The sequence below is a fragment of the Lagenorhynchus albirostris genome, chromosome 3 (assembly GCF_949774975.1).
Source record: "Lagenorhynchus albirostris chromosome 3, mLagAlb1.1, whole genome shotgun sequence".
In the NCBI taxonomy this organism is placed as follows: Eukaryota; Metazoa; Chordata; class Mammalia; order Artiodactyla; family Delphinidae; genus Lagenorhynchus; species Lagenorhynchus albirostris.
In genome coordinates, this window is record NC_083097.1 from 29881307 (window position 1) to 30025485 (window position 144179).

Consider the following 144179-nt stretch of genomic DNA (forward strand, 5'->3'; position numbering starts at 1 on the left):
ATAAATTCAGAGTTTAGGATTAACAGATATACACTACCATATATAAAACATAAACTACAAGGATTTACTATATAGCACAGGGAACTATAGTCAATATCTTGTAATAACCTACAATGGAAAAGAATCCAAAAAATGAATACACACACACACACACACACACACACACACACACACGTATGTGTAGCCAAATCACTTTGCCGTGCACCTGAAACCAACACAATATTGTAAATCAGCTATACCTCAATTAAAAAGAAAAGAAAGCAAGGTATCCAAGCTGTTTCTACCTTCTTACTCTCTACTTGTCTAAAACACCGTGTGCTCAACCTCGTCGGTCTTTTCTTTCGGCTGCGCCATGTTTTAATAGCCGCTCTTGAGTCCGTGCTGTGTCTTTGCTCCTGGGTTCTTCCACCTGGAAGACTCTCCCTAGCTATTCCTAAGTGTGCAAAAAACTTCACCCACAGAGCTCCTTCTGAAATGCTGCTTCTTCCGTGCAACCCTCCCTTTTCCCTGCAAACTGTCTGTCTAGAGAGTTTTATTTTTCAATTTCATCAGGTCTTATTTGGTCATCTATCTCACTGTGCATCTGTTTTCCCTACAGCACTGGAAGATCCTTGAGGACCGCAACCGTTTTGCCCTTCTCTGGGTATCCCACCTTCCCTCCAGTGCCTTCAAACCTAGTGGGAATTGGTGCAATTCGGAGGACAGTGTTTTCCTTGGGAGTGTTCGTTCGCAGAGCAGAACTGTGTGGCACTCAAGTGCCTGAGCTTTGAAAGCAAGCGGCCTGCGGTGGAATCTCAGTCCGGCCACTTAACCAGCTTGTGACCTTGGCTGGTTGCTAATCCTCTCAGAACCTCAATTCCTTCGCTGGTAAAGTGGGAATGATGAAATTTAGTAACAGTAGGTTTGCTGTGACAAGTAAAGGAGGCAAATGTAAAGCACTTGGCACAGTGCCTGGCACATAGAAAAGATTTAATAAATGGTAGTTGTTTTATTATTATTACTATGACCATTAGCATTAAACCTCTAGCAGAGACCAAAATATTCTCACCACATGCTAATCTATTTAAATAAATTGGGAGAGAATGGACTGGAGAGGGGGTCTTGCCAGCTCTACTAAGTCCAAGAACGCCTCTATAAAGAGTAATCACTTTATAACGGTGCTGTCTTTCCAACAGAAAGACATTGAGAGTCACATATGTGATTTTAAGTTTTCTATTGGCCACATTAAAAGAAGCAAAAAAGAAAAAGGTGAAACTGTCTTTAACATAGTTTTAATATATTTTACTTAACCCAATATCTAAAATATTATCATTACAAGCGTGTAATCAATATGAATAATTATTAATGGGATACTTAACATTTTTTTGGATTAAGTTTTCAAAGTCCAATATATACTTCACACTTACAGCGCATCTCAATTTGCAGTAGCCACATTCAAGCACTCCAATACATGCGGCCAATGGCTACCATATTGGACAACAATAGCTTTATAACACTGGAGCTGAAAATATCTGTCTCATAAGTGAATCACGTCTTACCAGGCTTTCACTGTATGTTTGTCTGAAAATGATCAGGGCTGGGAGTGTGAACACCGGGTTCTGGTGCTGACTTCGACATTCACTTAGTTGACTTTGGGCAAACCATTAATTTGGCTTTGTTGCATTTCCTGCATTTATCCTAGAGCTTAACTAGGTCACAAGGACATAAAAACTATGACCCATTGCTCAGTCCAGTCCGTCTCATCACCACCCATCATCCCCTCCGCCCACCCCAGGCTTGGGCGTGAGACCTGAAAAACATACTCCCATACATCTTACCTGTGGTTGAATTTACTAAAACAAACCATGCCTCTATAAGATTTATTCACTGAAACATCACTAGCACCGTGGGGTCCTTAGAGTTTACTTTAAACCTTTTGTCTTTTCCTCTGAGATTATTCCAGATTATGAGGACGTTATTCTCAGAATCTGAGTACTTCGAGTTACCCGATCCAGTCATTTCCATATCTTGCCCTGGGAACCCATTCAGGGTCCAGATGCTGGTGGTGGGGAGAAGGGAAGGGACACCAGAGGAAGTATAAATCTAGTGGCTCTGGGCATCCCACCCGGACATTAGGCTTATCCCTGATGTGCCGTATTACCGTTTGTTTCATCATGAGATTTTATTTGAACAAAGGGTTTATCGAACGACAAAAATAATACAATTTTGAAATGAGTTTGATGTCCTTTATTCAGTGAAAACAACCCAGGGACTGGGGAAGCACAGTCCCTCACAGGAAGTGGAGCAACCGTCCCGAGGGATTTGGGGCCAGAGTGACTTTGTAGAGCGTTTGAAGAGGCCACGCTGAAAGGGGGCATGATTGGCTAGAGGTCCTTATAAGGCCGACAGGTCCTATTTTCTAGGTAAGGTAAGCTAGCTAAAGCAGAGTGGGAGGACTGGAGTTAGTGTGTTAGGTTTCCTTGACAGGCTGTCTGAGGTTTCGATTCGTGACATCGGCCCATACACGCATTAACTTTATCAGGTTAAAAAAAGTTTGAAACTTAGTTCTTGCCTCACCTTTTGTTTGGAGTCGGGGGAGTCTCCCAATATTTACCCAAGCTTCCACCACCAGACCCCAGCCTCAGTGTACTTTTCTCCAAGGCTATATTATCTCTCCTCGTTTCATCTGTTGATATTAAGAGATTTTGGTACTGGACTCATGCAACTCTGATAGAAACACCCATGTACAACTGAGGTCTAGCGACAGGAGTGAACTTGTTACCCCAAGTGAATTTTATTTCTTCAGGTGTGATCCTGTGTGAGGAGGCAGCAGGGTGAGGGAGGACGCTTGGCTTTGCCACTTCTGTGACCCAGAGGTGAGCTGCCTCACGAGGCCGGAGCCATTCCTCTGCCCAGCCAAGGAAAATGGATCGGTAGCGTTCCGGAGGTTTCTTCCTTGGTCTTTCAATTTAGAATCAAGCTATAGATGTGGCATTAGCAGAAGATGGACTTTGATTCCAGGGGATGGCACAAATCTTGAATGTACATGTTAAAGCATAAGATAACTTTATTCTGACCTTACCCCAAATTACTCTCACAGCATCCGATGACCAAAAATTATTTCAGCCTCTAAGATTGATTTGTGTGCAAGACCCAGACAGTTTGCACCATTCACCCTGTTTTCTCAACTCAAAGCTGCATTTTCTCTTGCTTAAAAAATTTGCATATTTTCTCAGTGCCTGTTTCTGACTCACAATAAACAATGCCCAGAGCTCCTGCCAAAAAAATGTCCAAATGCGAAATAGTTGCTATAATAGTCGTTTTTGTGATGGCAACTTTGAGCTGTGCGCTTTTAAATTATAATTACTTTTTTTCCTTACAAAAGAGGTGTATCTGTCTTGATTGCTGTAATTATGATTCTATACCAGCAAACACTTATAAAAGATTCATGTCATCGCTGTGCTTCATAAAACCCGTGCCCTTCAGTAAGCTTCCTCTGGTGACTGTTTATATGTTTGTGTTTAATTTGTGGCAGAGGAATCTAATGAGAAGCCATTAATCACTGAGTGCATATAAAAATTTGTGACACTAACTAAATATATCGAAGTGGATGGGGCAAGCCTATTATTGGCATGACATGATTTAGAATCATAGACGGTTGAAAGAGAAAGCGACTTGAGCAAAATAAGGTAGCCTAACCTCATTTTACAGACGACATTCAAATTTGGGAGAGGAGGAACTTGTGGTTTAGTGATTGAAAACACGATGGGGGCAGGAATGGGGGGACCTAAGTTCTAAACCTGGACCTAGTACTAAGGAATCCTGGCACAAGCTGACATGACTTCCTCATTCATCCTTGTTTTGGGACTTCCCTGGTGGTCCAGTCGTTGACACTCCATGCTTCCACTGCAGTGGGGCGCAGGTTCAATCCCTGGTCGGGGAACTAAGATCCCACATGCCGCGCAGCCAAAAAAACAAAACAAAACACATCTTTGTTCTCAAGGATGATGGGTGGAATCCATGGATTGATGAGGGGGAACCCTGAGGGAGAGAAGAGGGGGACACTGAGATAGCTTCTGACCGCCACCTCCCACCCGTTCCATTAGAGCAGCTCCACTTGGATCTCTTTTATATTGTAATGATTGAAAAAGGAATCCATTAGTTTTTCTCCCCTTTTTTAAGTTTGATGTTTACTGATGTCCTTTCTCCAAGTTTTAGGATTGGAGATGGACTGATACAATTTCTCATATTTGTGGCTGTGATGTGTCCATTTATTCATGCAGCAACTCTTACTTAACCAAGCAACCTTCTACTGGTGACTGGGTATGCACTAGTTATAAAGATAGGCTCTGCTCTCAAAGGGCCCACAGTCTAGAAAGAGAGAGTTACAGAACAGGGTGGTAATCACTCTGGAAATTTAAACCCAGGAAGTCTTGGGAGCACATAGGAAGGGCAATCAACGCTGTCAGGGATTGGAGGAGGAGAGGGAACAGGAGAAGTTTAGGGTTGACTTTCCAGAAGAAATAACAGATGGTAGGCCTTCCCTTTAATATTCTTTACTCTTTTTTCTCTTTGTCTTAATAAAAGCTACTGGAGACCCTTTTGGAAAAAGATGAGAAACCAAATTTCCGTGAACTGTTAGGAACTCTTGTCACTCACTGACTGTAATGCTGGGCAAATTGCTCAATCCCTTGGAACTCCATGTCAACATCTGGATATACAGGGCTAGTGATAATAGCATGTTCCTCAAAGCACTGTCACAAAGATCAAATTAGTTCGTGTGTGTAAAAGTATTTATGAAAATATAAAGTCCTATAAAAATGTCGACCATCATTGTTGCTCACACTGTGCCAAAACCTTTCATTCCCACTAACCTACCTGATCTTTCCCAGCTACACTAAGATTCTGGTCCTGCGGAGGTTTGGCTCGTTTTGAAGAACTGGGAAAAGAGCCATTTCACAACATGAGTCATAATTAATAGCAATAACACTTGTGAAATATTCATTAAAAAGCAGACCCTCTTTAGTTTTAGTATGAAGAAAATGTGTTACATTGCTTTAAACCGCCATTATGTCCAACTCTTAGCTAACTTGGGATAAAACGGTTGGTATAATTTCTCACCACCTGCAGATCTATTGAGGGGGGTCCTGTTATTCTTCTTACCTATTATGTTGGAGTTCCCTAGGCCTCTACCCTTACTCAGACCACTTCTTAAACCCATTCAGAGGTCACAACATTAGAATGTGCTAGAGGAACACACCGGGAACTAAAACAAGTGAAGTGGGTGGGTCAGGTGACCTGGAGAGGAAGCACCTCTAGTGGAGGTGGTCTCAACTCAATGCCAGCCTATTCCTTGGGGCTCAATACCATGAGGTTGTCTGTACTCTTCAATAGAATCTTTTTTTTTTTTTTTAATGTGAGCGTGAACTACCCCCGTTTGTAAATGCTCCTCTGCCCCTTTGGCTTCCTAACTAAAGTCTTGTTCTCTCAAAGGGTTTGCCTCAACCTAAAACTAAAATCACTCCAGTGCTTAAATCCTGTGGCTCCCTCTTGCCTAGGAATAGAGTTCAAGGTTTTTCATTTGCTGTTTTGGGTCCTCTGTACGTACAAGGCTGAGCCAGGAACAGGTCCTCCAAGGATCTCTGAGTCCTCGTAGGGAGACCTGGTAAATAGGCTCCAGCACAGAGTTCCCATAACTTTCTGTGGGGCCCCCCTACTTCCCACTGTGCAATAACTACAGATGTGTCTGTGGACCCCTAGAGAAAAGGGGCTGGTATTTGGAGCTCAGGACTTGCTCAAGGTTTGTTGAACGAGTGAGTAGGATAAAGGTTAATTATAGTTCACCTCTATAGTTGGGTTTTTCAGGCTTCACATAGGTTTAAGATAAACCCAAATCATTAAAAACCTAACCAGAATTCACCATCAATTTTTTGTTGTTTTGCTTTTTTACATTCAAACCTAAGAAGGAAATATTTAAGACAAAATGAAAGACCAACTACCACAAGTACTACGTCTACTCCTGCTACCTCTAGTGCTTCCCCTGGGGTTAAATCAAGTCCCCTTCATTGTCTTAACATTCTACAATTTCCAAATTGTAGAAGGAAAATTGACATTCCTTATGGTGATTCTAAAATGTAAACTATTTGAACAAGGAAGGAAAAAAATCTCCCATGAAATTACAAATAAAAGTGGAAAATATTCAATAAAGGTTAAAAGGATTTCTAATCATATTCTTCCTCAAATTCCAGAATTCCCTTATCTTGACTGCTGAAATGTGATTGTTCTGTACTATGTTACGACACTTACTTGTTAATCATGATCCCTCATACTTGAAACTAATGGAGTTCAAGGATAGGTTGGATTTGGTTGTTTCCTGTTATGGTGACATTCCCCAACCCCCCAAATGAATTTACCTACAGCATACTTTATAATAGCATTTTCAAAGAAAATTCTTGGAAAATTTTTTAAAAGGAGCAGCTTTTGCCACATCTTTTTTTTTTTTTTTAAACTCTGAAATACCAAAATTAATGTGATTTCCTAGCTCTGTGTCTCCTACCCAGAGTAGCTTTAAATGAAATACATATAGAGACATATAGAGACATGTTCATAATTTCTTGCTGTTTCACTTATTTAGTATTTCTAAGAAGGAAAAAATGTTTGAATGCTCAAGGGTCTTATTTATAAAATAGAGGAAAAGGAAGAAATACGTGTTGAGTAAACCCAAGTTGTCCTGAGGGCATTATTGCTATAGCTTTCCAAAAGAGAAAGTGGTACTTAAAAGAAGTAGTTCCCAATATGTCCCCCAGACTAAAACCTTGTAATTCAGATGAACTCTGAACTGAAACTCTTTGCATCTCTTTTTCTCATTGGGTTTTTATTACAGTCAACAAAACTTTCAGTGGTGAATTATTTCTCTTCTCCGGGGTTCACCAGACTCCCATAATGTCTGTGCAAACTAAAATAATGAAGTGGTTTTTAACCAAGCTTTGGGGATTAGAAAAAAGGAAAAAAGAAGGGGCACTAGGGCCTTCTCATCTCTATGCTAACCAAAGTGTGGTTTTTCTAGTGCTTTTTCTTGCCTATAAAAAAAACAGAATTAAAAACGAAAATGCCACCTGACTTGAAACTCTATTGAAAATCATATAAAGATTTCTCTTTTAAGTTCTCTTGAAATACAGGTCACTTCCACAAGAAATGTGAACAAATTAGTCTTAAACCCATGGCTCGGAGAGGACTTAGTGTAGTAAATAAATGCTTTAAAATGTAGTCATGGCATTGAGAAATGACATGTGCTCCATGTACCTAGGCCAGAAGCGCGAACATAAAAATAAGTGATTTTGTTTTAACACAGAAGGTTGCAAAGTGTTTTGTTTAATACGCTTATATTATGTCATTCATTCATAGGAGTTGAATTTAATGTTAACTATGTATCAGGTATAAGACCCATTCTTGCCCTCAAAGAACTTACAATTTAGTTGAGAAGCCAAAATTTAACAGGATTTTTTAAAAGAAAGGAACAGTAGGAGACAGTGGAACTATGTGTTAAACTATGTGATATGGATGCGAAGTGACCTAGGAGCTAAGAGGAAGAGAAAGATTGCTGAGGGGTGGGACTGGCAGAGGTAGATATTCTCAATAATCTCTTAATATGATGCAAGTTTAAAACTTGTTATAATTGCTGCTAATTTATAATTTTAGCATTTACATGATTCACCGTTGCTTTCCAACTAGGAGCTGATCAAAAGAGTATATACATGCAACAGTTGAAGCTTGGCAGGAGACATACCTTTAGAATCTCCCTGGATTTGCTAATAAGGGAAAAAGACATACTTTCTTGTTGGAAAACAGACACAAGAATTAAGCAGATTTTGCATGGGGAATATGAGATTTAATAAACAGGAATACAGAACTCTGTAATTTTTGGTATGAGTTTTGTTTCTGTTGAACATTTTTCTTCATACTAAACAAGTTCTAAGTTTTGGAGTTGAGTCAGGCTCAAAAAATTTTTTTTTAATTTTTAAAAATCGACTTCACAATCTATTTCCTTCTTAAGAAAGGTGGACTACAAGTGCAAGTTATATTCTCAAGGCAATGAGAATTTTCTAGTTCCTAAAAATGATGGGGCAGGAGGGGGTGTGGGGGACATTTAGCCTCCTTTAAAATTGAGGCATCTGTCTGCACAGCAACTTATCTTTTGAAATTACCAAACTTCAAGTGTGCATTTATACCCTTGGTCTTAAAATGCTTTTCACTTGAGTAGTTTAGCAAAGATCCTGGCATCTTTGTGCTTCTTACCTTTTTGAATCTTTGCAACACAGACGGTGAGCTAAATTAGATTTGCTATAATAGAGTTTAAACTGCTAAAATAGAGGCATGTTTCAGCTTGTGTTTTGAGTAAGTTTAGGCAAGGTTAGAGAATTATAGTAAGTTTTTTTTTTCTCTATACTTGATTGCGTTCCGGGTCTTCCCAAGAAATGTCAGTTATTTCCCCAATTCTAAAAAGAGGGACTCTTTCATAACAGTTGTACAACCAGGCAAAAGAGCACACTCTCGTGTTTCCTTAAGGGGAGGAAACCTGCCATTATGTGAGATAATTAACTTTAGCCTCAGAAAAGTCTTCTTTGAAACGTTCTAATCAAGACTTCAAGCTTTCTGAGTGTTGTGTGCGCTTTATTCTTCAATTCTTCCTGGTCCCGGTTTTGCATTTCTAATGAAAGTGAACTGACAAAGCTGGAAAAGTGGTCTAAGGAGCAAAACAAAGCCAGCAAGCATGCTTCTGGTGCGCCAAGATTAATCAATATTCCAGAAACCTCGGCTTTCCCCCCTCCTTCCCTGTGGTGTTTTCATTTTTCCCCACTCCCCCTTTCCCGGGCACAGACTCCGCCCCTTTTCTTAAGTTGCCCTGATAGTAATTTGCAGTTTCAGAGCACATGCACGCCTTGCTCGCTGCGTTTTGTTGCTCCGCTGTACCTGCTGGGGATTCACCTTGTCATTGCCTGGGGTATCTTCCACCCGTTACAAAATCAGAAAAGGTAAGTCTGACGTCCTGTATTCCTGCTGGGCTACATTTCTCGTTCCATTTCTCTGCCAGTGTATTTTGTTTCCCGAGCAGAGGAGTAGCGAGAGTAAAAGCTAGCCATTTTGGTAGATAAAGTCCATGTTAGTAATTTAATGCATTGAGCGTGTGGTGTCTATTTACGCCGTGTCCTCTCTTAATCTGGAGTTGAGTCATTCAGGGTGGATGGGGGGCAGATTGTGGTTCGAGCTCTAGAAAAGAATCAAGGCTGAGCTGGTCTGTTTTAAAGTGACTGGTAAAGGGAATCAGAGATTAGTAGGAGAGAAAAAAATTTGGTCTCTCGCGTCTCCTCTTCTTCACTTCTCCCTAAACTTTTAATCTGCTGTGAAGTCTTGAGCGAGCTGTACGTCTTATTATCACTGACCCCAGCCTGCAATTTTATTTAAAAGTCAAAACTGTTAAGACTAGTCTTTTTTTCCGCACCTGGATTTGCCAAAAGCTTCCGAGGAGTCTCTTGCTTTCTAGCTACCTCCTACACGGACGCACACACTGGCTTTTCGCGTTGCCAGATACACACGTCCACAGGCACGACTTGATTTTTTACTTGGATTTATCATGGGAAAGGTTACGGATTAGAAATCTTGTAAAACAGCAGGAGGAATCCCTTGATCTTTCAAAACAGCTGATTTCCACCAAGGAGAGATTTACTTAGATATATTTGAATAACCTAGGAGCACTTTAAAGAAACTAGAACCACACGCTGTAACGTTTGGAATGAAAATTGAATTAATCTCCTCATCTATTCTAGAAATCCTAAATTTTAAAATACTGAGAAGTGGGTGATAGTTTCCTCAGAAGACGCCAGCATGTTTGCCACAAAGACAAATGCTACTTTGTACTTCTACTTGGGACCAAAATGAAGATGAATTATGATTTCAGATAATTTATAAACGTGCCCAGTGCACTTAGCTTATTTTATGAAAAAAAAGAAAAAGTTACCACGTGAAAGGGTCAAATGTATTTCCCAGGGCCTGTGGGTACTTGTGTTCTTTTCATAAGCATATTTACTAGTTGATATTATCGTGGGTTTTTTCTTAATGCATAAAGTAGTTACTTTATTATATATAACAGCAACCTCTGACTGTGAAATCTCAGTATCTTAATTCATTTCATTGACCTGGTTATGCCTTTGCCATGTATACAACATGAGCCATTAAGTATAATTACTGAGCGTTTCCTGTGCGTTTAATTCAATTGGACATTTATTGAGGGCGAACATTGTGCAAAGTACTTGGCTAGGTTCTGGGGGGTCGGGTGGGGGTAACGGTGCTCAGTCACACCCAGCTCCGATGAACCCTTTTATAGCTTTACTGGAGAGGGAAGGACAAATGTTTAAAAATGTAACACAAGTACCTGCTCCTATATTCTGGATTTATGCACATGTCTCACACGTGGTCCAGGAAATATGTACATTCTAGCCTTGAGATCTGGCATTGCCACTCTCCAGCCCTTGATTCCTACTGAGATTATGCAGTTTGCCAACAGCTTCCCCTGGTGTCGGGCAGCCCTGATTTCTCACCCCTGGAGGCTGTAATTCTTGTCTCTTTCTCTCTCGTCTAGTTGTGTTCTTGAACACCAAAGAGGACTGGCTTTCTGGGGCTGATTCCGTGACATTGAAGTTCAAAGAAGAGACACTCTGCGGAAGTAAAACATGACTAAAAGCAATGGAGAAGAGGCCAGGATGGGAGGCAGGATGGAGAGATTCCAGCAAGGGGTCCGTAAACGCACACTCTTGGCCAAGAAGAAAGTGCAGAACATCACAAAGGAAGATGTTAAAAGTTACCTGTTTCGGAATGCTTTTGTGCTGCTTACTGTCACTGCAGTCATTGTGGGTAAGTCATTTGATAACAAGCAAAAAAAAAAAACACAACTAGATCTTGTTTCTCGGGGGCATCTGACTGCCTGGGAATATTATCAGATGAACTGATTGTAGGTATTCAAAAGGATAGCCCAGGCTTTCCTCTGAATTTGAAGATTCTTTTTTTCCTTTAAATGACAGTCTGTTGGCACATTTGTAGCAACATGTGGTAAAACACGTGGGAATCTGAAAGAATCTCATTAGGCATTATGCAAATCAATTGATTGTGTGAAGAAGGGAAATAAATCAAATGTTTCTCCATCTCATGTAAGGATAAAAGAGGATAATTTAATCTTAAGACCTGAGCAGTTAAGTAACAATAGAAACAAGCAAGTGCTCTAGATTTGGCCAAGATGTGATCATTATGCAATGTCACTTTCACTTAAAACTAATGTACACTATTGGTATACCCAGAATGAGACACAGGTCCCTAACAGTAATTATATTCTAACTGGTGCTGACTTGCAGCTGAATATCAACACAGACATAGAGGCCGAATCTTTTCTGTTTGTACACGGTCTCGTCCAGTGACTGGGAAAGGTAAATTAGGGGAAATGTAAACACAGATCCCTCATTCATTGCCTCTAAGTGTCTGCCATAAATAGATAAACCTTTTTTGAAACATTTCAGTCTCTTACTAATTTGGCATTGTTGACAGCAATCTGTACAAATAAAACATTATTGTTTTGTTTGATTTATTGGTATCTGAAATTATCGTTCATTATAATTAGCAATTATATCTGCTACTTGTAGGTAGCATTAATCTTCCTTTAAAATATAGCTGAAAAACCTACTTACTCAGAATTTTTGAACCAATATAGAAATCCTTAGGCTGGTAAACAGATAAGCCAATGTCATGCTGTAAAAAACGCTATAACTTAAATTTCTACTAATCTGCCACCAAAAGAAGGCTTTAATCTCTACCTTGGAGTTTGCCAAGATCACCATCAAATATAAGAGGTAATGACAATAAAAACCAAGAAAATTCTGTAGCATGTAAATGTAATTATAACTTTATCTCCAAAAATAGGATTCTTAGATTGCAGACAAATAAGAATATAGCAGAAGAGTAGTTTGTCACAAGACTTTAGATATATTCCATTTCAACATCTTTGGCTCCTTTTAGTAATTGTTGGTGATTAATGACTCTTCAATTAATTCCAGAGATGTTCAAAAAGAAAGTTTCCTGATTGACTCAGAGAAGTAATGGCTTCCTTTAGGTCTCCAGGTTTGAATATCTTCCCAGAAGAAGTATTTCAGTGCTGTATCATTGTCTTGGAAGTTGATATAAAATACAGTATTCTCATCTCGGTTTTTTTCTTTGAATTACAGTCGTTGTCAAGCCAAGTAATAGCTGTGTAATAATAATTGTGAGCGATTAGACAGCACTATTCCAGCTACTTCCTAGGTGTTTTGCTTATATTAGCTCACTTAATCCTTAAACAACCTTATGAAGGCAGTGGGTAGGTATGATTACTCTGATCCTCATTTCATAGTTAAGGAGACTGAGCACGGAAAGATCAAGCAACTTGCCCAAAGTCACGCAGCTAGTAAATGCTAGAGGTGAAAGTCAAACTCAGGCTGTCTAGTGCCAGAGGCCATTCTCTTAACCACTCTGCCATCCCAGCTCAGTGCTCTCCTGACTAGCTGACATCTTGTGAGAGTTGCCAGGAAGAGAAATGCTGCCATGTCTTGGTAGAGGCCAATTACCAAGCAATGCTACATGCATTCACATAGCTTTGTCATTTTGCTACATGATTTACTCAGTTAAACTCAGCAGAAAACGTATAATTCTCCTACAAATGATTAAGCTGCATTCCTCTTTCATTTAACAAATACCCATTTATTTTGCGACCCTATACGTATAATAATAGAGCTCAGTGATACTGGAGTATGTTTGGAAAAGATGCAGAAACATTGATTCAAAATGGTGTTCTAAACACAAGAGTTCCATTTCTGGGACAGAAATGTTTCAGGTGAAGAACACAGAAATGGAAAGTGATAAAACCTGAACATGGAAATCAGATCAATGGGGAAGGAAGTTCTTAAGTGATTACAAAGAAATAACATCTCTGATAGAAGGAAGATAGTGGCAGGATTTAAGAGTCCATTTTCTCTATGAGTTCTGGGATCATTTCCTAGCCCAAAGAGGACTTTCCCTAAGATTTGTGAGAATTGTGATGAGTTGGCTGAGCTGGGGTAGATAACTTGGCAGGATGCCCTCAGGGTTGGCTTTACTAATGGAAACTGAGGAGGTAGAAGTAACAAGAAGAAGGCACTAACAAAGAAACAAATAAAGAGGTCTCATTGACAGTCAGACCACTGAGTCTACACCAAAGACTTGGAATCGCAACTTAGTAGCAAACAGATTTAGGAGAGAAGGAAGAAGCCTTCAGCTATCTCTTGGTGCCTCTTCCACTGAGGGCCCAGTGAAGACAAAGGCTCATTTAGCTTGCCACTGGGTACCATGTCTACATCAACCCTAAAAGAAATGATAGGAAAAGGACATGTCTGGGACATCAACTCTCAAATTTATTTGCTGCAGCACAAGGAAAAACTGGAAAGATGCTAGGAAGGAAGAAGAAAAGAGTTATTTTCTCCAAAGATGAAATGACAAGAAAGAACTATCGCTATTACTTGATTTTCTTTTTTAATTTTTATTTATTTATTTTAAAATTTATTTATTTATTTAGGCTGCATCGGGTCTTAGTTGTGGCATGCATGATCTTCGTTGTGGTGCATGGGCTTCTTTTTAGTTGTGGCGTGTGGGCTCTAGAGCACGCAGGCTTAGTTGCCCTGCGGCCTGTGGGATCTTAGTTCCCCGACCAGGGATCAAACCGATGTCCCCTGCACTGAAAGGTGAAATCTTAACCACTGGACCGCCAAGGAAGTCCCAATTACTTCGTTTTCAAATTCTTAGGTTTTAATCACTTTTACTAAAAAAGACTGGGAAAATCTACATAGTGGGGTGAATTTTTTGTTCAGTCTGTTTTCTTTCATCTTTTTGAAATAAAATAAATATGCATTTCGTGTGTGGAAATAGAAGCTAGAAATACAGAGGAGGAGTAGAGACATGTTGAATCCATATATTCAAAAAAAGTAGGGAATTGTAGATATTTCACTACCAATCCCTCTACAAACACAGGCATAGAACCACATGTGCAATGTGATGTCATTTCTATGCAATGACATTTCTAATGTCATTTCTAAGCCATGTCAAAGTCTGAAAGTGCCAGGCTGCAAAGCCCATGTAACGGGAGCAGGCTAGCAACTTGAAAGAAGGCAGTGGTAAGTGCTAAGTCCCTTTAAGATAGTTCATCATTAAAGCATTTGATGAAGTGTCTTCCAGGGCTATAGCAGACAAGCTGTCTGACAAAAAACACACTGAGAAGAGTGGTCACTGTCTTTCTTCCTCCGGGAAGCACTTTCTACTTCATACTGTGGTCAGTTGTGTCAGAGGGACCTCAGACATCTCCCTGAAAGAAAGAAAAATCCTTTGTCATGTTCAAGTCACAGAATGTCACTCATCTATTATGTGCTAAATAAATACATTTTTTTTAAAAGATTCAATGCTATTCAGCAATTTAACAAATATTGGATGTTGTGTATCTGGCTCTATGCTATACAATGTGGCATCTCTGACCTCAGGTGGCTTAGTAGGAGAGATGGATTAAAAATGAGATGACAAAGGAATATATGGGGTTCAGAGGTAGTAATAGAGAAATTCGTAACATTTTTTGAAATGAGATTATATTGTATATACAGTTCTATATCGTATATGGTGTCTTTCTGTGTTGGTACTTTAGACGTTCTACTTTGTTATTAACAACCACATGTGGTAGATGTGCCACGTGGTAACATTTTTAAAGTGTGGCTTTTGAGGAAGGATAGATCTGGATTCATATGCCGGTCATACTTAATCACCGTATGATCCTAAAGAAGGTGTTTACCTGTTCTGAAGTCTCAGTTTCCTCATCTATTGTAAAATGTATAATATATATTGTGGACACTTACGTGGTGCCAAGCAGTGTTGTAAGTGTGGTTAGTATGTTAGCTTTATTTAATCCTCACAACAAGCCAGGGAGGGAGGTATTTTTATGCTCATTTTATAGATGAGGAAACCGAAGCTCAGATACTTATCCCGCAGTTGATGCATTTTGACCGGGATTCAAATCCACCATTTGGGCTCCAAGTTCATACTCTTACCCACCACAGTGTTCTGAATGCTTGGTCCCTCCTCTCAGGAAATGTCCATTCTTGTTATATTACACCAATTAGCTCAGGATGTGCACTGACACATCAACAGGAGGGGTGGAAAGGAGAGATTGAATTGAGAATTCAGAACAAGGGTCACTCCTGGGTCCTGGTGGCTGATTGCATGTGAGTTGACAGAGAAAGTGGATTGCAGGTCAATGGTCTGATTTCTGGCTTGGGTGACCGAGTGGCTTTGGTACCATCAGTCATGGTGGAACACAGGAAGAAGACGGGGGAAGTAATAATGTCAGTTTCGGACATGTTGAGTTTGAGATGTGGGCTGCCACGGCAGTGGAGATACAGTGCAAGAGGCTCACCATAAATAAAGATTTGGAAGGTAGCCTTACCATCTCCAGACTGAACGAAGACAGGTTCTGTCTTTGAGGGTAAACGAATAACGATCAATGCATCGGGTTATCCTACTGCATAAGCTACTCTGTAAGTGAGTCTATTCTGAGAGCAGTATTAACTCTAGGGCCCTTCTTTATAACTAGAAGCAATAATCTCCCAGAAATGCTGTAGTGGTATCCTGAGCCTTGGACATGTAATACAATATCCAGCCGAGTCATTTAGTTCAGCCAAACAGGTTCATTAATGCGGTGAACTATCAGCTGCTGCCTGGACCCAACTAGCCAACTGCTTGAGTTAGTGGCCCCCATGCTGACACCTTTCAGCTTACTAAGAGAAGGGCATCTCCACCCAGGTTGAACAACAAGAATCCAAAGAATGGTGAACAGATTTCTGGGTTCAGATTTCCAGTTTCTTCAACACTTCCTGGAAAAGAGAAGGAGCTTCCAGAAGCTCGGGGCAGCCCCTCCCCTGGTGTTACCAGAGCCCAGCTAGTCACTGTCACTCACAGAGACTCCCTGGGCAGAGGGCTGGGCTGGAGGGTGAGCTAGGAAGCAGTGGATTCATAATGCCCTGCTCTGGAGAAGCGACATAGGGATAGAAAAATTGTTGGGGACAACAATAGCAACTAGCCGACTTGCATTAGATCCCAGCCCCCCCTCCCACCGTCTCCAAAAGCACTCCAGAGAGCTGCTTCCTGTCCTGGGGATAGAGTCCAGGACTGAATAGGGGAGTAGATCAGAGCCACGGATTCTGGAGTCAGAAGCTTAGGTTTATGTCCCATTTCTGGAACTGATCCTCTGTTTCTTCATGCGTAAAGTGGAATAATGATAACACCTCTGTGCCAAGATTCTATCCCAGTTCTGCCACTTACGACCATGTAACCTTAAATAATGTCCTTAAATGCTTGGCGGGCAAAGTGTCTGAAGAAACCGTCAACCCTCCGTCTTTGGCTTCCATCTGTGCTAGGGCGTCAAGTGAAAATACACGCGGGTTTGAGGATGCTGCTCGGCCAGAGGACTGAGAGCCAAGGGTGAGGGAGGACCGGGTGTGGGAAGGGGAGAAGACAGTCACCTGCTTTAGGTCTGGAAGTGTCTTCTATTTCCTTGGCTAGAGGAGGGAGCCAAGAGAGTCGTAGGAAGAGACTTAATAGTTGTAAACGGCTTTGAGAGGCAGAGATGAAAGCCTCAGTGTAAGTGACACCGTCATTATCTGTCCCTTACCTACCTGGCCTCTTGAGCCAAGCAGAAAGTAATCCCCAGGCAGCAGTTATCACAACACAGACTGCTCAATGGAGGGAGTGATGTCTCAGGAAAATGGGAAGTTGCTGAGAAAATGGTTTCAATAAATGTTGTAACATACTCAATAGTGCATTTTTGTTCGTACCACTCAGGACCCATCAGAGTTCACCACCTCCCTGGTTTCTCCTTTTCTCCAGCATTTTGGTGTCTACTGTTCATTAATTGTTGCCCCCATCAGAATGGAGCCAAGCAAGATGAGGGGTTCTGGAAACTTGGAGAAAATGTTGCTGTTTTCTAACAGAGTTGGCAAAGGTTATTTTGAAGTAGGGGGTAGAAGGCTTAATGTTGTTCTAAGATTGTCTCTGGATTTTATTTTGCTCTATTTTCTTCCTGTTAATTCAGATAATGAGAAAACTGAGCAGGCAATTTCAAATTTGTTTCTTTTTCAAGTAGGTAATCAAATAAGTATGTGTGTTCAGGACAATTACCTGCAATAATAATATCTTCCATTGTGGCTGTGTCACAGTTTACAGAGTGCTTTCCCATTGCCCTCTATAGCAATGTAAGTCCATGGCCAGTTCATCCCCCATTCTGATCAGTATCTGTGAATGTCTGGAACACAGCTGAGAAAGCGCTGAGAGTCTAAAGGTCCTGCTTACAGACACAGCTCTGCCATCAGCTCCCTTTATGATTTAAGACAAATCTCTGGACCTCATATTTCTTCACCAGCAAAATACATTTGGACTAATGTCTGCCTCCAACTCCAAAATTCTATCATTTAAAGTCTAATTTGTCTTCCTCTAAAGCTGAAAATACGGAATAAGATACATGAGGGTTTTCTTTTCAGCCCATGATGCTGTACCATTGCAAGGACCTTTTTCCTGAACTCATGATCTCCCAACTCATTCTAGCCAGTCTCTCAAATCTATGAAGCAGCTGCCTTCTCTTGCTTTGAGTTCTTGACTGTCAATTTCTTGCCTCTGGGTGTGGTGGCCAATGTTTCCTAAGCAATGTTTGAGGACACAACTGAGGCACACCTCTGCAGAGCCACTCCTGCCCTTCCATCTTCTGTATAAATCAGGGGGTGAAAATTGCAGGCCTTTGTTTTTGCTATAGAGTAAACAAGGTTGTCAAGAGCCTATGCTATTTGGAAGAGGCAACTGGAATTTAAGCACTGTCTTTTCCAAGCTTTACATTCCAGGTGTTGAGTTCTTGATATTTATGGAACGCTGGGGTACCATCATTCACCAAGTATTTGGTCTGACAGCTCGGTGAGCTGTATCATTGCTGTGAGATGTGGAAACACACAGAGCACTTCAGGGCACACACTTTAGCCATTGTGCTCACCGAGGATAAAAATTATGAGTTTTATGTCAAGCTTCAGTGCTATCAAAATGGCCCAGAGCTTATTCCCTAGACCAAGAATATTCCCATCACTAGACCCAATCAAAAATGCACTCAAGGGCTTCCCTGGTGGCGCAGTGGTTAAGAATCCACCTGCCAATTCAGGGGACACGGGTTCGAGCCCTGGTCCGGGAAGATCCCACATGCCACGGAGCAACTAAGCCCATGAGCCACAACTACTGAGCCTGCGCTCTAGAGCCGGTGAGCCACAACTACTGAGCTCATGTGCCACAACTACTGAAGCCCACGTGCCTAGAGCCCGTGCTCTGCAACAAGAGAAGCCACCACAATGAGAAGCCCGCGCAGCTCAACAAAGAGTAGCCCCCGCTCGCCGCAACTAGAGAAAAGCCGATGCACAGCAACGAAGACCCAACGCAGCCAAAAAAAAAAAAAAAAAAAAAAAAAAAATGCACTCAAGTGGTTTTGAAACCAAAAAGAGAAGAATAAAACCCCCAAGGCTAGATAAAGGAAGATATACCCTGGCTGAATTAAGTCAATGTCGGGGAAAGGCACTCCTTTTTTCCCTCTGCGTATCTTAATCAAAGAGTTGAAGGTAAATTTAGGAGCAGAGAGTTGAAAGGTACACTTAAGTTTTGAATTTCAAGACTGAGTCCCTGTCTCCTGAGAGGACAACTTCATTCTTCTTGTCCCCAAAGAGATTTCTCCAGTTCTCCAGCAATGATTCCAGGTCACAAACTGCTGTTGCTTCTCAGAGAGAAAACAGTGGGCTATTAGTGAGAGCCTTTCTATTCAAAATCTTGTAAGATGAAGCTCATTTGTCCCTAATGAGAGTAGAGATGGACAATTACTGCCCTTCTCACCCTGAAAAGATGGCCTCTTCTTTTAGACACATTGCATCACTGGAAATTCCATTTTTAAAGCAAGAAAGGCAAAACCCCAGAGATCATGTGCTTGCTGCTCTCTTCAGTGTGTTGATGAATGTGAAGGTAAAGGCATCAAGAAGGAAATTACGAGTCTTTGAAGAGACTGCCTATGACCCAAGTTGTTTTCTTTTCTTTTTTCTTATTTATTTACTTTTGTCTTAGATTTGCTTTTTTAAGGCAAATGAAGTAGACTTGTGCATAAAGCTGCGACTCAATAAACTTGCCAGGGCTTTGTAAGTTCTGGCATCAGGATGCTTTCCACAGCATGACAGATGAGGAAAGAGCATACCTTTGCTGAGTGGTTTACAATGTGAGTTTTCAGCTCTGGTATACTTGTAACTCTGGCTAATTGGGTGAAGCAGCACATGAGCCTATAACGACTGAGTTCAAAGTTTTTTCAGATTCACTTCCTTGTCTCCAGAAAAAAAGCCTTTTGGTCAGAAAGTGATCCACTCAACTATAAATCTGAACACGCTAGTGTCCCCCCTCTCCATGACCCAAATTAAGGAAACTCATTGTTAAAGCAAATTAAAGCAGATTGAGGACCAAGCCACCCAGACCCAGAGTGAGTTTTTAGAAAGATTCAGGCATTTAGCAGAAAAGATGTAAAATAAAATTCAGTCAGATTTTGTTTTTAATTGTGGGCCATGTTTGTGTGTGTATTTATTTTGTTATTTTACTTATGAAATAAGTAAATCTACGTTGCCCCAAATCAAAAAGAACAAAAATGAAATGAAATGAAAGTGTCACACCCACCCAGCTTCCCCAGGGGTCCAAATTGTTTTGTTATCTGTTTCTTCTGTGACTTTAGAGTTATTTTATCAGCATAAAAATAAATTCATATTTATTTATTTATTTATTTTTGCCTTTGACAAATTGTACCATAGTATATATAGCTCGCTTCATACTTTGCTTTTTTCACTTTACAGTATCCCTTGGATGCCATTCCTTACTAGCACATAAAGAACCACCTCATTCTCTCGAGGCTACATTGTATGGGTGAACCATACTCTATTTAAGCAATTCCCCATTGATGGGACACTTAGGTTGTTTCCAACACTTTGATATCATTTTTCAAATGGTATAATGAATAATCTGGGATAAAAGTTATTTCACCCTGGTAAAGGATATCTGTGGGATACATCCCTAAAAGTGCAATTGCTGAGACTAAGGGTATACCCATGTGTGATTTTGTATAGCTAATTTATACCCCATAGGGGTTGGAGTCATTTACTCTTCCAGATTGTGAGATTTAAAAGAGTTTGCCCCAATGGGGCTGCTGCCACAGGTGGAGATGAGTGGACTTTGAAGTTTGTGTGGGCTGGCAGGCATATGACAGACAAGCAAAGGCACAGGGAGAACTTGGAAAATTTTAAATACATTTCATTTCCAGTTTCTACTCACAACTGTATATATTACCCAGAAAGGAAGGCAACAGATTCTGGTGATTTCAGTTACTATTTCTAAAATAGATTTTTTTTAATGACAATGGATTGGACATTTAAAGACCCGTAGGATTATTTATAAATTATATTACCATTTCACATAGTCTATGTTAGTGCAGTTTTAAGAAGAAAGCACCAGGCTTTTCAGAACTCCAAGGTTCTTCCGGTTCAGTTGTCTCTCAGTGTTGCACGCCATGCAGATTTGAGTCTGCATCTGTACCATGCCTGGTCATCAGTCACCCACGGCTGGTTATCTGGGCACCACTGGTGGAACAAGGCTGGAACAGGTATTTCCCACCTCCAGCAACAGGAAATACCAAAGGACAAAAGAATGAGCCAAGCCAGGGCCTCTGAAGGATGTGGGAACAGAGGAGTGGGGGAGGGTTGAAAGGTTGACTCAAACACGGAGTAGCTTCTCACCAGGAAACGCCTGGAAGTTTGAGCTGAAACAAAAAGCCAGGGACCAGCAGACCTCTTGGGCAGGTAAATTCTCCATTTTGCCCTTGGCTTCTTTATAAAAATGAGTTAATGGAACTTTACATCCAGCAGCTTCATCAGGCTGGCATGAGACAGGCTTTTAACTTCTCCAAATTGGGCCACGATCTAGCCAAGTTCTGAAATAGAAACTTTTATTTGATCTCAAATAATTATTGAGTACCTGCCATAATAACCGTAATGGCCAAATTGATAAAGCCTTTTATGACTTACCACAAGCTTTCGTAGGCATTATCAAGGACTTTAGAATTCATTAGAAGAAACCAGATGAATGCATATAAAACAGCTAAGATAATGCTCAGAATATGGAGCAGAGAATATTAAAGTTCAAGAAGATCATAGATACTGCTTTTCTGATCTATTTCTCCCATTATTCAGATTAAGAAGCCGGCAGGGAGGGCAAAGAGATTATGTGACTTGAAGATACTAGCTGTGGAAATAGGCAGATCTAAGTTTGAAACCCCATTTTGCCAACAGCAGTTACTGGCCGTGTAATCCTGGACAGATGGCTTATTTTTTCTAGGACTCAGTCTCTTCATCTATAAGATGGTGATATTAAGTCCCGTAGGTTTGCTATGAAGATTCAGTCATTTAAGTGAAGTATCTACTAGCGTAATTTACTGGCAGCCTCAGGCCCAGAACCCTCATCTCTGACTCCCAGACTAGGATCTTTATACAGCATCACACCTGCTGTCTTTCATACCCCCAAAAACCTGTCTAGTGAGAGAATTAGGAATCGAGAGCTATCACTCCTAGCTTGTGAATCTAGAAACCTGAGCATATGAGAAATCATAGTTCAGGCAAGAACCAGTTTCCCACATCACGAGAGAAATCAGAGTTTGGAGTGCAGGAGGGAATCGGATGCACGGTGCAACTCAGCAGTTCCTCTGCTCGGGAAACTGTTCGACAGCAGCTGGGGGCCAGGCCTAGAGACTGTGCAGGTCAGACAAAGCCCTTATCATCCTGTGCAGCTCACTTGGTGTGGTGGAAACTGTGACCTTGCTTTTAACCAATAGAATATGGCAAAGGCAATGGATGCCACGCCTCTGATTTTATTACATCATACATTAGGTGGTTGTGAACTTGAGGCAAAGTAGTGCTAGTTTTTTGTTTGTGTGTTTGGTTTTTTACTACAAAAATGAAAAGACCCTAGCTGGGAAAGAATAGTATTTTGTCACATAAAACCAGTGGTGTGCTATCAACAAAAAAATTTGATACTATTATATCTTTGAGCCATCTTGCATTCAAGCAGACAGCATGGTCTCCTTTCTGGCTGAAGATCTACAGGCCAAGCTTTTTCCCAGTAGGAGTTAGAATGGGCTTTGACTGGTTTGCGATGTAAATGCTAGAAGAGCTAGTTAGCTCACCTTGGGTGGTGGGCCTTTGGTAGTTTTCTTACAGCTGGCCTCAGAATGTGAGATCTTCCTCTCAAGATCAATGCCAATATCACTTTTAGATTCTCTTTTGACATCTGAGCTCTTTGGGGGCCATTGTCTCTTTTCCTGGAGAATTTTGCATTGTGAATAATAATTCTAGAAGGCTGTGGTCTGCCAATCTGTTCGTGACAGAGTTTGGAGATAGGGCGGGAACGTTAGTAAAACTTTACTATTTCAAAGTTTTTCAAAAAAAAAAAAAACAGTGAACCAGGTATGTGTTCTTTCTGAGGCTCCAGGGTGCACATTGTGTCTTAGTGTAGAAAGTGAAGTGATATTTAATCTTCCAAAGAAGTATTTGTTGTATAGACTCCCCAGGGAGAAACAGTGAACCCCTGAAGGACTCTTTTCTTGAGCTTTCCACATTAGAGGAGAAAAAGTATTTTTTCTTTTTTTTTTTTTTTTTTTTTTGCGGTACATGGGCCTCTCACTGTTGTGGCCTCTCCCATTGCGGAGCACAGGCTCCGGACGCGCAGGCTCAGCGGCCATGGCTCACGGGTCCAGCCGCTCCGCGGCACGTGGGATTCTCCCGGACCGGGGCACGAACCCGCGTCCCCTGCATCAGCAGGCGGATTCTCAACAACTGCACCACCAGGGAAGCCCCAGAAAAAGTATTTTTAAAAAATGCATCTTTGTTTGTAGCATTCAACAAGGACGGTTAATTTTGATCACCGTAAACATTTTTGTTAAGATATTTCCTAGATTCTAGAAATCTTGTTAAAATACCAAAATAAGAATACTATGAGATTGTTGGCTGAGAACGAGCAATTTTGATATTGCTCGTGACATCTATGTATTACATAATGTCACCAAGATGCCAACTTTGCAAAGTTTGCTTCGGATCTAACAAATTCTGTTAGGAAGTTCTTCTGGTTTTTATGGTTATTTTTGCAGAGTAATCAATAATAAAGGATCTGTTCTTTTGCACTAAAAATCTGGTAGCCATAAAAGTTTTTATTAGTTCTGGGAATATCAATCAATGTGCTTAAATAAGTGCCCACTAATGGAACTCAGCTCTGCAGAGGCAGTGAGTTGCTTTACTGAAGGGAAGCAGGCTTCCCTCCACCCTTCTCCTTCTAACTGGTCGCAAGGGCAGAGTGGAGAGGGCTCTGAGAAGTCTATGTATCAGGCTGTGAGAACTCGTTTTCAGGGAAGACTCTTTTCGTTGCTGGGCTCTGTAATCAGAAACCTGAATTGCTTACCCAGAAAAGCCATCTTTGCATATGCAGAGCATTTCCTCTTAACTTGATGCTGAGAGCTGGCTGACCTCAGCACACTGGCTTCACCTCTAACGCTGCCTGTCCCAGCAGAAAGCTGAAGAAAAAAATGGCTTTTGTTTATTCATTTAACAAATGAACTGAAAAAAAGCTAGATGTGGACTTCATTAAGTAAAATCAACAAAATCTTTCCTCAACTTAAGCTCTATATTTAGTTAACCTAATTCAAAAGAGAATGAAAATGTAGATAAAATGTTGTGTCCTAACTTAGGCTCTTTAAATTCGCACCATGTCTAGTGAAAGGCCATGAGTACAGCATAGTGGGTGAGGGTCTGGGCCCTGGAGCTGGGTATGAAGCCCACCTCAGCCACTCAGCTGACCTTGAGAAGAGCTTGACCTCTCTCTACGCTGACTGTGGCTCCGACCTATACAGGTTTGTGGTTTTGGCAGTTTACCTACTTTGTCAGTGACTGGTTCTCCATCTGTGAGATATGGGTAGTACCAGTCCTGGCTTCCATGGCATCTGTGCTTGTGAGAACTTGGCATCTTGCATGTGCTGAAGACTGTTAGCTGTTGTCATTAAGCATGAGAACCTGAAGCATGTTTTCATTTAATGTCTTTCCCACCTTTGTTACTGATGGTTTCCAAGGATTAAAATGTGTGCACTGGAGGGAAAAGGCAGGCTACTTTAATTCATAAATTCTATATACATTTAGTTAAATCATTCCATGAAAAGGGACTTGGTGTAACCATTTTAAACAGTGACTTGATACTAATAACCATATCGTGGGATCCTCAAAAAGTAAGTGGACCTGTGGAAGGTTCCGAAGGTGCCTCTGGGACATCTCTAGCAGATCCAAGGTTAGTACTCAAGTGCTTCTACAATTTGGGAGGTTAGAGATGCTGAAGACCCAGAGGCCAGGTGCATTTGAGAACTGTCTTCAAGCAAGCTAGTAGAAAGAGCACTGGCTTTTGTTTGGAAGCCCCCGGGTCAACCACTTACTAGCTCTGTAAACTTGAGCAAGTTAACTAACTCCTGAGCACCAGCATATTCATCTTTAAAATAGATATGATAATACCTACCTCATAAAGTTGCGATGAGGATCACACCACCATTAACACATAGTAAGAGCTCAATAAAAATTGCCCTTCCCCACATTATCTTTCCTAAGAGTAGAAATGGCTCGCTTGATAAACCCAGAGACAGTAAATAAACCAAAGCACAGTCAGGGACAAAACGGATTCAAAGTGTATTTGCAATGTGCTATCACTCTAAACAACTCGTCTCTTCAAAGCACTTGACTTAAAACTATCCCTTATAAATAAATGATGTCATCTTTCTGCAGTTCCTACTATAAAAAAGAGCTTTTAGAAAATGTGGTTTCTGTATTGGAGACGGTAAAGAAACAGAGACATTCTAGGGTAGATGCCAGGACTACACTTTCAAGCAAGACCATCTTGACTGGAAGGAGACAGATGAAAAATTTCACCACCTCTTGAGACTTTGCCTCCTTGACTGTCTTTCTGTTGCTCTGTATCATTAGTAGAGCAGCTATCTTACCAATTTTTTCTGAATTATAATTTAAATGGGTATTTCTGGACTAGGCAGGATCCTACCCACCCTTGAAAATATTGTTGTACATGAGTAAATACATTTCTAAAACTGTATTTAGAAAGGGTCTTGTAAAACCAAGCTTGTTCTTAAATTGTTATTTGAAGGATATCTAAAATTCCTACTAGCTTGGTATGGTCAAATTCCAGAAGACCAAAATGAGTTTCTTGGGCTTACTGTGCATGTTTTTTGTTACAATTGAATGACAAACGTTTTAATGCATGTAAATAAAAGTCACAAAACATAACCAATGCCAGTGAAAATACATTTGATTGGAAGTAAACTTTATAATATTTATTTTATTCCTTGCTTACTTATTATAAGATAAAGCACAGATTTTAGTAACTTGACCTTTATATGAACAAGTAGGAAAGAACCAGATATAACCAGAGCTTTTTATAATTCCTTTGTGCTGCTAATACTGTTGTATTGAATAATGTACACTGAAAATTGAAATTAAATACCTTACCCCAAACAGAGTTCCAGGGAGATTAAAGATTTAAGATTTTAAAACCAAGCAAACTATCGAAAAAGGAGAAATGTATTGAAGATTTCTCAAACTTGGGAGGGTGAGGGAAATTAAAGTTTATAACTCTTGAAGAAATCACTTAATAAAAAAGATGTGTAGACATTATTTGTAGAACACCTGTATATTTTAAGTAATAATATATGGCAAGCAAATTAGAAAAAAACTATAGCAAATATTATTTTAAACATAGGCAAAGGGTAATTATCTCTATTATATAAAGAATCTATACCAAATATACACACACATACATAAACTCTTCAACTATCAGGATTTAGTAAATGACTGGTGAAAATACAATTAGGAGGAATGGTCATCAGATATTAAGTAAATTCAAAAGAAAACTAATATACAGACTATTTACTCATTCAAAAATTCTGCTTCTTTTAACAAGGTTTTATGATAATATTCCATTCCTAGAGGTATGGGAAATAAAGTCTTCTCATTCACTAATGGGGTATTAAACTGCTGGGCCAATCCATTGGGAAAGCAATTTGATAACATGAATTGAGGTAGTCATATGCTTTATTTTTTTTTCTTCCAGTTTTATTGAGGTGTAACTGACATACAGCACTGTATAAGTTTAAGATGTACAGCATGGGAATCCCCTGGCAGCCCGGTGGTTAGGACTCTGAGCTTTCACTGCTGAGGGCCCGGGTTCAATCCCTGGTCTGGGAACAAAGATTCCGCAAGTCTTGCCGCTCGGCTAAAAAACAACAACAACAACAACACACACACACACACACACACAAAGATGTACTGCATAATGATTTGACTTGCATACATCATGAAATGATTATCACAAAAAGTTTAGTGAAAGTCCATCGACCAGTGATTGAACCCATGCCCCCTGCAGTGGAAACACGGAGTCCTAACCACTGGACCACCAGGGAATTCCCAACAACTTTCATACACAACGTACAGCAGTGTTAATTCGTCATGTTGTCCATTACATCCCTAGTACTTATTTGTCTTATAACTGGAAGTTTATACCTTTTGACTGCCTTATCCAATTCCTTTCCCCACACATACCCCCTCTTGTAACCACAATTCTGATCTCTATGAGTTTGTTTGTTTGTTTTTGAAGTATAATTGACCTACAACACTATGTTAGTTCCTGGTGTACAACATAGTGATTCCATGTCTCTATACATTTCCAAATGATCTTCATGATAAGTCTAGTTACCATTTGTCATTCTACAAAGATATTACATAATTATTGACTATATTCCCCACACTGTACGTTTCATACCCATGACTCATTTATTCTGTAACTGCAAGTTTATACCTCTTAATCTCCCTCACCTATTTCTCTCCTCCCCACAGCTGGTAACCAGATTCTTTAATGCACTGGTTCCCTTTCCCTGAACTACACTAAACAAAATACCTCTAGGTAAAAACCAGCCTTCATATATTCATAATGGTGTTTTTTATAAAAGTAAAAACTGCGAAACAACCAAGTGTTCAACAACAAAAATGGTAGTAAGTAAATTTTGGTACAATCACTGGATCTGCTATCATGAGGCTTAAAAGTGATGTTTATGGTGACTATATATGGAAAAGTATAGTCTGCGTGATCTCTGTGTATTTAACTCTGTAAGAGAACATTCCGGAAAGAAGCTCAGGGAAGCACTAACAGTAGTTGTCTTTGCTCTACTGAAGAGACAGGAAGTATGAAAAGTAGTCAAGAATGTGAGATCTGGGTCCAAACTGCCTGGGTTTCAATCCCAGCTCTGCCACTTGAATGGACGGCTATTTGACTTTGATATGGAAGAGCTGTTGAAATTGGGCATGTTTTAACTTCACTATTATTAGATTTCTCCATCAGTAAATTGGTGGTAAATTAGTACCTATGTCCTGGGAGTTTTGTGAGGATTAAATATATTGATACTAATACAGGTAAAGCACTAACAACAATGCCTGGCAGATAGAGAGAGCTCAGTCAGTATTAGCTATTTGCTATTTAAATGGTAGAACCAATAAAGGCAGGCTTTTGCTTCCTCTTTTCTACATTTTCCAAATCCACTTTTCTCTCCCGAACATATTACTGTTACATTGGGAAAAAGCAATAAATATTTTTCTGAAGGTCTTGAAAACAGGGTCAGCTGGATTTTCTAGTCATGTAGATTCAACTCGTAATTGCGATATCACGGTATGTAATCAAAGAATGGATACTTCATGTTGCGGGAATCCAAGAATTGAAATTGGAGTTGCAGTAACAATTGAAATGAACTTTGTGTCTCATTTCATAAGAAGTTAGGATGGTTCAGTTTCCTTAAAGGACTACTTGCTTCCTTTGGAAAAACTTGTGTCTACACAGTATTCTCTCTCCTCCCCCAACCTGTAGCCTCTAGACTACTCAGTACTTCTCTATAACTCACATTGTTTAGTAAAATTTTTGAAAATATTTACAATAATGGAATAAGAAAATTTGGGGGGGGGCAAAGAAAGTTTATTAAGGAAAGGGGAGAAGGAGTAAATTATTCAGTACATCTGTTAATTTCTGAACATTTCCAAAGGTACCAAGCATAATTTGATTTACCTATAGAGTTAATCATTTAAATATTTTTTGAAGTTCCAGGAGCAGAATCAAATTAAGGGGAAAATTGCTTTCTCTTTCCCTTATTATGCCCTAAGTTTTCAGGGAAAACTTTTGGAAAAAGTCTCTGCTAACTTTGTAGTCTTCTTTTGCCAGCAACTAGCAAGTCTGTACAATATAGTTGCCAAGGCAATATCGGGACCATGTAGACAGAAGGTGTGGTGTGTAGACAGGGAGATGATGAAAATGGATTAACAGTGTGAACAAGAGGAGTTTTTTTTTAATTGTAAAAAATAAAATTACACTACCCTTTATAAGTGGTTATGCCAGCAGTTCTAACATCTGTTGTTGCAAAAGAACTTCATTATAATAAGCCTTTTTTTTTTTCCTTTATTGCCTTGTGTGTGGATACGTGATTTGTTTCCTAGATATGCCCCCTTTATGACTGTGTCCTGGGCCATGTCAAAACTGGTTCCCCTGCATGCAAGTTAGACAAAGAAATTTTTCATTTGCTAAGACCAGGAACATTTTTTCTCTGAGTTCTACTCGAAGCCCTGAATTCAGCCAGACCCTTCCAGACTATGATTGAAAAGATAGGCACACCCCTTGCTCCAAAGTGGCACAGATATTTGCTGCTTAAATAAATCGAGTCTCCTTAGACAGGAGTGATAGTAGGCCAAATGCTTGCTTATTTTTCTACGATTGTTACAGTTTCGAAAAAGACTCAACTTTTCTTCTTTGTTTTGTTTTTGTTTTTTCTCCTGCAGGTACAATCCTTGGATTTACCCTCCGACCATACAAAATGAGCTACCGGGAAGTCAAATACTTCTCCTTTCCCGGGGAACTTCTGATGAGGATGTTACAGATGCTGGTGTTACCACTAATCATCTCCAGTCTCGTCACAGGTACCCTATGCAGTTTTGTTCTGTTTTTTTCATGTGTGCTTATTGCAAAAGATCGCTTAGAAAAACAAACGCTTTAGGTTTCTGCTGGATGCATGCTCTGTTCTAGAAAATAAAAGTCCCTTCAAAATGATGGAAAGGAGGCTTTAGTAATGCATGAATGATTATAACTCTCGTATTTTACCAATCACAAGAGGAAACGGATTTGAACCGCCACGTAATCTGGTCTGCCTCACTACAAAAGAGGCGCACTGCTAAACACTACACAACCAGCCTTCTCTGCCCACAGCGATGTAGTTGACAACAGCGTACAACAGGTCTGTTTTCTCACCCTCTTATCCCACCCAGATAACATCTGGTTGGACAGCCTATTAGCTATTGATGCAAGAATGCTTGTTCTCAGAGCCACCACGACTTGAGCGGGAGCCTTCTTGGAAGCCTCATCAAGAGGTAATGCCCACAACACACTCACCAACTCTGCTGCCACCAACACTGTATCTTTTCCTGGTGAACCCGCATGATTTCGTTCCCTTCTCCATTGTCCCCCACCCCCGTTGCCTTTTACGCTGGTGGGAGAATGGGGAGGGGGTGGGAGATTTTCCCCATCCAGATATTTTGTCAGTTGACACTTGGATTTTCAAGGCACGGAAGCTTTGCAGGATAGGATTCTTATTTTCTGTGAACGCGAAATAACGATTTACGCCTGCATGGGAAATGGTTGAAGAGTCACTGGTACCTGTGATTGGAGAATACAAACAGAACCAAGAAGTTTTAGAAAACTCTTCTCTTTCCCCACAGCACATCTCTGACTTGGAGAAGGAATGTCCATAGACACTGCCCCAGCAGGATGATTTCTGAGTTTGTAGCTAAAACCCAGAACTCAGGTATTACTGGCCCTGTTTTCTCTTCTGTCTTTGGCTTACTGCCGACACTTAGGCAGATCGTTCTGTGGCTCCGAGCATCTCTCCCCCCCTCCTCCGCCCAGGGAGTTCTCAAGGATATTTATAATCGCCTTTCAAGATCTCTGTGTAATAAGAACAACATAGGACAACTCAAAAGTCTTGGGGCAAGATTCTGACTGCTCTATGCCTTGGAGGGCTGGCCATTACTTGGAGAGAAACTATGTCAGTTTGTTTTTTTTTCAGCGCCTTGCAGACCTCTGCTGGCTTCTACTTGTTCAGGTCTTCAAACAAGTGATTGCATGTACATAAAGCTTCCATTGGAGGATGAGGTGCCCATAAAACAATCAAGTAGACAGAATGATTTGGGGCACTTGTTTTTGAAACTGGCCTGGCCCATTGCTGACCAGAGGTAATCACAGCGGCCACGATTCTTATCAGAGAAGCTAAATTCATGCTGACGTGAGGGCACATCCTCATTATCTATGTGCTGCCATTTTCCTGGGAAACAAGTTCTTGCAGAAGCACTTAGAGGACAGAACTCACATCCACTATTTGTTTAATGGTACAGGGAGTCCCTTCCCACCATCCCTACTGGCTGGAGTCTGAATTGAGTACCTGCAGTTTTTCTGGATGCAAACTGTGGGGTTTTGGGTTCCTTTATACTGTCTCTTCAAGGGTGAGAACAGTGTTTAGAGGTTTCTGCTTTCTGGCAATTGTGCTAAAAGTCCCACTGTGCTACAGTGGGTTTTATAAGAGGAAAGCCCTCGTTTGGTACAACTAGAGGAAATATTAGCTCCCTTTAGTAGCAATCCGAGTTAACAGTTATTTGAAGTGGAATTTCCTGGTATTTTCTAATACTTAATACATCAACTTTGTTGAAGGAATAAGAGCTTTCGTTGAGTAATTTTTCTGCGAAAAAAGATAACCCACTATGATGCAATCCCTCTGCATGGTTAAAAAGAAATTGTGCGTAAACCTTGGAGAAATTATCAACATTTATAATATTGGTGTTAAAGAGAAAGGAATTATAAGCTGCAAACAACCAGTATAAAATGAACTTTTAAAATGTAACCTAATTGCAAGTTGGGAATGCTGCCACTAGGGACCATTAAAAGAGTGTCAGCTCTTTTCCAGGACTGTTAAGAGAAGCGGCTTAATTTAGCTTGCCAAAGATCTTTTTAAGGTGTTGATCTCAAAGGAATAATTTCCAAGCTACATGGTAATTTAGATATTCATGATCAACTGGAATGAGTGATAGATTCCATAAGAATTTCTTTCATGGTTTTAAGTACAGGGATTCTAAACCAAAGCAGGGTGTGACTCAGTGTGAATGAGGAGGCGGGGGGACTTTTGCAAAGTACACACACCCCAGGGGATCCCTGTATGTGTTGGGAAGCATTATTGGAGAATGTGCTGGGAGACAACAAAGTCAGGGTCCACTATTTTAGAATGGAAAAGCAAACTCAGATGCCAAGTGGGCGGCCAGTGGCCAAGCGGGCGATGTATATACATGAAGCTGCCCTTTCAGGCTACTTTTTGTTTTCCTACTTAGTAGAGTCATGGATACAGAGAAATATTTCTCTTTGACAGGAGAGGTAACAGAGATGAGTGTGATGATAAATGGAAAGTGACCCGCTGCAGAATAGCGTAGACAAAGAGAGGCAAGATTGTGACCTGAAAACTATCAGCTCCAGCCAATTGTTGCCATGTGTCAGCAAGGGCCAGATCTTCCAATTTTTCAAAAGAATCCAGAAATCCAAAAATTGATAAGAACCTAGATTTTCAAACATTGACATAATTAACATCTGCAGGCTCAATCCATCCCTTGGGCTACCAATATTGGAACTCAGGTTTCAGTGTCAGTGCTATTAATCATAAGAAATGCACTGATAGATTTGTGCTCCCATCAGGCTATCTCTGGGTTTCATATGTTGCCTCATTCCACTGTTGGCAGTTCCATATCGAAGCTTAACTCAACATGGAATCAGCTACTGAACACCACATTTATTGTTTACTAAACAAATAACTGTTGGAAAACTTCTCCTCCACCTTCTGGGTATTACCACGTTGTGTCCTAGCCACGTTGGCCTTTTCTGCGCCCGACAGGAACACGAGAACTCAGCACTCTTAAGTTCAAAAGTCCCAGGGTCTGTGCAGACAGAAGCTGAAATGCATGAAACCCTTATTGCATTATTTCCATTTGGCATTTTGTTTTAGAAGGTTCTGTACATTTAATCACATTTAAACCCTGAGACATTGAAGTTACGTTTTCATAGTTGGAACATCCCTGTTGGTGAATTGTGGCACTAGACCCCCTGTAAGCCATGTTCTCCTTTTTCTGAATTTGAAATTTTCAATCCTTCCAAACATCCTTGGTGTGTATTAGCATTCCAGAAGCTGCCAGAGAGAAGCTGGAGAAAGCCTAATGGCTAGATTTGCACTCAAGTACCTATTTTTTTGAACAAGAAGAATACTTGTATGCCAACATACCGCACAATAAAATAGGGGATTGGCACCAATTTCTATTGATTTGGTCAAGATAAGCAGCCAGACTAGATATTTCATGCGAGAATTATGAGTTGGCTCGGCTGACTTAACCCTGATGAAATTCACTAGATAATAATTAAACTCCATTTCAGGTTGCTCTGTGTAGACGTAACCATCACCTCCTCCTTACTTTGGAATTTTTTCAGAAAACTAGTGCTTTCTTCTTTTCTCATTCTAAGTGTGCCTTCCTTCTCAATCACTTACCTCGAAAGGAATCTTCCGTGTCTCCAGTTTTCTGGAAGGGGGATGCATCCCTTTTGACAAACATCTTCCAAATCTATAGACCAATGAACTCAATGGAATGTGGGACTTAACTGTAGTTGAAGCCAACAAGCTACACTCAGCAAAAGGCTCTCTTACCTGAGAAAATAAAAGTACAGACAATAAATGGCATACCTCAAAGTATGGCCCTTAGTGTCAGAGAAATGACAGTTACAGTAAAAATAATCTAAAATTTTGTCATTTCCTTTAACACAAGAGGGCAAAAAATGAGCTAGGCAATTCTTAGTATTTGGACATGTGAAAGGTTTGTGAAGGCCTTGCAAAAATGAAAGCCAAAATCACACAAGAAAAATTTAATATTTTAAACTATTCATTGTCATGACTCAGGGGTATAGCTGAGGCCTTTGTGAAATACCCCAGGCATCTATGTACAAGAAAAGGGACTGTAGATTTCTTTCCTTTCTTCCCCCACACATACATTTCATTGAAGGAGGGAAAAAAAATATCCATCTCGGGTAGGGAGGAGTTTCTTTGGGCCTCCTTTTCATTCTCTGTAAAACGAAGGTGTTAATGGTACCTATGTCGTGGGTCTGTTGTTCTGAGGATTTATGCCTGGCACACAGTATGTGCTCAATTAATGGTAGTTATTGGCAGTCAGAGTAGCAGCAGTGAGAGCTGTCCTGGTCCACATTGTATAAGTGAAAATTCTAGAAGAAGAAGAGAGCTTCAGTTCAGGGGCATGTAACTAAGCCTCCAGATTCCTCACGTCTCGTATGTCTGTGATCCTTACAGCTATCAGTTTCCTATTAAAGGTAAATTAAAGAAACCATGAGTAATGGAGTAACAGCACGGGAAAATTCCTTCCTCTCTACTGGAAGGGATTGGTTTTTGCCCTGCAGTGAGGGATGGGATGACCTTATCACAGCTGCATAATTCTAAATATTATCATTGGTTATACAACTGCCCGGTCTTTCCTGAGAAACTTAGCCCCAGTGTGTGGCACCCTGGAATCCACAGGGCAGCAAATTCCACGTGCTGCTCACATGCCGAAAGCGGAGCCTTCCCGGCTAATCAAAACGTTGACAAACTGAGTCTGTCTCAACACTCGAACACACTTCATGGCAGCCTGGAAACAAGGTACCGAGAAAGCAGCTTCAGCCCAGCTCATTTGAAGCCAACCATTGGCCCCGCTTTATTTTCTGTCTCCATCTGTTTACAAACGTGGGAAGGGAGGCTAAATAACATTCGTCTAGAGGGAGAGGTTGTAAGATCTAATGGGAAGATCCATCTGAGGGCTAAAGAGATCCCCTGGCTTTTTTGCATCCTATAGAAAGGAAATCTGGGAAATTAAATGCTTTTTATTTATTTTTAGTGGATTTGGGTTTTGGTAAAGCGTAGACAAATTTATTTAAGTCTAGCTGTCCCAGAAAATGTCTACCATTCTGTCGCAGACAATTTCATTCACTAAGCACTTGTTGAGCTTTTTTATGTACCAGTCACTTTTCTAGGACCTGAGGGTCCCAAATGAGGAAGACAAGACCCCTGACCTCAAGGAGTTCAGAGTCTGGTTGGGAGATAGACTCATGAGTGCAGCGTCACGGGAACAGTGACCCAGGGAAGAAGAGCCCAGTGGAGGACAAAGTAGGGACTGAGTATCAGGCCATCCCTCTTCCTGAGTCTCCAGTTTTCAGGCTCCCCAGTCAGCAGCTTGTTGTTGCTTTCCTCACACCTGGCTCACCGTTAAACACGGTAAGAGCCAGAGGGGGGTGCCCCGTGACGTTCCCAGCAAAAGTAACCCCGGGGAACATAGCCTCACAGATGGGAAGTCAGAGGGAAGAGGCACCTAACAGGGTTTCAGCCACAGAAACTTTCCGTTTCAGAGCAGAGCCACTCAGCTTTCAGGAGGAGAGACAGGAGACTGAGGCTGTCCAAACTGGAAGGCAGAGAGAGGTGACGCTATGCATCCCGACGCCCAGGACAGGAGTCCCCTCTCCAGCACCCCGGAAGGTGGCCATCAGCTGCCTCCTGAAAGTTTCATGCTTAGGTGGTCCGAACTTGAGTTGCACTTGTCTCCTGCGAGGTCCACCTAGTGGTGCTAATTGTGCCCCATGGAGCACAGTTCTTCAGCCAGTTTCAAGAGGGCATCTGAGCACAGCCTAGAATTTCTCTCCCAGTTCTTCTCATGTGCCCAGTCCTTCTAGGCCCCTTACCAACTGGGTTGCCCTCTCCTGAATCCCATTGTTTCCCCAAATTGAACCCAGAGCTCCAGGTGTCACGTGACTGGGTAGGGAGAGTCACCAGGAACCAATCCTCTGCTAATACCAGCTGGGGTTGGGTCAGCTGCAACAAACCACTGGCTCAGAGGGGTTCAGCCTGTGGTAACCTAACCCCTCAGAATTGAACGTTTATGGAAAAACTTTTGTGGTAAAAATGGAACAGTTCTTGAATTGAAAGATCAGAAGCCCCAGGCTCAAGGCTTTGTGTGAGATTTGACTTTCCAGAAGGCTTGGGGTTCGATGAGTTGGGATTTTTTTTTTTTTTTTTTTTTTTTGGCCACACGGCTTGTGGGATCTTAGTTACCCAACCAGGGATTGAACCCAGGCCCTCAGCAGTGAAAGCACGGAGCCTTAACCACTGGACTGCCAGGGAATTCCTGGGAATTTTTATCTGTGAATTTCAGCAGCTTCAATGTAGCCTGTGGTTTTGATCGGTTCTGGTTTGTAAGACATTTTTGAAAGTTTCTTTAATAAAATTAACAAGAAAGAAAAATTTAAAACTTCTTTTAAAATTAAATTATTCTCTAAGAAAAATAAGATTTTTTTCCCCTATGTTACCAGTTTGGTGATTTCTTTCAAACTACTGTGGAACTACAGGTCTGTGGGCCGTGTTGGAAAGAGATGCTTTTCTTTTGCTGATATGATAATGGCTTTCAGTAGAGCAATGATGGATCCTGATGAATTCTGACTGGAGATTTGTGCTTAAGGACCCTCACAGACACCCAGTCTATTGACTTCGATTTGAATGGACTTCTGCTAGGAGAACTGCTCACCTTGGGAATGACTAGGAACCTGCATTCCATTACAAAAGGCGTCTGTGTGTCCCATAAAGCCAAGTAAAAAGACGCTGGAGTTTCTACCAGCAGAAAGAGACAGACATAGAGATAGAGAGAAAGAGAGAAGGTTCTGTAGCCAGACAAGGCTTTCTGTGGCAATGCCATGGGTTGTATGTCTGCAGGGGACAGTACGCCATCTTCCCTCTGTCCCGTGTTTAGTGAGTATTTCATGATAAGCAGAAAGAAGGCTTTGGGGTGACGGTATTCTCTGCTGAAGGATTGATCTGCTGGAATGATCCAGCCGATTCTGAGTCTGGGTAGAATCTAGGTTCTCAAGCCTTATGTTTGTGCAGATTTATTTCTCTAGGCAAGATAATCTTCTTTTTAGCTTCTTCATGGAGATCTTTGTAATAACCCCAGATCCCCAGGCTGGAGGCCAGCGCACTACCCGTAATTGCACTTGTTTTGCTAACCCAGCAACATCTACATTATCAGTTAGTACTGCTTTCAAATGTCCATTTCCTGTACTCCCTCGTATGGGGAAATAGGTTTTGCTGTCTTTCTATTTAATTTTTTAAACAATTACTTGAGTTTCCATCTGAGTTTTCCTCAGAGGGAAGAAACTTCCCCTAAATTACCAAGGGGGTTTCCTCTCACAGGGCACTGGATGAAGGGAGGCCAGTGTCTGAGCTCTGTGGTGCTGGGGACAAGTAAACAAGTCAGAAGAAGCTCCTGGCTAATCATTTAGAAAGAATTCTGTAAGAGCATGATGGCAAGATGATTGTAGCCCTCCTAGATCCAACCTGTTGAGATGATATTTATATTACCAGGACCTGTCAGTGCTGTTGGGGGGGGGGGAATAAACACACACACACACACACACAATCTTGTGTCATCTATAATACCCCCGGACCCTCTCCCCCACCTATACTCCTTCCCACCACTGGATTATTTTGAAGCAAATACGAGATACTTCATTATGTTTCTAAAAGCAAAGAACACATAAGACAGGAATAATATTTTAAGATGATTTTAACTTGTTTCATGTTTCTTTAATGTTCTACACACACACACCCCACACACACACACCAAGAGTTGTCAGTCGCTTAAAGAAAGTGTTGCCAACCAAGCTCTTTACTTTCTTTCCGTTTGTGGTATAAACTTCTCTACCAGTGCTTTACATTAATTACCAATGCTTCCAGAGAGCATGATGCGTCTCTATCTAGTAGGAGATAATGCAATAAAATGTCGATGCTATGAAATTTGGGAACACGGTTTTTCATTATAGCACAGTATGAATATGGGTATGTGCGCACATAGCTTTGCATGTTTGTTTTTCCCAAAGTTCTTCTGACTCTGAAAAGTACTACAGTCTGACTGTTGCCTCTATTCTTTTTAATTTGCAACTTTTCCAGAATTTCTTTCTGTACTTTAAGGTTTCTCAACTACATCATGTCTCCTTAACCTGTAATTTGAATGCCCTGTTCTCAAAGGAGTTTGTGCTAAGAGCTGAAGTTTCATTATTTTAAAACGAACTTTCCTAAAGAATATTGCAAAATTTTCCTAAATTGATACATACCATAAAATCCTTAATATCAGCATACCCTACCTACACAGTAAGTATTTATTTTTTTAAAAAAGATGGAAACATTAGTAGCTTCTATACTGGAATCTTGCTATAGTTTTAAATTTTAGAATATAATTTGGCAGTCTTATCTTGGGACCTGTGCTTAATGACATATCTGAAAGCATTCCTTTGGCATGCTTAGGCTTAGAGCCAGACATTAATGTAGTAGTTCTTAAACATATTTAAGAATAATAAACTGGAAATTCATAACAATAACACTCATGGGTACATTCAAAACGTTTACATATTAAATGATGTAGGAACACATTTACTGTGAGAGAATATGACTCTTAGTCAGTATGAGAACAAAACTATAAGCATATTTCCATGAATAGTATAAGCTATTAAATCTAAGCATGATTGACAATTTCAAAATTTCTAATATCACTTAGGCATTATATTTCATAATTTTTAGCCCCTTTTTTGCCAGTATTCACATGAGTAGAGGCAAGAAACACTTATGAAAATTTTATAGGGAAAAATCTTAGAATTGAAAGAATTCAATCTGTTGACTTTATTCATTTTTTTTCCCTCTGAACTGGATACGTGGCATCATTATTTGATTTTAGCAGAAAACAGATATTCTATGGAAAGATGGCTAATGTCAGTATATAATTTCCCATTAAATAAATACCTGAACACTAACTTAACACCTACCAAGTAAAGTCAAGGGCCTGAAAAGTGCTGTATAAATCACATAAGCATATTTGGATATATAGCAGTGTGTATCAGACTTTCAACTGCTAGAGACATCCTTGTTGTCAGACTTCGCCCTCTACCACTAACTTCCCCTTGTTCCTTGTTCCTTGGAATGATAGAAATCTATTTTACAATAGAAAGAGAGGGGCTTTTATTTATATGGAGTCCCTAAAATTATTTCTTGGTATTGGTAGACTTAGATTTATCTTATTTTCAAGATGCTTTTTATTTTTTTAACAGTTTTTTTGAAATGTAATTCACGTGCATACAGTTTACCCATATTAAGTGTACAATTCAATGGCTTTTAGTGTATTCACAGAGTTGTGCATCTGTCATCACAATACATTTTAGAACATTATTACTAACCCCCCCAAAACCCCACACTTCCTAGCCATCACCCCCAAATTACCCCATTCCTCTAACCCTAGGCAAACATCAGTCTTCTTCATTTCTTTATAGATCTGTCTATCCTGGACACTTCATATAAATGGAATCATACAATACACGGTCCTTTGTTACCGGTCTCTTTCAAGGTTCATGTTTTCAAGGTTCATCCCTGTTGTGGCACGTGTTACTATTTCATTCTCTTTTATGGCCGAATAATATTTCATTGTTTGGCCATCCCCTATTTTATTTATCCATTCATCTGTTGGTGGACTTGGGGGATTTTTTACATTGCAGGCAGGGCGCTCTTATGAATAATGCTGCTGTGGACTTTCATTGGCCTATGTTTTCATTTCTCTTGGGTATATACCTTGGAGTGGAATTTCTGGGTCATACAGTAACTCTGCTTAACCTTTTGAAGAACTGCCAGACTGTTTTGTAATTGCACTTGTAATTGTAATTTACATCCCCACCGGCAGCATATAAGGGTTCTAATTTTTCCACGTTCTCGCCAACACTTACCATGTCTTTTTTTTTTTTCTTTGCATTTACCTGTAAAAGATGTATGTTTTAGCTAAAATTTTCGAAGTCATAAGATATGTAGTCTGGGTATTATAACTGTGCATTTCATGTCTCAAAAAAGATAAAATTCAAATGTTACATCTTTGGTTATACTAAAATAATTGTTGAAATCCTTTGAAATGTATGTAGATTCATCAATTATAACTTTTTGTTATGTTAGAATATAATGTGTTACTTTCTTTAGCTATAGTGAATAAAAATCAGCTTAATTAAAAAAATAAGACAGGTGACACAACAATGTGAATATACTTAACACCACTGAACTGTACCTTTAAAAATGGTTAAGTTGGTAAATTTTATGTTATATGATCTTTAACACAATTAGACATTTTCAAATATAAGGTAGATGTAATATTTTAATGTCAGTTCTTTTGAAAGGGGCATTCTAAATGCTTGTTTGCTTATTAATCTAACCTACCACAGCTAGAGTTTTTACACATAGCTTTCAAAGGACATCATACACTGCTTAAATCAGAGAGCTTTCTCCCTGTGCCGGGAATTCACTTTTGGAAATGTATAGTATAGATGCTTGAGGTATCCAGAATGTTAAGTCTTGAGGGCAGTAATCAGATAATCTCTCCAAATCGAGACATTCCTCAGAGGCCCCTGTGGTTTCCCTGAAGAGGTAGTTGGGGGTCAGGGTAGGGGTGTGGGAGGAGACAGACAGAAGCAAGAGGACCTCTGGATTACATACTCGAGTTTCCTCCAAGGAATGTGGATGCTAAGACTGGAGTGCTGGTACAAATCTCACCGGTATGAAGTGGCCTTTATGAGCTACCTCAGTGGCCTGGTACATCTTAATTTACAGAATGTCCCCCGTTGCTGAAAGTTCTGTTCAGATCTTTTATAATACTACTGAATTATACATTCATTATAATTCTCTGCATTATGAGCTATAATTCCAGGTCAGTTATTTTCAACTCAGAAGGAAAGGGTTTACTTCCTTAGGTGTCTGCACTTGGGTAATTCCAGAAGAGCCCCTGAAGTCCCATTCTTTTAGGACCCTCCACTTTTTAAAGCACTCCTAAGACCTCCAATCCAAATCTTGGACTGTGTCTTTGTAGAATGGCTTCTACTGCCTTTTGACCATCAATAAGCCAAAGCGAAGCTTGCCAACTGACCATTCTCAGTAATTTGGGGGTTGTTTCATTCAGCTCCCATCCCATTTCTTGAATTGCCAGCTGTGAGTTGTACCTCCGCTTGGTGAGTTAGTTTATGGTGGTACTGATTATTGCTCATTTGTGTGCCTGAAGAGGACTATAGCCCAAGCAACCTCTTGCATTGATGGTGAGATCCTCTTACAGATGTATAAGTAATGTACAGGCTAATTATAAATCATTCATTTGTGTTTATTAAAGAAAATCCCAAAGACCCTTTGGTGTAAGCAAAATGTAAGCCACTGACCACTCTTTAAAGAAACCAAGCTATATCGCTAAGGGAAAACTAAAGGTGGGTGGGTCTTTTGAAGTTGACGTCATGGAGGGCAGCATTGGTGCTGCTGCCAGAGACAGGATGGATTATTGGTCGGACCAAGGGAAGTCTGGAATTTTAAAGAACACTGATAGAGTATTACAAGCACTATCCTTGATAACAAGGGCTGGCTTTTTTTCACTGACAGTTGGTTTCCTCTGTTTATGCTGCTGTTTCAGATTATCCTTTCTGTGTTGAAATCCGCACAAGGGGCATGAGCTTAAAACCCTCAAAAAATAAACAAAATATCCCAAGCTTTTTGTAAGTCTAAATATTAGACATTGTTCAGTCATGTCTGCCCCCTCCATCGTTGGACAAACCACAGTGGTATGTGGGTCGGCTTTATCCTCCAGCCCTGTGATCTGCTGTCAGTGGCTCTGGGCCAGTGTCCTCTCCAAGTGCAAGCTGCATGAAGGCAGACAGCGTGTCTCCGTTCTGATTAAGCTTTGCAGCCAAGCTCCCCCAAAGGCGCCACATTGGCACGGTGCTGTGCAACTGTGTGTACATGTTGACAATGACAATTTAACCTCCCGGCTGGGAAATGGGATTTGGATATTAGTAGGAAAACAATTTGTGGTCTCATATTTGTGGTCTCTTAAAGGAGAAAATTCTAAGTGGTTCCTAAGTTTTGGAAAACTTTCTATTTCAGTATTTCAAGAGTCCTCCCAAATAACGCTCAAAGGGGTATTTTTGAAAAAAAAAAAAAAAGATTTCTTGAAGCTTTGCAAGTACAAAAGTTCCTGCCTCCGTGGAGTACAAATAGTGCTATATGAGGGAAGCAGAGGCGTGGGCAGGAATTAAAAGTACATTACATCCACCCGTGTTTATTGTGCTACAGTATTGGGATGTAAGGGTCAGAGGTAGAATTGGTCCCTTGGGATGTTTCTTGTCGAAATCCATGGCCCTGGTGTTGCTAGCCAAAATGCATCTATTCTAATAAAACATAGGTTCCATATGACACCATAGCATGATAAAATACATATTTGTGAGAGTTGCAATGGAATTAGACTCTGCTCACCTCATACACACAGGTGGTGCAGAGAAAGTTGCATGATTCTGCATAACTAAGTTTTAGGTTTTCATTAATTACCCTATTGGAAATACGTAGTTCTTCTTTTGTAGTTTCAAGTAAGAATCTAATTTGACCATTCTCCGCTTAAAATACTTTATGAGTCCTGTGGTACTCAACTAACACTCACTGTTAACCAATTTCCACACTCAGCCACATGCCGCTCATAATGCAACTTATCACAAGGACTTGAATGAAATAATTTAATTATTTTCAATATACAAAAGGCAAAATTAGCTGCCATGAATTTCTCTGGAGCAAAGCATGCTCATCCTTCCAAATAAGGGTTCATTTTTGACATTCAATCAAGATACACTCAAATTCAAATATATCTTTCATTAAGTAGAGTATTTCCTTTGGCATTCAAAATGATTCCAAACTTTGCTCAGAGAAGAGAAAGAGAAAGAGAGAGAGAGAGCAGATGTATTAAGGAAATTTAATTAATTTTACTTGACACATTCCTGCCAATCTACTCATTGATTTACTTACACCCAAGAGTACATATAAAAATTAAGACAGAATCCGTGATTCTTTCATGGAAAGAGATTTTTGTCAACACTAGAAGAAGTCAGATTTTGGTGAAATTCTGACTGCAAGGCTGTTTCCTTAAATATCCAGACTCTGATCATCCATTTTATTTTATTTTTACAACTGAAATCATTTTTTGAGACAAGGTAGCCATTCCAACAATTATTATTCTTTTTTTTTTTTTTTTGGGTTACGCGGACCTCTCACTGTTGTGGCCTCTCCCGTTGCGGAGCACAGGCTCCGGACGCGCAGCCTCAGCGGCCATGGCTCACGGGCTCAGCCGCTCCACAGCATGTGGGATCCTCCCGGACCGGGGCACGAACCCGTGTCCCCCGCATCGGCAGGCGGACTCTCAACCACTGCGCCACCAGGAAGGGCCCCAACAACAATTATTATTCTTTAAAAGAGATCAGTTTCTTTTATTGAAATTTATCAGAGTAACTTCATGGCTTTTTTATGCCTTGTTTTTAATTTATGCCAACCCTTATGTGGAGAAGGCTAAAATGGGCTCTGGGTGCTGTGAGTTTGTAGTGAGCATTCTCTGCATTTCTATGTGATCACTTAGAATTTTCTTTTAATTAAAGCAGTAATCAGCATTAAACTTACCATTTGGCACATTTTTTTTCCTTTTTTTTTTTTTTTTTTTGAGGACCAACCACATGTGTGCAAGAAATTGTATTTTATTCTGCCAAATACCTTTCCATTATTAATTTTTTAAAAATGATTGCACTGTCTGAACGTCAAAAGGAAATTTTTAAGGTTTGTATGTTCGATTATTTTATCTACAGCCAGGACTGTGCCACTCTGAGCAACAAACTTAGGTTTCAAAATTTTAACTTGGGAACTTCTCAAGGAAATTTGAGATTTGTGTCAATAAACCTTTTCTTACTGATGACTGATATAAGTTGGAACACAGTTCTTAAGTTAAATCTACCTTTTTTGCCCCCATAGTTCATCAGCTCTTTGGACAACCTCCAAATGCAGTCTGTACCACACTTCATGCTGTCTCCTCTGAGTAGTTTGAGAGTTTGGCTCTTACAACCTTCAATTGCCCTTGGAAGGTATTTATGGCTTTGATGGGCTTTGTTCACAGTCACAGTGTTCTTGTAGATAAAACCCCTTGGCTTTCTTGTGACACTGAGCTACTGATCCCAACTTCCCACATGTACAGTCAAAATCCACTTTCAAAAAGTGCAGCCTCACCAGGAGAGAGGCTTGGAAAAGACTTCTTAAGCATGAGCAGACCCCCTGTGTGACTGGTCTTTAGAGATAGTGAATCACTCTGTTTTTCTTTCTAGCCACAGACATTGTGAAAAGACTCAGTGGAGAAAAGAGCAGGATTTGATCTCTCTTGACTCTAACTGCATTCATGACCTATGGTTCAAGAGTTGCTAAGATTTCAATAAAAGAAAATAATATGAGAACAAAAACTGTTTTAAGAAAACACCACAGATACACTTTTTTGTACTACATATCAGTATAATGAGCAGTTCTAATAGTACAGTACAGTTATTATATTCCTTATGTATGTTGGATTATGAAAGGCACAGTCCATCCTAGCTGAATAAATTTATCTGATTGCCTCAGGGGTAAAAGGTTCTCTGAGGATTTCATTTTCTCTATAATGAAGAATGGACAGTTGGTTTAAATACTTATTTTTAGGCTTCCCAAAATAAAAACACAATCCTAACTTCTGTTGGTTGACAGGACCACGAGAGAAAAGTGGCATAAAGAACAAGGCTCTGGCCTTTCTGCAGCTTATTTGTCTGTTAAAAAGAAAGGTAGGGCTTCCCTGGTGGCGCAGTGGTTGAGAGTCTGCCTGCCGATGCAGGGGACATGGGTTCGTGCCCCGGTCTGGGAAGATCCCATATGCTGTGGAGCGGCTGGGCCCGTGAGCCATGGCCGCTGAGCCTGCGCGTCCAGAGCCTGTGCTCCGCAATGGGAGAGGCCACAACAGTGAGAGGTCCGTGTACCACAAAAAAAAAAAAGAAAAAAGAAAAAAAAAAGAAAGGTATTCCTATCTCTTTCAGGAACTTCATTCCAACAGATTTGTTCTAGAACAATTCCTGACTGTGTTGAAAGATCAAGGTAGACTTCACTTTGAGAAAATACCGAAAAGGGAAGTCCAGATCAACGGTTCTCAAAATTTTTCCAGCCCCAACTTACTTGAGAGAGAAAAATCACTCTTCCTAGTGATTAATAGTAACTAATTTAATCTCTTGTTTTTGTTTTTATTGGTATGAGGAGAAGCAGGAGGAGCCTTGTAAGTGTTGTTTAAAAGGGCTCTAGGGCTTCCCTGGTGGCGCAGTGGTTGAGAGTCCGCCTGTCGATGCAGGGGACGCGGGTTCGTGCCCCGGTCCGGGAAGATCCCACATGCCGCGGAGCGGCAGGGCCCGTGAGCCATGGCCGCTGAGCTTGCGCGTCCAGAGCCTGTGCTCCGCAACGGGAGAGGCCACAAGAGTGAGAGGCCCACGTACCGCAAAAAAAAAAAGGGCTCTAAACTCATTTTTCCCCACTCCCTAACCCTTGAGGGAGATGTGCCTTCTCTATTGAGAATAAGTGTTTTCCAAAATTAATAAATCATAAAATGACTCACCATGGATTATTTTAGTATATTTAAAATCTGACTCAAGCTTTTAGGAACATTGATTTCACTTTCAGTTCACTTTCAGGATTAAATTGCTAGGCAGATGTGAAAGTAGAGTTTGGGAATGTCAGTCTACCTTACTGCTTTTATCTGGAATATCCAACTCTTAGTGTAGAAGCAGGTGGGGAAAGTAAATTCACTGTTGGGGAAACTTGTCCACTGTTTCTACCCTGACCTCTAGCTCTGGGATGAAAGTGAAAATCATCTTTCCTGGATACAGGCTAGGGACTTTCTATAGTCTGAGGGAAAGTGTGGTTTCCGTAGGAGTCATTTATGTCTAAAAAGAGAAAAATTATTTTCCCTAAACATAACCGTAATGTCCATTATCATTTGTTTAAAAATTAACAGTGACCTCTTAATATCATCCAATCGGTTTCAAAACTCCCCATTTCTTTTCTCCCTCTCTTTTTACAGTGTGTCAGTTTGAATCAAGCCACATTCATAAATTGAATTTGTTCTGCATATCCCTTAAATCTTGTAATCTATAGATTCTTTCTCTGTCTCTCTGTCTCTGTCTCTATTTCTCTGTCTCTGTCTCTCTCTTTCCCATCCTTTTCTTTTGCAGTTTATTGAAGAGACCAGATTGTTTGTCATGTAAAATTAGTTTTCCACGTTCTGGATTTTGCTGATTACATCTCCCTAGTGTTGCGTAACATCTTCCTCTGTCCCTCAGACCATGGTTTTTTGGTCAAGAGAGTCACAGATAGATACAAGCAGTAGAAGTCTGTATTGGAAAGAGGCCTTGAAGAGCCTTAGGATCCACAGCTTTCAGGAGCTGGTAAAACAGCTGGCCAAAGGCTCCTGAGTTACGCCAGCTTTGACAATGTGATTGCTACTCCTTTAGATTCAAAAATTCTTCTTTTGTTTCAAGATGGGAGAGAGCTATTGGATGTGTTCCCAGATGTATGCAAACTAGAATTACCTGCAAAATAAACTTAAAGACACAGTAAAGCCTTCATCATTCTGAGCCTGCTTCCCCGCCTGAAAAGGACCCACTGGTCCCTTTCAAGTCACTAAGATTTTACAGAGCTGGTTCATTATTATGAAGATGGTGAGTGCACGTAGAATAAATGTATTCCTGGCGAAAGGACATAAACGTGGAGGAGAATTCAGCTATTTTATATTTAGAAACAGTAGGAAACTATTGAAACTTTGTTGTTGTTATTCAATCAAAGGAAATGTAGAAAGGAGGGGCTAAATCAGAAACTTCGACCCTCCTCCCACTCCTCCCCACCCCCAGGCTTGTTGATTCTACCTCCTTAACTCTGACTTCTGACTGTGGCCACCCCTCCACCAAGTCCAGACCACACCGTCTCAAACCCAATCTGCAGCCGCAACACCATCGCTAGTCTCCCCGCCTTCCCCCCACTCCCCATGGGGACCTGCCGTTTTCTGACCTGCTTTTTTACATGAAGACTGTATGATCTTGCTAAAATTCCCCACTTTGCTTTCGAAATAAAGGTCAGAACTCTGACCATGGCTCCTGCTTGTCTCTTTCCATCTCACTTCTCACTGTCTCCCCCCCATGTCTGCCTTGACTCTTTACCTGAAACCCCTCCTTTCCCTTCAGTTCTTACTTTAATGTCACTTCCTCCAGGAACCCTTTCCTACCTGTGCTGTGTCACCAGGTGGCCCCATTGTCATTTTCCACCTCCTCCAGCCAACTGTAAGTTTCAGGAAAGCGAGGGACCATTTTGTTTGGCACTCCATCCCTGGGGGCTAGCAACAATCATTTTTTGAGATCCCAGAGAGTCTTCAGTTATTTTAGAAAAAGTCATGAAAGTCTCCTTTCGGATGTAAAACAGTGTTATACCCTGCATACCATTTTTCAGAGAGGTTAATACGGGAGGGAAGAAGCATCAAAGTTCCAAGGTGACCCAGCTCCTCCTGAAACTATTCCACTGTGTCCTTGAGTAGCATCAGACCAGAACAGCCAACATTTGGACTCCTGACTTAGAGAAATATTGCACCCTACTGCCAATTTATGCAGTTGGCGTTTTTTTTTTTTTTTTAACAGGCAAAGAGAGCTTTAACATGCTTTTTCTGGAAAGATTCACTGATTCAATCCTTCAGTTAATATTTGGCGGAGTGTCTTCTAAAGCCGTGGCATGCAATTCTGCCCTAGGACATGAGAATGTGTGCCGTTTAAAACAGTGAGCGTTACATGGGAGTTTCTGATTGCCAGCTAGTTTGCTTCCCTGATAGGCATTTCCGGATGTGAGGAAAGATTTATTTTGGCATCCCCAGCTCCAACTGGTATGCGCGCACATCTACAGACAAACACGCGCACACACACACACACATACACACACACTCCATACTTTCTCCCTCAGTGCTTAAGATCATCTGTCTTCAACGTTTGGAAATTGAATTTACACTACAGCAGAATAGCTGGCTCTCAGTAATTTTCAAGGGGAGAAAGGGCATCTTTCCTTCCCCAGGATCTGAGTACAACAGCTTAAAAATAGAACAATGCGTTTTGGGTGTTTTTCTTTTCATCCTTTGCATCAATAGCAGGTGTACAGTTACAGACACAAAGAGCTAGATTCACGTCTTCTGCGTGCCTGTGGAGGATTCCCAGAGTTATCCAGGGAGCAAGACCTGGCCTAAAATGTTTAGTAAAATGAAAGTAACCCAATACAGCTGTGTGTTACTAACGCTGCCGTATCACATGACTTTATTATTCTCCTCCCATAGTGACTCTAGGAGGTAAATGCCCAGTGGAAGAAAATTTCACCAAGAACAATTTTTAGGTACCAGTAAACCATATAAAGTTAAAAACTTGAAAAGTCCGATTAGAACAACTGACTCGGCTACTGTAGAATTGCAGGCTTTGAAATGGTTAGGGAGAGGGTGCTGAAAATTGAAATGCTTCCACTGGAGAGCATAGCTACAGCTTCACAAACCAAATGTGAGATTAATTTGCTAGTTTGCTTTTTAATGCATTTTCTAAGACGTACTTCCTAAGTTGTTTTATGATGTCTTCGGGGCATTGACCTCACATGTGCTCTGTGACTGAACTCCTCGTCCATTTTGCAGCAGGTCCGTGGTCAGTAATGGCACTCCTTAATGAATAAGTTCACACATAAGTTTACAGCGTGGAAGTGGCATCCCCCGCTAGCACACTTCTCTGCAGCTACGTGCAATTCTTTCACTTCCTCCCTGAGGAAATGGTTTATAATAGATTTGAACAGATGCTAGGTGTTTGGCAGCATGGGGAGGGGTACTAGTTTTCAAATTTGGGGTTATTTCATGTCTCCCAATTAGAATTTCAACAGCCTGTATGCCTTCGATGTGCTCCAGCGTTCACAGAAATACAGAAATACCTAACCTGACTCCGCACTTAGCCCTCGTGAGCTCTCTTAACCTATTTTATTAGTTCTGACGACATCACTGCTAAATCCTTGGCTGTCAGAGTCCAATCTGGTAAACACGCACAGGCAGATGTGATTTGGCACTAAAATTGCTCCTTCTTTCTAAATGTGCTTTTCCAGTTGTCCTGACAGCAAAGGCAAGCATTGCCAGGACCCCATCTTACAGGTTATCACAGTTCCCCAGCTCCCCTTCCACAGTGCTCCTCTTTTCTTCTGCCAGAACGTGTTTCCCCCAGCACTGCTCTGCCTGCCAGCCTGTGAGCATTAAGACCAGCCCTGGGTTGGAGCTCTGTCTGTAGCTCTGGGCCTGGCATACAATAAGTGCTCAATAAATTGCTTTCAAATGAGCCAAGGATGGTTCGCCAAGGAAAAAGCAGAATGTTCCTGTTTCCTTCTTAATCAGCTTCAATGTCAGAATCTTTCTCGGAAGCGGTTCCTATGCCCCTCCAGGAGCGTAAAGAAAACTTTGTGCAGACAGAAAACCCTCAGTGCATTGGATAAGCCAGTGGAAATGTTCTCATGCTTCCAAACACTCGGTGGAGGATTAAGGAGCACGTTTGTGTATCCTGTGTGCTGATTCCCAGTGAATGGTTATTCTGTTCCCCTTCTTTACGCGTTTATCTCCCTACTTGAAATATTTTACATCTCTACTCATCTGGAAGTTATCCCACAAGCCCTCATGAGGCATTTTCACGTACTGCGGCCTCAGCGAGGCTGTCGATACACTTCTCAGGGAGCACGGGCTCTACTACTTCCTTTATTTTCCCTGTCAAACCTCGTCTGACTCTGTGCTTTCACTGGCTACTCGGCAAATAGGTCCTGACAGCATCTACCATATGTTTTTACGCTTCATTCCCTTCCGTGTCCTCACTGCTTTTGTGCTCTGAGTCATGCACCTTGGCTACTGTCTAGGTGAGGTTGTTAGTTCATTCAGTATTGAGCTCCTCCCGTCAGCTGTGTTAGGTGCTGAAGAAGGAAGTCACAGAGCTGTTAAACAGGGACTCCGGGCTCTGGATGTCCTTGCTCTGTGGAGAGATGAGATGTTTAATTCTGAAAACTTGAAGAGGGGCCAACTGAGCAGTGCAGAGTATAGGATCAAAGGAGAGGAGGCTCCCTCCGGCTGCATGTATCCGTGGTAATCCCTGTTTGCTTCTTAAGAACACAAACTTTGGAACTCTCAGACTAGTTTTCATACCAGACTAGTTTTTCAGCACTGTTTAGCAATGGGGGAAGTCTTTGCTTTGGCATTCAAGGCTTACCAATGGAGTGGAAATAACGGTAGTGATAGTAATAGAAATATTTGTTGTCCATGCCACGTGGGGGGACCCTGAGGTGAGCTCAGCTGAGATCGTGGCTGTGAGGGTACTCTGTGTGAATTGCAGGCACGGGACTGATGTTAGTGATTACAGCCACTTTTGGATTCTGCTTTGATACTGTAAACATCAAGTTCAAATGCCCTTTGGCTTCCTTGCTGGAGAGTATTCGGTGAAAGGCCCTTCCTTGCTTGTGCATCTCCCATCTGACCAGAGAGGATCATTTCCTCAGCCTTGGCGCGGGCCTCATCAGTGACCAATGCCTGGGCTGTCACTAATTGGAAGCCAGTTTCAGAAATCGTGTTGTGTGTTACTCCACCTCCTTTCAGCTGATTTGCTACTTCCTAAGACATGCTCGCTGCAGCTTGTCAATATTTCTGAGCAAGGAAACTGCTCGTAGATGACCCTGAGTAAACCATTAAAGTCACTTTACTTTCTACATTAGAATAAAAAACCCATTCGCCAAAAAAGCTCATGACCTTCCAGGATTTGTTGTAAACTTAACCGGTTTCAAATTGGTGTGCTAACACAAAGCTTTAAACTACTTTGCAAAGTTCGTGGTGGAGCTTTTGTCCTGTCCTAGCCTCACCGCTAACTAGTGGTGTCACTTTGTACATTACTGAGCCTCTTGGTTTCTTGGACTCACTTTCCTCAGCCATGACCTAGCCCCAGTTTTAAGCATTTAATTTTGGCTTTTTGATAACAGACTTGGTTTCCAAGGGTGTTTGCAGATTCTCCCATGGGATTGTGTTCTCTACAATCAAGTTTCCATAGCATTAAGATGTGTGCAAATTAGAGACAGTGCTACATGGTTTACTTAGTCTGGGACAGAGCCTGGCACATGGTAATTCCTCAAAAATTGGCTAAATAATGTGTGGTTTACATCTGAAGATGAAAACATATGAGAACACTGGTATTGCCATTCAGATCATGTTTACCCTCTTCTACCTTAAAATGGTGAAGTGATGATCTTGACTGAAGATTTATTCTTTGATTGGTCAGTGACTTTTAAAATTTCACCTGCATATTAATTGCTAGCAGTTACTGAGTATAAAAGACATGCTGGGCATTGAACACACATACTTGTTATTCCTTCTGCAAGATCATTATTATTATCCCCATTTTCAGATGAGGAAACTTCCCAAGGTGTCCCTGGCAGCAAGTGGCCAAACCTGTGTTCAAACTCAGATCTATTTGTCACAAAAGCCCCCTCTCTGTAGTGTCATGCGGTGTGGCCGCTAGATTTGTACTGGATCGATTTATAATGCTCAAGGGCATTTGTTGCCTTAATTTTACTGCCTATGATAAAGTCTTTTCTCCACGTGAGCTAAATATTCTCCACAATTTTCCCATACTTGTACACTTAAGTTTTTTATGTCACGTGTGGTTGATCATTTGATTATTTGGTGAGAATATGACTTGTCTACCCAACGAAAGAACTCCTTGAGAATAGGAACTACTGTTTGGACATTTGCATCTCAGCCCTAGTTACAGTGACGAGTTATAGTAGATATTACATAAATAACTCATTGATTTGTGAATTGAGTACAGTGGCTTAGTTATTCCTACCTGCTGAATTTGCAGGCTTTGTCACTCATCGTTCGTTCAACAAAATATCTATTGGATCCCTACTGTGATAGCCACTGGACATAGAGCAATAAATACAGACCATTAGGTATGTTCAGAACTGAGGTCTACAACCTGGAAAACCACAAGCTGATATGTTACTGGTGGAAGGAGTAAAAGTAAAGATGAATTAAAGGCATACACTTAAATAATGGACTTTTTAGTGATCAGTGTAACACATTCAGAATTGTTTGCCAATGAGTTATCCAGTGAACTTTCCTGAAGCCTAAAATAATTATTATGTTATTTCCTTCTCATATGAATAACTTACGTTTTTTGTTTTGTTTGTAAATTTTATTTATTTTTGGCTGCGTTGGGTCTTCGTTGCTACACTCGGGCTTTCTCTCTAGTTGCGGCAAGTGGGCGCTACTCTTCGTTGCAGTGCACGGGTTTCTCATTGTGGTGGCTTCTTTTGTTGCAGAGCACGGGCTCTAGGTGCATGGGCTTCAGTAGTTGCAGCACTCGGGATCAGCAGTTTCGGCACGTGGGCTCAGTTGCTCCGCAGCATGTGGGATCCTCCTGGACCAGGGCTCGAACCCATGTTCCCTGCACTGGCATGCAGACTCTTAACCACTACACCACCAGGGAAGTCCTGAAAAACTTATGTTTGTATTAATCCTTGACATATTTACGTATCTACCCAATGACATTACATTCCCATTTAATAGAGAAAAATATTTATCAGTGTATAATTTTCTAGATTGATACTACTGGTTCTTTTAGGAAAAGAGAGTTATTTCCTAAAGTTACAAAGTCAGGCTTACTGTATTCTCACAAAACATCTTGTGACAGTTCCCTATACTACAAGGAATCTCTTTATGTTTTAAAAATACTCCCTTCCTATAATAACATTTGGCTGTGGAATTCCTGATACAATTTATTTTGGTTATTCTGAAATTTTAAAGTCTTCTATAATACCTCTGACAATAAAATAGAACCTAATGAAACGGTGGTCTGGACTTGAAACTGACTGAACATTTATATCTAAAGAGTGTTTGAGGCTCCACGGCAACCTGGAAAGATACCTGGTAAAGTACCCTAGTGTACTTATAAAAAAAACACTGTCCTGTTCCTTTTTTTTTTTTATCAACAACTTAAAGACCCAGAAGGCACCTACACTGTGTTTTGAGATGATATAAGCCCCCAAAGAATGGCTTCAACCGCATATGCCTCTGAGCACGAGTCAAAATGACTTCAATGGGCTGCAGTGCTGCATGGAAACCAACAAAATGAAGTTGAGCAGAGGATAAATGTACATTTCTGCTTTGAGATTCAAAAGATTCAATCACAGGATGGGGAGCGACTGAGCTTGGCAGCTGTTAATGTGACTAAAAGCTTAATGTGAACCAACAGTAGGATGTGGTGGCTAAAAATGAATGAACATAGTCGTGTGCTTCCTCGGTAGAATTAGGAAAATAGTTCACTGTACTCTGCAGTGGTCACAACGCCTTGGGAGTATTTGTTTAGTGCCAAGCACATTCGGGAGCACCTTTGACAAAGCAGGGTATCTACTAAGAGGGTGTTGAATCCAATCCAAGACACATTTATTGGACATCTATTTGGGGCAGGTGATGTGCTAACCGCTGTGCAGAATAAAGATGTGAAGAGACATTACCAGTCTCTAGCCTCAAGGAGTTGAAAATATTAATGGAGAGCCCAACAGGTACAGACATGACTGTAAAACAAAGCCGGCTCTGAAGCCGAGAAGCACAAAAAGAGTGCTCTGGGAATTCAGGAGCTGGACCGGCGGGAGGATTTCCACAGGAAACGAGGACAAGAGCAGAAGAAGCCTTAAAAGCAAAGATGCAGAGACAGGAAAACTCAAGTCGTGTCTAGGGAATACTGAGTAGTCTAGGTTGCCCAGAAGAATATGGTAGAATCGGCCCTCGTAGGAAATGAAGCTGAGAAAAGAAGGTTTGGATCAGAGCATGAGGGCCCCGATCGGTAGTCAGTGGGAAGGATTACAGGTTGATGAACCTCTGAAAACAGTGATACATGAGGATCAGTTGGAGAAATGATGTGTATTTAGTCTGGAGAAAAGAAGACCGAGGTCTCTCCGATAAATGTGGACCGGACTTGCTCTGTGTTCCTCCAGAAGCAAAAATGTATCTCAGGGGCAATATAAAGAACCAGATTTTAGTTCTTTTTAAGCACCGGTTTTTAAAAATCAAAGCTGCCCCACAATGAAGAGTTAGCCTAGGAGGTGGTGAGTGCCATTGTGGATGGGGTCAGAGAAGGTTTGATAACTGCCACTCTGAAGGGTATGGGGTGGAGGGGATACTGCAGCTTCACCAAGAGACCTGGGAGTTCCAGGAATTACCCAAAAGCCTTTGCAATGTGCAGTTACCCATGGTTGAGGTTTCTTTTTTCTCTTTGATTTAGGATATCTGTTAGTATATCAACTTCTGAATAAAGCTGGCATGTTATGACTCTCCAGTTCAACAAGGTATTGGACTAATTCTAATGCAGGCTGCCCACTGCTTTGACAGTAGCCACTCATCATCACTGCTTTACTTTGCAGCACGTGCACCAAGACTTTTTTACTATGATGTAAGGCATCCTTTCAAATACGAATTTAACAGATTTTTGTCAGAATTCCCCATTAGACGAATCAAATGCAAATCAACAATTGATACAAGTCCAGTGCAGAGAAGACTTTATTTTACAAAGAATCTCCGGGGCAGTTCTGGGGGTAGAAAGATTTGAGTTGAAATGCCAACAATAGCCGCTTACTAGCTGTGTGATCTGAGCACGTGGTGTCACCTCCCCGTTTCCCAATCTGTAAATGGTTATTGACCATTGTTAAGTCCCGACCACGCAAGTCATGTGAGAGGATTAAATCAGATAAAGCACTTAGCATGTGCCTAGAAATATAAGGTCTAATTTTACTTACTGAGATCTCACATTTTACAGTAGTGTTCCAAGGAGTCTTTCAGACCTAAAATATTTTTTAAAAACAAAAAAAAATGACCATATCATGGCTAAGATATGTGCCAGATGTTGTTCTAAGGCATCACATGCTGAATTTATTTAATTCTCAGAACAATCTTATGAAGTAAATCCTATTATTATCCCTCATTTACTGAGACACAGAGAGGTTGCATATCTTGACCAGTCACAAGCTAATAAGTAAGGGAGCCAGGATTCAAATCAAGCAAACCTTTCAGTTTATTACAATCATTTCCTTCCAGGATATGCCAAAAATTTCCCTATTTTCCTCCCAATTCCATCTCAAATCATTCTGCTGGATAATTTTATGCATTTCATTTGTTCAGGGCTGTCTCACAATAATATATTTTTAAGTCTTACTTCTTACTAAATACATGAGGGCCTTAATGATCATGTCTTTGGCCAGAGCATTGAGAAGGTCCTTAATGAAATGTGAGTGAACACGTAAGTGAGAAATTTTTAACTATGAAAGCAATTAGTATAGCCACTTTCAAAAGAAGTAAGTTACCCTTAATATAACTTCACTTCCTTACTGCCACTTTCCATTATTTGTGATGGGGCAGTCATAGTCATTTGAATTAGTCATTTGAAATCAATGTTTTGTACCTGCTTTTCTTTACCTTATTTATAAATCTTTTATCCCGTATTCCTTGTTAAAGACAATGTCCCCAGTTCATATTCTCTCTCTCTCTCCCTCCCCCTCTCTCTTTGCCATTCTGTGTTACCAAATTTTACTCCAATGTGCCCATCCACTAGTTGTGTTTTTTTCCAAACACTGGTGACTGTATGGTTACCCACCCTCTCCCTAAATCCCAAGTTAAAGAATAATATTACCAATCCAACGCATGCACCGTCAGTCTCAAAATCAACCAAATGTCATTTCCACATCTTTTCTTTGACATCCTCCAGCTCCTTGAAGTCTACTCAAGATAAGCGAAATTCGATATAAGGGGCTGCCTGTAGTTTTCTTCGGAGAATTTTTTGGAATTCCTAAATACCCCATGGAAAAAAACATCAAAATATGAAACTGATGCTGCAAAACTAACTTCTTTGTGTAGAAGGAAAAAAGCTGTAAAGTGTTGCACCACTTCTAGCGGAATATATCAGGAATAATTCAATTCCATTGTCGCCCTTGGCCCTGGGGGCAAAAATGCAGCTTTTCCTGTTCCAAGGAGGGAATGTTCTCTGACTTATGTAAGGCAGAGATGAGGGAAGCCAACCAACTCTAGAGTTCACGGTCTTTTTCACTCTGCGAAGTGATACTGCTTTATTGTTAGGGTCAGGTAGTTGGGGGCATAATCTCCCACTCCCTGGGTGCAACTATTCCTTTATAGATTAGATAAGAACAATTGATGAACTTTTAAGTGCTGAGCAAACTAATCAGAACTGAAAGGAGGTGTGTTGGCCGTACCAAGAAATATGCTGACTGAGATAAAATCACCTTCTGAACTGTTTCCCCATCCCATACGCCTCTGCTTTAAGTCTCCCTTTCCTTCTTCTCTTTTCTCTCTCCCATTTCTTATCTGTCATTCCTCAACTCTCTTATCTCCACTAGCATCCTCTTCTCCTCAAGCCCAACTCTATCCCCAAAGACTTAATTCTGTACACTCTCTTAACTGGTCGAAACATGGACTTGAATTTTTTTTTTTTTCACTCACACACACTGTATTTTATTTTTACAAGAGATAAATAAACTGACACCAAGCATTGTAAATGGATGACCACAACAGAAGCAACGATGATTGCAATTACCAACCACGAAACACACTCATACTATGTGGACTTGAATTTTTTTAAATTTATTCTTTTATGTAGTATATAAGATTCTATATTCTGGATTTAATTCAGAAAATAGCTGAGGTGAACATGTTTTACTCTCAACTATTTCTTCCTTTTTTTTTTCTTAAGAAATGTACCTTTTAAAAATATCTTAATTTCAGTTTCAGGCAACAGAACTTAACCTCAGTTCATTGCAGAGTTTTCAGGTTGGGTTATGGTTGCAGAATCTTTTGATGGCAAGGAATCGGAGGGGTGGGGTGGACCTTGGGGCGCATAGTTTGTACAACACTTTTGGCCCCAGGAATCTCTGCTGCTTCCCAGCCTCCTCAAGGCCTGGAGTCACACTCCTGCTTCAACTGTTCTGGGAATCTGGGCCAGATGGATTTGGGTTTTAATGTCCATATGTCGCTTTCAGTTTCTATGAGGCTTTCAATTCCTTTTTTTCCTGCAAGGGACAGGCCTTCCATGGGAAGAATAGAGCACCCCTTGAGTCTGACATGTTCTGCAGTCAACTCATGATGCCCTTTGATTAACTTGGGACAAGTCTGGCCCAGTGGTAGAACTCAGTCCCATTCAGCATCCTGCCAGCTAGAAATGTGCTTTTTTTTTTTTTAACATCTTTATTGGAGTATAATTGCATTATGATGGTGTGTTAGTTTTTGCTGTATAACAAAGTAAATCAGATATGCATACATGTATCCCCATATCCCCTCCCTCTTGTGTCTCCCTCCCACCCTCCCTATCGCACCCCTCTAGGGTTGATCTCCCTGTGCTATGCGGCTGCTTCCCACTAGCTGTTTTAGAAAATGTGCTGTTTTGATCACCACCTTCTTAAGAAAGTTGCACGAGGCCCAGAACATAAAGGCCCTTTCCGTGGCACGTTAGACAACCCCAAGTAAAGAGGGCTGTTACGGAAATCGCAAACAACTCATCCGGTGGTTGGTTGTAAATCGTGATTCTTTTGCAAAGGCAGAGGGGGCTGGAGCTCTGGCCCTCAAAGAACTTCCTCTCATTAAACCAGAGCAATTTGCTGCTCTCTGCGTGCTCTTTCTGTTGTGAGTGAAGTCACCTACTTTCCCCATTCACATCAGCGCTCCTGGCGGGGGCTGGTTGAAGGTCCACTGCCTGTGGGTATGACTTTCCACATCACAGGGGTCTCTTTTCAAAGCCAGGCTTCACAGGTATAACCAAGAGTTGTCTGATCGGCCCTTGCCCTAACCACCCAACCCACGCTTTTTCTTTGAGCTGCTATTTTCTGTGGTCCTGGGTTTCTAAGTCTTGGCGAGAAGACAGTCATTCCTTTGTGCTCAGCTGCTACACAATGAGGTAACCAAAGAAAGGGTCTCGGTCTGAGGCTGTCAGCTGTTACTAATCACTACTCCCCAGCTCATCGTGGGTCCCACTCGCCTCTCCCTCTTGCTCTGCTTAGCGCACATAAAGAAGATGAACGACTCCCTGCTTCCTCTTCAAAAAAAGCATATTGTGTGGCACATTCCAATACCGTGAGCGAAGGATGGGCTAGTGTGTGGGGTGAACGGTCACCTCTCCGTGGGGCTCGCGCCAGCAGCGATGGGCTGTGAGACGTGAAACTCAGAGCTGGCCCTTCTGAGAGTTTCCTGAGACCTTGCTGAGAGAGAGAGGGGGTCGATGCGGTAGGTTCCCGCGTTACTGGAACCATTCATGGCAGGGCTGTGTCAGGCTGTGATGAGGCTATTGGATGGTTAAGGCCAGTGTAGAGAAGAGCAAAGCTTGACCACTCAGAGGACTTCACCAGCTGGTACCCCGGAGAAGCAGTCCCCCTCCCTGCCCACCCCCCGCCAAAGGTTAAGGGGAAGGACCCAGAAGCTCTTGGACATGAGAGGTAGCAGCCGTTGAAGCTGGGCCTCTGCTTCCCCTCACTGCTTCCTTCTGTGAAAGTTCATTTTCAAGGATGTCTATGGCCAGGGAAAAGGGATAGTTTGCTCGGTCCTACCAGACTGAGAATAAAAGGTGATTTATGATAGGACTTTTTCTGCCAATGATACTAGTGTCTGCTCTGCTAGCTTTTCTATTTAACACTCTTTTGAAAGAGGAAGTTTCCCTTTTACCTTTCCACACTGCATTCTACTAATGCACACTAGAGCTCAAAACAAGACTCATTGACAAGTTGTAAGGGTCAAGTTAAAAAATCAACTTGCCTGACAAATGCCATCACAAGTGGTAAATTTGTAAGGAAGCTTCCTTGTCGTTCTCATGCAGTATAACTTCATAAAACTAAGTGGTGTTATAGGTGAATGAAATGCCAAGTTCTGTGAGACTGTGAACAGCCATAACGGGAAGGAAAAGTTGGCCAGGGTGAAAACCCATGTGAGAATACTTGTGATTTAATTGACTGTGAATTCCACAAAATCATTCTCAGCTCTTTGTGGAGATGGTTTAACCCTCTTCACTAAGAATCACTGATTAAAAGAATCACGAATTAAAGTAAAAGAATTTTCTTTGCTCAATATTCCACGAAACAAACCTTTTCTAAAACTTTTTCCCTTGTTTCAATGTCTGTAGAATTTCTGTTCAAATGAGTTGACCAGATTCCAGAAATCAGCACCGTCCTGTCCTAGGTCCCCGCTAGCGAGATGGGATGAGGTCTTGGGTATGGTGGGTGGGCAGCCCGAGGGCATCAGAAGCAAGGTGAGAGGAAGGGAAGCCCATAGCTCGTGGCTCCTTGTTAAACCCTCTACTATTAACTGAAAGGGGGTAGATACCAGTGTTTGCAAACCTTTTTTTCTTTTTTTTTTTTTTTTTTTTTACCAGAACCCACAAACGTATTTTACACTGTGACCTGGCTACACACGGACATACACACACAGAGCTGAAAAAAGTTTCACAAAACAATACCTTTACCCCATGTATGCACTCTATTGTTTTCTATCCTCTTTCATTAATGGATAAAAATACTAGCCGTGACCCACTTAAGCACGTGTTAGACCCCACGCCCTCATCCAGTCCCTTCTCTGCATGGAGCTGTACCAGCCTCCCGCCCCTCCTGCCCTGCTCTGATGACCTCCCAGCTCTGGAGATAAAGCCCCAGGTGATACCGGGTCGCTCCCCACAAGGTCTGTCTCTCCTTCTTCAAGATAGAAGGAACCTCACTATTTTGGATTAATTGGCGGGAAGAGCAATGAAAATTGGTGAGTCCGCATTGCAGAGTGCTTTAAACAAGAGCAACTTTAGTGCTCGTCATTTGAACAGGAGCCTAATCTAAATGCTTTTTTAAAAAGTGTGTGGCCTCCTTTGGGCATAACAGCCGCAGTGGTGGTAAGAATGACTATTCAACAAACATTTACTGGGCGCCTTCCTGTGCAGACACTGTTTGGGGCAAGGAGGCTACATCAATGAATAAGACATATGGTTCTGCTCTCTTGGCACTAAAATTCTAGTAGAGGGAGTCATATAATAATCATAACTAACATTTATCAAGGACCTATTTTGTACAGATTCTTTACGTAAGTTTTCCCTACACTTGCAATGTGGGTATTATTATCTTCTTGCCTAGGTGAAATGGAGGCTCAGACAGGTCAAATAACACTTAGAGAGTAGCTTATTATTTATCTGATTAATTAATAATAATAACAGCTAACGTTTCTTGAATGCTTACTATGTGCCAAGCACTATGCTAAGTGCTTTCTGTACAGAAGTCCCTTTAATGTCATGAAAACCCTGTGAGAGAGCTTTCCTTATTCCCATTCTACAGATGAGGAAACTGAGGCTTACAGAGGTCACGTGCTACCAGAGCTAGAAGTGGAATCCAGGTATTCTAACTTCAGGGCCGGAACTCTTAATCACTGCACCACCATTTTTTAAGAAGAATGTGCTTCTATGGGGCTTCCCTGGTGGCACAGTGGTTGAGAATCTGCCTGCTAATTCAGGGCACACGGGTTCGAGCCCTGGTCTGGGAAGATCCCACATGCCGTGGAGCAACTAGGCCCGTGAGCCACAACTACTGAGCCTGCGCGTCTGGAGCCTGTGCTCCGCAACAAGAGAGGCCGCGATAGTGAGAGGCCCGCACACCGCGTTGAAGAGTGGCCCTCGCTTGCCACAACTAGAGAAAGCCCTCACACAGAAACGAAGACTCAACACAGCCAAAAATAAATAAATTAATTAATTAATTAAAGAGCCAGATTTTAAAAAAAAAAAAGAAGAAGAATGTGCTTCTAAAAATGCCTGAGGTTGGCCTCAAGTAGTTTGAAATATTGTCTCTTTGATGAAATTCTGAGGTTATAACCAGCGTATTCATTGTGATGCAAAATTATGATAGTTTTTTTTTTAAGAATTCTTTCTTTTTTGTGTTTTTTTTAAATTTATTTATTTAATTTATTTTATTTTTTGGGCGCATTGGGTTTTTGTTGCTGCACACGGGCTTTCTCTAGTTGCGGCGAGCAGGGGCTACCCTTCGTTGCGGTGAGCAGGCTTCTCATGGCGGTGGCTTCTCTTGTTGCGGAGCACGGGCTCTAGGCACATGGGCTTCAATAGTTGCAGCACACGGGCTCGGTAGTTGTGGCTCATGGGCTCTACAGCACAGGCTCAGTAGTTGTGGTGCACAGGCTTAGTTGCTCCGCGGCATGTGGGATCTTCCTGGACCAGGGCTCAAACTCGTGTCCCCTGCATTGGTAGGAGGATTCTTAACCACTGCACCACCAGGGAAGCCCCTTATGATACTGTTTCTAACCTAACTTTTAAAGATTTGCCTTCTGTTCCAGAACCCCTAGAATCATAGAACTTTTTTTTTTCCAATCTAGTCTATAAAGAAGCCAGAGACAATATTTCAGTGAAAAAAACCTTCGCATAGTTTTAGACAGAGATTTAAAGTCATTTGTTTCACACTCACTCCCTCCCCCTCACCGCCTTTCCTCGGAGCTTTGTGGCTCTCCTGTTCACTGTCCATTGCTGAGGGTTCCAGTGTGCCCTTGCTCCAGAAATGGGCAGCTGCTTTAGGACACAAGAGCTCATTCTTCAGTCTGTAAATATGAAGTATATTGTATTTCTAGAGCTTAACTTTCTTATTTAAAAAAATCATTACCTTTTATTCAAATGAATACGGTACATACTAGAGCTCATCCTTGATTTCCTTGTAAGTTTGCCCATCTTGAAATTCTAGGAGGGTTGAGAACAGGCGGCTTTCATTAGATGAGTGTTTGAGAAGCCCATGGTGGAGAAGGAGTATATGTAAAATAAAATAACAACTGAGACAGAACAATATTCTTGAATCAGCTGTTGCCATCCCCCCTTTTCCGTCCTCTCTAGGCTGATCCAGTGGCCCTGGAAGAACAATGAAACACCACGAGGATGAGTAGAAAGACAATTCATAACAGACCGCTTCTTCTTTAGATTTCACATTTCAAACCAGAAATAGGAGTTATTGGGGGAATAGACTGAGACACATTAATGTATAAGACAGATTTTTAGCTGATGGGAGAATAAAATCCATGCAAATAATAGAGCCTTGGGAACTTGACATTATTGATGTTACCCTTTCATACTTGACTGAATACATATTTCATTTATCTGAGAAGTCATACCAATATTATACCAGAAGAAATCTAATTTACAATAGACTTAGAGAGTTCTATACACATATTTAGGAAACACTCCCTCCCCACCCCACCCCAACAACGTGAACTTGGTGCACATCTGTTGTGCTGAACTGATTGCCTAAATAATCAGGTAAATGCATATTGACCCATTTGTATCAAGAAACTCTCTTCTCTTCCTTTCCTCTCTCTTCAGAGTGACTGCTGCCTAAAATACCCAGGTATTTTGAAGAAAAGTCTAAATCTTTTACATTGTAGAAAATGTCTTGTTCAATCTTTCTTAGATGCCATACTCATTGGTAAACATATAATAGGTTTTCAGGAATGAATGATGGATTAGTTTCTTGATGACCAGTTATTGACAGGTTGATTTTTAGAAAAGAAAGTAAGACCATGTGCCCACAGTCAGCAAATATCCATGACCCTCCACCCTCCATTAGAACATGCTCTGGGCTGTTTTTCTAGGAATAGAGAGGAATTTGAACTGATTGATCAGCTCTCTGGCTAGTCCTTCCAGTGACCAGTGTTACTTCCCCTCAGGGTGGGGAAGGTCAGAGTTTTTCCACAGTTACCTCCCTTTGTCAAATTTTCTTCCAGTCAGGTGGCTTATTTCAATATTGAACTCAAAAGCAAGAAAGTTAGCATGGATAACAAGCAAGTGAAATGTGGGGGACTCCTAGCTTGTCCATCAGAATTGAGGTATAGTGGAAAGGGTACTCCCTTGAGATTGTGGGTACGAATCCTACCACTGCTGTTTACTAGCTGTGCAACACTGGGCAAGTTACTTAACATCTCTGGCCTCGTCTCTTTACCTTTCAAATGGTGTCAACAATATCTACAACATACAGTTATCATGAAATTAGATGAATATGTGCCATTGATCAGAGGGCGAATTTGGTGAGTTAGTGAACCAGCACAAAAGTTAACTGAATATTTACAAAACATATAAACTTACAAACATGTCATTGTAATTGGAAGAACTCTCACAGAATTTGTAGCAATAGACAATACAGTATTTCTCTGAGTTTCAAGAGGATCTCAATTCTGATGACAGATTGTTTTCATAATAAAGATGTCAGGATGTCTTGAATGGAGCTGGTTTAGCTAAGCCCAGATCAAATGAAGCAAAAGGGACCAGTCAAGATCATTATCTTTACTACTTGCTCTGGAATGTGTTTCTCAAATACGTATTTAGATGAACACATAGTTGTCATAACATACTCCCGCAAGTACATACATACCCAAGGGACCTCTTTCCCCCTCACCACAGTGCCCTTTTCTTATATATATATATATATATTTTTTTTTTTTTTTTTTTTCTTTCGGTACACGGGCCTCTCACTGTTGCGGCCTCTCCCGTTGCAGAGCACAGCCTCCAGACTCACAGGCTCAGCGGCCATGGCTCACCGGCCCAGCCGTTCCGCGGCATGTGGGATCTTCCCAGACCGGGGCACAAACCCGTGTCCCCTGCATCGGCAGGTGGACTCTCAACCACTGCGCCACCAGGGAAGCCCCTCTTCCATGTATTTTAAAGTGACAAGGCTCAATGCAAACTTTTCCCTTCTCAAACATTTAGGGCACTTCCTACCAGAGTTCCCTTTTCTACAAAGTGATTTAGTACTTTACCCTTGTGCCCAGACGCGTGTCATCTCTAGCGTAGAGCTTTGTCTGGAATTTCAGGAGGCTGGAGAAAGAAGATGGTCACAGAGTCTGGGTAAGAGACAGGAAGAATGACAGCTTGCTTATGTGGAGTTTCGCCTTCCAGAGCTCTTCCTCCATTTTCTTGACTCCACCAGCATCAAGGCTATTCTCTTTCAGGCCCGGTGTTGTGACAGATTGTCCACATCCATCCTGCTGTTGCCCTGATGACAGTGTGTGGCTTTGCTTCTAGTGGTCCCTTTAGTTTTACAAGCCTGCCTCAGAGAAAAGGGGAGTGGTTAGAATTGGAAGGAGGAGAGGGGATGCTGGGGTACCCTGAGCAGAAGTGGGCAGGCAGCCCCGCTGTGGGACACCAGACCCCTTTTAGGGGAAGGACCTACGTGGAGAATCAGTTAATGAAGATACTCCCACGCATTCCCTCTTCCGCTGAAACGATCGGAGCTGCTGCTTTATCCTCTTTCAGAGGAACAAGGTCAATATGCAGAGGTTGGTGAGGCCTCTCATTTGACTGTTGATTCTCCTGGGCTCATTGCTAAAAAATGCCTCAATGTTTGTCTTCATCTATTTCAGAATTAGAGCATATGGAGAAAATACTTTCTTATCGGTTTTCATTTTTTTTAAACTTTATTTCTTTAAAAAAAAATACCTATAAACTTTGTTTCCTGGAGCCGATGGCCCTGTAGCTGTGGATTCTGGTATAATTTTCCCCATCCCTCACCCATGGTGGGAGGGAGGGAGATTTAAGCCTCCTCCTTTGTCTGCCACGTTGGTTTCCAGTGCTCTGCCTTGACCACTTAGCGCTCTCTCTGAATAGCTATAGGTCGGGAATAGTGGGCAGGAGCAGCAGAGAAGAGTTGGCGAGAGAACGGAACAGCACCACAGAATAGAAGGCGAGAGGGAAAGAAAGCATCTCGGAGGAAGAAAATACTGCCGCCTGGTACCCCTAGCAGAGATATCCGGCCTTTTGTGCCCACACCACTCGCCCACCGAAGAATTGCAGGCTTCAGTGGTGACAAGCTCAGGCAATGGTGGGAAAGAGAGTGGGCCCCTTCTGGGAGAAATGATTTCAAGCACAGGAAAGCCAAGATGTTTTGAGATATGATGGAGACCTGAGAATGAACCTGGGGGGATGGGACCACTTGGACTGAGAACAGATTAGCCCATTTTTAATGATGGTGAAGTGTTGGAGTGGAGCCTCCCCCATAAGTGGGTATTAATCCTGGGTTTCAAGAAACCCAGGGCAAGGATAAAAGAAGCTAAGTTCATGCGTTAAAGTCAAAATTGGCCTCCTTGTTTGTGGGACTGTAGTTGGTTTTCTCAGGGGGAGAAAGCACGTTAAATTCAGTTACACAAGATCTGGGTTCAAGTTCCCCCTTCACTTTACTTGGTGTTAACTAAGACCTTAGAAAGTTACTTATTTGTTTTTTAATCTGCCTTATAAATTGTTACCAATAAGAACGTAGCAGGTACTAAGTGCTTATTATGAAAATTATGAATGATATGATTCAAATACACATGAAATTATAAGTTGAAGGTCATGGCTTCAGTTCCCATAGAGCTCATTACCATTGTATCAAGATTTGGGGGCAAACCCAGCGAGGTATCTGGCAATCATGGACACTATTTTTTTCAATACTTTACCTTACTCTAAATATCAATACATTGGTATGAACAGGGTCACTACCTACATGTTGAACCACTACTAGAATCTGATACTGATCACTGAAATACAATATAAACTTTTAATACGTTTAGAGAATCATGATTTTAAATAGTAAGGAAAATAGTTTGATTAACTATAATTGGATGATGCTATAATTGGATTTTAGTGTTTTAGCGGATTTGGGGAGGAGGAAGAAGGAAGAGAAGTGAGGAAATGGTTAATGAAACAGAAGAGCCCATATTATTATTAAGATGACTTAATCTCTTGAGAGTTTTGGGTCATTTCCAATTTTTTCCATCCCAAGAGGTATGGAGATGTGTTCCATTGGCTAGAGCAGTTAGGGAAACCTTCAAAGTCATACCTCCTCTCTCACAGGGGATAATGCCTTGCCTGAGGTAGATTTTGAAGATGACCTAAAAATGAGGGAAAGAATGTTTCACATGAGATAAGATACTCCAGGCCTATGGGACAAGGTGGAGGAAGACAGAGTGCAAAAATGAGAAGAACCCCACCAACATGATTCTTTTTAAAAATTGTGATGAGATGAGATAAAATGAAACAACAGAGAAGCTATTCGAGAACTTTGGCCTACTTTAAATGTAAATTGAAGATAAATCAGTAGGTGATTAGAATAGCTGAAATTTTACGTAAATACATCCCAAAAGAAAGACTCCCAAGTACATACATAAAATAATAATTCTTATAAAAGAACTTAATGACAGTTAATCTGTGTGAGTCTGCACAGTGCTCAGAACTTGAGATATGCTTAGATTATTCTGCCAGAAATCTTTTAAGGTATCTCTTCACACACACACACACACACACACACACACACACACACACACACACACACTACTCACTAATTAACACTCACATCTTCCCCAACTAGTAGCAACCTAGGAAAGAATTTGATTGCCCCTTCAAACCATCAGAGAGCCACATGATATCAATTCTTGGGGCAGAAAATAGGTGATCACGTGTTTGCTGACACAGCTGATGCCTAGCCATTCCATGGCTTTTTCCCTTCACCTTTCGTTGATGGCCTGATTAAATTTGGTGCCAAGTTCTCATAACATGTATAAAATCCCATTGCTGGGTGGGAGAGGGTAGGGGAGTGGTGAAGGAAATGCTCTTCCCGTGGCCTTCCACTGGAAAATTCCCTGAACTGATTTGCTGAAAATCTCCTTCTGTTTGCCTTCCCCAGGAATGGCGGCCCTAGATAGTAAGGCGTCAGGGAAGATGGGGATGCGAGCTGTAGTCTATTACATGACTACGACCATCATTGCCGTGGTGATTGGCATAATCATTGTCATCATCATCCATCCTGGGAAGGGCACAAAGGAAAACATGCACAGAGAAGGCAAAATTGTACAAGTGACAGCTGCAGACGCCTTCCTGGACCTGATCAGGTACGTCCTTGCAAGCCCATCTTTTTGGGTATATTTTGACCACCCAACCCCTCTTACTGGGGGAGCTGATCAAACCCTAGAAGAGGTATCTGACTGAACCAGTCCCGCTGGGCTTGAAATGAAGGTCACATCTTTACCTCTTTCTAACAGAAATTGAAGTAAGTGTCCGTTTTCTGATCTCATGTGAAAGAGGTGAGAAGAGCAAGGAGAAGATAAGGATTTAAGAGCCCTGCTTTTAGGATTCGGAATCTGAGCACTCAGTCATCCTCTCAACTGTGCAGCTCACCTTGCAATATTACTAGTTCTTTTGTGTGTGTGACTTTTTTACTGAAGTATATTGCTGTACAATTGCATATGTTACGGGTGTACAATATAGTGATTCACAGCTTTTACAGGTTATCTTCCATTTATAGTTATTATAAAATATTGGCTTTCTTCCCTGCATTGTACAATATATCCTTGTGGCTTATTTTATACCTAATAGTTTGTACGTCTTACTCCCCTACCCCTATATGGGCCCCTCCTTCCCTCTCCCCACTGGTAACCACTAGTTTGTTCTCTATATCTGTGAGTCTGCTTCTTTTTTTGTTATAATCACTAATTGGTTGTATTTTTTAGATTCCACATATAAGTGATAATCATATAGTATTTGTCTCTCTCTGTCTGATTTATCTCACTTAACATAATGCCTTTCAATAATTCTTGACCTACTTTTCTCAAGTCTTCCTCTCTAAGGCTACTTTTTTTTCAAGTATAGCCTGTTCATTGGACTCTTCTCATTTGGAACTTGTGATCTGTATCATCATCCATTGTACACGACAATTTATTTCCAGAAGGGACTTTAGAGATCATCTGATCATACCTGTCCCAAGGTTTTCCTTTTGTACTATTTGTGAAGAAAGGATTTGGCAGATCAATAATAAAAGACTAAAGGATGGCTTCTTTAGCATTGTTTTATACACAAACAGTACACTGATTACGAATTAGCTTATCTAATACTTGAAACAGACTTGAGGATAGAATATGTTGGACACAGAACTGAGAAGTAAGCCCAAGTTTGAGCCTGGCACCTCCCTGCCTGCTCTCTCTCCACGCTTGCCTTTGCATCGGTCAGTTGCTCGTAGGAAGCATATTGCAAGCCCAGAAGGATCACTGAACAGGGTTTGCAAAGGTGTGGGCAGGGTAAAGGGAACCTACAAGTGATGGTGAGACACTAGAGGACTAACAGCAATAAGAAGCTGTTTTGTTACCACCTGTGGCTCTGAGGAAAGGAAGGGAGCCATTACTGGAAGTCAGGACGGGCTGTGTCCTGAGGGAAAGGGCCCTCAGTATAGGGGCTACAGCTCTAATTTGGAGGGAGGAAGCTGTTGCCCAACCTGCCAGAGAGAGAGCCAGAAGAATATATACATCCACTTCTCTCCTCCCACTGCCCTGTGATCTGTCAGCGCCTCACACTGGACAAACCCAACAGGAAGCCAGAAGGTGAGGGGTCAGCCTCCCAGACACAGAGCAGGATGGAGAGTGGATGGAGAAAGGCAAATGGAAGATATCCCAGCATGGACCTCTCAGTGCCCCACCTGCTTAGCATTCCTCCAGCAAGTAGCCCACCCAGGCTGTCCTCCCCAAACCTAGCCCTTTCCTCCCTTCTCTACAACGTACTTGCAGACTGGCTTACCAATCCTAGATACCTACTCTAAAGGATTCCCCACCGACTATCTGAGAGAACCTCCTCCTAGGGACTTGAGTTCACGTGCCATCTCAAGGAATGGGTCTGTGGCTGGTAGATTCAAGAGTGATTTGGGCAACAAAGGGTCTCTTCAGCAGCACCTATCAATTCTGACCATGAGTGACTTTGTATCATCTGTATGTAAGCACAAGGCAGCCCCACGGTACCTCCCTGAAAGCCCTTTTCAGGGAGTTAATCACAATTATCCGAAGGTAACAAGTCAGTCTGAATTATTTCATACCAAGCTGGCACCCAATGATAATGACTTTATTTAATTTGTACAATTAATTAAGGCTTTTCACCATTTTTTTTCAGGAACTTTACCCTCAGGGAGTTTGGATTAGGGGTACTTTATTATATTTTCTTTCTGTATAATTTCTACTCCTTATTTAAAGAATTGGGATCTTGTCATTCTCTGTCTGGCGTGTTTGTGCCCCTCCTTGCCCCAGTGACAAGTGTAAGACTAACCGGTCCCCACCCAGACACCTGGTTTGAGCATTTATCTTGGAATCTCCTAAACTCACTTTTCTCTCAGGGTTTGTAGAAACAGACCCATAGAGCATAGATGGGAAGGACAAAGAAACAGGATGGTCTAGGCCAGAGATCCCCAACTTTTTGGCACCGGGGACCAGTTTCGTGGAAGACAATTTTTCCACGGACGGGGGCTGGGGAGTGGGGATGGTCAGGCGGTAATGCGAGCGATGCCGAGCGGCAGGTGAAGCTTTGCTGGCTGGCCCACTGCTCACCACCTGCTCCACAGCCCGGCGGCTGGGGACCCCTGGTCTAGGCAGTAGGAAGAAACCAGAGTTTATAACCCTAAAATCTGATTGATGACATACATCTGCTGGAATCTCAGACTCTCCAGCTGCCTGGGTCATGTCTCCTTCTCCCGCAGTCTTTAGTCTTGGAGCCCTAGTGATAGTTTAATCCAATCTCCTCTTTAACAGATGAGTCAGCTGAGACCTACATGGGTGCCATGACTTAGCCAAGGTCATACAGCTGGCTAGAGATTCCCCAGTGAGAGTGTTGCCTCTTACTTCTTCCCCACCATGAACACAAACACTGCACTGAGGCAGTAACAAACCCTGCCACATGGGCCTCAAGTTCAAATTTTGTGGGCCCTCTCCCTGTTGGTCACCAAAGAGCCTCAGAAGCTCTAGCAATTCAGAGTCAACATCTCATCCCCCAGAGAGCCTTTGGGAGGACTCTGTGGAGAACAGTCTAACCGTGACATTTGATTCGGAGCACTTGGTCCTTAAACACATGGCATGATACCAAAATGGCCATTATTGAATAATACCTCAGTTAACCAGAATGCTTATGATAAAGGCATTTCCATTCTCGCTTGGATTTTTCCTAGGAGCAGGCTTTGATGTTGGGATAAAAAATCCCATTGTCTGACAAGAGGACAGATGAGTTGAATTCGGGACTTCCTTGAACTACATGGGCCACACTGAGGGATGACCTATGTCCCATTGCATAAGATCCACCAAAATCTTTCTCTTTTTCCATTTGCTGCTTATTTCAGTGCCATCTTTACCTTAGACACAATGAAAAAGTATTTAAGGAACTCATTTATTATTTGGGAATTTTTCAAGTGACCATTATTTTCTTTGCAGGAATATGTTCCCTCCAAATCTGGTGGAAGCTTGCTTTAAACAGGTAAACACAGCTACTAATTCACCTTTAAAATTCCTCTTTGGTGTACCAAACAGAGTAGGGTTCTCTTTTTAATTTAATTTAATTTTTTCCCATTTCTCTGTAGTAAGAAACACTTCTCTTGCCAAGCGGATGGAAAGCACTAGAGTTTTCTGGGGAATTGGGAGAGGAGGGGGGTGGTCTTCCCTGTACTGAAGGCTTAATTAGTTGCCAGACACTGTATGTCTTGCATACAAATGACTCATTAAGTCTCTGTTAATTATTAAGAAGGCTAATCAGGAGACTCTCTCTCCTCTCCCCCATAGCCCATAAACAAAAGCTCACCAAGCAAGCAAACTCCAGTATAAGATATATTTACAGCTTGCTTTAAAGATTAGGGAGATTATTCAAGTTTCTGGGTTTGATTTTAAAAATCAATGGGTTGTTTTTTTAAAAGTCTACTAAGGGCCTTCGAGATTCTAAAGGAGGAACCACATCAGAAAGCACTGCCACCATCATGTATTGAATGTCCCCTCTTTTCCAAGCACTAATGTTATATTTACTCTTCACATAAATATGACGGGTATCATTGTCTTCATTTCGTTGATGAGACAACTTATCTGTGATAATTCAGAGAGGTTATGTAGTAGGTGTGAGATTTCACAGGTAGTAAATGGCAGACCTGAATTCAAATTCATTGTGTTGATTTCAAATTCCATCCTCTTTCTGCTTCTGCATTCTGTTCTGCTTCCTGGGAAGGGGTATCCAGGCTGATGAGACACCTAGCAGGAGGCCATAGCGAAATCCAGTTCCCTTTAGCCCCAAATCCAATCAACTCTTGGCTCTCTGTGTTGAAGACACAAATACATTTTACTATTAGGGGATAAAATTAGTAAAGTTCATTCTAACGTCACCTGAACAAAAAAGCTTTGTTGCCCAAGATATTAAAAGGGAAACAACTAGACATTCTAGTTGTTAAATAATGGCTCCCGAACATTTCTCCAGACGGTGTCACTTCACCCTTGTTGTAATTCCCTAACCCTTGTGCTTGGGATCTGTAAAACAAACAAAATCAAACTCCGAACTCATGGAGGACCAGGTTTTACACTCTTTGCTTTTTTCCCTTTTTAAAATTTGTATTGACCATTTTTAATAGGTAAGGCATATGCGCACTGCAAAATTCAAACAGAATTCCTTCTTTATTTAAAAAAAAACAAAAAAAGCCTGCGAGGGCAAAATCTAACTCTCTTTATTCAAAACAACTCTAATCATAAATAATAAACCCCTTTCAACCCAGCCAGCCAACCCCAGCACCACGGAGCTGACTGTTCCAGTTAGTCAGCTGGTACTAGGTGACATCAAAAATGCTGATTTCTAGCAACGCTGGGAAAAGTGCTGACTCAGGAAGATTTCTTGTATTTGGTTTGGGATTGCATTTACAGGATTTTGAAAGGGAAGCAAATGTATCATCCCAGATCTATTTGTCTTAGATCAGAATGCAAATGAGGTTGCAATTTCTGTGTAGGCTGCAAACTGTGTCTAAGGGGAAAGAGTTGGAGGTGTAGGAAAGGCTAATTGGGATTGAAAATTCACCCTAGACAATCCATAAAATGCATAAGCACCCCAGCAGAATAGAGATTTGAGAGCTGACTGACAAAAAGGTGTCAGTTTCTTTGTTAAAATTACGGGCAGTGCCACTGATTGTTTAGGGAATATGTCTACAGTATTGACAGCTGGCCATGTCCTTGTTTGGGAATAGTGCTTTCCCACTGGACAAAAAAGTCTCCCATTTACTCTTTGTAGAGAAATGGCCCAGCCCTTCGTGTACAGCTGTGCTTTCTTCACCTAGACTGTAGATCCAGTCAACATCCGTAGATTATTACTCTCTCTGGTGCTTTATCTCCATCAATGTGAAGGCCAGAAATTCTGCTCTCGTTAAAAATCATAGAGAGATGGGCTTAATTGTTTCAAATAGCCACAGTAATACACTCAGCCCTTTCTGTCTGGGGCCTCTATGCAGAAGCTATAGGGAAAAGACCATCTCTTGAATAAGAGGAGACTCTTCTATAGACTTGAGAACTGGGTTGTCATCCTCAACTATTATTCACCCAACTATTCTTAAGAACTAATACTATCAGGAATACTTTGAAGAATGTTGTTTTGGGGATGTTAAATTGTTTAATATTCACCAAAGTCTCCAACTAAGTCTAGTCCCTGAAGGGCTTTGTTATTGAGCGCCACTAGCCAACATTAGCATAGTGCTTTAAAGTTTACCAGATGTTCTCATATATTCTGTTTAATTTGATCATTACAACAACACTGTGAGGTAGAACCAGCACAGTTATCCCTGTTTCACAGCTGTGGAATATGAGCAAGGGGATGTTAGGTGATTTGTCCATGATCCCCTAACATGAACCCATAGAGGGTAAAGGGATTATTGTGAATATTTGAATTTATAGTCATTTTATTAGGGTTTCAGAAAAAAGCAGAAGCACTTGTATCTGTTTACTCCATCTTCAACCTCTTTCCTATTATGGTTTGTTGTGTATTTGAGTGTGTGTGTGTGTTTGTCTGTGCTGAGGAAGTAGTAGAGGTTTGTCACAGATTAGATAGATGATAAGTAAATAGATAGAAGATAAATAGATAGATTAGATGACAGACAGACAGGGTAGATAGATACTTTGTGTAAAGCTTTTCTCTGAATTTGGGGTAATGTATATCATTATAGAAAATCCGAGCAAAAAGTACAAAAGAAGAAAGCAAAAATTACCTTTAATCCCTGTTGTGCCTTTTCTTTTTAAGTTTAAAACCAACTATGAGAAGAGAAGCTTTAAAGTGCCCATCCAGTCCAATGAAACACTTGTGGGTGCCGTGATAAATAATGTGTCAGAGGCCATGGAGACTCTGACGAGGATCACAGAGGAGTTAGTCCCAGTGCCAGGGTCTGTGAATGGGGTCAATGCCCTGGGACTAGTTGTCTTCTCCATGTGCTTCGGATTTGTGATTGGAAACATGAAGGAGCAGGGCCAGGCCCTGAGAGAGTTCTTTGATTCTCTTAACGAAGCCATCATGAGATTGGTAGCGGTGATAATGTGGTATGTATTTCCATTTGCTATGTATGCTATCTAGAAGATGCTTATTGCCATCAACTTGTGTTCTGTACTGAGGAAGATGCCACCAGGCAGGATGGCCAATTGCAATGATCTCATTCGGGTAAGCACAAGAAAATCAGTAACTTTCTGGGCTGGTAGTGGCCTTGAACATATCTGCAAGCCTGTCTGCATAAGTTTGCTTCCTTGTTTTTGAAAAGTGTCAACTCCCTTACTCCAGCACTGATGGGATACCATTCCTCATCCCTCCATTTGATAACTAATTAGTTATTCATTCTCCTATTGATTGTCTCCTGTATACCAAGCATTTAATGCCAGGTGCCATGGATATAGCAATGAAGAAGACAGACAAGGATGTCCTGGATCTTACATTCTCTTTTTTAAAAATCTTTTCCACTACAGTTTATGACAAGATATTGAATATAGTTCCCTGTGCTATACAGTAGGACCTTGTGTGGATCTTACATTCTTAAACAAACAAACAAATCATCCATGTGCTTTAGTCACGAGTGCTATGGAAAAAAATAATAATAAAACATGAGGTTTTCTTTCACATAATATGATGTGAGGTGATAAAAAGTGACTGGAGCAGAGGCTTAAAATTTGCCTTGGATGGGACAGAAAGGCCTCTGAGGAGGTGGGTGATCAGCTAGCCATACAAAGTACTGAGAGAAGAGCATTCCAAGGAGAGGGAAAAGCCCCTAGACCATCAGAAAAACCGAGCTCTGCTCTCCTCCATTTCAGTCCTAAGAAAGAAGTGTAAATGGCCACTCTGCGTCAAGCCTGAAGGACTCATGGGAAGTATTATGGAAGGCCAAGCCACAATTTATAACACAACTTCCTTCAAAGAAAGTTGAGAGCAGGAGACAAAGGAAAAGACTAAATCCACAGAGGAACATTGACCTTGGAAAGTAAACTCTCCCCAGCAGGGAGAGAACCCTGTGATAGGTTTAAGCCTCCTGTGAGGGTTGCTTTCCCTTTTTCCTTTGTTTTAAATCCAGACTCCCTCTTGGCACCTGAGGCAGGAAAACATCCATTTCTAAGAAAAGCTCTCACCATCATGATTAAAAATATCCTTTGTCTTTATTGCCCCCAAAGCCCAGAGAAATCCATTTTTCAGGAGTTTGTTCAAGAATGATATGAAGTTGGGGGCACAAAGATGATCAGAATGTTGTCTCCCCAGGAGTCCCCATTGAAATGCTGGGGGCCCTCCTTGGAAATCTTGGCAGAGCTGAAAGTGGACATTTATCTTCATATTATTAAAATGCCTCCACCTTTCACCTCTTTTATGAAAGAAGCCTATTCAAGGCTGCTGAATGAACCTCACATGTAGCTTTTCTAGCTGTACGTTTGCCTGCACATTCAGCATTGAGTTATTACATTTCTGAAAACAGGTACTCTTATAATTTCCTGGCCTGTGTTTTTAAAGGAGTTTTCAAAGAACCATTGTATTTTTCAATATGAAATAAGTCCTCCACAGTTCCCAGCAGACCCTTCTCCTGAAGGGTGATCAGCTTCTCTGTTTTGGGTAATGTGAGTTGGGTTGTAGTTTACAGCACACATCGGACAAAGAGAGTGGGGCCTTGATTCAATGTGTACAAGACATTTCATGTCTCCGTTGTTCATTCTTTCGAGTCTACAGGCGAAAGATCACAAATGGCAGTAGCAGCCTGTGGGTAATAATTACTTAACTAGAACACCCATAACCTGATTGTGGTAGTACAAACATGCATGTTATTAACTTTGATAGCTCTGAATTTATTTTATGATTGCCTTCTACTTATGGCAAATGGTGCTAGTTTTTCATTTGCATTGTAACATACAATTTCCTCTTAGAGTACATTTATTTAAATAAAAGAAGATTGATACTAAGTAATACTGTACATAGTGTGTAATATGGGAAAAACTAATAAAAGTTGTCCTTGATTAAGAGAGCTGTCCGCAAATCTAAAACACTGAAATGCCATCGTGTGCATCTTGCTTTAGCTTGGGAGTCAGGCTCCGACGTGGGAAATGCTCCCAGAAGTCCAGATATTGGTTTGGTGGATTCTGACTGTTCAGAGTACTTAGCAGGGGAGCAGGAGACAGCAGGATGGGGGGATGGTGGCATCTGAGGACCCCCAAAGTGACCCAGGTGTGGTGAAATGACAGTTATTTAGGAAAAAAAGAGGTGAGTAGCAAAACCTCTGAACCTGCCTTTTTTTTCTGGTTTAGGAGAAAAAAAGAATTGTGACCTAGAGAAATTCTGAGTGAGAGGAAAGCCTAATTATGCACTAGTTATATTTAAATTTATATTTTAAAAAAGAAAAGAAAGGAGTTCACAGTTTCTGCAAGTCCTCATAGTATTCTGCGCAGAGAAGTTTGGAAGTCAACTCTCTGACTTTTTCTTATCACTTGGTAATTTCTGTGGAATAGCTTGTTGGAAATCAGACTTCCAACTGTACGTGTGTTGCTTCTACATAGGTACGCCCCTCTGGGCATCCTCTTCCTGATTGCAGGGAAAATTGTTGAGATGGAAGACATGGGAGTCATTGGCGGGCAGCTTGCCATGTACACAGTGACAGTCATCGTGGGCTTACTCATCCACGCGGTCATTGTCCTGCCCCTCCTCTACTTCTTGGTAACACGGAAAAACCCCTGGGTTTTCATCGGCGGGTTGCTGCAAGCGCTCATCACGGCTCTGGGAACCTCCTCCAGGTATGCATACATCCGTGGCTTATTTCTATCAGAAAATGTATCTCAAACTTTACTTTGAACCAGAACCTTCAGACTGAGGGGCGGGGGTGTGTTTTTCCAGGTTTTAAATGTCCAGACATAGGAATTGGCTTTTTGACTCCAATGCTAGTCAGACCTAGTTGGGATTCAAAGACTAGCTGGCTATATACCCTTTCAGGGGACAAAATGGAAATCAGCTATCCTTTCCTGCCCGTTCTCATCTTCCTCGTCCAGTTGCCATTTGCCTAAGGGAGAGATGGCCGAGCGTTGGCACAGGCTCTTGTTGGGGGATGGGGAGTAATCACAAGTGATGCCTCACAGAGGACTCCAGAAGCAGGGGAGCTGCCAAATGACCCCGTGAGGGGACCCACTGTCCCTAGCCCTGTTCCCCTATTTATACTAGTGCTGACTTAGTTCCCTTTCACTTAGGATATGGGAAAGGAAGGAACTCTCTGTCCAAAATACCAAACGGACAGGCACAGTCTGAACTGTCAGGATGGTCAGCTGACATGTCCTGTTTTACTGTGCTCAGCTCTGCCACCCTACCCATCACCTTCAAGTGCCTGGAAGAGAACAATGGCGTGGACAAACGTGTCACCAGATTCGTGCTCCCAGTAGGGGCCACCATTAACATGGATGGGACGGCCCTCTATGAGGCTTTGGCTGCCATTTTCATTGCTCAAGTTAACAACTTCGACCTGAACTTTGGACAGATTATTACAATCAGGTACAAGGAACATTCTATATGACCTTTTCTTAAGAACGACTTTAAATGATGAGCCGGTGATCAGGGCTTGAGTGAAGAGACTGGGAGAGGGGACTCTTCATAGGAACAGTGTTATTTTTGATATTTAGAGATTTTTACTTTTTTAAACTACAGATGTGCATATTTATTAATAATGAATTTCTAATAATACAGAAATGTATAAAGTAAAAAGTGAAACTTGTCTGCCACCATGACTCCTCATCTTTCTGTAGGTGACCAGGGTTACTGTTTGGTGTACAAAGACCTTTTCCAATGCACAGACATACACACATTTTTTTTTTTTTGGTTAATGGAATCATACCATACATACTGCTTGCCACTTGATTGATTTACTCATCCGTATACCATCTATAAACATATCCAGCTCTTTCTTTTTAAAATCTGTAGAATACATAGTATGGATATTTCTCTTTTTAAAAAATGTTAAACTTCAATAAAAGGCATTGAAATTTTAGCTTTTATTATTCATTAGCTTTTATTGAAAAAAATTAGAAAATAAAAATACATTTCAAAAACTGGATTAACATTTTCTCTTGGGTTAACTTTTAGGCAGTATATATGACAGAGCACACTGACAAATAGGTTGAGAATTTTCCTTTTGTGAACTATTTTTTTAACTTTTTTTTTTTTTTTTTTTTGCGGTACACGGGCCTCTCTCACTGTTGTGGCCTCCTCCGTTGCGGAGCACAGGCTCCGGACGCACAGGCTCAGCGGCCATGGCTCACGGGCCCAGCCGCTCCGTGGCATGTGGGATCTTCCCAGACCGGGGCACGAATCCGTGTCCCCTGCATCGGCAGGCGGACTCTCAACCACTGCGCCACCAGGGAAGCCCTATTTTTTAACTATTATTTGAGCTGTCTAGTGAAAGGTAATTTTCCCTCTCCTACCTTCCACTAATCTCTTAGTTTCCTTCTCCAGGGGCAACCACTGTTGCTTGCTGGTTTCTTTTGTATCCTTCTGGAGACAGTCCAGGCCTATCCATGTGCACATGTGAATATCGTCCCTTCTTTTTGCTTAATGAAAGTCATCGTGCACAACAGACCAATGAGTATAATGGAGACAAAATCTCACAATCCAGATCAGACCCTGCTCTTTAGTGTGTGTGTGTGTGTGTGTGTGTGTGTGTGTGTGTGTGTGTGTTTTAATTATTATTAACAATTCAATTTGGAAATCAAAATAAATTAGTTTTTTCACAACATTTTTATTATAAATTATCTTATACATAGGAAAGTTTAAAGAATATTACAACACACATCTTCTACCTAGAACCAACAACTGTTAACGTTTTGCCATTTTTGCTTCTTTCATTGTACATAGTTCAGCATGCATCACCTAAGAATAAAGATAGTTTCCTACATAACCACAATAGTAAGATTCTTAAAAACACTTCTGGAATATCCAGCCTATATTCAAATTTCCCCAGTTGTTTCAAAATATCTTGTATAGCTTTTTCCACAGACTAAGATCAAATCCAGGTTTACGGCTTGTATTTGGTTTTTATGTCACTTTAGTCTTTTTAAATCTCTATCAGTTCCCTCACATTTGTGTGTGTATGTCTATATGTGTTTATTTAGAAATAATTTATGTCAGACTCTGTATACATATTTTGTACTATTGGGAAATGATAATAGTTGTAGGATGCATTGGGATAAAAATGATGGGGCTGATCATGGCCAGAGGTGACGGACCTGGAGGTTCTGGGAGCCCCAGGCCCAGTCTAGCTAAACTGGGGCTGGGAGCTCAATATCTCAGTTCACTATAACCTATTCTCGGGCATACCTTGACATACTGGTTGAAAAGCCCTGCGTTATGAAAAAGTTTCAGTTGCGTGTGTCAGAGTTAAAAATAATAATAACAATTATAGTGACTTCAACAAGATAGAACTGTACTTCTCTCTCATGTGGAGCAGCTCCACTCCACAAAGCCCTCCAGGCTGGTAGGTGTTCTACAGTGTAAGGGACCAAAACTTGTGGTTCTATCATCCCCGGGGTATCACCCTCATCCAGGTGGTCCAGGATGGCTCAACATCACCTCCAAATTTTAGCCAGTGGGAGGAGGAGGAATGACACAACCTGCAATTTGCTTGATCACTTTCACCTATGTCTTATTGGCCAGAACTTAGTTTAAGCTCCAAGGGAGGCTGGGAAATATAGTTTCATTGTGGGCGGCCATACACCAGCTAAACATTCTAGTACTATACAAGGGGAACAATGCGGGGGAACCATGAAGTCTCTTCCACAGACTTATTACTTTATGAATACCACTTTATATCTAGGTAATACTTTATTATTCAAAAAATATTTTCACATTCTCACGTAAGCCTATCAAATAGATATTTAACAAACTGAGTCCCAGACAGGTTATGTGCCTTACAAATGAGGTTCACACTGCCTCCATAAAAAATATTGCTAGTAAAAAAAATATATATATATATATATATTGCTAGTGCTACAGAATCTTGTTCATAAATCATTTTGCTTTTGAATTAATAAATTTGATTTTTTTTCTGACCAAAGTAACCATACTGTAAAGTTCAGTATCTTTACAATCCTCTGCTTGGATAGGGGAATTATTAGAAACAAATTGTTTTTGTAACTGTACAGTATTTTAGACCTTGCAAAATACTTCCAGGTACGTGAAAAAGTATATAGGCACAAGTTTCCTCATTTAGAAACAGCTGTAAGAACAGGACCAACTTCCTAAGGGTTGTTGTGAGAAACAAATGAGGTAATCCATGCTTAACAAATCAGGAGGCACGTAATAGGCATTTGGTAAATATTAGTTAATATGATCATTAGCTCAATGGGTTTTACACCATCTCACTTACAGTTTTCTAAAGCACGTTCTCTTATGTTAACTTGGCAAGTCAGACATCGCCCCTGTGCATGTTTTACAGGGTCTGCTCTCTATCTCGGGAGATTTAAACAAATGTTTTCTGTTTGGGGACTTCCTCTAACAGTATCACAGCCACGGCTGCCAGTATCGGGGCAGCTGGGATTCCTCAGGCGGGCCTGGTGACCATGGTCATCGTGCTGACATCTGTGGGCCTGCCCACCGACGACATCACGCTCATTATCGCAGTGGACTGGTTCCTGTGAGTACGCTCGGACTGCATTCAGCTTGCTGTCGTGGGGCTCTCCTCTGTCATCCTAGGGCACCAGGCAGCCTGGCGCCCCTGCCAAAGGGCTCCATGAAGAGGGGAGGCTTGGCCTGTAATTAAATTGTCCTCCCTGCCTGATCCCTGCCATCATCTGGCCACCAAGCCCCGGGCGCCATGCACACTCTCCCTTATCAGCCTTCGGGGCACATCTGGCTGCTACGCTTCTCGCTCTATAAAACCATTCGGGGATTGGGAAACCCGTTGTCTACAAAGCCAACATAAATCAGCAAAGCCATTTCTGAATTGCACAACACATCCCCATGGCGGCTGGGACCGAACAGCGGGCCTCCCAGGCTGCCTCAGGCTTTCTTCTTGTCTTCCCATTCCAATGGCATAATATAGTGCAGATGTTCCCATCTGATCCCAACAGCGAGTGGGGCAGCTGTGCAGACAGTGGGAAGAGAGCTGGCGTCATTAAGTGGAATTGATTTTTGGTTCTGAGGGAAGTTTCAAGAAAAGCACCCTCAGACCCTAACCTCTAGGGCCCACCCCTCTGCCCTTTTCCCCTCACCCTTCCAGCTAACATTCTCTGCCTCTTTTCTTTTCCTTCCATTTACAATTGCTCCCCAGGATGCCCAAGGTGACAGCCTAGAAGGACACAGTAGGTGTTGGAGTCTACATAGACTCCATGAGGTAGATCTAATGACTACAAAAAGTTCAGTGTTCTCAAGGCACAATAAGTGGGGGGAAGATAATTAATTGAGAGCATGAGTTCCATGGTCACTTGTATCTGGGTTTGTGTCCTGCCCCTGTGTGGCACCAGCCAGATTACCCAGCCACCCTACTTTCCTTCTGTGCAGAATGAAGTCAATAATGTCGTCTACCTCCCGGTGGTGCTGTGAGAATTAAATGCATTGACACATGGAAAGCATTCAGCTCACTGTCTGGCCCACAGCCACTACTTGACTCATGTGAAGACTCATATAAAGCTGTGGTTCTCAAAGTTTTTAGTCTCACAACCCCTTTACACTTAAAAATTGACGACCCCCAAAGCTTTTATCTGTGTGGGTCATATCTATCAATATTTATCATGTTAGAAAAACTTAGGCATTTTTTAAATGTTAAATTCATTTAAAGGTTACAATAATCCATTCATTACATGTTAACATATATAACATTTTTATGGAAAAATATCATTTTCCAAACCAAAAATTTAGGGAAAAGAATGATACCATTTTACATTTTTGCAAATCTCCTTAATGTCTAGCTTAATACAAGACTGCTTCTGCATTCAATCTGTTGTGTTATCTTTGGTGTTGTGTTGTTTGTTCGAAAAATTCCACTAGACAGACATTCATGAGAAAATGAGAGGGAAAAGGGCAAATAACATCTTAGCATTATTATGAAAATTGTTTTTGCCTCAGGGACCCCCAGGGGTCTCTAGATCACACTTCTGAGACCTTCTGGTAAAAGGAAAGTGAGTGGTAGGAAAGAGAACCAAAGAAAAATTTTAAATAAAAGGAGAAAGGGGAGGGTCATTCCTAGTGTTGGTACTCTAATTAGTAACTGAAAATTAATACTAATATATATCCTTAGTTATAAGTTATATAAGTTATTAATTATACGGATATATATTAGTAACTACAATTTTGAATGTTATGTGTCTATTATGGAATGATGCAGTGGGTGGCTACACCAAGCAGAATTTTAAGAGATGCCCCCAGTGACTTAGCCAGCTGGTTCAAAACATGAGCTGAAATCCCGTGATGTTCACAGGATGTTCACTTTTCCTTCCACCCCTCCCTTCCCCAGGGACCGTCTTCGTACCACCACCAACGTGCTGGGAGACTCCCTGGGAGCCGGCATTGTTGAACACTTGTCACGACATGAACTGAAGAACCGGGACGTCGAAATGGGTAACTCAGTGATTGAAGAGAATGAAATGAAGAAACCATATCAGCTGATTGCCCAGGAAAGCGAAATTGAGAAATCCATTGATAGTGAGACCAAGATGTAGACTAACACAAAGAAATGCTTCCTTGAGCACCAGGTGTTTGAAAACCATTATACAATGTTTCCATCTCATTTCAACTCATTCTCTCCAGTCAGCCCTTTACCTCCCTTTTCCTCCCTGCCCTGATAGGATTGGGAAATATTCATCCAAAAACAAGGGGGGATTTTGCAGTGGCCAAAATGTATAGTTTTCATCCCATGTTTGAAATTTTTAAGTCATTTCATGTTAGTCTTATCTAATAAGGTACTGAGATCAAAAATAGTCTTGATCAGATCTTACAAGTTTATGTGGCACGCAATCCTGTAAATGTGATAGTTCTTACAAATTAAAGAGTCAAAACAAATACTAGGCTAAAAACATGGTTTTAAATCAACTTTCAGAATTTAAGAATCCTTCAGAATACAATTCAGTTTTAGTATCAAAACAAAACAACTTGATCAGCAATGGGTTATCAGTTGGTCACTACAAGGGTTTTTTTTTTCCTTTCTCTTATGATTTGTGTCCTTATTTTATTAGTAGCAGGACAATACAAATACACACCCAGCACAGCTGTGAGGAGGCACAGAAAGTGAAATTTCCATGTGGCCATGGGCAAGTTACGTCTCATCTCTAGGCCTCAGTGTTCCCATCTGTAAAATGAGCGAGTTCCTTAGATGCCTTTATGGTCGATTCTCACCCAAAAATCCTGTGGCACCATAAAAGAGCCTGCCCTCCATTTCCCCAAAGAACATCCTGTAGCAAGTACCATTCCATGGAGCGTGAGACTTTCAGAATAGACATTTATTGGGAACGAACATTTCTAAGTGGGGGCAGGATGGCTGTGTGGTTTACCAGGTCCTGTGTACAAAATGTCAGTTACACAAGTCACCTGGCTGGAGGCCCTTCCAGGAGTGGAATTGTTCACGAAACTCTGCTTAGTTCTTCCCAACAGGGGAAGTATTCCCTTCTTTCCTACTCTTCACAAACTAAAGGGACTGCTTTGGGCAGGATATCTCCCACCACTCCTCAACTGACCATAGACTTTTAGAAAATAAAATGTAAGACTAGCAACTTAGCAAGGGTGCTCACGGTCTTACTATGGAACACTAAAGATCGCCAGGAAAGAACGGAGCATGGCTGACATTATAAAGAGAGGATTTTAAAACACCAAGATTATAAGTCATCTTTAAGGAAGGTTTTTTTTAAAAGGAGAGGTCCTTTTCTTTTTTTTTTTTTAACCTGAAACACTTTTTCTTTTCAGTTCAAAAATCATTCCTTAAGGAAGTCTGCAGATCAAAATATAAGGTCACTTCTTATACGGTTTTAAAGAAGTCAAATGAATGAGCTCTCTCTCCACTAGAGGTCCATGAACCGGGTGGGTGGTCTCTTATTTGAAAAGGTTTTTGACTATCATCAAAAGTTCTTAGCATGACAGAAACAAGATATTTCTTTGTGTTGGAACTCCATTCACCAAATCATCTAAAACCTTCAGCTGAAGTGGGGTTTGGTTTGGTTTGGTTTGCGTCCCGGAGAGAAACCGTAGAAGATGAATCAGTATGAAGTCATGTCAGTGTGGTTCCAAGACAAAAAAAAACACTAGGGGTATTAGTTTCAGGCAAGGCAGCTACCAGGTTTAGAGGAGATTATTTTTTTACCCTCTAAAGAGTATCCAGTCAAAGATGTGAAGTGCGAGCTGTCAGACAATACCAGCTGTGTTTGAGTTTCTGACTGAAAATGGTGAGGAATGGACTTAATTATGCTAACAGATTGAAAATCTAGACATACATCCTCTGATATACAATTAGAGATGTTTTTATATAGATCGTGAGCATTACATACATGTGTACAAAAGTTAACATTAGGCTGTGGTGGAGTAACCATTTAATGTCAAGGCTCTATTTGGGAAATACACTACAAAAGTTAATGTACATGGCTGTCATGACACCAGTAGAGTAAAAATTAATCGTGTCAAATTAACTGTTACACAATGTGATCTTTTTTATACTAACCATCTCTTATGGAAAGCAGGTCCTCTGGGATGACCCTCTTGCCAGCCCATCACAGGCTCTGCATATTACATGCACCCAGTGTGGACTGAGAAGCATTACCTTGTAGATGTATTTTCAATAAAGAAAAAAATTAGTTTTACATTATACTTTTGCATGTTGTTATTGTTCTTCTCCCTGAAGGAAAATAAAATTTTCATTCATGGAAGTATTGCAATGAGTTCAGGACAATGCTGGGAAGGATGCCATGCAGATTTTTTTTTTTTTTTTTTTTTTAAGATTTTACTAGGTAAAATCTTGGAAGGCCCAGCTGGGGAAGCCAACCACAGGAAAATAAATAAGGACACACTCTCCCTGCCCAACTCCTAGAACTGGAAACAGGAGGAGGTGAGGGAAGCACTTTGCTGTAACAACATGCATTTACTTGTTCACCTCAGATTCAGATTTCTCCAATAAATTGAATCATTTCCATGTTGGGATTAATTAGAAAAGTGTAATGCCACCATTGGTTCTTCCAAAAAAAGTAATTTCCTGTCTGACCTTCAAATTAGGTAGGTAGATTTATCTATGTGATTACTGCTGCCATTTGTGAAAAGAGCTGAATAAGGTCTCAAGGGATATTTCAGAAACAGCCAATGTGCAAGTGAACCGTTCTAGTCATAAAGCACGAGTTACGACAACTGCTTTTTTTTTTTTCTGTCATGCTTTTTAACAGAGGACTGAGAGGCAATATCATGAAATGCCCAGACCGAAGTTGTGTCTAGAGACATTTTAATCTGACCCTCTACTAGCAGGTGACAGCCATCTAGAGGAGGGGCTCTTAAGTACGATCCACAAACCCCTAGATCATCCACATGAAGACTTTAAGTGAGTTCTAATAGCCCTTGAAAGTGTGGGGAGAGTTTTGTGCATTTGCCTTTTTCTGGGGGAGAAGTCCTTAATTTCCATCAATTTCTCTAAAGGATCTTTTGACCAAAACATTTACCAATCACTGTTTGATTAACTTTTTACAAGGCATCTATGGTATTGGACTGGCTGATTGGGGAAACGCTCACAGCCTGAGGGCATCAAACCAGCTCTCACCACCCTGAGGGAATCCCGATCTATGGGACTTTCTGGATAAAGAAGCAATCGGGGAGGTGCCACCAGAAACTGAGTCCAGCCCTAGGAAGTGCTTCTTCCTGCAATCACCAGTTTCCTTCCAGTCGCAGCCGAAGCTGCATTTTGCCTCCACCCCCCCTATGACCACAGTCACGCCTGCGAAGCTGTTCATCAGCCTGTGGAAGATCTGGTGATGCCATTAGGGCTGAGGGACGTGGCAGCCCTGTCAGGGTATGACTAAGGTGATGGGGAAGCCCGCAGAGATCCCTCTGTGTGGTAGGTCACAGATCTGTTCACAAATGGAACTTTGGAAAATTTTCAGATTAACGGGTTTTTTTGAACGTTTCTGATGAGTAAATACGCTAACAATTTTTTTTAAATCCTACACTGTGAGAAGTTGGGGGTCTGTGTGCTTCCCATATTTATGCCTTCAGCAGCACTGTCTCACCCCAAGCAGGATTCCCTTTCCCGGTAAAATCCTTTTTTTTTTTTTTCTTTTGGTAAGCCTTTATTCATATACAGAGTGTTGAAAATAGAGGTTTTGGTGCCGTTAATTGCGTGCGTCTGAAGGAAGGGCTCATTTCCCGCTGGAAGGGGCAGGGGGAGGGGGAGGGGAGCACACGCCCTCCTTCCGGGTGGCCCGCCGGGCACTTGACCTGAGGCTGCTGTCAATCATCCGGCCTCCGCGGCGGCGCGCTGCCCCTTCTCCCGCTCGGGTGGTCCCAGAACTGGGGCAACAATGACCAGCTCTGTGTGGCCTGTTCCGGGGGCCAGAGCAGTTGGGAGGTGTCATGCCATGCCGAAAGCAGTCTCGGAATGAATAAGCCATCAGAAAAAGCAGGGAAGGAAGAGCGGAGGAAGCCGATGGGCCGAGTTCTAAGAGGGAAAGTGAGAGATGAGAAATGTCTGGGGTAAATGAGGCAGGGTCTGGGGGAGCGATACCCACAATAGCCACCGGGGGGAGCCCGGAACTCTCCGCAGGAAGGAACTGAACTTCCTCTTAGAGAACTCGCTTGGATGAGCTCAGTATGAAATTCCAAGGTCGGCCGTGCAGAGGGAAGATCAGTATGTGAAAGCCATCAAGGGGTTTAAAATTCTTCCCCGCCCCATTTCTCCTTTCCCTCTGGTCATCCTGCTTCTGCAGTCCTCTCTCCCAGGAGCCCCTTCATTTCTGGGTATTCTCTGTTTCCTCTCCCCTGTGCCCTGCCTCTCTCCCCTCCCACCTCCTTTTTTGATGCCATCCTGTTCTAGATAATTATCTTCCCATCCCATCACTTACGTTTCCTAAGCACAGAGCAGGTTCTCAGTAAGCGGCTCGGTAACATTTTTTTAGCTGGTCTTCCCTCATCATGCCCACAAAACTGGTGTCTCAGTCTTCAATTTGGAAACAGTCTCATTTTACCGAACATACACGAACAAGTAGGATTGTTAGATAAAATACAAGACACCAGTTAAATATGAATAGTAACAAATAATGTTTTAGTGTATGTTCCAAAATACTGTATTTTTTTGGTTAATTTGGCAACCCTACGTACAAGCAAAATGAAGAATTCAAGACAATTTATGTTTGCTTCGATGAAGAGACTATTATAGGTGAGTTTGTGTGATTATTAAAAATAATCATCCTAATTTTTAATTCCTCTTTGCAGACAAAAACATGCTTTAAAAGACAGTCCAGATTTGGACTCTTCTTACTATTTCTTTGTTTTGGGGGCGTTATCACTCACTATGTGCTTGTAAATCTTGTTGCTGCATTTAAAAAGCCTGATCGATCACCTTTAAGACTTCACAGAACGATCTTAAATAGATTAAACAATGTTTCAGTTATCCATGCTTGAAATATTTTAAGACTCACATCTGTTTTTCTTTTCTTTTTTTTCCCCCTTTCCTTTTCTCACTCCTTCCTCCTGTTCTCCCTTGCCCGCCCCCCCCAACTCCAAACATAAAATATTTTCTGTAATCCGTTACAGGACTGAACAATTTGGCATTCACATATTGTTTTCCAATGTGAACATATTTTTTTCATTTGGGGTGCTCTTTCTAGAAATGCACCCATATTCTTTTCATATTGTGCTACTCAAAGACCATCATTTTCCAGTCATTGTAAAGTTCGGAAGGAGGCATTTTTCAAAGTCTTTTGAGGGAACTCTAGCCTCCGTGAATGGGCATCATTCCCACAAAAGCCCCTTCTTTCAGCTGAGGCTGTAGGATATAAAAAAGCGGGGCCCAATTGGTACTGCAGAAGGAGCACAAAATATGCCCCTTTAAATCATAAATTCTTCCCCAGTAATCACATATGTGCAGCCAGGTTAAAGACAACAGTGTGTCTCACAGAAGACGGGTGTCAGATGACAACTTTTGGATTTCCTTTCCAAGTCTGTAGGTCCAGGGGATCATTAAAGAGAAAGAAAAAAAAAAAAAAAACATTGAAGGCAGCCAGCCGGGAATTTGAAGACATAGCAGGAGAAAATAAAGACCATCCAAGGGTCATCTCAGCCCCAAAAGGAAATGATGATCGGTCTGCCCTGGGGAGAACTTAGCATTCAAAAGTTCTGTCAGCAACACAAGTCTGAAAACTGTCACCAAATTCCATGGCCTTGGCACTACAGGGCCTCAGTGAGGTATTGTTTCACGTAAGCTGATGATGAGCCGTTAACCAAAGCAGCAGAATGTCTACATGTGTGTTAGAAAACTAACACAGCTAGACTAAAAGCACCTTCATGCTTCCTGAAACTTAAAGGCCCTCAGCTTCAGAGTGGTGGTTGAATCCCAACCTATTAACCCTAAATTCTTGAGCAGTTTCATCAAGGTCCCTGGACTGTCTTGGTTAACTCTGGAACATAATCTATGGGATTCGTGGTGATGGTAGTTACCTGGATGAGGAAATGTGAGTTCAAGTTCCTGACTTGCTTTTAACCGACTGTGGTACCTTGACCTAATCCTTCAGTCTCCCTGTATGTCCTCATCTGTACATGTGAAGGTTGGCTGAAACCAATCTCCAAACCAGTTTTCATATCAGGTTTCCATATATTGGAGGAGGTTGAATGGGGCTCTGTGGTCAACTAAGCTTGGCACGTGTTGGATCAGACTTCAACTCCCTCAACATCAATAGGTATAAGACGACCATGAGGTGTAACGAGAATTAAATAAATGATAATATAAAATTCTCAGCACAGCTTCTGGCACTTAGGAAGATTCTTAAGACATTTAGGACAAAACCGTCTCAATGAGAAAAGAAGAGGCCTAGGGATGATGCTGGAGGAGGGGAGAGTGGTTCCCAGCTCCATCTGGGCCCACCAGAGCAGGAAGGAACTCACCGAGGAGGCCACAGACCAACCTCTCCTCCGAGGGAGGCTTTGCAGGGTCAATCACCCCTAGAAACGGGCATCCTGAGAAACTGCCAGGCCGGAGGGGCCCAGGCCTCTGCGCGCGCCCGGGGCACAGGCAACCGCTGCCAGTCTCCTCCCGGCCTTTGTGAGGCCCGGCTCTCCAGCGTTGCGTGGCGATTCTGTCAAGGGCACAATTCGACACTCTGAGGGGACCACCCAGCTTTCTCCCGGTCTCCCAGAGAACAAAACCACCACTCTGTGTGCCAACGACCTCCCCTTCTGCCAGGCCCCCTCCTGCCATCTCCTCCCTGCCAAGGGGAAATGGAGAGGCAGTCAGGCCCACACTCTGTGGGAACCCAGGGGCCAGTGTGCTAATGAGCTGTCCCCAGCTCCGAGCCAAACTCTCTGTACCTGGGATGCTGCTGCCACCCTGTGGCAAAGGTCTTTCTCTAGGCTCCGGATGGCCACTCGAGACAATGCGGAAACATTTACTGCAAGGCATTTACTCCAGGCATTCACTGCAAACTCATTTACTGCAAACATTTACTCCAGGCATTTACTGCAAACTCATTTCTGATGCACTCAAGCAAAGGCTATAGAGACAGAAAATAGCTCAGAAGTCTGAAAGAAAAAGGAACTTGAAGTATTGTACATCTACAGAAGTGATTCTCCAAGTGTGGTCCCCAGACCAGCGCTATCAGTATCCCCTGGGAACTAATTAGAAATGCAAATTCTCAGATCCAACCCTTGACCTATAGAATCAGAAACTCAGAGGGTAGAGCCCAGTAGTCTGTTTTAACAAGTCCTCCAGGTGGTTGTGAAGTACACCAGAGTCTGAGAACCACTGGTCTAGAGTCTAAAAAGAAATAGACTTTTGGAGTTGACAGACTAGGGTCCTAATCTTGGCCTTGCCAAGCTGTGTGACTTTGGGCCATTTACTTAACCTTGCCATGCCTCTATTGACTCATCCCTATCACAGTAATAATCATTCTTATTTTCTAGGATTTTTTTGAGGATTAGATCAGAAACTAAGGTAAAGTCATTGGCATATGTATATGCTTGATTAATGGTGCTTATTTGAGATGTTATCAAAATGAAGTCATAAACTTGTTTACACTACCACTAGGATAAGCAGAGTAGATCATCTATTTATTGCACAGACATTTATAGAGTGCCTACTATGTGCCAGGCACAGTAATGGGCAATTTAGGTATAGCAATGTACAGACTATTCTAGTAAATACTTTCTAATAAATGTGTAGTTATAAGGGCACCATGGACTGAATAGTGTCCCCTCCAAAATTCATATGTTGAAGCCCTAACCTCCAATGTAATTATATTTGGAGATAGGGCTTTTAGGAGGTAATTAAGGCTAAATAAGGTCATAAGGATAGGGACCTAATTTGACAGGATTGGTGGCCTTCTCTCTGCACGCGCGTGCGCGCACACACACACACACACAAGGAAAGGCCATGTGAGCACACAGCAAGAAGGCTGCCTTCTTCAAACCAGGAGAAGAGCCCTCACCAGAACCCTACCATGCTGACACCCTGATCTTGGATTTCCAGCCTCCAGGCTATGAAAAAATAAAATCTCTGCTGTTTAAGCCACCCAGTCTGTGGTATTTTGTTATGTGGTGTTTTGTTAAAATGTAAGCTCAAATTGTAAGCATTGTTATGAGGAATAATAAAGCCAGGTAAGAGCCTGGAGAGGGGCTGGAGCACTATTTAAATAGGCTGGTCAGGGAAGTCTTCCTGATGAGGCTCTGTGTGAGGAGATACCTAAGTGGAATGAAGGATCAAGCCTGTGGCTTCAAAGGGAAGAAAGAACCAGAGCAACCCCCCAGCCCATCCCCCACACCACACCACCCCTCACCAGGTGCAGTTATGAGCTGTGTGGGAGCAAGAGCCAGGAAGCCAAGGTGGTTGGAAAAAAGACAAAGGGGTCAGAGAGGTGTCAAAGGAGTGCCGGCCTGGGGGGGTCTTGCCCACCATGTGGAGGATTGTGGATTTTAGTCTAGGTGTGAGGGGATTCCACTGGAGGTTGAGAGGCAGGGGATCCTCTATTTTATTTCTAACTTCTCTGTTCATCCTCCGGGTTGGCAATCCCACTCTTTGCCCATCTAAATAGTCTCCTTTGGGTAACTCAGCATCTTAGTGGGATTCCCTAGACTTTCTGCTCCCTCCCCTCTTCTCCACATTCTTTTTTTCTTTTTTAATATTTAATTATTTATTTATTTTGGCTGTGCTGGGTCTTTTTGTTGCGGCATGCGGGATCTTTAGTGGCGGCATGTGGACTTCTCGGTTGCAACATGCACACTCTAAGTTGCAGCATGCAGACTCAGTTGCAACATGTGGCCTTCTCAGTTGCAGCATGCGGGATCTTTTAGTTGCGGCATGTGAACTCTTAGTTGCGGCATGCATGCAGGATCTAGTTCCCCAACCAGGGATTGAACCCAGGCCCCCTGTATTGGGAGCACAGAGTCTTACCCACTGGACCACCAGGAAAGTCCCCTTCTCCACATTCTTCATCCAGCCCTGGAACTCACTCGCACCGAGGCAGGGTCCCTGTTTAGACCTGCTGGCTCTCAGCCTGATATCCACACTGTACAGGAAAGGAGAGCGATCTCAGATGAGCAAAACGCACCCTCTGCTGTCACAGGGCAGCCCAGCACAGTAAAGGGGGGGAGTCGGAGGTCTCTGCCCACGGGGTTCTCCTCGGCCTATGTAACGCCTGCCTCTTGAAGAAAATAGTTCTCTCCTGGCCTCCCTTCTTTTTCCAGCAACCCCCATGACTGGAAGGGATGGGGTTCTGCCACCCACCGCTCTTCCTGCATGTCTCACAACAAAAACCCTATGGGTTGGTTCACCAGGACTGGGTTTTGATAAGCTAAGGAAGGACATGAGGGAATCAAGAAAATCTCCTCTCTTCACAATACCTGCTCTCAAGTCTATGGCCTTGAAACGAGATCTTGTTTTGAGCATCAGAACCCGAATACTATTGATTTCTTTCTGCTGTAATTATCCTAATTTCTTGAGGCAGATGAGGGCCCTTGGCTAGGCTCGGCAGAAAATATATTCAGAAAAGCAAACAAAAAATCATGCCAACTTTTCCCGCCAAAATATTATGTAATTATTATAATACTAGTCATTATTATAGAAAGATGAGGCCTAGTGGCAGGGAAATTTCACTGAGGTTCTTCCATTCAAGGGATTTTTCCAGTGCAGGGTCACGCCTAAACCAAGCCCAGCCATTGTTCTCAGGTAAGAGCCCTCTTGAAGTGGAAGGGAGGCTTGAAGTAAAAATAACAGACATGCTTTCCCAATCCACTCCCCAAAAGGCCAAGGAAAGCCTTGACATAGGAAAGAGGTCAGCATTTTCTATTCATTTCCTGCCCTAATGGGAATCAGAGACCAGAATGTCTATAACACTCTTGGGGGCCCTTGTTGGACAAAATCAAGAAGTCTCTCTAAGCAGAATGGAAAAAACTCCCTCACCCACATGTCTCAAACTCCAAGCAGATGCTTCCCTGTTCCCGCCTTGTCCCAGCTATGCGCTTCTGAGACAGGTATCACCCCAGAGTTGTTAAGCCTAGCATGGGCCTTGCAGTCAGGAGCCCCTAGTTCAAATCAGACACCTCCACTTACTCACTTGTATCCTGGGACACTAATGTCACTTCTCTAAACCTAACGTTTCCTCCTCTGGTGAAGTATCACTGGGCTCATGGGGTTTTCTGGGGATTTAATTAAGCAATGCTTAGCTCATGCCCAGCACATACACATGCCAGGGCTGAAATACAGCTGAAAATCAGTGGCCAGCCCAGCCACACCAGATATTTGTTGCTGTGTCCTTTCTGATTGGTCAGCATCCATGCTTCAGCAATTGTAATGTATGTTCACTATCACCTCCAGCTATTGTTATCATTAATGTTATTATTCTTCTTGTTTTCACACTGTGTGTCCCTGGTGGCTTTATCTGGAGAGAGAGAGAGAGATTTTACCACAGGATGGCAGCAGATAATCTTCAAAGTCCTTCCCAGCTCGAAAGTTTCTTGAGTCAATGAAAATGATCTATAGCTGGAATTGACTAAGGCCAAAGAGGACTGAATTGTAACACAAGCCAGTTGCCGGAGCACAAAGAGCCTCCTTCTCTGCTCCTTCCCATCCAGGCGGGAATCTTCAGGCATTGTTTAGAGAGTCTGGGGCTGTGGTTCAGAGGACTTGTCCACCTCCCTGCTTCCCCTCTCTTTACCCCTCTATTCTCATTCTCTCTCTCCCTGGCCCTCAGACCAAGGACTCAGCTTGCTAGTTTTTCATTTCTATTCCCCCTAAGGCATTATCTTTTGCATCACCACTCCCCTGGCCCTGTGCTCTGAAGCATGCCCCACTAACCGGGTCCAGGATCCTGGAACACTCAGTTCCAACCTGGACACCGCAATACAGGCGGGGAACACAGACCTCGGAGTCCTGGGTCTGTACAGGGAATCAGACCTCGGAGTCCTGGGTCTATAACCCATCAACCATCAACACATATTTTACTTATTTATTTGTTTTTATTGAAGCATAGTTGATGTACAATATTATATGTTACAGGTGTACAATATAGTGATTCACAATTTTTACAGGTTATACCACATTTGTATTTCTTATAAAATCATGGCTATATTCCCCACGTTGTACAATATATCCTTGCAGCTTATCTTATGCATAATAGTTTGTACCTCTTAATCCCCTACCCCTATCTTTCCCCTTCCCCCTTACCTCTCTCCGCTGGTAACCACTAGTTTGTTCTCTACATCTGTGAGTCTGCTTCTTTTTTTTACATTCACTAGTTTGTTGTATCCTTTCGATTCCACATATAAGTGATATCATACAGTATATGTCCTTCTCTGTCTGACTTATTTCACTTAGCATAATGGCAAAATTTCATTCTTTTTATGGACGAGTAGTATTCCGTGTGTGTGTGTGTGTGTGTGTGTGTGTGTGTGTGTGTGTGTGTATATATATATATATATATATATATACACTACATCTTCTTTATCCATTCATCTGCTGATGGACACTTAAGTTGCTTCCATATCTTGGCTACTGTAAATAATGCTGCTATGAACACCGGGGTGCATGTGTCTTTTTGAACTAGTTTTTTTTTTTTCAGATATATACCCAGGAGTGGAATTGTTGGGTCATATGGTAGTTCGATTTTCAGTTTTTTGAGAAACCTCCATACTGTTTTCCACAGCGCTGCACCAATTTACATTCCCACCAGCAGTGTATGAGGTCAACACGTATTTATTATGAACCCCAACTCTGGCATTAGAGGGGTGAGTTGGAATCCTCACTCTGCTGTTGGCTAACTGTGTGACCTTGGGGAAGCTTTATACCCTCTCTGAGCCTCAGTCCCCTCCCCTGTAAAATGGAGATATAACAACATCTACCTTGCTGTGGTAGCTGTGAGGGTAGGTGGTCATGCACACGAAGAGCAGGTAATCCCAAACAAGAGGTTTATTGTCATCAAACAGGTTCAAAGAATTTATAATCCAATGGAGAGGGGAGAGATAAATACATCCCGAGAAAACACTGCCAACGGTGCTTTGTATTCTTACACCAGGGGTTCAGAAGAGCTGAAGTGCTAGGAAATCAGTCTCTTCCTCAGGTGACATAACTTGGAGGCTTTCACAGACTGAAAAAATCTATACAGGCAGTTTCATTAGGAAACAAATCATAGTGCACTTGTGATCAGTATTTATTACCTGGAAAATTAAAAAGTCTTCCTAGCTCCCCCTCAGCATGTCACAGGGCTCCTTGGCTAGAATTCTCCAGATAGAAAGTCTGACCCACAGTCCCATGCTCAGTCATAAATCTGCATTAATATCAGCAATATTTTGAGCACCTACTGTCTACCAGCCAAGCACAGATCCTAACAGGGAAAAATCATTAAATGAGTAATAATATGTGTGTGATAAGTTCTAAGAGAGGGTCAGACAGGGGAATTCCAGGGAAGCATCATTGTAAACAGGGCATGTCATCCTCTCCCCAAAACTTTAAGAGGCATTATTCCAGCTTTCTAACTGAGCACGATTATGCCTGAACTATAGGCACAGGATTATTCTATTCTTTTTTTTTTTTGATTTTTTTTTTTTTTTTTTTGGCTTCCCCATGTTGCTTGCAGGATCTCAGTTCCCGGACCAGGGATTGAACCCAGGCCACAGCAGTGAAAGCACGGAGTCCTAACCATTAGGCCACCAGGGAACTCCCGGATTATTCTATTCTTAAGGATTTCCAGGAATTGGTTTTAGGATCTAACCTCCCTTCCACTTTAGAATGCCCTGGTTTATTTAAATTATAATTTCTCTAAGCACATATAATATAAGACCCTTCAAGTACAGAAGGGCAAGGCATATGTTGAAAACCTGTTATATATCAGGCACCTCACAACAGTCTTGTGAGGAGACATTATTATACCCATTTTACATACAAGAAAGTAGAGGTTCAGGGAATAAGTAACTTACTCAAGGCAAGGTTGCAATTTGAGTCCAGATCCATACCCAAAGCATGGGTTTCCCCGCTAGACTCCTCTAACCCTGGAATTTAATTCTGACGAAGCACTGCAAACCCAGGGCCTCATCTAAAACATACTATGGCATAATCTCCTAGGTCTGTGTTTTTCAAACCGTGGGTCATCGGTTTGGTGGGTCCCAACCAGCATTTTTTAATGAAAGAATAGAAGAGAAAATATCAGAGTGCCCCACATGTAGTAAAATATTGTTTGGGGAAATGTTTAGTTTAATTATAAAAGTATGTGTATAGGTTTGTATCATGAGTAAATTACATTTCATGGTTTAAAAGGTTAAAACTACAGTTCCAAGCTTTTGCTGATCAATAACCAATCCCCAGTCATAACTTTTTCACCTCGTGAGTTTAAGGGTTTGAGTGCCTTTTGGTTTCCACAACTGCCTACCCTCGAGGAAAGTTCATCTTCCAAGTACAAATAGTTTGGGAACTCCCTGGCAGTCCAGTGGTTAGGACTCCGTGCTTCCACTGCAGGGGAATCCCGCATGCCAAGCGCAGCGCCGCCAAAAAAAAGAAAAAAGTGCAAAGAGTTCCTTAGGATGTGATGATTTGGACTTTTATCTTAAAGACCCAAGTGTTCTACCACCATACCACTTTCCAAATTCAGTTCTGGGCTCTGCTAAAATATATGACACAGTCCTCCAAAATCATTCCACTCTCCGGACTTGAAGAGGTGCTGCTTCCCAAATGAAGACGTAAGTACACTCTGACACTTAGCTCTGGAAACAGAACCAAGGGGAGGAATGAATGCCTTGTTAGCACTGACATCTGGTGGTTGTCAAGAGGCCGGCAACCCCGTATCTCGGCCATTTGGAATTCATCAGGTATATATATAAATATATATAAATTTACATATATAGGTATATATAGTGTTTACTCGGTGCCAGGGACCAGAGCAGGAGCCAGGTACCAAGCCTGACTGCAGCCGAATTGATTCCTTGTGTCCCTACACCCATCTTGACTCGCCTCCCTTCTCCCTGCAGCTACATGCAGCAAGGTGGAGGGAAAGGACAGGGACTTCCAACATACCAGGGTCATGGGATCCTGGGTAAACTACTTCAACTTTGGAAGACTCAGGTGCAAAATCAGGATAAGAAAACTACAACCTACACTGGGCACGGGAGTATCATTTTATTTAAGCCTCGAAATATCTCCTTTGATGTTAAGTTCCAGATACTTACTAAGCATTCAAAAATACTGGTTTTCTTCCCCCTCTGTCATTTTAGGTAAGGCACTCACTAGCTGTCTTTCAAAGTCTAGAGTCCTACTTCTTTCCCATCATGGCTTGCCTGCCTTAATTAAAATAATAACATAGATTTCTGGAGAGCTTACTATGTGCCCGGAGCTTTCTAAGAGAAATCTAAGAGATTTACATGGTTAAAATCAAGTCACTTTAGCCCTCTGAAATAGAAACTATTATCACCCCCCATGTAATACCTTGTCTCATCTAATCTCTATTAAAACCCTATAAGATAGTTTTTTTCATTATCCCCATTCTACAGATGAGAAAGCTGAGGTTAAATAACTTGCCTGAGGTCACAAAGCTAACAAATGCTACAGTTGGCATTCCAACTAAGTTTGATTCTAGAGACTTAGGTCTTTCTTAACCGCTCTTCTCCTTTAGACTTTCAAGTGGTTTCAGTCTCCCAAATGAGCCTGTGATCTCGAAGACAAAGCAGTTTGCCCGCAGAAGATGCTCCCTCACCAGGTGGTATATTTAACACGAGAACAATTTAGCAACTTTTTAAAAATTGAGGACTTCATGACACTTTTGATATAAAAGGCCTTCCTGGGATGTTGTGCCAAAAAAAAAAAAAAAAAAAGACAGGAATCACTGGGGCCAACACATGGGGACTGCAATCAGCCAACCCAATCTTTGGGTGACTGTTTTCTTTTTGTTAATAAGCTGTATTAGTTTCCTATTGCTGCTACAACAAATTATTACAAACTTACTGTCTTAAAACAACACAAATTTATTCTCTTCTAGTTTTTTTTGTGTGTGTGTGGTAGGCGGGCCTCTCACTGTTGTGGCCTCTCCCGTTGCAGAGCACAGGCTCCGGACGCGTATGGCTCACAGGCCCAGCCAGCCGCTCCGCGGCATGTGGGATCCTCCCGGACCGGGGCACGAACCCATGTCCCCTGCGTCGGCAGGCCGACTCTCAACCACTGTGCCACCACGGAAGCCCCTCTCTTGTAGTTTTTAATCTCCTACAGTTCTGGAGGTCAGAAGTCTCAAATCAAGATGTTGGCCTGGCTGCATTCCTTCTGCAAGTTTTGGAGAGAATCTATTTCCTTGCCTTTTACAGTTTCTAGATGCTGTTCACATTCCTTGGCTGATGGCCCCTTCCTTGCATCCCTCCAACCTCTTGCTTCTGCTGTCACATCTGCTACTACTAACTTTAATCCTCCCTCTCATAAGGACCCTTGTGATTATCGGGTCCACCAGATAATGCAGCATAACTTCCCCATCTCAAGACTGTTAGCAAAGTCCATTTTACCATGTCTGGTAACATATTTACAGGCTCCAGGAACTGGGCATGGACATCGTTGGGTGACCACACTTCAACCTGCCACACAAGCCCAGGTCAGGTTTCCTCCCACGAGGAGTTTTGCGGGTTAGCGCCCTGCTTCTCTAACAAAGCGGTACTTGGAAGCTCTACAAGGCCTGGGCTCCACATGCATGAAGTGAATCTTTACTCTCAACAGTAAAGCAGCATGGTGTGGTGCTTTAGAGCCAAAGGATAGCAGGACTTCTGAGCTCTCGTTTCCTTTTATCAGGTAGATCACAGACCATTCACTGCACTTGACTAAGCTTCAGTTTCCTTGTCTGTGAAATGGAAAGGACACCTGCTCTCAGGGTTGACGTGAGGAATGAAGATCAGCTCTGGAAAGGACCTGGTGCTTAGTAGGCTCTCTTGAGACCCTCTTGGGAGACAGTGAACTTGAGCTGTCCAGCAATAGCATCGTCTTGATGAGTCTGCTCACGACAGAGATGAAGGGTGAAGAGGGAGGAGGAATCTGGAAAGAAGAAACTGTTGGTCATGTTGCCAGGGCAAGGAGCAGGTCTGTGAGCAAAAGGCTAGCTTCAGGAGGTGCCTTATGTGCTCTGAAGATGGTGCTGAGATTTTGAGACTTGAAAGCTATGTTGAATATTCAACACTGATACCCAGTTAAACTGGGAAAGCGAACACCTTGCCTAAAACAATTAGCATTGACAGTACACATATAAGCAGAACATTCAATGGTAAATGTGTTCATTTTCTTCTTCCCTGCCACACGTATTAGGTAATAGCGACAAGAAAAGTAGGTGGAAGATGATTCCAAGTAATTTCAGGGCATTATTACAAAGTGAGGCTGGTGAGATTTTTGTCTTTTTGACAAATTGAAGGAAGCCAGCAGAACAAATCTTGTTTCAGGAGTGCATTTTCACTTAGCTATCCTCTAAATGGAGATGCATTATATTATCCCTAGAAAGAAAAATTAAAGTTCTTCAACTGCCAAAGATGAAATGACAAATTTGGCTCCCAGAAATACATTCTAGACAGCCACTAGAGTTCCAGGAAAAGAAAACAAGAAAATTAAATTTGAGAGAAACAGAGAAGCGGGAGAAAGAGGGAATTTTTTTTCCAGCTAGCATCTCAGTGCCCTTGAAGGGATTTTAGGACCATTCAGCAACAGACCACTTAGATGTCTCCCCCATTTTACCCTATATACATGAACGTTATTTTAATGGAGCTGCCACTCTATAGACAATAGGTAGTATCTACACATTTAGTCCACAGATTGACTGCATGATGATTTGTTCAAGACAACTTGAGAAGAAACATGAGAAACTTCCTGTCTGGAAATGAACTGTACAGCCCTCATTTCTGTATTTCCAGAATACCCCTCCACAGAATTCTTGCAGAAGCCTGTTCTCCAACCTGAGCTTTGGACTGAGGAGCTTGTTTCTTCCATGTTTGAAGAGCTGTGCTATTTAATATGGTGGTGGTTATTTAAATTAATTTAAATAAAATAAGTCAATTATTTAAATTAATTAGTCGATTTTATTTAAAATGAAATGAATGTAAAACTCAGTTCTTCAGTTGCACTAACCGCATTCCAGGTGCTCAATGGTCCATGTGGCTAGTGGCTGCCATGTTGGATAACACAGATACTGGACATGGCCATCATGGCAGAAGATCTTATTTATTGAGTTATCTCTGAGCTCAGGACACCGCAGGTTGATAGTGAAGGGTGGGAACTGGGAGAGGTGGTACATGAGGACTACAGTCGGGGAAAAGGAATTGAAGTAGACGTTTATGGGCAACCAGAGGGAGATTCAAGTCAAAAAGTAATCGCTGATTGCCTACTCTGTGAGCACCAAAGCTGAGAGAAACAGAGATGAATAAATGAGATGTAGTTCCTGTCCTCAGGATATTCAGGGTAGGGCAAAAACAACAAATACACATGACAAAACTACTCTTATACAAGTTATAATGCCAAAGGGACATATCATGAGAGAGCTATGGGCATGCTCAGCAGGTATTAATGGAAATTAAAGATGAGAATTATCAAGTGGCTGAAGGATGGAAGAAACAGGAGACCACAGGGTAGGAGAGGATGCCAGAGGGAGATTATAGGGATTGGAGAGAAATGTCAGAGTAGAATTGCTAACAAACACAAGCCCAATATGGAGCCAGACTAGCAGAGGGTATAGATTCCCAACATCACCAAACACCATTTTTTATTAGTCTCCCACTACTATGTTTTGAAAGATGTTTATCATTATTACCTGAAATGATAGAACATGCATGCGCTTTGGAGTCAGAAGGACTTGGCCCTGAATCCCAGCTCTACTACTTACCAGCTGTGTGACTATAAACAACTTACCTAAACTTTAACAACTTACCTAACTTCTCTGAGCCTCTGTCTTCTTCCTCATCTACAGAACTGTGGATTATAACTGCCATTTCTAAGTATTTTCATGAGGATTAAATGAAATAGTGTAAGTGAAAGTGCTTAACAGAGGGCCTGGCACATGGTAGATACTCGACAGGGGTTAGGTTTCCCTTCCCTTTCCCTGAGACAACGGCTAAGCCTACAGGCTTTAGAAGCAGACTGCTTGGTTCAACTCCTGATTCTGCCTCTTCCTGGCTGTGTGATATTGGGCATATGGCATTCTGAGAGAGGCCTTCCCAAGTGACAGGTGAGTGTGGACACATGACAGCTTAAGTCTGAGTATACCACTTTTTTAGCAGAAACGGGAACTATTGGCAAAATCACTTGGTAGGACTCCATTCACACTTCTGATGTTAAGGATAAACACTTGCTAGTTAAACATCACAGTAACAATTTGAGAATGGAGGTAACCAATACTGAAGTGACCACTCAGAACAATTAATGATTGAAAAGAGTTAAGCAGGGCTATATTTTGTTTACACTTGTATGGTCAGCTCTGTTTTAATCCGCATCAGCAGTGACACCTCATAACATTTCCTATGGGTTTACACTTTAAGAACTTAATCACATACATGTTGGGCTTCTGGTGTTATCTCTTCCATAACAGATCATCTGTTTCCTTTACATTTATATTATCTCCCAAGCCAATACGTAGTGTTCTTTTTTTTTTTTTTTTTTTTTTTTGCGGTACGCGGGCCTCTCACTGCTCTGGCCTCTCCTGTTGCAGAGCACAGGCTCCGGACGCGCAGGCTCAGCGGCCATGGCTCATGGCCCCAGCCGCTCCGCGGCATGTGGGATCTTCCCAGACCGGGGCACGAACCCGTGTCCCCTGCATCGGCAGGCGGACTCTCAACCACTGCGCCACCAGGGAAGCCCACGTAGTGTTCTTGAAAGCAGGAGCCAAGTATATGTTTTTTACATCTCACATGGTACCTAGCCCAGTCCTGCACTTGTTGCAGAAGGAAGGAAGAGGGGGAAGAAGGAAAAAGGGAGGAGCTTGTGTTTGTGTTAGAAATCTGAAATAAACATATATTTGACAATAAAATGGCCATACTGGGTAAGACTCACACAGTTCATTACAGCCTAATGGAAGACTCCTTTCCTTCTTCATGTCAATCTCAAATAATCAAGACTGTATTCTACAAATACACTAGAAAACCTTTAAGGCTCTGCAGCCATTACTTGTTCTAAATTATTTTAAGAGATATAATAAATTCTTTTGCTTACATTTATGTTTTTAAAAATAGAACATGAATTCATTCCCTTGCAAAAGACTTGAATGACAGGGAAACATACAGAGTAAACCACCGAAGTTGCTTCACCTCCTTAACTCAGTCCCCACCCCACTGACAGCACAAATAACTGTTTGTGTGTTTCCCTGAAGCAATTTATATTTTATGCCTGTACCATGTTTTGGGTTGCTGGATTCCTTCTAGATCAAAGATTTCATGATTTTATAATTAGGAAGGAGCCATTAGTTATATTCATTCATCTAATAAATAATTACTGGGGATCAACTCTGGGCTAGGGGAATATAGAGGTGGATTAAACATACAGTACTGCCTTCTCTTGCTATTAACATCGGGATTCCAAGAACTCTGTTTCGAAAGTGCATTTGGGAGGGGGCACTGGGATGGAGGCTAGATGTCAGGAAGTTGGAGGGTAGATGGGAAGGAGGACTGAAAGCTGTACTGTTGTGGTTTTGTGAAATTTAGCTGTGAAAGAAATGTTGTGATGAGGTAATAGCTTACAGAAGTAGTGAAGGCCAAAGGAAAGATTCGTTTCAACATGGGAAGAGGCTGTAAATTCATGTAAGAAGTATTTTGGAACACCTACCATGGCCAGGCGCTGGGCTTACCTTCCACAGGAGTATGTGTCACCTGTGTCCACTCAATAAGCATGCAATGAGCTCCTTTACATTTGGCTGGACACTGTGGGTGTATAAGTGTGTGTAAAATAACCACTGCCCATTTACGAGCACAACTACCACATTTGAAGCAAAAATGCAGAAAAGAGTTGATTCATGGGGCCAGTTCTAGGAAAATGCTAGGAGGATGACTTATGTGACCAAGTAGGAAGATTTATTTTGGACCAGTGGGAGGACATCTTTTCTTCTCATTGGAGGGAATGGTCAGTTAGTATAAATTTCTGTAAAATAATTGGGAAAAATATATCACAAGCCTTTAAAATGTCCATGCCCTTGGGAATTCCCTGGTGGTCCAGTAGTTAGGACTCTGCGATCTCACTGCTGAGGGCTCAGGTTCAGGGAATCCGTGGTCAGGGAACTAGAATCCCACAAGATGCTCAACACAGCCCCCCAAAAAACAAGTCCATACCCTTTGACCCACTAATTCCTCTTCTAGAAGTCTTCTCTAAGGAAATCATCAGTACATGGTAAAAAATGAGAAGCATAGTGGTAGTTATAGAATATGGACTCTCAGTTCAAATCCTGGCCACTCCACTAACTAATTATATTACCTTGAACAAATTCCTTAACTTTACTCTCTTCAATTTAAAATAGGGATAATAGTATTTCTCTATAAGATTATTGTGAGGTTTAAATGAACTGATATGTCAAACATTTGAAACTTGGTTAGCACAAAAATATAAAGATTTATCATTAAAGCAAAAGAAAATGGAGATATCAAAAATCTCTAGTAATAGTACATGGTTTATATAAGCAGAGGACAGCCAGGTAAAGTGCGCCAGAACCTGCTAGTTGACCCTCAATATCTGTCTTCTCCTTCTAAAGTAGTAGAAGCCCTGGATTTTAGTTGGGCATATAATCACCTAGAATAAATACTATGATTCCCATCCTTCCTTGAAACTGGTTATGGCCATATGAGTAGATTTGGCCAATGGAATATGAGCAGAAGTGATGGGCATACTTTCTGGGTTGTGTCCTTAAAGACCAGAGGCATGCTTCCCCACCTTTTTTCCTCCCCTTTTTGATTTTCACATAAACATGGTGGTGAGACATCTTGGACCATGCAGACAAGGGCTACACCTCGGGATGGCAGAGCAATTCAATAAAAGAGTCTGAGCCTCTGACAACTTCACAGGGCTTCACACCAGCTCAGAATGCCACAACAGAAAAACACATTTCTACCTTGTTTAAGCCACTATTGTTCCATGTCTCTTTCACAACAGCCAAACCTACTTCCTATTAGCAGAAGGAAATGGTATGCAACTATTTAAAATGATGCTTTAAGAAGCAGTTTGAATGTCATGAAAGAATGTTTATCATATATTAGGTGGAAAAAAACTGGATATTAAATTTATATATATATATATAATATATATATGAGATATGATCTCAGCAGTTTTTTTAAAAATTCATGGTTAAAAATACTGGAAGGAACTATGCCAAAATAGAATTATGTTTGGATATTTTTCTTCTACTTCTCTATACTCTCCCAAATTTTCTGCAGTGCACATCCAATATGTTGATAATCAAGAGAAGATACAGTATAAAATTCTAGCCACCTATATTTCAAGACAAAGTTGCCCCAGTTGACAGGACTACCCCTTCTCCTTCTGCACTCATGGGTCATTTTGTTCCTGCCCTGGTTAGATTGTAAGCAAGCACTGTGTCTTGTATAATTCTGTATTGCACAAAATTTCACCTCTAGTAGACACTAAATAAGTATTTCATGGATAAAACATCACAATTAGAAAGGCAGAAATGTTTATACAGCTAACAGAGAAAGGCACAGATGTTTATACAGCTACATACAGCTAACTTAAAGCAATAACTTGGCTGCTTTATTTATACATTCCCTGTATTACAAGCAAATTAGTCACAATTCCTTGCATATAGTTTATCTTCCTGTATTATACTTAAGAACAATACAAAATTTACTATAGCTGCATTTGAGTTTTACACTTTTTTTTTTTTTTTTTTTTTTGCCATACGTGGGCCTCTCACTGTTGTGGCCTCTCCCGTTGCAGAGCATAGGCTCCGGACGCGCAGGCTCAGCGGCCATGGCTCATGGGCCCAGCCGCTCCGCAGCATGTGGGATCTTCCCGGACGGGGGCACGAACCCGTGTCCCCTGCATCAGCAGGCAGACTCTCAACCACTGCACCACCAGGGAAGCCCTACACATATTTTTAAATATGTATCACCACCCTATTAAGCATATATTATTATCACCATTTTACAGATTTCAAAACTGAAGCTCAGAGAGGTTATTTGCTCCAGATCACAGAACTATGAAGTGACAGGGCTAAGAGTGTAACCTTGATCCTTCTGACTTTACAACATTATCCTACCCAAAATATATATATTTGTATACATTATCCTACCTAAGATACATGCACACACACACACACTATTTTAATCCTCACAGTAATCTACATAAGTATTATTAGTGTGCTAATAATATATTTTCTTTTTTATTAACTAGTTTTTAATTGAAAAAGAAATACATGCCCCAGTCTAATCATGACAAAAACATCAGACAAATTCCAATTAAGAGACATTCTACTGACTAGTAGCCAGTACTGACCAGTACTCTTGAAAGGTCATCAAAAGCAAGTCTGAGAAACTGTTTCAGCCAAGATGAGCCCAAGGAGACATGACAATTAAATGTAATGTGGTGTTCTGTGTGGCATCTTGGAACAGAAAAAGGACAATAGGTAAAAACTAAGGAAATTTGAGTAAAGTATGGAGTTTACTTAATAATAATGTATCAATATGGATTCACTGTGACAAATTGTGAAAAATGAAACATACTAATGTAAGATGCTAATCATAGGGGAAACTGGGTTTAGGTATATGGGAACTCTCTGTACGATATTGGCAATTTTTCTGTAAATCTAAAACTATCCTAAAATTAAAAGTTTATTTTTTTAAAAAAGAAATATATGCATTTGAAAAAATTCAAATAGAATCAGAGTATATAAAATGAACAGTAAGTCTGCCTCTTACTTTAGACACTTACTCTCTTGGTTCCCCTTCCAAGAAGCAAACATTGCTGCCAATTTCTTGTGTCTCCTTCTCTACAAGCACATACAGGTATGGACATATTTTTCAGTAGAGAGACCTATGTTCATGACTTAAGAATCTAACTCCCTAGGTTCAAGTTAAGTGTATCAGTTTCCTATGACAGGTGTAACAAATTACCACAAGCTTGAGGGCTTATAACAATGAGATTTATTTTCTCACAGTTCTGGAGGTGAGATATCCAAATCAGCATCACTGAGTCAATATCAAGGGGTCAGCAGAGACTCTAGAGGAGATTCTGTTCCTTGCTTCTTGTAGCTTCTGCTGGCTGTCAGCATTCCTTGGCTTGTGACCACATCCCTCCAATCTCTGCCTCCGTGGTCACATTGCCTTCTCCTCTTCTTCCTTATATGTCAAGTCTCCCTTTATTTCCCTCTTAAAAGGATTACACTGTGATTACGTAGGGCCCAATGGATAGTTCAGGATAATTCCTCCATTTCAAGTTTCTTTTTTTTTTTTTTTTATTTCAAGTTTCTTAATCAGTCACACCTGCAAAGAATTTTTCGAAATAGGGAAACATTTACATGTTCCAGGGACTAGGACATGATATCTTTGAGAGCTATTATTCAGCCCACTACAGTAATTTATTTTATTTATTTATTTATTTATTTATTTATTTATTTATTTATTGTGGTACACGGGCCTCTCACTGTTGCGGCCTCCCCCGTTGCGGACGCGCAGGCTCAGCGGCCATGGCTCACGGGCCCAGCCGCTCCGCGGCATGTGGGATCTTCCCGGACCAGGGCACGAACCCGTGTCCCCTGCATCGGCAGGCAGACTCTCAACCTCTGCGCCACCAGGGAAGCCCCGAAGTAAGTTATTTTTTTAATTGAAGTTTTCACTCACAAATGAATGACAAGTACAAGAACAAAACTGCTGTCTACACCTTATTCATGTTAATAAAACTGACATTCTGATGACTCTCTAACATAACTCATCACTTTCCTTCTAAGTGACATAATTATATTCCCTTAAGTCATCCTAAAAGATGTGGAATGGTCTCAGGTAATATGCAGCTGGTCATTTAAATTCAGTGTCTCAAGATACTGTTTCTAATTTTCCTTTCTGTCTTCCCTTTATCAAGGGTAACTTAACTCCCAATGCTACCAGCCCCTTCTATCCTGTTGCATCCGTTTTCAACTGTGGTTTTCTAGCCTCACTGTCAGAGCAGTATGATGAAAGATCTTCAGCATCTGATGCAAGACTGTGCTCCCTTGGTGTCCCCAGGCCCCAACAAGTTGACTCTGTGCCCCTGTGTGAGAACAGGGCTGCCTGACTGGGCAACATTTGCCAGTCCCTGAAGTCGCAAAGATTCTGACTTTAAAAGCAATCTGTAGGGCTTTACCTGTGAAGCAGAGGAACTCTGGAAAACTCTGTACTCTGGTGGGATCACTAGGACAGTGAGGAAGGTAGAAATGTGATATATGGTCCAGGAGGAGGAAAAAACAAAAACAAAAATCTCAGCCTCTACTGACCTACCATCCTCTCCAGACTCATTTGCTCCAATCCAAAAGGTCAGACCCTCCAGAGACAGCCTGGAACATCTTGCCTGCAAAATATACAGCATGGAGACATGGTACTTTTTGTTCTCATATGACGAAGCGTTGAAAATAATGGTTAATACTGAGCCTGTCAGGAGAGGTTGAGTTCAAAACTTAGCACTTTCCTACATCTTAGGCTCTTAATCATCTGTACCAGTACTATTTTTTTTTTTTTTTACTGCAGGGAAGGAAGCAGTTAAATTTCAATATGAAACAACAGCTCCCAGTACTCTCATCTACCACCAGTAATTACTGCTCAGAGAAAGGATTAAAAAATATGTAAAGCCTAACCCCAATTCCCTATAGCCTGCCTGCTAGTTCCTTTCTGTAGCCAGCATCATATTTACCAATATATTTTAAACCAAGCATGAAAAAGTCAAAAATACCAATAACTTTGTTATTTGGAGGGCTGACAAAGGATATAATGGAGCTATTAGGCACCATGTCTGTCCAGGCTCATTACACAAATATGCCCATCCTCTGGGAGGACTGCGGGAGGAATGAGTGAAGTAATGTATCTAGGGCGCTTCGCACAGCACCTGACAAGTGGCAAAGGCTTGATAAACAGCAGCTATCGCTATTATTAGCACCACAGTGGGGCCCGCATGGAAACTCCATCCAGTGTCAGGCGAAGGGAGGAGAAGTGAGGAGGAACGTGCAGTAAGAGGTGGGGAGGGAGAGAAAGGGGAGAGACCAGGAGAGACCAAGAGTCAGACAGACAAGTTTTCCAAGTTTTCCTCAGGATAGCTTCTACCCTAGGTGCACCACCCAAAATGACTTTTCCTAAATTTGATTATTAGATGCTGCCAATTGAGCCAAAATTTTATGCTTTTTATTTATGAAAAACGTTTTCCCAAGATTGAAAATTCAGTTAGCTATATTTAGGTGGTTTTTGTTTTTGTTTTTGTTGAGGGCGGAGGGTGGTTTGTGTGTTTGTTTCACAAAAATGAAAAGCCCAGGTGATCATTTTCCTACCTACTCAGTCCCGAGATTAAATCCTGGTGGGTTATAGTTTCATTGATCATTGTCTATCTGGAATATCTGGAAAAAGTGCCTGATTGGGTAAAACTCCCCTTTTCTGACCAAGGCAACCAAGACCTCCTTGATCCACATAGTGGAATAGGCGACACTGGCACCATCCCCTCTGCCCTTTCAATGTAGAGACATAAAATACACGGCTGACACCATCCCCAGTCTCTCGATGGTGACAGGGACATCAGTGTTACTATTCTGTATACTAATTTGTGTTCTGTATCAGTCCGTGGAGGATCTGAAGAGCTTTTCACCTAAACCCGTACAATAACATTGTGATGTCATAAAAGTTAGAATAAAGAATCAGCAGCAGAGACAATATAAATAAAAATAGAAAGTCGAGACTGAGGAAAGCCCATGACAGCTTCTATAGGGCCTATAACTGTGCCTCAAATTTAGCTTGAGAGAGAAGTTTCCAGGCAGCTAGAGCAGCAACCTAGGAGCCGGGGCCCATGAGGCCAACCTCAGGCCCAGAGAGGAGGGAATGTCAGGGGCCGCTGGAATTACAAAGAGAATTGCAGGCAAGGGTGAGGCTGACGGGCCTGCCAGTCTGGACGGGGGAAACCAGTGAGCCAGAGATGCCCAACTTTGTTTGCATTTTTGCAACCTCACTCCACGCCCATTCCTATTTAGTGTGGCCCCAGGGAAGCACAGATTATGAGTTTTCAGTCAAGGACCCAGTGTGCAGATAATTCAAGATGCTGGTTAAAAGTGGACCCAGGTGCTTTTGAGATCAGACGAGCAAGTGGTTAAGGCAGCACCTGCAGGGTACCAAGGACAAAGCCAGGAATTTTCCTGAGAGCCAGGGTCTACTCTAGCATGGCAACAAGCAAAGGCTAAGGTTGTGGCATTCTGTACTACGGATCGTGGCTCCAATGCTCTTGGCATGGACTACGCTTAAAGCAAGTGTGACCAATCATTCAGCAAGGTCAAAAAAAAAAAAAAAAACCATATCAGAAATACTGTCAGCTTCCCAGTGAACCTGCCTGGATGAATTAGTTGCACAGTGTGCCCCTGGAGGAACTAGATGAATTAGGCTGCCGCAGCAGTTGCCAGATATGAAGCAATAATTTTGAAGGACACCTGCCAAAAGCATAATTTTTTTATTTTAGAATGGTTACTGTAGAATGGCTCTTAAAGAGGGGGAAACAATTAGCTAGCAGGACCACCTGTTTGTGGTAAGCCTCTTGGTTCTTAACCAGAGGTCAACAAACTATAAGGCTTACCTGTTTGTATTTTCCCATTATCTATAGTTGGGCAACCATGGGATTGCAAAGAAGCTTCAAATCATTGAAACATAATTTTGCAAATAGGAGAAAAGTGGCAAGACTAAACAATCTCAAATTATAATCTAACGTCTTAGCAGTCCATTCTGGCTAGCCATGCTTATTACAGAAGTATGAATATACAGTGTACCAGGCTCCCACTTATGTCTAAATTAATAGTGTAATAGCTTTTGAGTTCCTTGGCCTCTCCAGTTGCCTCTTCTGATTCAAAAAGTGTGGGGAAGGAATCCCTGGGGTGTCTCTTCCCCAGTGATCTTGTTCCTTATTTCCTTAGGAAAAGCAGGATAACGCCTCCTCAAAGATATCCACATCCTAAAACCCCAGATCCTGTGACGATGTTAAGTTACATAGCAAGATGGAATTAAGGTTAAAGGTGGAATTAAGCCGCTAATCAACTAACCTTGAGATGGGAAGTTTAACCTGGATTGTCTCAGTGGGCCCAATGTCATCACAGGGCTCTTAAAAGCAGAAGAGGATGGCAGAAAAGTCAAAACCAGGGAGACAGCATCGTGAAAAAGACTCAGCCAGCCTTTGCTGGCTTTGAAGATGGAAGGGGGCCAAGAACCAAGGGATGCAGGCAACCTCTAGAAGCTGGAAAAGGCAAGGAAACAGATTCTCCCCTAGAGTACTCAGAAAGGAACCAACCCTGCAGACACCTTGATTTTAGCCCAGTGAGACCTATTTCAGTATTGTGGCTGTGAGATGGTAAATTTGCTACTTAACTAGTGTTTTATTTCTCCTCCACTGCAACTCATACATAACCTGAGAATTCACCTCCCTCTCTCTTCCAGACTGAGGTGGTTCTCCAAACTTGGACACACATTGGAATCACCTGGGCAGCTTTTAAAATACTGAATGCTGAACTTCCCTGGTGGCACAGTGGATAAGAATCCCCCTGCCAAGGCAGGGGACATGGGTGCGAGCCCTGGTCCGGGAAGATCCCACATGCTGCGGAGCAACTAAGCCCGTGCGCCACAACTACTGAGCCTGCACTCTAGAGCCCGCGAGCCACAACTGCTGAAGCCTATGCACCTAGAGCCCATGCTCCACAACAAGAGAAGCCACCGCAATGAGAAGCCAGTGCGCTGCAATGAAGAGTAGCCCCTGATCGCCACAATCAGAGAAAGCCCGCGCACAGCAACAAAGACCAAACGCAGCCAAAAATAAATAACACTAAACCTTTAAAAAAAAAAAAAAGCACTGAATGCTGGGCCCCACACATAGAGACTTCTGATTTACTTACTCTGGGGACAGTTCATGAACCAGGAATTTTTCAAACTCCCCAGATAATTCTAATGTGCTGAGCTTAAGAATTGCTGTCGTAGAGGGTGTGATAGATTTCTCTCCAGAATAGAAGCATAACAAGCAGTAGTGGAGAAGCTACACCTGAACCTTGCTTGCTCCTCATGTAAACTATTGGCACAGGACAGTGGGCTCCTAAGCCCCTATATTGATCAGGGTTTACTTGCAAAGAACAGAATCCATTGTAGCTGGTTTAAGCAGGAAAAATACTTATTACAAGCTTACGGTAAAGGCTTACTGAATCATTGGGAAAGCAGAAGAAAGAGCTTCCATAACAAGCTTTCAAGAACAAAAAGTCTCAGTGCAGAAATGGGTCACCAAAGGAGCTTCTGCCTCTTCTGTGGTCAGAAAGAAGCTGGCTCCAGAATTGTGGCAGGAAGCTGCTACAATGAGGAACCTGCCACGTCAGGAAGTTGCACCATCCCTGCTGTGATACACACCAGCAGGGAGGCCTCATGCTCTGCCTTTTAGTACACAAACCAACTGAGTTCCTAGACACTGGTACCTATGTTAATGCTGCCTCAGGGGGAAAAAAATCCCTCCATGCCTGTACTTTTTAGAAAAAAAAGCAAGTACAGCAGAAATACAGCCTCCATTCCACTCTGCCTTCCAAATCTTGCACAAGTGTATTTGATTGGCCCAGCCTAACAAATTCCAAAACCTTAGCTGCAAGAGAGTCCAGGTAAAAAAAAAATACAAACTTTTTTTTTTTTTACTTTCTAACTTCTGCAGATTGGGAAAGTTCACAGAAGAAAACCTGAATGGATATTGAGCACCAATCCACCATAAATGCCATAGACACTTCCTCTGGGTATTCAACATCCATACTTACCTTCTCTCCATATTTAAACTTCCAAACAATAACATAATTGTCCCTGTACCAAGAAAAACAAAAAACAAATGTACTCACCTCCCCTCAAAAGGGAACACCCAAAGTTCCATAAGTCTCTGTATCTATCTTTGGGTGATATTTATTCCTTCTCTAGTTCAGTAACAATTCCATCATGATATTCCATGTTATATAAATTAACTTGTAAAATTAACCACCATCAGTAGACCATTTATAAAGTTTTGAGAAAAATAGAAAGGGAGGAGGGAAAATGGTTAATGTGTATAAAAGCACATAACAGAACAAGGAAGAAATCATTTGTGGTCATGATAGTTCCAGAGGCAGCTGGAAGTCTACAGTTGGTATTTACAACTTATTTCCTCCCCAGCCTGTTTTGTCCTCAGCCAGCATAACAGCTGGGCCAAGTTATTTAGCTGGTAGAGTGAGCCGGATCTTCATTCTTGGTGGATCTAAACCCTCAGGGATCCTGACTACACTAGATTTCTGTAGTCTTCCACTAAAAGTTATCGTTAAATATATAAATTAAATTAAAATGCATATTGAATATATAATTTAATTTAACTTTTACCACTGGGCATGGCACTTCTGTGAAGTGTCCCAGAGGATCTTCCAGATTCCAGAAATACCTCTCCCTACTCCCATAGTAAAGCAGCAACACTATTTCCTCTTGATAACTGGGCTGAAACACTCCTTTGACATAGTACTGACTCCTCTTTTGCCTGTTGGTTCATTTGCACATGGTGGCCAAAATGGTGAATAGCAATCTCAAGTTCCAATTTAACAAAACAAATTGATATCACGTGCTTCCTGATGTTTTGACTGAGAAGGATACAACATTAGTTATGCAGTATTCCTGCTGAAAATGCATAACCTGAATCTAATCATGAGGAAACAATCCATCAGACTGAGGAAAGAGGCTTACAGACATCCACAAAACAGGTCAATGTGTCCAATTTATTTTTCAGCAACTTCTCGTCAAAATATGCCCTATTTTGAACAAACATGTGGTCACACATATCTTCCTTCTTTGTACCCATTCTAAGAGTTCATTTGCACACCTCTACCCCAGTCTGATACCAGTCCTCCAATCTTTTTCCTTCCAAATCTCTGGCCATCCAGCTAATCCAGAATGAATCTATTACCAATGAATCTATGTTGACCTGGACATCTGAACATCTTTATTTTCAAGCAACACTGACAAGTTCTTCCCACAGAGACATTTTCTTTCCCTACTGTTTTTCAAGGTCACTGCTGAGTGGGGCTGTAATGTTACAGAAGCTGATTTTCATATGACGCATCATATGGATGCATTCATAAACCAGGCTTGACTTTTTTTCTTTCTAGGGTAACTTCTTCATTGGGCTCGCCGCAAGGATCTACAGGTATTGATTGAGGGAGAGGGCAATGCAGCAGTGGGTGATGCCCCGGCAGTGTGAGCTCTCTGTTCATGCAATGTACTCATCCTTCAAGACCACATAATCATAAAGTGTTGGAGAATGAAGAACGAGAAAAGCCATTCCTATAGCTTGGTTAATCAGATAACACCCAGCCCATGACGGACAGCTCAGGTCACGTGGTCACTTGACCATGAGAAGCAAGCCAGGCCTATTTCTCAAAGACAGAGTAATCAATTGACAAATAGAGGATAACTTTGCTCCAAACTCTAGGGATGTGTACTGTATCTCTCCTGTAGAGGCTCCATACTCCTATAGGTTCCATGCACCATCCTCATCTGATAAAGATACTCCAGTCAAGTGAGATAGTTGAAAATATATATATTGGTCTCTGCCCTGGGTTCCTGGCACAGAACTCCTAAAACCCTTGTAACTTCCTAAGTGATAAGAACACTAGGATCATCTAGTGTTCTAGTATTTATATCTGACCCAGACCCTGACCCAGGGCTCCTAAAGTCTTATCAATTCCTAAGTAGTAAGAGCAGTAGGAGCATCTTTTGTTCTAACGAGGCAACTCTGGGTGGGCTTCTGATGGCTCTTGGATGGGGGCCAGTCACCCACAAAGACCAAGCCATGATTAGAAGCTTGGAATTTTCAGCACCTCTCCCCCTCCAACACGTCTCCAAAATGGGGGGAGGGGCTGGAAATGGAGTTAATAATTGATTGTGCCTACGTGAGGAAGCCTCCAAAAATCTCAATAGTACAATGTTCAGAGAGCTCCCGGGTTGATGAACACACACACACACACACACACACGCACACTGGAAGGGTGATGCACCCCAATTCCAGCGCCAGAGCTTATGTCCCCGAGGTCCTCTCCTGAGGACCCTCCCAGACCTCCTCCTATGTATCTCTTCATCTGGGTGTTCATCTGTATCCTTTAATAAACTGTTAGTCATTAAGTGTTTTCCTGAGTTCTGTGAGATGCTCTAGCAAATTAATCAAACCCAAGGGGGGGTGGTTTTGGAGCCTCTGATCTATAGCCCGTTGGTCAAAAGCACAGGTGTTAACTGGCATCTGAAGGGGGGGTGGTTCTTATGGAACTGAGATAGTGTAAGAATTGAGTTAAATGGTAGGATACACAGCTGGTGTTGCAGAGAATTGATTGGTGTGGGGGAAACTTCCATCCATTTGGTGATGAGAAGTGTCAGAATTGAAGTGTCTATGTAAAAGAAAAGGAAACTCTCAGGGAAGAAACACACAGTCAGGAAGAACTGGGGTTTTCCCTAAGCAGTAGAAAAAAGCTGAATTTTTTCCTTTACAAGTCACCACTGGATCGGCTGGATTATTAGGCCAAGTGGCAGTCTGCTTCTATTCCTTTTTATGCTCTGGGCCCCCCATTAAGCTGGCAGCTTAAGGTTACTCAGTAAATGAGTCCAGGTAGCACCTGCAGACGTGGTATGTGCTGGCTCCAAAAGCCAAAAGAAAGCTGTCAAGCTTGAACCTCTTTCTTAGCAGAAGGTACAACAGTTAGTCTTTCACTTTGGATGGGATATCTCAAAATGCTCCAGACTATTGGTCTTCCATAAACTTTACTGAAGTGACAGACCCTTGTATTTTTATGATCTTTTAAATATCCTGTCATGTATACATCTTACCAAGAACACATGCTACTTCTTTTTCACCAGGCTCAATTGAATGATGTCATCAACATAGTGGACCTGTATGATGTTCCATAGCATGGCGTGATCAACTTCCCTGAAAACTAAAACATGTCTGAGCATCTGATGCATGACCTAGCCCAGAGATAAACAGGGAAAGTATACTACTATCTCTGTGAGGTAAAATATAACTGAGTCTAGTGTTCTCTACCAACTAGAAGGAAAATATAGTATTTGCTAAATGTATAGGTCCCTTCCAGGTGCTAGAAATTATGTTAATTTGACATGTTGAACAGCAAATACAATTGGAATCACCAACCGATTAAGTTTACAGTAATCCACTGTCATTCTCCAAGACCCGTAGTTTTCTTGTATATCTACTATGAGTTAAATGTAGATATGAGAAGAATCATCATCCCTGCACTATTTTAAGCCTTCTATGATGACACTAATCTCTGTGATTTCCTCAAGATTGCAGTAGTTTTTTTGGGGGGGGATTGGTTTGGTTTACTATTTTTATGGGTAGGGGTTACTCCAGCTTCCACTGGACACTTCATAGTTAATAGCTTTTACTCCACAAAACCAATGTGGCTACTCTTCAGTTGCTGAAATGTATACTCCAACTACACATTTAAGAGTAAGGGAAATAATTACAAAAGGGCGTCACAAATTCAGTAGGACCACTGAGAGACAAGCTCAGACCCAAATTTCATTTATCACCTCTAAAGGACCACAGTAGTATTTGGAGTCTTAGGTGATTCATGTTAATGCAAGCTAGAATCCAATCAGCCCTCATCAGTTTTGGTGGTTCTCTTTTCCTAGAGCAGAGCTAAGTTATTAAATAGCTACAGGTTTCTTTGAGGAAGAATAGGAGAAATATTTATGGTACATTTTCTTGATAGGATCTCAGGGCTCTGGTTTCCCCTTCATTCAATGGCTTGAGGTTTATAAACTGGTCTGGAAATTGTGAAGGCCTATGACTTTCCAGATGCACAGTATTTTTGATTATATATATCAACAAGTGGATTCTGACAGAACGGCCGTCTCTTCATTCCTAGAAGGCAGATGGTCAATTAACTACCAGCAAAAATCAGATTGCTGCTCTGGCTGTGCTGCCAGAAGATGTTTCCACATTGCTTCTAACATTTAAGTATTGCTACTTGTTCTCTGCCTCTCCAGGTTCTCAGCAGACCCACAGCAATCAAAATGTCCATTTCAAAAGCAGCATCTCTCACCTTCCTGACTTACAGATGACTTCACTGCAACACTTCTCACAGTTTTGTTTCTCAGTGCTCTGGTGAAAAGTCAGTCCCCTGGCCCTCTTAGTGGGTTACTAGATTATATGTGAAATACCTACCCCGATAGTCCTTTCTCCTAAGTGTTTGGATTCCTCCTCCTACATTATACCACAGGTTTCTGATACCTCAATTTCCTTCGAGTAGGCCACCATTGAGCTCCATTTCCAGTCAATCAGTCAGGCCAAGAGTTACAACCATTCCCAGCTGCTCCAACTAGAACAATCCAGAATCTCTAGAAAATGTAACCACACCAGTAAAGTAAGCCAGATTTAAAATTATGTTTCTTATTTTCTAGCCTAGATTCTCATAATTTATTCCCACATATATTCCCTAGGTTTTTACTGATATAAGTGAGAAAATCTTGCCATTCCCTAGATGTGTAAACTTTTGCCTCCTAAGATAGACATTGTACTTGTTCTTCTGAATTCATGATGGCGTTTGACTCTAGTAATAGATCTAGACCAATGAGTGATAGGAATTGTGGTAAGAGGAAAACTGGCATCCCCTTGCAAGGGAACTCCCTCAGCAAGGTCATTACAGAGTCTCTAAGAAAGGCTGGACCAGCCTCATCAAACATCATGGCCAGAGGAAATGCTTCACTGGCAACAGAGGTTCAATGGAGTTTGGGGGATCTTTGTACTCAGGTTCAGTTGAACCCACCCAAATGGTCCCAATTCATATGGTCTCACTCTCTCCCAATCAATACTCAAACTTTCGCATAAGAGACCTAGTGATTCTGTGAGTTCAGATTGTCTTTTAATCATCAACCCACAGGACCAGACTGCATTTGATGTTAGAATGTATCAGCCCTGCAGCTACATGAAATAAATGATTCTTCTAGAAATTCATAGGCACTTCTTGTCCTCTGATCATGCCTTACAACAGTAACTTTAAAATCCTAAGCAGATCATTTTTTCTTTAAGTTCTCTAATGTAGGTGAAAACAGCCACCCAGCTCCACAGTGCTTGTATGCCTTATTCTCACCATAGTGGTCAGCAGGGACCCAGTGCACCAAAGCCTTGCCTGCACTGTACACTTCATTCCAAGTGACCCACATATTAAGTAACGATTTCACCACTCCATGTCACACACTGCCAGTATTCCATATTCTAATGCTAACATCAATGTTGCTCCTCTCAAACCTAATCAAATCAGAAAAAATAAATCCAGATTTCCAATTTCTTTAGAGTCTGTTGCCTGTAACTCTCCTCTACCAGTCACAGTCATGGGCAGGGTTTAATTGCAGAGAACATAAGCCATCTTAGCAAATTGAAGCACGAAAGGGTTTATCATAGGGCATTAAAAAGCTCACTAAGTCATTGGGAGAGGTTGTGTAACAGACTGAGGTTGAGATTTCAGAAATGACTCCCCAGACCATGTAGTCAAACTGGGTCACCAAGGGAGCTCTTGGTTATCCCAAGATTAGGAACCTGCCATCTTCTACACAGTATGACAGCCAAAGTCAGGAAACCACCGCAATGTGGAGGCCCTCAGGGACAGGAAGCTGGCTCCGCTCCAAACCAGACATGCTTCAATCCTCACCTGCACGATGGGCTCCCTGTGACCTGGCTCTTGTCACCCACAAAGTTCTGCTAATGCTGCCGCAGAAAATGCAAATGCCTCTACAGCCAGACTTTTAAAAGAAAAAGCAGAAGCAGCAAAGGCATGGCCTCTGCTCATTTCTGCCTTCCAAACCTTACACTGGTGCAAAGTAATGGCTGGACTTAAATCACATCCAGAGCACATCCTGAGGTCAGGGGAGTCTGGGAAATGGGGTGTTTGGCTCTTCAGCCACTACAGTGCAGGAAGTGGCAGAAGGCAGGGGGGGTGGACACTGGGGGCAGATCTACCAAACCCATCACAAAACCCCAATACTGAGTTCTAGTCTTAAACTCTGACAAAGAACCTATGTGGATGTAACTCTATTTGCAACCAATGAGTCCTCCACTGACATTCCTTTATATTCCCCACATACCTGTATAATCCATGACAGTTAAGAGGTAAACTATAAATTCCAATTGATTGAATGATTGGCTTAGAATATGTGACAATACAGAAAGGCATTTATTTTTATTTTTCTGACTCATTGCTAGAAGTCACTGGGAAATGGCTTGTCCATACAGCTGCAGCACAAAATATTTGCTGTTTATCTTAATGAGATCCCACAGGGTCTTCTGAATCATCTGAGTAACAATAAGTTATATTCGGTAGCATTGTAGATTCAAGTACATTGTACAATACACTCATTTCTGGAAACTGATATAGGGAACCAAAACGCCCCTTTTTTTCCATTCGCTTCAGAAAACAGAGAGCTTACTGTCTTAAGGAAAGGCACACTTTCATAGCCTCTTGCCTTGAAGTCAATAATGTGCCTTCCAGAAGAGTCCCAGTAGGGATAAGCAGTCTATCTTCCCCAAGCTATCTCCTTTCTTATCTTGCATTCAGTTGTCTTGAAACTCCTCAAGTCTCTGGAGTAATCATTGTGCCTGAAACAGAGAACATCTCTGTGAGTGTTTCTCAGAGGAACAACTGACCGTCCTTCAAATACTGCTCTCCGCCCCAAGACCTATTGGTTTGGATGTATAAATCCCCGTGTCACACAGTGTGCCAAGTACTGGCCAGAACCCACACCTCGCACAGCCCTCCAGCCTGCTCAGAATTTGGGAGAGCAAGGATCATCTCGTCCTTCCCCTGCCTTCAGTCAGAACTTTGCAAAATCACCCCTGACCTACAAGAACCCCACTGTGACTCGGAAATGATATGAGATACTAAATAGCCATTTTCTTCTCAAGTCAAGTATCCCCTGTTACTTCCTAAGCTACTGATTGGAAGAGAAACGTAACTAAGGAAAGGTGGAAAGGTTTTGTCTCCGAAGCACCTAGGAGACCTCGTCAAGGCCCATGAAGCCCCAAGAAGATGATATTTCAATGATTACTGTGTTTTACTAAAAAGTGAAGGATTGAGGAGGCTGCCCTCACCCAGCAAGGTGGCACACATTGACAAGAGCAGACCACATCTCTCTCCGTGAACAAAAAAGAAAGGAAATGGAGATGATTATTCTAGTAATTCAATAGCTCCCCTTCCTCCTAAATCACTGGAATAATTGCCTCAGTCTTTAGTGGAAACTAAATTATTGCTTGGTAGCTGCTCTGGCTTGGACCTTAAGAGACTTCTTCATGGTGGAGGAGTCTCCCATCTCCACATTCCTACTGCCAACTTCATGTTCCTGGGCAATGTACATGTAACCACCCTCCACTTTCTCTCCTTAAATACACTCAAATCCAAACTTTCCTGTCTAAACCAAAATTATCGAATCTTGTCTATCAAGTAGCATCAGGACCCAGGGGCTATTGGCTAGGATGGAGGTTTATGGCTCCAAAGGAAGTATTTAATATGCTATTATTTTTAAAAGGAATCATGGACATTTAGACGCCATTTCTACTCCTTTTTATTCTTAAAAAGGGAAGAAGTGAGTAAGAGAAACCCCTCAGCGTCTTGGGCCAGAATCATTTCTGGCTCTCAAGGCAAGCCCAGCTGTGTCTTTTTGCTTTGTTACATCTGTCTGTCATGTCTTTCAAATACTTCCCCTAACACGCACCAGTGGAGGTTTCTGCACATTCTTGCTTTCCTGACCTAATTTGTGCCTTGCATTCATTCTCTCTCTTAAAACTGTCTCACCCCAAGCACACACACGCACACACACACACACACAGAGGGATCCTTTGTCATGACCCCCAAATAGTCATAAAGAGAAATGACTTCAGAGCTAAATTGTGTCAATTCCATTGTAGCTCCACGATATAAAAACTGCTGAGGAAGTTCTATGCTTCAATTTTTTAATCCATAAGGATAATAATAGCATTTACCAGAAAAAGTTGTTTTTGAAGGTTCAATTATGAATGTTAATCAAGTGCTTAGAAAAAATGTCTGGCCTAAGGTTGTACTCAATGCATATTAGCTCTTATCGTTATGGGACATGGCATGTGAATAGTGTATTAAATAAGTGTATCCCCTTCCTGTCCTAACAAACAATGAAGCACTGGATTCTGGCCATACCTACATCCCCCTTCAGAGGAAAGTTGTCATGAGCAGTTCTTTCTGCATGAAGGTACCACAGCTAGGGAATTCCCTGGAGGTCCAGTGGTTAGGATTCCATGCTTTCCCTGTCGAGGGCTCAGGTTCATCCCTGGTCGGGGAACTAAGATCCCACAAGCCACGTGGCCTGACCAAAAAAAAGAGAGATACTATAGCTAATGGTTACTGAGTCAAAAAATGAGTGCCCAGGCCAAAGGCAATACATGTGTATGTAAGATGCACATGAGTAAGACCTGTTGCCCAGGAGATGACTTGACCTGAGATGCTCCCTACATGGAGCACTCCATATTGGGTGGTGACAACCCAGCCTGATCAGAACTTCTCTCTCTGAGACTTGGGATATAAAAGCACACAGGAAAGAAAGCAATAGGGGTCTATTTGGAAGCAGTTGAAAAGATGACCAGATCACTGATGAGGTGATCATATTCTGAATGGCAATGATTCACTAAGTTATCCATGAAGCCAGCTGAACACTGAAGCCTGGGAAGCAGAAGATCTAGGGATGGCATATGTGCTGAGATAATTTCCCACATTTTTTTCCTTTTGGTGTATGCTTGTCTTAAAACCTACCTCCTGGGCTTCCCTGGTGGCGCAGTGGTTGAGAGTCCGCCTGCCGATGCAGGGGACACGGGTTCGTGCCCCGGTACGGGAAGATCCCACGTGCCGTGGAGCGGCTGGGCCTGTGAGCCATGGCCGCTGAGCCTGTGCGTCCGGAGCCTGTGCTCCGCAACGGGAGAGGCCGCAACAGTGAGAGGCCTGCATACCGCAAAACAACAACAACAAAAAAAAACCTACCTCCTAAGCAGTGATTTTCAAACTTTAGTGTTAATAAGAGCCTGTGAAATGTGTTAAAATGTAGAATCTGGGCCCTCTCCTCAGAGATTCTGATTCAGCAGGACTGGAGTAGGGCCTCAGATAGGGCCGCTATTTGTGGCCACACGAGTTATTCCTTGCACTCCTCTGGGGACACATTCATATTGACTATGATGTGTGTGCCTCCTGAGAGTTGTGCAGTGCACAACTTGCCCAGCTAAACATGGCAGCTATCCATAATTCTCATGTAAGTGGTTCCAAGTTCACACTAAGAAATATAATATTAAAGGTAACTTGGATATTTTCCCTTTTTGCTATCTAAAAGAATCCAGCAAATACTAGTTCCCTGCTGACCCACCCCAAGTCCTAGTCACTGTTCATATCTACTGGGTGTCTACAGTTGGGAAGGGCTGAAGCAGAGGGAAAAGGACAGGCAGAGAAAGAACCAGTGCATTTGTGTTTTGTTACATACAGAAAGCTTCAACAAGAGGCTTGATGTCTAGTCAAAATAGATGTCCCTTCTGAGTGCCACTGGCTGTGAAACAATTGGAATGAAACCAAATACAAAGAGTGCAAAATGAATTGCTTATGAAAACCTTACAACACCTCAAGGCACTAGCATCGTGCTCCCAGCTCCCTACCCCTCATTAAAGATGTTGCTTTCCAGACCCATTAATTGGCGAGGGTCTCAGTATAGTTAGGAAATAGACTCCACAGGCCCCTGAAAGGATAACTGTGCTTCTAGAGAAAGGATTTATCATCTGTCAAATGAATTCAAGTCAACGGTTTTTTGTGGGTTTTTTATTTCTTTTTTTTTTTCGGGTTTTTAATGAGCACAGTTAGGTGCTGATTGGATAAAAAAGAATTAGAAGACTCCATCCCAAGCTTCCCAAGGAGACTGAGGGGAAGAGGGACACAATTCAAAGATACAAAGAAATCGGAGGACAAGGAAGAGAATATATTATCAAGTGCTAAGTTACTGACTCTGTCCATGCAATTAGAGTTCAGGAAACCAAGAGACCAGTGAGGCTACAAATGCCCCAGGGAGGTCACTGAAGAATATTCCAGTGGCTACTTTCATAAACAGTAAAAATATCTGAGGTTTGAGGGAAGAAACAGACTTGCTCCTTTTCCTGTTGGCTGGCATTTCCTTTGATCCCAGCATGGGGCCTGGCCATGTTCACTTCACATACTCTGGAGCTTTTTACTCCCATTTTCCTGAGCACATCTGACTCCTGCTAGGTGCTTGCCTGGGCTTCTCAGACACCTGGCCTAGGACACCTACAAGAACAACTCAGCACTTGTGCAAACCTGACAGTGTGAGGGAGTTAACATCTGGGGCGGATCCTTGGCTGGTTAGGAATGGGAGCTTGTGGGCCCCACTTGTGTCCCCTGAGTGCACGATTCTGAGATGCTTTCCTCACGGCTCTCAGGTGGTCCCAGGAAGATCAGGCCCCAGTTTCCCACAGCTGGGACCAAACTTGACTGTGAACTTCATATGAATTGTCTCCCCTTCTTTCTCTCTTTCCCCTCTTTCCAGTCCCCTAGTCCCATTCCCTGAGGTCACTCCCCAAACTACCTGCATACGAGCCCTTGTCTCTGGCTCTACTTTCTGGAATGAATCCTGGCTATGACAAGCTCTGAGAAGGATGATTTCTGATTCTGGAATTCAAATATTTTATGCTTAGTTGGCAAAGAACTCTGACACAGGGCTCCTCCCCTAAGCACACTCATCTCAGGACAGTTCAAACCAAAATACATGATCTGCTTGATTTGAGGTTTTGCTAAAACTGACATTATTTCATGAAGGCCCAGAATATGAGGAAAAGGAGCAGGGGCAGGATTTTATACTTCTGAAGTTCCTATTATATACTATACATATTTGCATATTACTAACCATTACATACGTCTAACGAGGTAGGTAGAATCATCCCTCATTTAGAGATGAGAAAACTGTGGCTCAGAGAGAGCAGGAAGTGACAGAATCAGGATTTGAGTTCAAGTCCAGGGCCCCCCCCATCCATAGCTTGCCCATTTACCTGATGCTTTCTCCCACACACTATTTTATGCATGGGGTTAGGTGCCTTTCTCTCAAGTGTATCAGTGCTCTTCATTAATTCTTGTTTTCAGGTTTGGAACTAGAAATCAGTGATCTGCAGCAACTGGTTGGCATTTTAATCTCTCCAGGTTGAGGGATGGAGGTGGCCCTTTAAGCAACAGTGAAAGCTCAGAATTCTAGAAAGCTGCTCACGTCTGTGTGCTACACCCGGGGATTGAACCCCAGCCTCAGCCGGGCTTTAGAAATGCAAGAGAGCTCTCTGGCTGGTAATGAACACAGAACATGAGTCAGGTCTATCATGGCCCGGGGCTCAATGCCAAGCACACAGTAGGTACACAAGAAACATTTGCCAAGTTACCTAGAAGCTGTCAGAGCCAAAGCTCCATTTTCCTCCAAGCACCTGCTGAAGGTAAACCACTGTGGGCCACCTAACCCATTTCTGTGTCATCCACATGTGCCCACTTGGACCTTCTACACGTGAGCCCCCAGAATAATAAGGATCTAAATAAAGACATTTATTAAAGCCACACAGTAGGATTCTGAGGTTGAGAAACTCCCACCACCTCTCTTGCGCTCACGTAGCTTCTGGAGCTTTATAACTCACAGGCCTTTGAGCTGTCACCCTTGATATCGTTTCTACAGGATTAACTAGCTCCCCACTGCTTTATGTCATCCTCTGTGCTTTTCCTGACCTTGTGTTTATTTACTAATTGGCTGATTCTGGTTGTTTCTTATTGATTTCGAAGTCAACCCAAAAAAAGTGATTGAAGTGCAGTGTATTGAAAACTCGGGTCTATATCCTCACACTGCTTCTTTGGCCACGGTGACCCTGTCACATCTCTGGGAATATCTGCTCTCGCCTTGCGTCTCCCACCCTTGGTGAAGAAGGAATCAGAAGCACTAAACCCCCTAGAGTCAGCAATGCCACATTCATTTCTTTGTACTTAATGAGATGTTAATGAGATACAACAACATTATTTCTACACAAGAAAAGTAGGCACTTTAATAACCGTCATCGATTTTCTTGAGCACTTGGATGCCATGGAATTAGGACTCTCTATGCAGTGTCTCTCAAACTGTGGTCCTTCAACCAGCAGCATCAGAATTTCCTAGAATAATTGTTCAGAATATAGCTTCCTGGGCTCCATCCCAGACGTAATGAATCAGAATTTGAGTTTTTTGTTTTTTACAAGGTAACAGTCAATAAGGAGGTTCTCGTCACACTAAAGTTTAAGATACCCTATGCATGGAGACCTGCATAGTCCTAAGTGCCAAGCAAAAATTTCATTGGTGCACGTCACCTCTGCCTTGTCCAGCTCAGAGCTCTCAGCCCAGTTCCGACACTGTGTCACCTAATAACTCTTTCATTCTATGCACCATTCTATGTATTGGTGGTAGTGAAAAGAAACCAAGAAGAGAAGAAAAAGCAAAGAATTACAATCCAAGAAGTTCACCTATGAGCTGAGGAGGAAATTGACCCAAGAGTAGACCATGACAAGTAAGTCACTCTAAAAACATATGTATTTCAGCTATCTCCCACATCTGCGTATGGCCCTCAGTCGAAACTGGAATCCAATTTTGGTTCCAAAACCATAGTTATCCAAGAATACCTTGGAAGCAGGGAAGAGTTAACCTAATAACCTAATTTTCATTGGGAATGTAGGAGTAATTTGGCTTTATATCAAAGCCATGTGTTGTAATAATAACACTACCACCTTCAGGACAATATCTCATTTAAACTGCATTGTTGGAGATATCAAATTACAATTTGTAGACTAAGGTTAACAACAAACCAGGATTTGGTTATCTCCCCAAATAATTTCTTTCAAACACACTGAGGTCTTGGAACCAGTTCAGAAGACATTCTTCAGCTATGATATAAGAAACATGCAAACTCTGACTCACAGACTGAGTTTTCCAAGACAATCCTAATCTCCAGGTATGTAGTTAATGGCCAAAAAAAAAAAAATCATGATTTGCCAGAATGAAAATTAGCTCCTCTGTTTCACTGGACTTGAGTGTATAAGTTTTGTTAACAGAAGCACCTGCCATGGATCAGGTTCTAGGAGACATATCATGTCTTAAATCACTTCCTGAATTTATTCAAATCTGCCTGTCGAAGAAAGGTTTACTCTCACACATAATGCCTTTGACCACAAATAAAGTCTCTGCCATCTGTTTTCATGCTAGAAAACACAATTTGGAATCAGTGATGAAATAAATCCTATTCACATAAATCCAAATCTTGTTCTCTTACCCTGGGATATTTCCTGCTGAAATTACAAGAAAAAGAACTTCGTTAATGAAGTGTGAACATGTGTTATTCAGGAATACCAATACCTCCATCTACATTTCCAAATTATTAACATTATTATTAACATTATTATTAACATTCACGTAGTCCTCAGTGTTCATGTGTTTATTAAGATTTTTTAAATCAGAGCTTCAAATATCATCATTTTATAAGGTACCACGATACTCTGGAGGGTGGGAGGCGGTGTCTTAATTTTATATCTCCTTTTAGCTCTTTGCACCAAATATTTCAAGGATATTTATCACCACTAAGTATCTTATCAAAATGGGAAGACATAGACAGGTTAGACATTAAAGAACCTGTAGGGGACTTTAAGTCTGATTAGACAAAAGAAACATCATTATCATGGTTGATAAAGGCTGATTCTGAATCCTTAAATCCCACCCCATCATGACTTCTTCTCTGGACTTTTTTTTTTTTTTGCCTTTTGAACTCTCTATTCTCTTACTGGTGTACAGAGGTTTCTTAAGATATGATATAGAAACAGGTTGAATGCAGAAAGGAATATGAGAATCTAGTGGTCTTCTAATAAGCCAGACTTTAAGGAGATTTGCAGAAATGTAAAACAATGATACTCTTCTTGCTAAGTTTTTTATTTTTGGAAAATATAGTTATTTTTCATAAATACATTATGTTAACAGGTAATGAGCTTATCGTTATTTTTAAATGAATTAATAAATATTTTGGAAATTTCTCCATTTAATATTTAAGATGGTAAATATCAATGGATATAAGCAACATAAATAAAAGCTCTTTGATATTCTCAATAATTTTCAAGAGTGTAAAAGGGTCCCAAGATCAAAAATTTGAGAGGTCCAATCTGGTGCATTCCTCAGCTCCTGCATATCTCTGACCTTGACTCCACTTCCCTGTTTCTATGCTTCTCTCCCTTATTTTGATGATTCTACTGACAGATTTCTGTATCCCACTTCTCCCCTCCCTCTTCCCTCCTGACTCTTCTCTGGATTACAACGAGGATACAGCTCAAGGGCAAATGCATAGTCTTCAATACAGCCTGGAGTTTTGCCCCAATCGCCTAGCCCTGCCCTGTGGAGCTGAGCTTTGAAGACCACCCCCCCACCTTTTTTTCTGGCCCCTTAGTGCCAGACCTAGAACAAGGGCAGGCTGAATAGCCTGTTATTTGGTTCATTTCTCTCTAGCCCTCACCATGTTCTTGACTCTCATAATTACCATGACCTTCCCCTGAACTAGCCCTCCATGCTTCTTTTCCCTGGTCCCACCCACAAGGATTTCCAAGGGGTTTGGGGTCATGCCCAGGCCCAGAGGTCCCTGGTACCTGACTTTCCATCATCCTAGGGAAGACAAGGGATGCAGGATGGTTCTGTTTATCATTCCTTTGCTTCTCCCAGCGAGAGCCCCACCCTCTAGCAAGCTGGTCCCCTTGAGTGTAACTAATCCACAGCAGCATCCCTCCTTTTGGGGATAGAGTATGGGGAGGTGGGAGGAAGCTTCATCTCTGCATCTTGGAAACAACCTTATCAACCCAATATCTCAGGGCCACACATGAGTCAAAGGCCCTCCCTGCCACCTCTACTTCAGACCATGGCCTCACCATTCTCTCAGGACCGAACATTTCAGGTCATGCTCTTCCCTCTGTGTCTTAAGTCTTTCACACCATCTCTCACATCTATAGCTTTCCATATTCACTGCTACCACTCTAATTCAGACTTTAATTTGCGTACCAGGATTCATTATCAGAGGATCTTACCGGATTCTTTCATTCATCCATCAATCACTCTATCTCTCCGCATCCAAATGTCTCTTCCTGAGCATCACTATCTTCATGTCACGCTTACTTACCAACCCTCTGTATCTTCCTATTGCCTACAGACTGTGGTACAGGAAAATATTAAGAGCATGGATTCTGGAGCTGGTCTATCTGGGCTCCAACCCTGATTCTGCCACTTATTAACTCTGCTACTTTGGGCAAGTTACTCAGCCTCTCTCTGCTTCAGTGTCCTCCTCCTGAAATAGGGATAATATAGCACATATTGTATTCCATAGGATTAATGTGAGGGGTAAATGAATTCATATAGAACAGGGTCTGGTATTTAACAAGCATCCAGTAAGTGACAGCTATTATTACTATTGTTATAGAATGTGGTCCAAGCTCCCTGACCCAGCATGCATTGGCCTATACAAGCTGTACCCTGGAGCTGTACTCTTAAGATGGTAGATGCTCTCCTGGAGCCCCTCAACCAGCTTCCAAAACAAATTAGAAACCCACTTCAGGTGATTGACATGGTGGCCAATGAGCCATTCTCTGCTCTAACAGAGTAAATATTTAATTTGAGCCAAGAGCCTCGAAGAAGTACAGAAAGCTGGGGAGGAGAAGTGGTTTTCTCCCTTCTGCCACTCCTGAGGACAGATGTTATGCTCTGAGAAGGCAGAAGGGAAGATTTGAGCTGATTGTAATCTAATGAAGCTGTCAAATCAGTTTTGCTTTCCAATACAGGATAATGACTGGTGAGACCCATGGGTCCTGAGCCAGGGTTCTTTTAACTGGTAGAATTATCTGGGCCAGACCTGTCAGCCTCTATGGGGAATACTCTGGAAAATGTCATCTTCCAAGCCAGGGTGGGAGTAACACTTGCCACTAAACAGGTGGTGATGCCCATGGTATTTAGAGGATAATCTCTGAGTTCATGAGATGTAGCAGGTGAGCACAGAATGGGAAAGGAGAAGGAAGAAGGGCAAGTACACAGCATAATAGACGAAAAAAGAACAATACAGGTGGAATGGGGGTCAAGGGAGAGGAAAGAGATGACTTTAAAAGAAAAAGAAAACAAAAAACAAAAAGAGTAGAGGTTAAAGGAACTGGGTACTGGGGAATAGAGGCATGTCTGGAAAGAAAATGAGAACTTCCAAGGAGCTTGAGTTCCTGATGGGTTCTGAAGACTTAAAATAGACAACACACACACACAATACACAAGACAACAAGGACACCCCTCTGTATTCTAAGCAAGGTCATTTGTGAATATTTGTTAATAAGCTTAGTGACACACTATATGGAAGAATAATCTGGCAAAATAGAAAAACTGTGCACCAGCCAGTTGGATTCTTGAAGCCCCAGAGTCCTCTTCCTGCTCTAGTGGGCTAGTTACTTAGGAGTTCCCCCAATGCTCTAGTTCCTTCTACTGCTTGGAAACAAGGCTGGTTCAATGTGCTTACATTTCCAGACAAACCCATCCCTGGGTTTGCCCCAAGGGTGGCAGCAGAGGGGCAGGGCCTCTGCCTTCCCGTCCCCTCCCGTACCCCAGGCGACTCCTACACTTTCACTCTGGGCCTGCATGGATGGAGGAGGGCTTGGCAGCCCCAAATACGCTGTGGGGTAGTGATTTCGTCACCCCAAGTGACTGTGTCTCCACCAGTAGTCACCATCCCTCCACACTACCTTGTGGGCTTATATTTCTGAGCTGTTTTTTCCTCATATGTGAGTAATTTCATGAAAAATACAAGTGAAAACAGCTTCTGTCACCTACAGAGTCAGGAACAGAGATCAGATTCACAGGTCAGATTATCCTTTAGAGACCCTCCCCACTCCCACCCCAAAGGAAGACAATGAAATGAAATGAAAATATGGGAAAATGCCAAGGTGTGACATTTATTTAGGCAATATTTTTCAAAAGCCAAAAAATTCTTCTCTATTAAAAGTTCCAAACAGGAGATGGATGCATTTGTTGAAAATAAGGGAGGAGGGGAGGCGGGGTGTAATCAAATAAGATGACTCTTTAGACTAGAAGGTACTACTCAGTTTTCTTTTGCTTCTCCTAAAGTTTCTGAAAGTTAGCCAAGTGCAATGTAGCTTTTGTTTTGTTTTGTTTTTTCATTCACCTTAGGGCAATGACAGGGGCTTGGTGAGGATGAGATCCATGTTCCATGGCAATAAGTTAGATCCTTAGAGGGTTCCTGAGTTTTTTTCCACTTCGCCCCAACTCCAGGGCCACCACTCTAATCAAGCCACCATCACCCCTCACCTGCTCCCCTGCCACGGCCTCCACTCCTTCCCCTCTTTACTACCCACTCTCCACCCGGCAGCCAGCGGGCAGGGCACTTCCTCTACCGCGCCCCTCCCACTTACTGCTCCCGCTGCTTTTCCTTCCTAACACTGTCCGCAGTTTGTAAACGTGTGATTGTGAAACGCTTTGACTAGTGGTTCTCTCCCGCTTGACTGTAAGCCTAGGAGAATGGGGACGGTTTGCAGCCTTAGTGCCTGATTCAATGCTTGTCACGTAAGGGCCTCGATCTATGGGGGCCTTCTAGATCAGATCACAGGGCTGTCGCGGAAGGAGCCGGAGTGAAGGGGGAGCTGCCAATCGAAGGCCTGGGGCGGGCCTATGACCTTAGCTGGCCAATCAGAATCCTTTCCTGAGTTGTTGAAAACTGGAGTGAAAAGCCTACTGTCTTGGGTTGAGTTCTCCCAGAAGCAGACTCTGAGCTGATGATTCAGGTGCAAGTGCTTTTTAAAGGAAATGCTCCCAGAAGAAAGCAGTAAGGGAGAGGGGGGGAAGAAGGATAGGGAAGAAGCCAAGCAATGGAGCGGGCATCGAATCAGGAGGAGGGGGAGGCAACCCCGGAGCCCCAGTCTGGGCTGTTGAGGACGTGCGGTTAGTACTGGAAGGTCGGCCCCGGTAGCCCTAAGCTCCCGTCTCCCATCTCCTGTCTCTGCCTGGGGTCATGGGCTCTACATAAAAAGCTACCACAGCCACCTGCCTGGGCTTTTGTTCTGGCTCGCTTGTCACCCGCTTTCTCAGACTCTTTCTGCCTTGGTCGCCTCAGCTGAACCCACAGGTTTTGCATTTTGTTCTTCACCACCCGCACTGGTAACCTGGCTCCAGATGTTAGATCTGTGCGAATCCCCTGCCTGGTTCCTCGTGCTGCTTCCCAGGCGTGAGATGCCCCTGTGGTTTCTACGCACCTTCCTGGGAGGGAGATCCGAGGCTCAAAGACATTGCCTGACTCCAAGACCCTGTGCTTATTTGGGCTTAAAAGTGTTTTTTATTTATTGAAGGACAAACCTGGAATCTACTAAAATCTCTTGATATTTTAAAATTAACTAGATAGTTTCATCAAAGGCAGCTTAAATGACTATGAAGAGGGAAACTACTTTTTTTTTTTTTTTTTTTTTTTTTGCGGTACGCGGGCGTCTCTCTGTTGAGGCCTCTCCCGTTGCGGACTCCGGACGGGCAGGCTCAGCGGCCATGGCTCACGGGCCCAGCCGCTCAGCGGCATGTGGGATTCTCCCGGACCCGGGCACGAACCCGCGTCCCCTGCATCGGCAGGCGGACTCTCAACCACTGCGCCACCAGGGAAGCCCAGGAAACTACCTTTTTAAGATTCATTGCTCCATTTCTTTCATCCGCCTCCATCGCTGACGGTATGAGCTACAACTTATTAATGGCAACGATATGTCAGGCTTCATGCATTCACACATACATTTCATTCTCAGTGTTAGAGAAGATAATTTCCCCAGAGTCAAACAGCTGGTATTGGGAAAGGCTTAGATTCCAACGTGGGTCTATGTGACTCCAAACCCATGCTCTTTACTGCTTCACTCAACTTTTTTCAGTGATCATATCTCCTGGGCTGAATGCCAAGATCTAAATCATAGGGATTTGGGAGTGTAAGGAGGAGAAACAGAGTAAATCTTTGGAAATGCTTCGGAAATGGTTTCTGTGTATCTGGGCAACATTCCATGACCAAAGGATCCCAAGTCCCTTACCACTGACAGTTCATTCATTCAACTGATACTTATAGAATACGCCTTGTGTTAGGCACTGTTCTAGGCACTGGGTGTTTCTCAATGAACAAAGACAAAAACACTGTGCTTGCTCATAGAATTTACCTTCTAAGATGCAAGAAGGAGGCTTTGAAGGGAGGTGGGAAATAAACATAAAAAATTAAGTAAATTTTGTAGTGATCACTGTTGGGGGGCAGGGAAGAGCAAAGTAAGGGAAATTTGGAGTGCAATTTAAAACAGGATGGTCAGGTGAGGCCTCCCTGAGAAGGTGACTTCTGAGCAGACTAGGAGATGAGAGGGTGAGGCATGAGGCTGTCTTGAGGAAGAGTGGTCCTGATGGTAGTGATGTGGCAGCTTCACTTGTTCATTAAGCCATTCCGGTCCTACCCACCCCCACCCAACACCCATACTCAACTCAGTTTTTCAAGAAGCTGGGGTGACTGGAAACCAGAAGCGGCAAAATTCCCCACCTCTCAAGCCATCTGCAGCTGCAGCTCCTTTTTTGTTTTTGTTTTAGTTGTAGGGTTTTTTTTGTTTGTTTTTTGTTTTTACGAACAATGCTGCAATGAATATTCCCTATAAATGTATCTTTGAACATGTGCATGACTGGTTATATAGAATAAATTATTCCTGGAAGTGAAATTGCAAAACAGCCCCTGCCAAATTGCCCTCCAAAGAGTCGATTTACCCTCCTGCCAACAGTGTATCAGCGAATGAGAAGATTAGGATTGTAAATATTTTTACAAAGTACTTTTTCCAAGTAAGGGAGGCAGAAAGGCATTGGGAGCTAACGTCATTAAGAAAGTACAAAGTGTATCACATCTCAGGGACAGGGTTAGCCCATGATGAGCAAATGAATGGCAAAGTCAGGGGCCAGGAGAGGGACTGGGTGAGATGTGAGTGTTGCTTGAGGGCAGTGTCCCTTTCAGGGATTCTAACTTGTGCCTAGAGGTGGCTACTGCATGTAAAGGAGCTGCCCCAGGCTGCACAGGTATGGCTTTGTGCAAATCTCACTGTCATGAGTGCAGGTCGTTGGGGTTTTTTTACTCTTAACTTATTGGTAAGGGGCAAAGCAGAGCTTTCTGTTGCCTATGGCTCTGTAGAGGTGGTATTGCCACGTGTCAGCCAAGACTGTTTACACAAACACATTAGCCTCGCTGCTCCTCTCGCCTGAGGGAAAATAACACACAGCCAAGCATACAGTTGCAGTTTGGGGTTTGAGCTGCATGTGAACACACCCAGCATTTGGAGTCCTGCACAGGAAGAAGGCAAAGCCATAAACTGAGAGGTCAGAGACTTAAGGTTGAACCCCAGGTCTGCCACTTAACAGCTGAGTAGCAAGTTACTTAAGTTCTCTGAGAGTCTTTCTTATAGAAAACGAGGGTATATCCAGACCTCAAAGGATTGTTGTGAAGATTAAACAGGATGTAAAACACCTGACACGATGGCTGGCCCGTAGCACCTGCTCATATAACCTCTTTTAGAAGAACACCATTCAGGATGTCTGGTGGACCGCAGAATTAAATGCCACATTTGAGAACCTGACAGAAAATATGGACATTTCAATAAGACTCTCCTCAAAAACACACAATTAATTTACTTTCAACTCTGCCCTTAGATTCCTGCGAATCTGAGGGAAAGTGAATGTCCACCCTTCAACCAAGGGCTTTGGAACAATGACTCCAAACAAACCCAAGTGAAATCTGACTTCAATGTCTTTTTTTTCTAAGTGTATTTTACAGAGAAAAATACATAACTAAATGAAAAGTTTATTCCAATACAACATCCTCTAAAATGACTCTGTGGAAAAGGCAGTAAGTAGAAGTCTTTAGGCTATATTCACTTTCTTTGACATTAACTCATATAACACAAAATCGTTGATTTTTAAATATTTACCACCGAAAACCATTAAACGCAAATGCCGCCAATGTTTGTGTAAAGAGTCACCTGTTTCTTACAGTTTTGGACCTTTACAAAAATATTTTTATAAAAAAATAGGGATTTCAAGATTGACTGGTTAATATTTTAGCAAGAGATGTCAGAAAGATCTTTGGTAAATCCAAGATTTTTTTCTTTGGTTCTTAGCCTCTGTAAGAAGCGAATGATTTCCAAGAATTACCACCAGAGGGCACTGATGCCAAATTGAGTCACAAAGTCACATAGAGTATATTTGGCCTTGCTATCACCGAAATACTCCCACTTAAACAAAATGCCCCCTTATAATTGAGCAAAACTTTGAATAAAAATACCTCACACTAGCACTAACTGAAAGCAAAATGTCTAACTACATGCAAACACTGATATAAACACAAACTATTCAGGAATAGTACACTGGTGTTTTTTCTTATTAAAAGCAGACACGCATAAAATGTAAAATACGGCAGAACCAAGAACGCGTTCAAAATAACTAGGTACTGGTCTCTTGGGCCTGCTTCTCTGTGATCCTCTAGTTTTCAGCATTTGTACAACTTTTTTTTTTATGAGGACTTTTTAAAAAATATTTATTTATTTATTTGGTTGTGCTGGGTCTTAGTTTTGGCTCGCAGGCTCCTTAGTTGCAGCATGCGGGCTCTTTAGTTGTGGCATGCGAACTCTTAGTTGCGGCATGCATGTGGGATCTAGTTCCCTGACCAGGGATCGAACCCAAGCCCCCTGCATTGGGAGCGTGGAGTCTTAACCACGGCGCCACCAGGGACGTCTCTGTGCCACTTCTTGAGTTTAGTGTCTAATAAGCTCCAGTGAGGCTGTATCGCAAAGAATGGGTATCTAGACAAGATCTGGGTTTGAATCCCAGCTTTTCCACAGAATAACTTTGTGATATTAACAAAGTCTCTAGGCCTCAGTTTCCTCACCTGTAAGATGGGAGCAGTAATAATTAGCCTGCCAAGCTGTAGTAAGGTGTATGAGATCATGCTTATAAAATCTTTAGCACATTTTGGGTGCCTACTTAATGCTGAAATTTACTAGGATTGTATGTAGGATTCATGCATAAAAAGATCCTAAGAATGAAGTTCTATTATTATTCATATATTACATGCATGAAAACTGAGGTTATATAACATGCCAAAGGTCACAGAGCTACTAAGTAGTAGGGAAGTTTACAAAGCTCTTGTTTTTACTTTCCACCCTTAGAGGGTGGAGGGTGGGTAGGTGGGCACTGTATATTATGCTTCTTTGCATCAAAGCTGATAAACGATTGATACTCAATAAATGCCTGGTGGAGGTGATGAATTATGTATATGTAGTAACTTCTGGGGGGGGAAAACTGAGATAAAAATACAATTTGCTCTGAAAAGTCAAAAGAACTTTACCAAAGCAATGTGTTTTTATCATTATTAATATTATTGCTATCATTATGATAAAATGCATCACCAGTTTGGCAGACTGCAGGGTAATGATATGCAGAGACTATAATTCAGTCTAAAAGGTGCTAAATTTCCAGGAAATAGAAAGAAAGAAAGGTCAACCTGGGGTTCAGACGGTTCAGAGTTTCTGAGCAGGGAGAGGAGCTAGGCCCGTGCAGGGAGAGGGAACACAAGGCGAGCACTAGGGCACTGACAGGTAAGCTGGTCCAGGACCACACCTTACGCACACCTGGATGAGCCCCACCTCCGCAGCCAGACCCAAAGAACAGCCTGAACCTGAAGGGGCTTCAGCCCTGGGGCCAGGGAGAAAGATGTAATCCTTGTTTGCTTCCTGGCCTCTGTGTGTCCATCCTTGTCACTACCGCCATCCCAGTTCCCTGCCATCAGAGAAATGTGTCTAGGTCATCTTTGTATTCCCAGTGCTACACCTGATAGCTCGCTCAGTGACCCTCTACAGCCTGAAAAATTAAAGGCCCCATACTCACCACCACTGCCGCCCCAGGAAGAGGCGTTTGCCAGCATCTGTCCTGAAGCATCAGCATCAAGTGCTTCCAGCCACAGCACCCGCAGAGCTCTGGGACCTGTGTATTCTTGCTATACAGGCAGTGAGAAGCACGGGCCTGCTGCTGCTACAGCAGGCCAGACAGAAGCTAATTACAGCAACCTGAACCTGCCATGACTAACAGGCTTATTTAATTTCAAATGTTTGTTTGTTGACCTACAAAAATCAAATACAGTGGCCTCACAGGCCAGGCTGCCACTGGAGCCCTGGGAGGGATGTCTGTGTGCGAAGCAATTACGTAGGCCCCATTCGGGCGAGGATTGGATTGCATGGTGACACCTGGAAGAGAATCCACTCTGGAAACCTGTCAATTCTGTGGGGAATGTGGTTCAACTTGGGCAGCGAGTGAAAGGCATGAAGCTGACCACGGAAGGCCCTCAGCCAGTGAAGGCTCTCCAGCATGAAGGCTAATTTGGGGAAATAATGAAATAGCTCCCTTCATGAGAATCTACTGTGTATCATGTCCGTTAGGTACATTATTACATCTGTTCCTCCCATCTTTATGAGACAGATGTAACTATTCCAATTGTACAGGTGAGCCTCTGAGTGATTAGATAACTTACTCATGGTCATACTGTGATAGCAATAATAAGAGCAAATATTTATTGGGTACGTATTAATTCTGAGCTGAGCACTTCACGTAATACTATCTAGTCCTCATACTAATCCTATGAGGTAAAGTTTATTATTAACCCCATTCTCCAGATGAGAAAACCGAGGCTTGGGGAGGTTAAGTCACTTGCCTGAGATCACAAACAGGTACTATGTGGCAGAGCCAGGGTTCCTATGATGATAATAGAGTAAGTCCCCTACATACGAATGAGTTCCATTCCGAGAGCACATTCGTAAGTAAGTCCAAAGTTAGCCTAGGTAGCCAACTAACACAATCAGCTATATAGCACTGCACTGTAATAGGTTTATAATACTTTTCACACAAATAATACATAAAAAAACAAACACAAAAGATAAAGAAAACGTTTTTAATCTTATAGTACTGTACCATGAAAAGTACAGTAGTACAGTACAACAGCTGGCATCCAGGGGCTGGCATCGAGTGAACAGGCAAGAAGAGTGACTGACTGGAGGAGGGAGGGGGGTGGGAGATGGTAGAGCTGAAGGATCGTCAGCAATAGGAGGCGGGGATGGGGGACAAGCTGCCAGTTCACTCACGCCTGACGCTGATGGCACACGTCTACCTTCTTGAAAAAAATGACCCAGTGATGTCTGGGTAGTAGCTCTATTTTCCTCATCATAGATGACACGGTAGCACCGGATTGCTTTCTGAACGGCCGCTGCAACCTTCGTGTACCGTTCTACGTTCAGGTCCTGGGCCTCAAAACCTAACAGTGCCTCTCCTCAAATAAAGAAAATCTTGCCATTTTCTACATCGTGAATCTCTTCGGTTCTTCAGTTACTTCTTCCTCTTGTCTCTCTTCGTCCTTTCTCTGAGCGTCCAATTCCGTCAGGTCTTCATTAGTAAGCTCCACGTTTGCATCTTTGAAAGTTCGCAACTTGAAGGTTTGTATGTAAGGGACTTACTGTAACAGTTAATATTTACGGTAGGTACATTTCTCCATGTCTTTTGTCATTTCAGTCCTCACAACAACCTTGTGAGGTGGGAATCAGTATCCCCATTATACAGATGAGGGAACTGAGTCTGGGGGAGATTAAAGAAATATATCGAGGGAATAAGGATTTCAACATAGAGAGTTTTACCCCAGGACACAAGCCTGAAATCACTGTGCTATGCTAGCTCCCTGGGCTAGACATCCTCAGATCGCAGGATGTGAAACTAGGCTTCAGACCCAGTCTATATGGCTTCACGGCCTGCACTGCTTTCTGGCTCTTGATTATACAATCCTCCGAATGAGGTTCTTGTCTAAAAAGCAGCAATGGACCTTGAAGTCCAAGCACATCAGTACAGGTTACTCTGATCCAAGGGCAGTCAAAGAGAAAGGGAAATGCATGGAGCTAGAAGGAGACTGGAATAAGAGGGGAAGGACTGAGCTTAGAATTTGAAGCCCATCGCCCACATCAACGGCCGAGCATCCCTGTCCTGGCCAGAGGCAGGCGCAGTCAACACCGGCAGCAAGGTGCCATCCAAGCACGGGAATTTGGAGCAGGCTTGTTATTAATAATAACGACGCAAACGGCCACTAATATTCACTGAGCACCAGTTAGGTACGAGATATGGTTCTAGGCTCCCACATACATTCTCTCATCTATTATTTCCCCATTTCACACACGAGGTAACTGAGGGTCAGAAACATGGAAGACCTGCCCAAGGTGACAGGTAGGAAGGGGCAAAGCCAGCACTTGGATCCAGATCTCACCCTAGAGCTCCCAAGCTGAGCTCTTTCTGCCACTGATGTCACTAGGGGGGTGCGCTAACTTAGTGCCTCAGTTAATTAGGTTTCATCATCTACAAAATGAGCTCAGAAGTTCCTCTCTTATAAAGGAATTCCCTCCCTCTTAGGGAGGGAAGGTATTAAGGCAGTTCTTTCCAAAAAAATATCTGGCAAATCTTTAAAATTTTCCAAGCTGTCACTAAATAAATATACCTGTCACAGAAAGGATGCAGGGTCCTCAAAGAAGACAGCACAACATCAAAACAAAATAAACTTCCATTGTTTATTGTAATCAAATCCACAAAATGTAAAATGGAATTGTATTACGTCTCTTGAAAATATGCCAGTTACACACACAGACACACACACACCCCTTCACTACCCTACCATTAATGGAGATTCCTCTCTGTAAGGCAGTGGGCGGGTCTGTATGGACTGAATAGTGTGAAGTTGACTTCCAAGATTTGTAGGATGCGTTATAACTCCCTTACCCTCCATAAGCTCTTTCTGCCCCAAAGTATCAGAGAGCTCCTAGGGAAAGCCCTAAGAGATTCAACAGGAATTCTCAGAAGCTGATATGCTTTGCTGAATATCTCCAACGTAGTCACAGAACACAGTGTAGAATTTGTCCCAGAAGGTTCCCATCACGAGACAGAAAGAGCCCTTTCTCTTCAGTAGCCTCTCCCCCAATAGTAAGAGAAACCCAAAAGGTTCGTGTTAATTTGCTACCTTCACTTGAACTCAGGAAACACATTTTAATTCCTGTTTGCCTGGCTCAGAGTCACAATATCAAGACAAAAAATGCTATCAAATATTTCTTCAAAACTATTCATTTCTACATGGAGCTTTACAAAGCTTTCATGACTCAGGGTGTCTCTGAGTCATCCTTATGCCATATTTATTTGGTAAGAATGCAGAGTCCAGCTTTATTTATGCAAATAAATGCACTTTTATTTTATGTTAAGATAAAAAAATATTCACTTCTGAATGCTTTCATATAACACTAGAATCTTGTTATAATGGTAACAAATTTGCACTAAAATCCACGTCTTCAGCTGTTCTGTGTGATGGGTTTATTACTCTACATACTGCTCAATCCCTGGAGATGGTCACTTAATTAAATTTAGAGAAGTCTTCATGGATAGATTCCTAATTTAATGTTTCTATGCCAAGAGTGTCGGAGGTCTCATTTCCGTACAGAAAATTCTACTGCCACAAAAAGAGAAATAATGAACTCAAATGGCTACTATCTCTCCTAAAACTGCCTGCTGGTAGCTGAGCTCTGGATCTAGGGTCTCGGTTAGAAGAACACCCCCATCAAAGGGGAAACCTCTTTCCTCCACCTACCTGAGCGCCTCTCACAGGCCACTGCACGTCCAGCCAGAAGCAGCCTTTGATCTTAAAACTCCATAGAGATATCACAGGGCTACTGGAACTGCAGTACTTAAAATTCTCACCAACACGTTTCTCCACCCCATCCACCATCTTGGCAGAAATTCTTGTAAAACTGATGAAAAAAAGTCAGTGTCAAGATCTTATGAAAACATTAAGGCTTACTGTGGAAGGGGGTGTGAGTGGCACTTTTTTTTTTTTTTTTTTTTTGCGGTACGCGGGCGTCTCACTGTTGTGGCCTCTCCCGTTGCGGAGCACAGGCTCCGGACGCGCAGGCTCAGCGGCCATGGCTCACGGGCCCAGCCGCTCCGCTGCATGTGGGATCTTCCCGGACCGGGGCACGAACCCGCGTCCCCTGCATCGGCAGGCAGACTCTCAACCACTGCGCCACCAGGGAAGCCCGTGTGTGGCATTTTTAAGTCCTAAGGACAGTTCCGACTTCTGGTCCTCCTGTCAGGTTTTTGAATTTTTCTAACAAGTTAACAACAAATGTCTAACCTCTAGGGTGCAGGGTTGGACAGCTTAAAACAGAACATGAGCCCTGCTCCCCATCTCACCCCCATCCATCCTGCTCCACACATGGCTTACCTTAGGCTGAATAAAAGACATAGCTTTTGAAAAGGCATCGTTAATAGAGCAGAATTTGTCTGTTGAGCATTCTGTCAACCAGAAGGCTTTATGAGAACGAAACTGCCTACACATGCATAACAGTTACTATTGTTTAAAATGAGAATTTTGAAGTCCTATGATTCTGTCGCACCACCCAGCAGCCACTGGTGTCCATATCCTGCGGACTCTGTTTCCACGGTAACTCTGGCTATACATCTCCTCTTTTCACTGCCCTTTCTCAGAGGAGGACTTCATCCTGTCTCTCCTGGTCTGCCATCATCATCTCCTAACTGATGTCCTTGCCAATCTATCCCGTGCATCACACACTGCCGTGTTATTCATCCTGAAGCACAGGTCCAGTTTGTGTCATTCCTCTGCTCAAACACCTTCAGTAACCGCCACAGCCCCTATAGTCTTTGATCTGCCATTGAGTCCTCTCCACTAGGTGGTCCCCAACACCTACCTTCCTAAACTCATCCTCCAGTGCTTACCTTTTCACAGCTTCCTGTGATTTCCTACCCTCCACCCTTTACTCCTCAAATTTCCAATCACCTTCCTGCTCCCGTTTCTGCCCGTCAGAATCCTACCCCCATCTTTTCAAATAAATGCTACCTCCCTCGTGAAGGTCTATTTCACTCCAAGTCCACCGTCCCTGTAAATAAACACACACCAGATATGACCTCCTCTGAAACCCCATTACACTTTACACTTTTCTGAAAATGCCATAGCCTACCCAGTATGAGAGCTAGTTGTGAGCTTGCCATAACCACAAATACTTTACAGGGTCATAGCAAATCTGCATTCTTACAATGCTTGGTACAATGTGCTAAGCATGTACGAAATACCCCAGAAGTGTTAGTGAGTGCTATGGAGTGAGGGTATCCACCCCAAATCTATAGTTTGAAGCCCTAATCCCCAATGTGATGGTATTTAGAGGTGAGATCTTTGTGGGGTGATTAGGTCATGAGGGTGGAGCCCACATGAATGGGATTAGTGCCCTTATAAGAAGAGACACTGCAAGAGAGTTGATCCCTCTCCCTACCATGTGAGGACACCACAAGAAGCCAGATCAGAAAGACAATCCTCACTAGACACCAAATCAGCCAGCACCTTGACCTTGGACTTCTAGCCAGCAGAACTGTGAGAAATCATTTTCTGTTGTTTAAGCCACAACAAGCCACAACACAAGTCTGTGATAAAATGTTATAGCGACCCAAACTAAGACAGTGGGTGTGTCCATGTAGGTAAACAATACACATTCATTTTGCTTTCAGAAATATTTAGAAGACTTTTAAGTTTTCATACCTGGTAATAAAAAATTTTAAAACAAAGACTGTGTGCTCTAGAGCCCACAAGCCACAACTACTGAAGCCCGCGAGCTTAGAGCCGGTGCTCCTCAACAAGAGAAGCCACCGCAGTGCGAAGCCCACGCACCGCAAGGAAGAGTAGTCCCCGCTCGCCGCAACTAGAGAAAGCCCCTGAGCAGCAACAAAGACCCACGCAGCCAAAAAATATGTTTTTAATAAAATGAAAAGTTAAAAAAAAAACAAAGGCTGAAAGGCTTGAGATATATATGATACGTGCAAAATAAATAAAATACCTTAATCAACTGAGCCACCTTGCACATAAGTGGATTTGACAATTCTAATGTATAATATTGTGAATGCTGCTATTTAATATATCCCGGTGATCTGAAGCCAGCCTTACATTTCCATCTCCAGTCCTTGTCCCTTTCCTCTGTGGAGTTTCTTTATAGGCTTTTTTTTTTTTTTAACTCAAGTTGGTACTGAATTTTTGGCACTCACAAACCCATCACTTTAGCAAAGGAGCTCAAGAAGTAATAAGCAGACCCAGATTTGGGTTCAGTGCCCAAAATAAAATGCAGTTTCTCCACTTTAATCGGATCCAGCCAAATGGCCAGTCCAATATGCAACATATGTCCAGCCAACTGGTTGGAGTCCATGCATTTGGTTCCTTCTGTAGATTAATGAGATTATGGCATTGTTAAAAAGAGGCAGAAAATGCTAATTTGACATCTACCATGATATACTTTACAGTTTGGGGGGTTTCTGCATTTTAAGACATTTTTAATTACTTTGGTGTGCTGTGCCAATGAGGACCATATGCCCGTTCTTGTCCTTTCCCGGCTGTCTCCACAGTCACCTGCACATTCCCAGCCAGTGCAGACTGTCGAGAACTTGCTTATCACAGCCTCTGTCGAGAAGAATCAAAGGGCAGCTTTCTCTTTCACTTGTGCATGCATTTTCTGGTTAAAGCTGTCTCAGAAGAAAATAAAAATCACTTACATATTCAGAGCTAAAAATTAATTGACCTGTAATGAAAACCTAGTTCAAAACAAAGCAGTTTACCTGGCTTTAAGAGAAAGCCAACCACATAGCAATAGAGGCACTTGCTAAAAGTACATTCCTCTGTGACTTGGAAAAAATTGGAATTTCACTCATATGATGTACATTATTTACATTTAAAAAAAAAACATCACTTGTGGCTCTGCAATTTGTCACTGGGCTGTGTGCTATACGCTGCACCAGAAGATTGTTGGGAATGATTGATGTGACGTGTCTTAACATACAGGGTATGACTCCATCTTTTGCAAATGCTTCTGACCACTCAGAAACTTTTAGCAAAGCAGAGTTGTACCTCCCTCCTTCGATCCTCAGGGAAGCCTCACCTCAGAATCATCTCCTTGTATAGTGATGAACTTTACATGCAGAGGGTGCTCAGGGTGAAGGTCAGCACAACTTATCTATCCAAAGCTTTTCCTAAAAGCACATTTGGAGCTGAGGACTACAGTCTCAAAAACAAAACAAAACAAAAACAAAAGACTACGCAAGCTAAGTCATGAATAATAATGGTAGCTGGACACTTGTGAAGTACCTACTATAGGCCAGACATCATTCTGATTAACTCATTTAATTAACTCATTTTATTATCTCTTTCTTACAGACTAAAAAAAATGGAGGCACAGAAATGTTAAGTAATTTGCCTAAGTTCATCCAGTGGGAAAGTTAGAGTCAGGATTTAAACTTAGAGAGTCTGGGAAAGACGGCGCCCTTACCTGCTACATTAGAGTAAAAGGAAAAAATGAACAAAGGCCACCATCCTGCTGAAAATATAAAGATGAAGAGAACAAGCTTATTTTTCCAAATTCTATTGAGCAATTCTTAAAAATGTTTTTTTTACCACGAAAGCATTTTAACATTTTGGGGGTCCAAAATATGAAATAATGGTTCATAGATTTAGTTCAATGTTGGCATGATGGCAGCCCTCCAGTGAGGAGGTATACAGGAAAACAATGCAAAACAAAACACAAGCATATGCATCTCAAATCCACCCAGGAAGAACACAACTGGCAGCAAAGAGAACCCAAGCGTCTTCTCCTGCCCACCCAACATGTTCTCCGCTTACAAGGGAACCTGGTTCTTTTTCTTCTCATGTTTTAGGGAGGCAGTAAAAGGCTCCCAGATGCTGCTGGACAGGCAGCTTCCACACCACCTGGAGGCAGCCGGCTTGCTGCTCGCACAGATGTGTAGTGGACAGCAATGTTGAGCCCAGGAAAAGGGCGGAAAGCAGTCAGGGGGCAGGAGGGCTGTCACAGAACCACTCCTCGGTGCCAGCATCTCCCACGTGTCCCTGGGCTGAGACATACCTTCTTCTGGAGCTGCTGCAGACCCAGGGACGTGGAAACGGAAAGCCCTCATGGGCTGGGAGTTGGAGTTGAAAAAGATGGGTAGAAAACACAAGTGAGTCTCCACCTGTTCCTTTAAACTCAGGCTGAACCTCAGTTCCAAACCTGATTTCTGGTCATAAGACAGTGGGCCAGTCACTTGACCTGCTCCTACTTTGTTCAGGCCACCACTACCTTCATCCCCTGCCTGGTTGTCTTGCGATCAAGTCCAAGATTTTTACGATAACCCTTAGGATCTGGCCCCTACTTACCTCTCCAGCTTCATTTCTCACTCCAAATCTATATTCCAGCCAGGGTTAACTTTCAAGGGTCATGTTAGTTCTCACCTCTGGACTTTTGTATATTCTGTTCCCTAGAAACACCTTCCCACCCTCTCTTTTTTTTTTTTTTTAAGCTAGCCAACTCCTATTCACCTTTTGTCTCAGTTGGATGTCACTTCCTCCAAGAAGCCTCCCTGATTGTCTCCTGTGTGCTCTCATAGCACCTAGTGCTTATTCACATGGAGCACTTATAATCAAGTCCATCGTAAAGGACTGCTTGCTCCTCAGTATCTCACTGTGCTGTGAGCTCCTAATGGGCACCCTCCTGCTATAAGCTTCAACAGCACCCTGTTAAGCCATGTCTCTTACCTCTTTTATGTTTCTCTTTCCTGCTAGATTGTAAGCTCCAAGAGAGCAAGGACTTGTCATTGTTATAGCCCTAAAGCCTAGCACAGTGTCTAGCATGTAGCAAGAATATAATAAGTATGAGTGAATAAATAGACTTCTCTGAACCTCAGTTTCCCCATCTATAAAATGGGGGAAAATAGTCATCTCAAGAAGTATGTGAGAATCAAATGAAATAGCATGTACAAAGCACCTGACACAGGGTAGGAGCCCATAAATGGCAGCTATACTGACCATTCAGGACCCAGCTTCCTGTTCCAATCACCCTCTAAGGCTAGAGAAAGTCTGAATTCAGCAGGTGCTCACACTGCATCTCAAAAATATCACCATCATTTTCCTTAAAACTCACTAGAGAGGAAGCCACACCTCTCCCACTAGTAAATACCTATGTTTGCCAGACCTGTTAATTAGTCAATAATAATGTCTTAACCATCAACATATGCTAGATTTTCAACACTCTTCACATACTTATTTGATATCCAAAGGAAGAAAGTCATCAAAGTCATTTCCAAGAGTCATTTATTCATAGTCTTTTTCACCTTCTCTGTCTCTCTCTGTCTCTCTCTTACACACACATACACACACACAGACACACACAGAGTGTCTAGGACCCTGAAAAAGTTTTCAAAGGACAAAGAGATAACCATTCATTCACCATCCACTGAGGGCTCACCCAGTGCCATCTAGAGGCTGAGGCAGAGGAACAAGGACAGATGAGACACAGGCCGTGCCCCTTGGGTGTTCACAGGCTACGAGTAGGAACAAGCACATAGACAAGTAGCAAATGGCACAAGGGTGGGAAATGCGGGGTAGTACCCGGGAAGCCCAGAGGAGGGAGCTAAAGCACAACCTAGTCGGGCTTTAAAAAGGCCTTAGGAGCAGGCTATTTCTGACTTGACTCTTTTGGCTACACCTTTGGCCCACTTGCTCTCATTCTGTCCTCTGTGAAGATGGAGAAGAGCTCATCAGCACCTTCCTCATAATAACGGCCTTGATCCATCATAAAGCCCAGCTCTAATGAACACAGAAGTCACCAAGGACACGGTCCCGGGCTGAATATTTCACTGTCACAGAAGTCTGCAAGACAGGACTTGGCATCAGTCCAGTTGAGCTAACAGGAGCTTTCTGAGCACTAGCTATTCGGCCCTTTCATAGATAAGCTCTTCGTAGGTGGTTGTGCAAAAATACCCGTCTGTTTATTTCCTCTGAGGGCTACTTTTTAAGTTCTGGCTTGGTCTTCAACCCTCCAAGCACTTTATTTTGCGTTTTGAAAAGCAGGGCCCAGTTGAGATTCAGAATCATTACTAAATTAAAAAAAAAATATCTCGTATGAATTATAAATGCAGTCAAATCTCATTTTCAGGTCTTGTTCATGAGGAAGGACCCATCTCCTTCTGTTCTGAGTGTACTTTCGGAGGAAGGCACGTGGAAGAATCCATCGCCAGAGACAGCCTTAGGAGCAGGTGGTGGAATGGTCCTCCAACAGCTGTGAGCTGGGTGCTCAGAAAGGCATCTCTGACCAGCACCCTCTCCCACAAGCCCTGCCCTGGACACTGGAGTGGTCACCGTGGGGAGGCTCCTGAGGTACGGAGGACTGTTATCAGGGAAGAATAACATTTTCAGTTCACAGGGAACAACTTTGCTGATAACTAGTAAATATCACCCGCAACATATCCAGAGAATGAGTGGCTGGGAAACAGACCTGGTGAAATGTAAGCAGGGGGATACACTGGCAGATGGGGTGCCCTCAGCTCAGACGGGGTGGTCATACAAGAGCACTGGTCCCTGGAGCAGTATATTAGTTTGCTGGGGCTGCCACGGAAAAGGTCCCACAGGCTAGGTGGCT

General features: G+C 42.1%; 1 protein-coding gene across 1 annotated transcript; it reads left to right on the forward strand.

Moving 5' to 3' along the window:
- The first annotated feature begins 8897 nt into the window (after positions 1–8897).
- SLC1A3 (solute carrier family 1 member 3) lies at positions 8898–83482 on the forward strand. The gene is made up of 10 exons (XM_060146030.1): positions 8898–9011; positions 10616–10887; positions 29079–29216; positions 66077–66281; positions 69627–69669; positions 72448–72740; positions 75219–75452; positions 76003–76197; positions 79196–79330; positions 81149–83482. The coding sequence occupies exons 2-10, from the start codon at positions 10707–10709 to the stop codon at positions 81351–81353; spliced, it is 1629 nt and encodes a 542-aa protein (XP_060002013.1). The 5' UTR covers positions 8898–9011; positions 10616–10706; the 3' UTR covers positions 81354–83482.
- Positions 83483–144179: the final 60697 nt, after the last annotated feature.

Bases quoted from the DNA above. Each gene is read 5' to 3' on its own strand.
- SLC1A3 (XM_060146030.1), top strand. From the start codon at position 10,707: ATGACTAAAAGCAATGGAGAAGAGGCCAGGATGGGAGGCAGGATGGAG. The intron at 29,217-66,076 runs GTACCCTATGCA...TGCCTTCCCCAG, and splicing joins CATCTCCAGTCTCGTCACAG to GAATGGCGGCCCTAGATAGT. The intron at 66,282-69,626 runs GTACGTCCTTGC...TTTTCTTTGCAG, and splicing joins GCCTTCCTGGACCTGATCAG to GAATATGTTCCCTCCAAATC.